This window comes from Cricetulus griseus (assembly GCF_003668045.3).
Source record: "Cricetulus griseus strain 17A/GY chromosome 1 unlocalized genomic scaffold, alternate assembly CriGri-PICRH-1.0 chr1_1, whole genome shotgun sequence".
Classification (NCBI taxonomy): domain Eukaryota; kingdom Metazoa; phylum Chordata; class Mammalia; order Rodentia; family Cricetidae; genus Cricetulus; species Cricetulus griseus.
The window spans coordinates 131,956,173-132,077,150 of NW_023276807.1; the positions used below are offsets into that span (position 1 = coordinate 131,956,173).

The window sequence follows — 120,978 nt, forward strand, 5'->3', positions numbered from 1 at the left end:
GCATCTTTAATTAATTAATTTGCTCTTTTGAGACAAGTCTCCCCACTGGCCTGGAACTCACCTGGGCAAGCCTGGCTGACCAGCAAGCTTCACAAATGTACCCATCTTTGCCTCCCTAGCACTGGGATTACAAATGCATGTCACCATGCCTGGGCTTTGATGAAACTTGATCCCTGTGTTTGTAAGGCAAGCACGTCACTAACAGAGTTATCCCCCTAACCCCCAGACCAGTGAATTTTTAAAAACCTGGCATTAACCCTAGAGAATCTCACAGTAGAGCAGAACATCCTGCCTCCCTTCCATTTGAAGAGCCCCACTTTGTATAGAGAGCATGACAATGTGTCTCTTTAAAACACTCCCCAGAACCTGCTAAGGGTGATCCTGACATTCCACTTTGAACAATTAAAAGATTCATCTGAAAGCCTCGGTAATAAAGCTGCTGGGTTTTGATGTAAAGGGACAGGCTTGCCCTTAGCTCTTCATCCTTCTTGGAGTGACAATGAAATGAAACCAAGACCATATTAAGACAGGATGAGGTCTATTTGCTTTTGGCATTAACGTGGAAAGACTGAAGAGGCTTGGATGGTGAGAGTACGGTACTCACCTGTAAAATCAATGCATGAGAAGAATAACTCCCTGCTCACTTCAGCAGATCCCTGTGGATGTGGGTTTTTTCTTTAGGGGTCCTATTTACCCCCGAAGAGGAGAGGTGTGCATCTCATCCCTCCATACTAGGTAAGAGAACAGAGCCACATGGAAAGCTTGCTCTATGAACGCTGCATTTTGGGGAGCACTTTTGAGCACTTTTAAATTCGTGTATGGAAATCTAGAGGCATTGGCTAGCCCCCTTAAGCACACTTTAAAAAAAAAACCCTATAATGTAAATAATGAAATTAGCTTAGAAAGTTTAAGTAGTTTGTTTACGATCATCACAAATGAATTTAGAAGCTAAAATTAAAACCCAAACTGGCTTAGAGATTGCATTTGAATTCTATATTTCCTTTCTTTTCTTTCTTTCTTCTTTCCTTCCTTTATTTCTTTTCTGTTTGTTTGTTTGACACAGAGTTTCTGTAGCCCTGGCTGTCCTAGAACTTGCTCTGTAGACCAGGGTGTTCTCGAACTCAGGCCTGTCTCTACCTCTCAAGTGCTAGGATTAAAGGCATGCCCCACCACCGCTTGGCAGAATTTTATATTTCTTCTCATTTATCCATTTCTTTCTTCTATTGCTTCATTTTTATCTATGCTTTGACCCAAATTCTTCATCTCACAGCTTGGAATTCTTTGAAAGGAGATGCCAAAAGCGTAACCACAGCCTCTTTGCATAAAGCTGCTCATGAGTTCATCTGTCTACATATAGGACTGGATCTAATGTCTCAAAATCCTGATTTTACTGGGTAAACTCTCGCAGAGTCTTTGTGCCTCCCTCAGAACTGCCTTTTAGACTTATGAGGTGCTGGGAGATGAATTTATCTTCCAAATTTATAGGTTGCATTCCTGAACCTTACTACTTCAGAATGAGGCCTTTCTTGGAAATGGGAGTGTTGCAGTCCTATTTAAGATAGAAACATTAGTATTGGACCGAAGCCAATAGATGTCTGTATGAAAATGGGAAATTAGCCCACAGAAACAGACATGCAAACAGGAAGACAAAGTGAAGAAACATAGGGAGAAAACTGCCAAATGCAAATCAAGAAGAGGCAGGGAGCAGGCCCTTCCCTCCCTGATCTCAGAAGCAGTCAACCTCATCCTCACCATGACATCCAGCCCTAGGACCCTGAGGCAAGAAACTTGAACTGTTCAGTCTGTGCAAACATGGTCTCTGCACAAAAGTCCCTAAAGCTACTATAAAACCACTTGTTAAGGAGTGGAAATGGGATTGTGAAATCTAGAAGTGTAATTTGGGAAGTGTAGCGGCCCAAAGGAAATGGAAGAATCCAGTTAGAACGAATATTGCAACACCATTACAGAATAACAGGTTAGTGGTTGATGTTTACTTCCCATTGTGCTTTCATAGACGTTAAGCTGTGTTTCACAGATCCCAAGGTCTGACTCAGGAGTCTAATTAGGACCATTGACAATATGTTCTTCCTTTTCTTTCTCCTCCTCTTCCTCCTGGAGATAGGAACTAACTATGTAGCCCAGGCTGGCCTAAAATTAGGAACCTCCTACCTCAGCTTGGAGTTGCTGGGATTTCAGGCATGCACCAGCATGGCTGACTGCAATATGGTTTTATTTAATTGCCAATGACTTGTATTAGTCTCATTTGTCAAAAACCTCACTCAAAAATCCAACCACACTGGGACACCAGCCCCAGAGTAAATGTGGGTCTCCCAACCTTTGCTCTTTATTATAATGGCCTTTTTTTATTCTTCACTATTACATATAGATAATTCCTTCAAGACCCAATGGAAAGCCTAACCTACCATTTTTGGTTTTCTTGTTTTTGTTTGTCTGCTTTGAAACAGGCTCTCTCTACAGAGCCCTGGCTGTCCTGAAAGTTGTGTAAACTAGGGTGGTCTTGAGCTCACGGAGATCCTTCTACCTCTGTCACCTAGGTGCTGAGATTAACTACCTATTATTTCTAAGATGGCCACGTTAAATAATCTCTGAACTTCACTGTATGTTCTTGCCTCGTTACTCTTTCTGTGTCTGGAGACATGCAGGCTTCCCGGATTCACTGTGAGTTCCTTAGACCAAGGATTCATCAGTACAAGCAGTCTGTGCCATCCTCTGTCCTTCAACCCCTCCAGTAAGTGGAAACAGAGATGAGAGCTTTATGTGCAGGCAATTTATGTGGGAAAGTACTATCAGTGCCTAAGAGTGCAGGGACTCCGAGGGCAGGCAGACCGAGAAAGAATGATGTGGAAGTCAGCCTGAAGTGGCCCGAGTTGAAGCTTTTCTACTGTTGACCCAGCGCACAGAAATACACGCATCTGCAGAAGGAAGGGCATTTGCCAATTCTATGGAATATTCAATGAATATGGTTATAGCAAAGAAACAAATGAATCCCTTAAGTGTTTGAAATTAATGGTCTTGGGGTTGGAGGGATGGCTCAGCAGTTAAGAGCACTGGCTGCTCTTTCGGAGGACCCAGGTTCAATTTCCATCAACCACATGGCAGCTCACAACTGTCTGTAACTCCAGTTCCAGGGACTCTTGTGCCCTCAGCCAGTCTCTGAGGGCACCAGGCATGCATATGGTATACAGAAATACATGCAGGCAAGATACCTCTATCTACAAAACAACATTTAAAAAAAAAAGAAGTGAACGAGTTCAACAAAAAATTACAGGTCTCACTGATTTTTATTATCACATGCTAGTGGTAAACTGGGCCTTAAAAGCAAAAATTCCTTCATCATGATGTCAAAATCATTTTTAGGTTCATGTTAATGCCAATGGCACCATTATCAGAACTGCCCAAAGCAGCAAATCTGATGAGGTGACTATTCTTATCCCTGTAAGTGACATGTGGTTTCTGCCTGGTTCCCTAACTTGACCTTAATGGTTGCTCTTAGGTTGGCCCAAAAAAGCCCATGCTTGCTTTTCTCCACAGGCCATTCCAAATAAGTCCTCCGTGCCATGAGAGTTTTAAGCTTGTGGTAGTTGCTAGGAATGGAATATTGTGGAATGGGTTCCAGCAAGATCAGGATTAAGTTATCGGATCCTTTGTGGAAGAGATTGTGGTGGGCAAAGTAGAGTTCATAATGGCACCACTCACTCTGGATGAAGTGGGGAGACAACACAAAGATGGATTTGTAGCTCTTCTCGATGAAATGTATGATATTCTCCACGATGCTCTTGCCAGGGATAAAATGCCTCTCGTGGAGGCAAACCCGTATGTCATCTTTCTCTAGGTTTGGTAGTAATTCATTCTTCACCCAGCTGGAATCATGACCACTGTATGAGACAAAAGCATGGAACTGGAGATTCCTCTGGAGTTCTTCTATGGGGATTTTCCTGGCCCTGTGCCGGGTCTGTGTCCACTGACACATCATCCTTAGATACCAGGGTAGATCAAAGCAGTAGTAGAGGAAAGCCACAATGGCAGCCAGCACCAGCAAAGTGACCCCGATGGTGACAATCAGCAGGACAGTATCACAGGACAATGGAGACATATGGAAGTCCTGCAGTGGGGTCCCCTTAACACTTTCTGGGGAGTCACATGTGTAAGAATCTGGCCAGCCCTCTACCACTTCTCCTGATACTTGGCCTAAGTTTTTGACAAATTCTCTCAGCTCACATGTACATTGGAATGGGTTGTTCCCCGCAGTTATGGACCTGATCTTCTGACAGCTCTGGAAGAAATCTGCTGAGGGATGGGAAACTGAATTATGCTCGATGACCAACACAGAAAGGCTGCTGAAGGCCCCACATCCAGGAAGGTCCATTAAAGAATTGGATGCAACATTGAGTTCCTGTAGAGCTTCTAGTTTAGTGACTTTTTGAGGAATGCTTTTTATTCTGTTGTTGTGAAGGTCAAGAACCTTGACCTTGGGAGGCAAGCATCTGAAGACAGAGCCAGTAAGCATATTTGAAGACAAATTTAAAACTAGCAAACTCTCAGTCCAGGAGCAAACATTTTCCTCGTCACTGTACCTTATAGAATTCTGGCTAATGTCTAGTTTTTGTAACGATGTCATCTCAGCAGACATAAAAATAATATTCTCAAGTTTTTTTAACTGGTTCTTTTGTAAACTGAGTGTTTTCAAATTGATTAAGTTTCTGCAATCTTCAAAAACCATGTCTGTTAAGAGGTTATCTGTGAAGTCCAAATACAGAAATGGGCTAGCTTGGGATGGGCAAGTCATGTGTAACATGTGTGTTCCAGACAATGTGAAACTTTGGATGTTCATATTGGAAAAGATACCATATATGTAATGCTGTGGGAAATTGAACACATTGCTGACCACTTGATATATTGACAAAGCTTTCAGGGAAGTGCCAGAATAATTGAAACTTCTTTGGTCAACTTGATCTTGTAGTTTCATGTTTGAAATTGAGAAATACTTTACAGGTGTATGCCAAACCAACTGGAGGACTTTAATGAAGGAATTCCATGTTGTTTCAACATTGTTTAAGGTAAGATTTGATAGCCTCAGATTCTTTCTAAGCTTGAACAAAGCACTTGAAAAATATGAGCACTCCTTGTCTTCAAATCCACACTTGATGTTAGATAGTTCCAAACTAATTGCCATGGTCACTGACACATCCAGAATGAAACGAAATTCTCTTTTCTCAGGGAAAACAATGTGAAGACTCCCAGTGCTAATGTGCTGAAGACTCTCAGGGTCTTCTACTTCCCCATAAGTATCTCCTAAAACCAGCAAAACCTTACTGATATTCAAATGAGCAATTGGCTGCACACTGGAACTTTGTACCTTGCTACCACTCAGTCCCAGAAATTTTAATTGGGACATGTTGCCAAACTCTTTGCAAATGGGCAGGGCATCAAATGCATTGAAGGAGAGATCTAAGTGTTTGAAGTTGACTGTTGGGTAGCAAGAAATCACCCTTAACTCATTGTGGGACAAATCCAAATATTCCAGTTCCATGTTGAATTTGAAAACACCAATATCAAGATACTGAAGTCTGTTATAGGACATCATCAAGACCCTCAGCTTGGACAACAAGAGGACATCAGAAGTCTGAAGCTCAGATATATTATTTTGTGATAGATCTAAAGTAGTTGTTGTCAAGGGTAGGTCCTTGGGCACATGGGTGAGATTTGCTCTTGGTATCTTAACGGTAAGTTCACTTCCACCAGACAACTGGATTTTGATAGATATCAGTCCTAAGACAATGATAAAATAGAAGCTGATGGAATTTATTTTAGTCATTGTATGGCAACAGACATTCCTGAAGCAGCTGCTGTTCTTTAGAGCATCTCAACATGGGTACAGATCCTAGGAAAAATTCACATTAAATGGTTATATTAAATTAGGCACTAAACAGTTTTTGTTATTAGAGATTCATGAAATGAAGGCTACATTCTTTAGAGTTAGGCAACCCCAAATCAGGAAGATTGGTTAATTCAGTAGCTGGTGGATAGATAGACAATAGGTACTGTGAACTTTAATCAACAAACTGTGTGTGTGTGTGTGTGTGTGTGTGTGTGTGTGTGTGTGTGTGTGTGTGTGTGCCACAGTGCATATGTGGACAACAACTTGTGGGAGTCAGTTTTCTCCAGAGACCGAACTCAGTTTGTCATGTTTGGCAGCAAGTGCCGTTACCCACTCAGCCACCTTGCTAGCCCCAAACAACTTTATATATGACAGAAGCTAGAGAAGGCTCCAGAAAGAACACAACCCTCCCGATGTCTGTACTTACAACCTCCAAAATAAACTGCTGTTGTTTTAAGCCACCAAATTCATGATTATTTATTGCAGGGGCTGTAGTATTATAACACAGATGGTCCATGGAATCTTATGCTGTGTAGTTTAATGCTAACTTGACACAAGCTAGAGTCATCTTAAAGGAGGAAAAATCTAAATTGAGGAAATGCTTTCATAAAGTCCAGCTGTAAGGCATTTTCTTAACTAGTGATTGATGGGGGAGGACCCAGATCACTCAAAATCTTGTTGGTCATGGCAAGGAAGCAGAGTTAGACCCCATATTAGTCACTTGTGTTGCTGTGATAAAACATCCCAACAAAGCAACTTAAGGAAGAATGGGTTTATTTTAGTTTGTGGTTGCAGGGGGATGGAGTAATTATGATGGAGAAGGCATAGCTGCAGGAGCAGGAAAGTCGGCTGATCACATTTTCATCCATACACAGGAGGCAGAGCAAGAGGAAGGAAGTGAGGCCAGGTTATAAAACTTCAAAACCCACCCCCAGTGACAGGCATACTTCCTCCTCAAGGCTCCATCACCTTCCCAAAAGGCACCAACTGAAGACCAAGAGTTCAAATACACAAGCCTATGGGGGACTTATTGCATTCAAACTACAACAGGTCATAAGAGTCACAAGGATATTGAGTCATAAGAGTAATTCATTCAACCCACAGAGACAGCTCACCTGAGCTTATGGGAGCTCACAGACTCTGGACCGTCAGCTAGGAAGTGGACATGGGACTGACTTAGGCCCTCTGCATCTGGATGACAGTTGTGTAGCTTGGTCTTTTATGAGGCCCCTAACAGTGGGACTAGGGCTGTCCCTGATGCATGAGCTGGTTCTTTGGAACCTACTCCCTATGGTGGGATGCCTTGCCCAGCCTTGATGCATGGGGGAAAGAGCTTGGTCCTGCCTCAGCTTGAAGTGCCATGCTTTGTTGACTCCCATGGGAAACCTTACCACTTCTGAATGGGGATGGAAGAGGAGTGGCAGGGGGGAGAGAAGGGGAGAAGAGGAGGGAGGAGAAACTGTAGATGGTATGTAAAAAGACTAATTCACTCATTCTTTCATTCATTTATTTATCCAGAAAATATTGGAGGGATTCAAGGATGAAAAGCTTCTTTTTCATTCATTCATCAGATGAATATTTCCCTCTCTGAAGTGCCAGACGTTGTCTGGTGTTGTGTCCATTGGTCTAGCTATCAGCCCATACTACCCCGGATACTGTCCTATTGTCACTATTCCAGTGGCCTATGAAAACAGAGGGGTTGTGTTGACATCAGTGGCACATGAGAACACAGAGAGTTGTATTGACATGGACACTAGATGCTCTTGAAGTAAAGGCTGCACAGCTCTGCAGTTGTCTGAGTGGATTGATTTAAAGCTCCATAAAACAGCATTAGAAAAACAAGGCAGCAGTATACCAACACAGAGCCAGATCCCTGCCCACATGTGCCTCACTGTATATCAATTAACTGTGGAGCCCTTTCATTTCAAGTCATTAATTGGAGATATTCAGTTTATGAAACCACTTTTTGTTTGCATAATTAAGACATTAAAATACTAGAGATGGTGAGAAAGCTTGGCAGGTAAAGGCACTTTATGCCAGCCCTGACAACTTAAGTTCGATCCCTGGGACCCATGAGAAAAGAATGATCTCCCACAAACTGCTTCAACTTCCACAGGAGCACATGCAAACACACCCACCCACCCCCACACACACACACTCAAAATAAAGAAATACATGATTTTTTAAAAAAAGAAATCAAAGTATTATATACATAAAGAAATAAATGTTAGATACATGCAGTTATTTTTAGGTATTTAGATAATTTTAGATATTTGGAGCTATAAATTGTAGATAATAAACTCTCTAAAGTCACTGAAAATCGATATCTAAACTTCTTGTCCAACAAAAACCAAATTCTTGTTGTTACTGTTTTTGTTTTTGAGATACCTCTCAATATGTAACCCTGGATACCTTAGAATTCACTTTGTAGCTATGTAGACCATAGGGTGGCCTCAAATTTGTAGTGACCCTCCTGCCTCAGCCTCCAGAACGCAGGGATGTCTCGCCATGCCCTGCCAAAACGTTGCTGAGCCAAGTCTTAACAATAGTCACTGACCCCATCTATTTTAGAACCTCAAAACCACTTTACCATTAACTAAAGGGATGATTCATTAACTGAACAGCAAGTGGAGCCTTTTAAAACAAAAGAAACGTCTTCAGATACATGTGTGTCCATCTTTATGGTCCACGACAAGCTTAGCTGCGTCAAACGACACAAGGAAGTAACATGATTGAGTTACCTCTGTCCAGAAACCCTGGGGACATTAAATCAGGGTTTGGCTGGTCTTAAATGGGACAACACCCACACTGTGAACCTAGTTCATTAAGTTCAGTTCTGCCAACACGTGTGAAAGAGTTTTCTGTGGTCTGGAATAACTATTAACCACCGCCGGAAAGTCCAGGCAGTAGGCAAGAACCTTTCTGCTTGGCTTCCTATGTGACTTTGCAAACTTCTGTCTTGATCAACTTGAGTGTGGCTTGGAGAGCATTTCCAAAGGCTACAATTCCACCTTGACTTCTAGCTCCCCAGAACAGTCTCAATAGTCTGAGAAAACATGAAGAATACTCAGTAAAAATAACCCAGAATAAAAAACAAACATAACCCTCTCCCTTACAAAGGAGATGTTTATCTCATGAAGCACTGAATTCTACTTACTGGACAGTCTGCTTTCATTGGTATGATGAAATACCCGAGACAGACTACTTGACAAAGAAACAAAGTTAATGTTACTTACTGTTTTGAGCCACAATCAAGGGGCCACATCTAGCAATGACCTTGATAGCAGAATCCCAGCACAGCAGAATCCCATAAGAAGAGATGGGATGTATGGATGTATGTTGGTCACTCCCCCTGCTTTTATTAAGCCATCAGTATTCAATCATGAACCTTATGATTTGATCAAATCCAATCCTAGTTTCATCCCAAAGGACCACCTCTAAATGCCATCATCAGACTGAGCTTCTGCACTCTTTGTGACTGGCAGAGGGTAGTAAGTTCCATCACATGGACTCTTGGTAGACACACTCAAATGTATGCAGGTCACAGCTTGTTCATTTTCCTGGACATTTCATTGAAAGGAATACAGATGGGAAGGAGGGGGGGAAGGAGGGGAGGGCAGAGGAGGGAGGGGAGTCTAGGAGAGGGTGAGGAGAAGAGATCACTTAAAATAAAAAATAGCTGTGTCAAAAACAAAACCCACCTAAACCACCTATGACCAAATACTCATCTACACACACACACACACACACACACACACACACACACACACACACACACACACACAAGCTCTTGGAAACAAATCACACCAGATAACGTTTTTCTCTGATTTAGGTTGGACAAACACTAGTTTCAAACCTCATAGTCACAGTAATTGTCAGAAGCAAGCCTACTTAGAAAAACTTACACGACTTGATCATAGAGACATTTTCTATTTCCTCATGGCAACTAGCACTGTCCTTATTTCTAAAAAATAGTAATTTGTTTTACTTACCAAGGCAACCTGCCTCACCGGCATAGCAGTAAGAAATTCAAGCACTTCCTCAAGCATTTTTTTAAAACTCCTTTCAGCATTGCAAGAAAGGGCTCTTTACTGCCACCTACTGTTAATTACTGGAACTACACAACATAGAAAGTTTATGCCTGCCTTCTGTTCCTAAGTAGAATGGCCTATGAAACGAATTTGTAGTCTTGCAGTCATATAGAATAACCCCTTTATGGTTCTATCTTTATCCTTCACTTCAGTAGGCTCATTGTCTCCACTGGTGGAGTGAAGCAGTGATGTTAATAATTTGTAGACTGTTATTGGCCAAATTCAGCCTGCTTACCATGGTGGTTCTGACAATGCTGTTATGTTTCTGGCACATCTCATCTGCTTCGCTTTTCCTCTGAACTTTCTGTTTGTTTTTAGAGACAGGATTTCTTTGTGTAGCCCTGGCTGTCCTGGAACTCACTCTGTAGACCAGGCTGGCCTGGAAGACGGAGATGGGCCTGCCTCTGCTGGGATTAAAGGTGTGTACCACCGCTGCCTGGCTTCCTCTGGCCTTTTGATGAGCAGTGACTGAGCAATAGAAGTCAGGAGGCAAGATCAAAGTTTTGCAAAAGATAGTTTTGTTTTTGTTTCTCATAAAAAGGAAAGGTAATTCGTGAGAAGCTTGTAGGGAAAATGCTAGTCTTTTGGGTCACTAGTTTTCAGACACAATTTGGTGTTAAGATTTTTCCATTAATATTTTCTTCAAGATGTCAGCTTTTAAAGTTCTATGTTAAAAAAAAACAAAAAACAAACAAACAAAAACCTGCCACCAAGGCTCTGTTTCCTCAAATAAGACCCAAGATACTACCTCTGACTTGATTTTTGTCAGCAAACTCAAGGACTCTATTCTTATAAAACAACCACAACAAATAGGCAATCAAATCTAAAGAAGGACAGCCACCTCCACACTTGTCTGGTCACTGTGCATGTGGAGACAACAAAACTCCTTCTTTCTGCCCCTCCACACACATCTACTGTAGTCAGTTTTTCTGCTGTACACAGAATGGTTCCCTAAATGAAGAACTTGGGGATTTCTTTTTGACCTCTCTGTTCCCCATCTCAAAATTTGTTTAATGGAAAGTGTTTAATTCCAGTAGACAAGTTGACAGCCAAGCACAGCTGCCACAGTCCCCAAATGATCTATCTCTGTTCCCATCTCAGAATTTGTTTAATCAGGAAAATGTGTGGTTAAATAGGTTTCTGAAACTGAAAAAAAAAAAAAAATGAAGCACCTACTCACCCCACCACTTCTCCCTTTAAACTCATAACTGGAGACAGGGATGTCTTTGAGAGTTCAGCTCTGGGCTTCTGTATTAGTCAGGGTTCTCTAGAGGAACAGATCCTACGGAATGAACCTGTATTTATATACAGAAGAGTTATTGGAGTGGATTACAGACTGTGGTCCAGCTAGCTCAACAATGGCTGTCTACAACAGAAAGTCCAAGTACCCAGTAGTTGCTCAGTCTATGAGGCTGGATGTCTCAGCTGGTCTTCAGGAGACATCAGGATCTTCAAGAAGTAGGCTCTAATACCAGTGAAGGAATGAAATTGCCTGTAGTCAGACTTTTCCTGTCCCATTTTATTATCTATAAAAGCTTGACTGATAGCTTAGGTTTGTATCTAACTAGTTCATATGACTTCAATCAACTCATATAATTTTTTTAAGTTTCATTGCCAATATTTTTTAATTGCATTTTACATTACAACCATAGTTCTCCCTCCCACCCCTCCTCCCACCCGCCTTGCCTCCAACCTAGCCCACCCCCAGCCTACTCCTCCTCATGGGTTAGGGCTCCCATGAGGAGTCAACACAGTCTGGCACAATAGGTTAGTGTAAAAACGATAAGTCTTTCCTCCAGGCCACCCAAGCCCTGCTGCCACATGGGCGCTTTCCGCCAGGTCGCCCAAGGTCCACCCACCGCCAAGTAACACACAGAGATTTATATTAGTTACCAATGCTGCTTGGCCAAAGACTAGGATTTCTCATCTGCTTGCTCAGTCTTAATTATCACAAATCTATATATTTTATAAGACTTATCAGATGCCAGCAGAAGTCCTGTCTTCCCCGGCTCACATGGTGACTCTGTGCTTTCTCCTACCTTTCCCAGAATCCTCCTTGACTCCTAGTCCCACCTATCTTGTTTTCCTATTGGCCAACAGTACTTTATTTATCATCCAATAAGACAAACACATACACAGAAGGACTTCCCCCGTCATCTCCTCTTTTCTGTCTAAATAAAAAGAAGGGCAACTTATCTTTTATAATAACTGAAGAAAACTATAACCATAACTATCTGTCTTCAACTCCATCAAAGACCCCAGGAGGATAATATATAAACTCTAGAACTGACAGAGATATCTCGTTGCCTGGACATTCACCCTAAGTTCCTCTGTGACGTTGGTGCATTCATCTTCGGCCTATAGGCTACAGTGTGTCTGGCACACTTCTCCATTTCAGCAGGAACCCTTTAGTACTGTCTTGTTTTGTAAATTTAGCAGTCTCTTTCTTGTGGGTCCTGTATGTCCAGTTCACATAGCAACAAACAGTCCAGTCAAGAGCAGTTTCTTGACCAAATGGCTAATCTTGCCATGTTGAAAGCAAACTCCATAATGAGTTTTTTCAATGCCCATCCTCTTTTCTGACATAATTGGTGTGCCAGAGGCAGTTGTGTCTCACTGTCAAGAAAAACCCTAAACCATTTAAATGCCATATATTCTGTTGGTCTTTGAAAGGTTTGAAGAATACCTATCGATCTCAAATACATCTTTGTATATCTAGAAAACCTAACTAACCTAATTATAATTTTGACTATTATAGGTGACTATATAATCTGCATTTAATTATGCATATCATTTTAAAAGATATGTATAAACACAATACCTAAACAAGAGGAGACATATACATATCACAAAATTGACCTTAAAGTTGTATCAATAAATGAAAATCCATACCAATGCAAAGTATTCATTCCTATATCCTATTCCCTTTTTTTTTTCTTTTAAAAAGAGATTGACTTGATCATTACCATTTATAACCAACCCCATCTAAATGAAAGCAAACATTTATAAACAATATTTGGGAATTGGGCATCTTTCATTCCAAACTGCTTCCTGCTAGTTGGGGATGATGTCCATACCATGGGGATCATGATAAAACACAGAAATCTGGCTGTAGTCGTCTATGCCTGAATCATCTCAGCTGTTTTGGATGTAGGATCAGTTGGGCCACTGCTTCAGGGGGTCTTGGTTGATCAAACCATATTAATCTGGAAGAAATCCACAGCTTTCCATTTTCTGTAGAGACACAAGCAAAAGCCCTTTTCCCAAGTATCCTGTCATTAGACTTACATTTTGAAGTCAAAGCATTTTTAAAATGTATAATTTGGGTTAATTTAGCAGCACTTATAATCAAATGTATTTTAGCAGCTGTAACTCTTTCCTTGGCAATCAATTTAAAGACAACAATATAGCAAATAGTATCCAGACTCTTTGAGTATTTTCCATCTTTACATGGCTTTTTTATTATTCTATTTCTTTTACTTCCTTTTATTTCATTTCTCTTGAAACAGGGTTTCTCTGTGGAAATCTGCTTCTGGAATGCTGGGATTAAAGGCGTGTGCCACCACACCCAGCTACTCTATTTCCTTCTTTCTTTTAAACACACAGTAAACCTTTAGAAGTTTTTCTTCATCTGACTCTGTCTTTATTGTAAATCTTTACCTTTTTCCTTTTTTTGGCCACACAGTCTTTTAACTGTTAAACAACAATGCCAAAATAAAGTGTCAGTTTACTTAGCCCGCTCTTTCCAAGGAGCATGCTGCAGGCTTGGAGATGTGGTCACTGCCACTGACAGCTGTGGGGCATGAACCCATGACCCTGAGATTAAGAGTCTCATGCTGTACCGACTGAGCTAGCCGAGTCTTTTAAAAAAAGAAGCCCTGCAGTTTTTTCTGCTTAGGCTTAGTCAGAAAACCTCTCTTAAAAGAACCACTGGAGTCTCTCTTGTCTCTAGCAAAACAGAGCCCAACCGAGAAAATGCTGCTAAGAAGAAGTCATGCTTGTCTCTGTTCTTCTGCTGCTAAAAATCCCTTTTAAGCTTTTGTGAAGTTTACATGGAAGTTCGTAACACTACCGCCATCTGCCCGGGTTCTGCCACCACTTGACTAGTCATGGGAAGGCGCTCGTGGATCCTGGTGGCTGTAGGCGGCAGGTTCCCCTCTTCCTCTGGGAACCTCGGAGCCTGGGGTGATCCCACTCACCATTCTGTAACAATAAGTCTTTCTGCCAAGCCGCCCAAGCCTGGCTGCCACGTGGGTGCTTTCCACCAGGCTGCCCTAGGGTTTTTCTTGACAGTGAGACACAACTGCCTCTGGCACACCAATTATGTCAGAAAAGAGGATGGGCATTGAAAAAACTTGTTATGGAGTTTGCTTTCAACATGGCAAGATTAGCCATTTGGTCAAGGAACTGCTCTTGCCTGGACTGTTTGTTGCTATATGAACTGGACATACAGGACCCACAAGAAAGAGACTGCTAAATTTACAAAACAAGACAGTACTAAAGGGTTCCTACTGAAATGAAGAAGTGTGCCAGACACACTGTAGCCTATAGGCCGAAGATGGATGCCCTAACATTACAGAGGATCTTTGGGTGACTGTCCAGGCAACGAGATATCTCTGTCAGTTCTAGAGTTTATATATTATCCTTCTGGGGTCTTTGATGGAGTTGAAGACAGATAGTTATGGTTATAGTTTTCTTCAGTTATTATAAAAGATAAGTTGCCCTTCTTTTTATTTAGACAGAAAAGAGGAGGTGAAGGGGAAGTGCTTCTGTGTATGTGTTTTTCTTATTGGTTGATAATAAAGTACTGTTGGCCAATAGGAAAACAAGATAGGTGAGGCTAAGAGTCAAGGAGGATTCTGGGAAATGTAGTACAGATCCAGGCAGGAAGTGACATAGCAGGCAGACTCATATATAAGCAAGGACAAGAAGGAAGTCATTCTCTCTCTCTCTCTCTCTCTCTCTCTCTCTCTCTCTCTCTCCTCTCCCCTCCCTCCTCTCCCTCCTCTCCCTCCCTCTCTCCTCTCTCCTCTCTCCTCTCTCCTCTCTCTCCCCTCTCCCTCTCTCCCTCTCCCTCTCCCTCTTTCCCTCTCTCCGTCTCTCCGTCTCTCCCTCTCTCCCTCTCTCCCTCTCTCCCTCTCTCCCTCCTGCTCTTTGCTCTGGAGTTGCCATGTGAGCCCCAGAAGACAGGACATCTTCTGCCAGCATCCTCCTTAAGATAAGTCTTGTGATTATGGTTGATAATTAAGACTGAGCTAGCAGATAAGAAATCCTAGTCTTTGGCCAAGCAGCATTTGTACCTAATATAAGTCTCTGTGTGTTACCTGGAACCTTAATGTGGCAGCAGGCAGAACTCGGGTGGCCTGGTAAAAGCGCCCACGTGGCAACAGGGCTTGGGTGGCTTTGGCAGAAAGACTTATCATTACAGGTTGGGGGCAGGGCCAGACCCCTCTCCCATGCATTAAGACTGAGCTTGGCATCCCACCATAGGAAATGGGCTCCAACAAGCTAGCTCGTGTACCAAGTTTGTATTGTGGTCCTACTACCAGAGGTCCCTCTGATAGTCCAAGTATCACAACTGTTTCCCACATATGGAGGGCCTAGTTCAGTCCCCTGGAGTCTCCACAGTTGTAGCTCTAGAGAGCTCATGAGTTTCATGAACTTGGTTCATCTGTCTCTGTAGATTTTTCCATCATGATCTTGACCTCCCTTGCTCATGTATTCCCTCCACCTTCTCTTCGACTAGATTCCTGGAGCTCGGCCTGGTTCTTGGTTGTGGATCTCTGCATCTGGTTCCATCGATTGCTGGATGATGGATCTATGATGATAGTTGGGGTATTCATCAATCTGATTACAGGGGTAGGCCAGCTCAGGCATCCTCTCTATTATTGCTAGGAGTCTTAGCTGGAGTTCTCCTTCTGAATTCTTAGGAGTTACCCTAGTATGAGGTTTTTTCCTAAGCCCATAGTGGCTCTCTCTATTAAGATATCTCTTTCATTGCTCTTCCACTGCCTAGGCCATCTCCATCCCTCCTGTTCTCATTTCCCCTCCCATCCCCCTTACCACCACCACCACCACCACCACCCGTTTGCCCCATAGATATCATCTGATTTCCCTTCCCAGGTGATCTATGTGTTCCTCTTAGGGTCCTCCTTGTTACCTAGCTTCTCTGGAGCTGTGGATTTTAATCTGGTTATCCTTTGCTTTACATCTAATATTCACTTATAAGTGAATACATACTGTGTCTTTCTGAGTCTGGGTTACCTCACTCATGATGGTTTTTTTTTTTTTTTAATTCTATCCATTTGCCTGCAAATTTCATGAGGTCATCATTTTTCACCACTGAGTAGTAAGTACTCCATGGTATAAATGTACCACATTTTCCTTATCCATTCTTTGGTTGAGGGGCATCTAGGTTGTTTCCAGGTTCTGCCTATTATGAATAATGCTACTATGAACATTGTTGAGCAAATGTCCTTGTGGTATGATTGAGCATCTGTTGCATAAATGCCCAAGAGTGATATCTCTGGGTCTTGAGGTAGATTGATTCCCAATTTTCTTAGACACTGCTATACTGATTTCCAAAGTGGCTGTACAAGTTTGCATTCCCACTAGCAGTGGAGAAGTGTTCCCCTGACTGCACATCCTCTCCAACCTAAACTGTCTTCAGTATTTTTGATCTTAGCCATTTTATCAGGTGTAAGATGGTATCTCAGAGTAGTTTTGGTTTGCATTTCCCTGGTTATTAAGGATGTTGAGCACTTCCTTACATGTCTTTTGGCCATTTGATAGTCTGTTGAGAATTCTCTGTTCAACTCTGTACCCCATTTTTCAATTGTATTTTGATGTCTAGTTTTTTGAGTTCTTTATAAATTTTGGAGATCAGCCCTCTGTCTGATGTGGGATTGGTGAAGATCTTTTCCCATTCTGTAGGCTGCCATTTTGTCTTATTGACAGAGTCCTTTGCCTTACAGAAGCTTTTCAGTTTCAAGAGGTTCCATTTATTGATTGTTGCTTTCAATGTCTATGCTACTGGTATTATATTTAGGAAGTGCTCTCCTGTGCCCTTACATTGCAAGCTACTTCCCACTTTCTCTTCTATCAGGTTCAATGTAGCTGGATTTATGTTGAGGTCCTCAATTCACTTAAATTTGTGTTTTGTGCCAGGCAATAGATATGGATCTATTTGCAGTCTTCTGCATGTTAACATCTAGTTATGCCAACACCATTTGTTAAAGAGGTTTTCCTTTCTCCATTGTACCATTTTGGCTTCTTTGTCAAAAGTCAGGTGTTCATAGGTTGATATCAGGGTCTTCAAATCTATTCCATTGATACACCAGTCTGTTTTTATGTCAATACCAAAGTGTTTTTATTACTATAATTCTATACTAGTAACTCATAACTTTTAATCTATATTCTTTTACATCATTTGGTTACCTTTACTTTGTAAAGCCCATGCTGCTTGCTTGATTGCTCTGTATCTCTGGTGTCTCCTTGCAACTACACCCTTTTCTTCCCAGCATTCTCTTTGCCCCAGAAATCCTGCCTAGCTATTGGCCATTTAACTTTTTATTAAACCAATCCAAGTGACATTTCTTCACAGTGTACAAAAAGATTATTTCACAACACTTGCCAGTGAGAGCAAGGGCAAACAGGCAAAGAGCAAAATTTTCCTTCTTCCTTGTCCTTTAAATAGACTGCCATGAGAATGTGTGGCTCAGATTTAGGGTGGGTCTTCTGACCTCAGATGGTGGATTTAAGATGTGTCTTCCTACCTCAAAAGATCCAATTAACTAAAAAACCCTCGCAGCAACTTGAGTTTTTAGTTAATTTCAGATGCAGTCAATTTAACAACCAAAAATAGTTATCTTGGCTCCCAAAGTCATTGGCCTTATGATCCAAGATCTAAAGAAATACCTAAGGATGTGCCCACTGGTGCAATAGTGGCACAAAGGTCATGAGGCAATCAACCACTCTTGAGTCAGATCTAATCAAGAGGAAGAAAGTCCTTCCTGGCACCTGGTACTATAAACCTGGTCAAATGATCATGAATCAGGAGGTTATAAGCCCTTAGAGTAGAACTTACCAGTGTTGTCTTGAACATGTTGTCAAACTGCCTTCTAAATATTAAAGTTTGTAAACATAGATTAGCGCTGCCTTTGACCTTAGCCAGAGGAGCCTCTCTCTGCAGTGGTCAGCACTGAGTGAAGAGACTTCTAAGTTGTCAAAGTGCTGAGAATAAGTGGCTATTGAGTGCTCAGACCAAAAAGGGGCTTCTATATCAACCTTCACCCGAGGCTCAGGGGACATCAAGGAAGACAAAGCATAAAGCATATGAGCACTGGAGGATGGGGAGAGTCCTGTGGAGTGCTGGCTTCCGGACATCACTTGACCAGTACACTTACGAACTCAGCACTGCTGTGTTTGCTCTCACAAGATCACAAAACCAAGCCAACATCAGTCAACATTCCAGGCAGTGCTAAATTATAATTAGAGAGGAGGGAGGGGGAGGGGGAGGGGGAAAGGAGGAGGGAGGGAGAGAGGGAGGGAGGGAGGCAGGCAGGGAGGGAGGGAGGGAGGCAGGGAGAGAGAGAGAGAGAGAGAGAGAGAGAGAGAGAGAGAGAGAGAGAGAGAGAGAGAGAGAGAGAGAGAGAGAGAGAGAGAGACACGGCCTGAAAGGATGTGTTGGGAGTGGGGAGTTGGAGTCTAGATGATCAACATACACTGAACACATACACAAAATTGCCAAAGTATAAAAGATACTCTGTTTAAAAAGAAGACAACCCAAGAAAGGAAATTAAGTGGAATGCCAGGCAAAGCACGCTATCATCCTACTATCCCACTTCCCTCCAAGCTCACACCCCCTCCCTCTCTGAGCCACTTACTCACCTCTTTTCTTTCTGCCTCCCCTATTATCCAATGGATAACCCATGTATCAATATATCCATCCCTCCCAGAAAATCTTTAATTCTCAGAATTATGGTGTTTTAAACTTATAAAAGTACTTACAGTACTATAATTTTAAAGTGTATTCAAAATATTATTTCACCACTCAGTCAACACCAAACCAAACATTATTAATTAGTGTGTGTGTGTGTGTGTGTGTGTGTGTGTGTGTGTGTTTTAATTCCAAGTCTTCAGTCTGGTGTGTGTTTAGTCATCTCATTGGATCACCCACATTTGAGGAGCTCAATGATCATATGTGGCTAAAGGCTATCATATTGGATAGCACCAGACTAGTTGACACACTGTCACAGCCATGACAACACATGTCAGCCTAAGTCCACTCCTGTACTTCAGGCATCCCCCGGCTTTTCACCACAGTGACTTCTCTGTCCCACATCCAAGTGTGTGTTTTGGGGTTCAGGGCACTGTACATCAACTGTCAAGTAGGTTTGATCTGTGATTAGTTTTTCACTAAGCCTTATTGAATTATAAATGCTGTAAAATTAAAAACATAAAAAGCAAACAAAAATATAATTCACACACCACAAATCTTTTCAGTAACACAAATACGGTTGATGTATTTAGAATTGTGTAATCATTGCCACAATCAATTTACAAGATTCTCATCATCTTAGAATCAACCACTGCATCTCTTGCCCATCATCCTCTCCACAGCAGCCCAATTTACTCTACAGAAGAAACTAATTTCTGTGGATTTGCCTCTTCCAACTACTTCAGATAGAGTGTTTACACACTCCAGGCTCCTTTTTGACTGGCTTCTTCCCTAGCATCATGTTTTCATGATTCATCCATGCTTTCACACATAGTAATATCTCATTTTCTTCTTGCTCAACTTCTTTTTAATTAATTAAAAAGTCTCCAAAGTCAGCAAAGCACCAGGGACAGGTCCTGATCCCACAGCTTGGAGCCCCACAAACAGACCAAGCCACACAACTGTCACACACATGCACAAAGGCTCCCTGGCTATTGGTTCAGAGACTGTGAGCGAGGTCAGGACATCTGTATCTGTGGGTTCCCCTGTCATGACCTTGAACCCCCTAACTGACACAATCTTTCATCTCTTTCTTCAACAAGGCTCCCAGAGTTCGGCCCAGTGCTTGGCTATGGATCTCTGCATCTGCTTCTGTCAGTTACTGGATGAGTGCTTTCAGGCACACTCTCCACTATCATCACTGCATGTTTTTGACAACTTTGTTAAATATTAGGTGTCTGAGCCAGGCATGGTAGAGCACTATATTACACTTAATAATTTGTGTTTGTTGAGCCATGAATCAAAACCAACTTGGTCATAATGTATGATCTTCTTAAAGTGTTCTTGAATTTATAAATCAGAAACTAAAAGACAATAAGATAACCATACCAGAATTACTGAAAAAGGTGGTCCTTTGAAAATTAATGACATAGACAAAATGCTAGCCAAACTAATCACAAATAAGAGAAAACCTAAATTAATAAAATCAGCGAAGAAACAGGGAAATCCAGAAAATTATTAATAAATATGTATTGTCTTGGCCTGTGTGTTGTGTGTGTGTGTGTATGGGCATGCGTTTGTATGTTTGTGTGTATTTATGTATGTGCATGTTTGTGTGCATACCAGAAGCTGATGCTGTACGTCTTGTGTAATTACTCTTCACCTTTTATTTTGAGGCAAGGCCTCTCACTTGCACCTGGAGCTTTTGGAGTCATCTAGTCTAACTGGGTCTGCTTGCCCCAGGGATCTGCTGTCTCTGCCTCCGTAGCACTGGTATTACAGAGTGGCCACCACGCTTGTCTGGTATTGATGTGGGCAATGCAGATCCATATTCAATCCCTCACACTTGCACAGCAAATACTTTGCCCGTTGCGCAATCTCTCAGTTTCCCCATCCCCATCAAGGAAAACTATAAAAACTCATATTTAAAAAGCAAACTGAAATCTAGGGAGAGACCCTGACCTTTGAACATGGTCACAGGTACGTAGCAGGGAGTATAAGACCGAGGGAGGCCAGCTCGTGGTCTCTCTCTAGACTGAGCCGACACTGGGAAGCATTTTCTGGGTCCGACCTGCTCAGGGTGCCTACCTGGTCACTGGTTCCCTTGTGTGAGTATTTCCCCTAATAAATTACCAATTATTAACCTCTCTCTGACTCCACTTGTATTCCAAGATACTGAAAATTCTCCCAAACTTTTCAGGAAGACCCAGTACCGGTGCTCCTTAAACTGCTCCATAAAAGAGAAATATGAAGACTATTTCTTCCTCCTCTGTGTATACATATCTTCTACAGTACCAGACTAGTATTGTGAACTGTCTTAGTTTATGCTTGTCTTGAAGTGCCCTTTTTCTATCCACCAAGTTTAAAAGATAGTTTAATTGGGTATAGCAAACTTGCATGGCCATTATTTACTTTCAGAGTCTGAAATATAACATCCTACATTATCCTGGATTTTAGGGTTGCTGATAAGAAGTTTGACGTTATTCTGATGTTTGCCTTTATGAGTTTCCCATTGCAGCTTTTAGTATGACTCCTTTGCTTTGTATTGTTGACATTTTGACTATAATACATCCTGGGAAAGGGCTTTTCTGGTCATGTCTACTGGAGTTCTAAATGCTTCTTGTGTTTGAATGCCCAAATGTTGAGAAATTTTGCTATAACTTCATTGATTAGATTCTGTGTGCTTTGGTGTCTACCTAAGCCTTTTTTTCTAGCCCACAGTTTTCTAGGTTCAGTCTCTTAGCCATATCTCAGCATTCTCAGACGTTGTGGGCATGCTCATTGTTATTTCTTCATATTGATATTTCAGTGCAGTGTTTTGTCAGCCAAATCCTCCATTCTTGATATTCTCTCTTCTGTTTGTTTTAAGTTGATTAGGACACCTTCCACTGTGTTTCCATTTGATGTATTGAATTTTTCATTCCCAGATTTTTTTATTAGTTCAAATTAGGAACAAGCTTGCTTCACATGTCAGTCCCTTCTCCCTCCTTCCTCCCCCTCCACCCTATTCCCAGATTTTTTAAAGTCTTAATTTCTTTGCTGATTTTTTTCTTCCACATTGCTAGATTTTTCATTCATATTGCTATTTTTCTCATCCATATGGCTGACTTTTTCTTCTATGTTACTTACTGACTTTCCTCTCCAGGCTCTAGGTGGCATTCTTTTGCTTATTTGCATTCTCTTTTGGGTCATTGATCATTTTAAGTGAACGCTTGAGTCTTTATATGGTATTTTACTTTCTTCAGTAACTTTAAAATTTTTATTAGTTCATTGAAAGGTTTGTATAATGTGTTTTGGTCAGATTCATCCCCTGATTCTTCCCAGATCCACTTCCTTTCCCTAAACACCCAATTTTGGGTCCTTAAAAAAAGATTCTTCAAGACCAATTTGTGCTGCTCAAATACTCTTGGATGTGTGGTATTTCATTGGAACATGATCAGTTCACCAGGGGCTATACTATTTCAGTATCTTTGTATTTCATAATAGATCTTTTGTTTCCTGATCTTTGGAGGGTTGTGTTGCTTGGCTTTTCCATCCTACTTGTGTCCCTGTGTTGTAGTTTTTGTATCTGCTTGTTTGGATAATTCCTGGTTTCATCTGAGCATCTTCTAATTAAGTAGCTCATGCATGGAGGCATGATCTCCAGTACCACTTCAAAAGGGGGAAAAAAAAAAACACCACCCTGCTATAACAGCAATGGCATCAGGCATACAAGACCTGGAAACACACCTAAAAGCAGTTATAACCCATTAACACATCAGCACCTGTGATCACAAAACTGAAAATGGCATACCCGGGGCCTCTGCTGTCCACTCTTAAATATGTTTGTAAGTATGGACAGATTCTATCACCTTCGGTGATGTAGAACAATATTTCCTAATTGTTTCTTTTTCACTTTATTATAACATTGAGATTTTTCATGTTTAGTGGCAATTTGTACCTCTTTAGTGAGTTATTTGATCATGGAATATTACTGTTTCCATATTGGGATCACAGTTTAACACCTTAATGTACATTCTCTTTTATGTTACTGACATTGGTCCTTCCAACTCTGTGCAGACATTTCACTCCCTGCTCATCTTTCAACTTCATGATGTTTTTGAAACAGTGAATCTGTATATTTTATGTCAATATATTTCCTTGGTTATTGCTGCCATCCACCTGGGTGCTGATGAACTTAAGAGTCTTGTTTGTAGCATTTGTTGATACTTGGGATGCCAGTGTTCCCTCCACAGCTAATTTCTGGCTACCAGCTGATCTGGCTGCAGAATTGATGGATATTTAGCAGTTGGCTATTATTAGTCTAAACAAGCTGGCATGGTGGTTTGAATGAAAATGGACCCTATAGGCCCATATGGATTGGCACTATTAGGAGGTGTGGCCTTGTTGGAGTAAGTGTGGTTTTTGGTAGAGGAAGTGTGTCATTGGAGGCAGTCTTTGAAGTTTCAGATGCCCAAGCTAGACCCAATGTCACTCTCTCTTCCTGCTGCCTGCTGATCCAGATGTAGAACTCTTGACTACTTCCCCAGCACTGTGTCTGCCTGTGTGCATCCATGCTTCCTGCCATGAAGACAATGGACTAAGCCTTTGAAACTGTAATCCAACCCTAATTAAATGTTTTTATGTATAAAGAGTTGCTGTGGTCCTAGCTTCAGTGTGCCATTGGAATTTTATTTATTTGTCTTTGAGACAGGGTCTTACTGTGTAGACCAGGTTGGTTGATCTGTCTTCTACTTTCCAAGGACAGGATTAAAGGCATATGCCCTACTACTTTGATATTTCAAAAGTTCTTTCTTACAACAAAATCAAATATTTATAACTATGTTTTTCTCAAAAGTCCTTAATAATTTCAATCTTTTATTATCCAAATAAAACATTTACTAAGAAAAATCAGAACATAAAAAGAAGTGAAAAGAAAAAAAATCAAGTCAACAATAACCCCACCACAATTTTGTAGCATCAGTGGAGATGTTCCCCCCCCCTCTAAACCTGTGAACATGCGTCAGGTCTTTATGCCTACTGACAAACTGTTGTTAATAAACTTTTACCAATCTACCTATACACACACACACACACACACACACACACACACACAGGAAGGTAAAGCTCAGCTGAAGGCCAGCAAAGAGCTATAGGACTCTTTGAGGACTGACTATACTATTGCCCTCTTTCTTGTGTGTGTTCTCATACTGAATCCATCTGGGAAAGGAGGAGGAAGAGGGACCTCTCTATGAATGATGGAGTATTTACTTAAAAAGGACAGTGTCAACATGAGAGCAGATAGCTAAGCCAGATGAGACTGAGCTGCCTCTGTCTAACAGAATGTGTGCCACACCCATCCCTCAACCTCATCCCAAAGCTCAGTGGCATCAAGACCTTCACCAACTCTTCTGTCAAAGACATGAAAGAGATAGAAGCTGTGTCTATCAGCTTTGTGCCACTGTGACTGAAGACCTCATGTAAACAAAGGAGAAAGTGCTCATGGCTTCAGTCCAGGTTCATCTGAGCCTCTGGCTTTGGGACCTGAGGCCATGCAGAGTATCATGGCAGTGGGGGCATGTGATGAGGGGTTGTTCACATATGGTGATGAGGAAACAGAGAGTAGGGAGTTGGGGAGACAGAGAGAGCACACTCCTAAGCTTGTGGTAGTTCATCCTATAATGCCAGAGCTTGGGAGGCTGAGGCACAAGGGTCACACTGAACTCAAGGACTATCTGAACTACATAAGGTGAGACGCTGACTTAAGAACAATAAGAAAAACAAGTCATGAAGAAAATATAGCCTTTAAAGCCATGTCCCTAATGACCTACTTCCTACAGTTAGGGCCCCATCCTAATTGTCCAATCAGCAGTGAACTCAGAATTGATTAAGCCCATTGATGTAGTTAGTACCTTCATAAACTACCTAGAAATAGCACCATCAGATTTTTCCTCAAGGCCTTCAAGCACAAACCTTTGGGGATATTTTATCTCCAACACATATGTGTTAGTTTTTTGTTTTGTTTTGTCACTTGACACAAGCTAAGGGTCACATTGGGGAAGAAAGAACTTCAACTGAGAAAATGTCTCAATCAGACTGCAGGCAAGCTTATGGGGCATTTTCCTAATTCATATTGGTGTGGGAGGGTCCAGAGCATTGTGGGCAGTGTCACCCCTGGGTAGGTGGTCCTCAGTGCTACAAGAAAGCACACTGAACAAGATGCAGAGAGCAAGGCTGAAAGCAGCACTCTTCCACGGCCTCTGCTTCAATTCCTGCCTCTAGACTCCCACTTTGAGTTCCTTCCCTGACTTCCCTTCATGATATACTGCAACCATAAGCCAAAAGAAACCCTTTCTCTCACACAAGATGCTTTTGGTCATGTTGCTTATCACAGTCACAGAACCCAAACTAGGACACCATAGCAGAAGTACCTCCAGATAGGTACCTAAAACCACAATGCTCATCAGAGTTCAAGTTGACAGCTTACTAAGTTGGAAATGCAAGCTTCAAGTTTTCACATCCTCCTCATCGACTAATGCTAACTTTGTAATAAAAGAAGCTCTAAGGTTGGCCCAAAAGAGTCCATGTTTGCTCTTCTCTGTAGGCCATTCCAAATAAGTCCTCCGTGCCATGAGAGCCCGAAGCTTGTGGTACCTACTGGGAATGTTGTTCTGCGGAATGGGTTCCAGCAAGATCAGGATTAAGTTATCGGATCCTTTGTGGAAGAGATTGTGGTGGGCAAAGTAGAGTTCATAATGGCACCACTCACTCTGGATGAAGTGGGGAGACAACACAAAGATGGATTTGTAGCTCTTCTCGATGAAATGTATGATATTCTCCACGATGCTCTTGCCAGGGATAAAATGCCTCTCGTGGAGGCAAACCCGTATGTCATCTTTCTCTAGGTTTGGTAGTAATTCATTCTTCACCCAGGCAGAATCATGCTCACTGTATGAGACAAAAGCATGGAACTGGAGATTCCTCTGGAGTTCTTTTATGGGGATTTTCCTGGCCCTGTGCCGGGTCTGTGTCCACTGACACATCATCCTTAGATACCAGGGCAGATCAAAGCAGCAGCAGAGGAAAGCCACAATGACAGCCAGCACCAGCAAAGTGGCCCCGATGGTGACAATCAGCAGGACAGTATCACAGGACAATGGAGACATATGGAAGTCCTGCAGTGGGGTCCCCTTAACACTTTCTGGGGAGTCACATGTGTAAGAATCTGGCCAGCCCTCTACCACTTCTCCTGATACTTGGCCTAAGTTTTTGACAAATTCTCTCAGCTCACATGTACATTGGAATGGGTTGTTCCCCGCAGTTATGGACCTGATCTTCTGACAGCTCTGGAAGAAACCTGCTGAGGGATGGGAAACTGAATTATGCTCGATGACCAGCACAGAAAGGCTGCTGAAGGCCCCACATCCAGGAAGGTCCATTAAAGAATTGGATGCAACATTGAGTTTCTGTAGAGCTTCTAGTTTAGTGACTTTTTGAGGAATGCTTTTTATTCTGTTGTTGTGAAGGTCAAGAACCTTGACCTTGGGAGGCAAGCATCTGAAGACAGAGCCAGTAAGTACATTTGAAGACAAATTTAATACCAATATACTCTCAGACCAAGAGCATATTCCCTCATATGCATGAGAGACCAAGGAATTCAAACTAACATCCAAAGTTTCCAGAGAGGTCATATTTTTAGTCATGAGAGCTACCTTGAAAAGGTTCTTCAAGCCATTTTTTTGTAAGATAAGTGTCTGCAGTCCCTTTAAGGTGGAGCAGCCTTGGAAAACACTGTCCGTGAAAACATTCTGGGTAAAGTTCAGAAACACAAACGTGCTTGGGTCTGGAGGGCAGAGCATATGGATAAAAGGTGTGTCTGCGATGGTCAGCATCCTAATGTTCATCTTCACAAACACAGAGTACAATGCCTCCTTTGAAAAGATAAAAACCTGGTTTGTAATGTGCTCTATTGTCAATGCCTTCAGTGCTGTCTTGGAGTAATTAAAATTTTCATACTGGATGCTTTCAGTTATCGTTAAGTTGTAAATGTTGAGGTACTCTACCGGCCTCAGCCAAAGGAATTGGAAAAGTTCAACCAAGCACTTCCAGGTTGTTTCCACATGGTAGAGAGTCAAATTTAATAAGGTTGGACCTCTGGTGAGTTCTAATAAAAATGTAATTAACGTTTGACAGCTTTCATTATTCAATTTAATATTACTCAGTTGTAAACATCCCAAAGCATTCACAGATATGTTCACTTGCACAGAGAACAAGCTATTTGGATGAAAGACCAAATGGAGAGCCTTGGTATTCAGAACCTGAAGACTTTCTGTCTCGTTGTCTTTTACATGATAACCCACTAATCCCAGAAGAATGTAGCTTAGGTGCAAGTGAGCGATTGGGAGCAGATCCAGATGTCTGAACTTTGTAGCGCTTAACCCCAAGAAACTCAGCTTCGTCAAGTTGCCAAACTCCTTGTATACAGGCAACACATCAAAGTCATTGAATGAGAGGTCTAAATGCTTCAAGCTCACCACAGGACAGCAAGAGATGTTTTGCAAGTGATTGTGGGAGACATCCAGGTATTCTAACTCATGGTTGAACTTGAAGACACCGAAATCAAGTCTTTGGATACTGTTATGGGAGAGCCTCAGGGCCCTCAACTCTGGCAGGATGCTGACATCAGACATCTGAAGCTCTTGGATAGAGTTTTGAGACAGATTTAAGGCTTTTGTTCTTGGTGGCAGATCTTTGGGGACATGAGTAAGGTTCCTGTTTGAATAGTCTACTGCAGACTCGAGTTCATCGGAGAACTGGACCAGGCTTCCAACTATCAAGGCCAGGATGCAAAGAACATGAAAACTTCCCACAATGGGTTCTCTGTCTCGGATCATGTTGCAACAGGTATACCAAGGGGTCAGTACCATTTTCACAGCATTTTTACTTGAGTTCAAGCTCTAGAAATAAGGTAAATAAAGATTAGGTAATGGCTTTTAAGCTTCCATTTCCCAGGATTTTAAGTGCTTTTTTCATCCACTCTAGCACTTATCACTATCCCATGGGTTTATCTGTTATTTTCTCAGTCTACAGTTACAGAAGACTATATGAACTTTTAATCAAAGTACCGTGGTTATGTGTTTTGACTAGTCTGGGGGCTTCCAAAAGGATTTTGTTTCACACGCAGAACTTTCTCAGGGCTGGAGCAACCTCCTGGGTGGTGTTTGTCAAAAAAACAAAATTTGAAGACAAATATGCAGCCCCCTGAGCCAGAGGTAACAGAGCATATACAAACCAAAAGGCCAGAGAAGTAAGAGAAAGGAAGAAGGGATATATATATATATATATATATATATATATATATATATATATATAATTTATTAAAGCTTTCCTGATAATTCAGAAAAGCAAAGTCAGCATCAAGCTTATAGAAATCAGACAGTGGTAACACACACCTTAATTCCAGCAGCCAGATGATGGGGAAGTCCTTCTGTATATATGTTTGTTTTATTGGTTGATAAATAAAGCACTGTTGGCCAACAGGGAAGTAAGATCGGTGAGGCTAGGAGTCGAGGAGGATTCTGGGAAATGTAATAAAGAGGAGAATCATCGCCATATGATCCCAGGAAGAGAGGATTCCTGCTGCAGGTGTCCTGGATAAGATAAGTCTTTATAAAATATATAGATTAGTAGTTATGGTTGATAATTAAGACAGAGTTAGCAAATAAGAAATCCTAGTCATTGGCCAAAAGCATTGTACCTAATATAAGTCTCTATCTGTTATTTGGGGGCCCTGAAGCAGTGGCAGAACTCAGGCAGCTGTTGGTAAGAGTTATCATTACAGGCAAAAGCAGGAGGTGGTAGTACACACCTTTAATCCTAGGACTCTAGATTAAGAGATAGATGGATCTCTGTGAGTGAGTCGAAGGCCACCCAGATCAACACAAGAGTGAATCAGTGTAAAAGAGAATTATAGCTCACACCTTTAATCCCAGCATTAGGAAAGTATATAAGACTGAAGCATGGTCTCAGTAGGAAGCATTCATTTCCCAGCCACAATGAGGAGAGGCAGCAGGATCAGCCCTTTCAGCCTGAGGTAGTGGTAAGAGCTAGTGACCTGCTACTTTGCTTTTCTGTTCTTCAGCTTGAAGTTTGAACCCCAATATCAGTTTCTGGGTCATATATATATATATATATATATATATATATATATATATATATATGTGTGTGTGTGTGTGTGTGTGTGTGTGTGTGTGTGTGTAATGTGTGAAATGTGTGTGTGTATATATATATATATATATATATATATATATATAATATATATGGATAGATAGATAGATAGACATCAAGAAGAGATAGGAAGAGGGGATGAGGCAGGAAAAGGCACAAAGGCATCAACACAGATACACACTCAAGAGCCCATACCATTCAGGCTCTGAATTGCACAGAAAAATGTCTGAGTCACAGAGGGGACAGAAGCCAGCAAGAGACTGTGTACTAACCTTTGGAGTTAAAGAAGTCTCCACAAACAACATAATTCTCACAGCTGCCCCCTGACCTACCCATTGTGATACTATCATGTTGACAATCTGGTGGCAGCACACATCTCAGGGAAACAGAAAAACTCGGATCCTAGCAGAGGTTCATTTCACTTGTTCCTTTAATGCCAGAGATTTATTTTTAGTCTCTGTATCTGATCTTTTGACCATGCTTCATGAGAAGGAGTATGTATTTCTCCAACAACTATTAGCCTAGAAGCTACAAACTGAAGGAAATGAGATTCAGCACATGACAATCAGAAACTTTGAAGTTCCTACATCTAACACAAAATGGGAGAAAAAAGCAAACTATGTCAAAACACGGGAGAAGCCAGCCACCATTAGGTAGGGTAATATTTGCCCTTGAGAAGCCCAGTCAAGGGGGTTGAGGGTTTTAGGCCAGCCTTGGCTATGTAGGGATAGCATGTTTCAGGAAGAAAAGAAAAAGCACATGGAAGAATCTAGAAGGTGTGTGAGGCTAAAGTATGTCAGCAATAACTATTTTTTTCGGAACCTAGAAGGCCTCATATGCATCATGTTAGATCACAGACATCGATGTACATATCAGTGATAATGAGTAATGTGGAAAAGATTACCCAAGTTAGATACGGAAGCAGGTACACAAGATGGGGGGGGGGGCTCTGTCGCAAAGCCGCTCCCTTTACATCTCACTAATGTATTAATCCACAAATAGGTTGATGGATTCCTTCAGCATTCATAAGGGCTCTGCTGAAGACCCTGCCTCTACATGTTATTCACATATGACTTTGGTGATTTCTAGTATGTGAAATCTCTAGATCAATATTTAAACCATAGGGAAGGCCATGAATACAGGCAGCTTCTAGAAACTGGAAGTGACAAATGAATTGTTTGCTCCTCAACGGTCTACAGGAAGAATTCAGCCTCACTGATGCCTTGATTGTAGACCTACCAGACTTGCCTCAGACTCCTTCATGGATCTGGAGAAACATAAATGTTCCTTGTTGTGAGGCACTGAGTTGGCAATGATTTATCACAGCAGCAACAGAACAGACTAGGTTGACCCATCATCTCCATCAAAACAGAGTAGTAAGCACTGTCACTGGGATCCCTAAACACACTTGGAATGTGCAATAAGACTCGTGAAACTGCGGAGGACAAGCTCCAGGGTAGCAAGGAGTCAAACTCAAGCCCCAAGAGAAGCCAACACCCTGAAAACAGAAGAAAAAAACAGGAATGATATTCATATTATATGCCCTCAGAAAGAGGGGAGAGTCTAAAACAGTTGCTGGGGGATGGAGAGTCAGTTTTCTTCCAGGGTGGAGCCCTCAGTAGGTCTGACACATCCAGTAGCAGAAAGTCACATACCTAAGAGTGTATGGATAGCACAAATCGTACTTGATAGGTTTAGGGAAAAAAGAGGACTCTAAAGTGGGTGGGTTGGGATGAAGCGTGGAGCAGGAAGGAGCTGGGGGTGAATACAATCAAATCACATTGTCTGAAATTCCCAAGGAACTAATAAATTAGAAACATTTAAAATCCACTTGAAATATACCCCAAATAAAATTAATATGTAAACAAGTGTGCTTGTATTATTTATAGAATTAATGCACCAGAAAGAGGGCCAGCCTCTTCAAAAGGATAGTAGAGAACTGATATTCATGGATGAGGTTCCATCCTACAAATTCCTCTGACAGCTCATGTGTCTTATTCAGTGGACTGTCATTCAGCTGCCTTGTGGCCACAAGGATACATATGAGTCCTGGGGGGATGCTCGAAACCTCTTAGGGTATCCATTCTGAGAAGCAGCGCCAAACTTCCCTGTACACCTAGTTGAGGAGGTGGGGCAAAAGGAAGATGTCCCTGGAAAATTCAAGAGTCTGTGTTTCTTTAAAGGAAGTATAAGAGAACAAGAGTAAAAGTTTAACACATCAAACAAAAAGTGAAGAAAAAACGAACAGTCAACACAATTCCTATTTCAAAACCAAAAAAAGGTGGGCGGGTAGAGGGAGTCTGTGAAAGTTAAAGCTACGAAAAGGGGAAGGGCGGCTAATAACTGCAAGCAAGGGCGAGCTAGAGTTTTGTCATGAAGCTAACACAAACGCAAGAGAAACCTGGCTTTGTCACACTTTGGGTGGAGGAAGAGTACAGAGTTTGGAAATCGGATCTCAGTCACTTCCACCACTTCAATATTTGCTCAGAGTCCTCTATGGACAACGGGCACAGTAGAAACTAGTGCTGGGCGTATGAAATCACATAGGAGTGACTGACTTAGTCTTTCCTCCAAAATGCTCACAAATTAGTGAGAGTACAGACCAATTAAAGACTATAGTACCACGTGACTGGGAAACGAAGCACTGTTTCCATACATCCAGCATAGTGTGCCACCACCACAAATGACTACAAACTTCGTGAGAGAAGAAAACAGCCCAAACCAGGAGGAAAAAAATTACAGAGTCACACGAGTCTGCTCGCTTCCTTGGCTACTGCTGAAAGGCTAGCTGTTTCCTGTCTATTAAGTCACACTATTTATCTTAGGTAGTTCAAAGGACAGCCACACTTTAAAACACCAACCACAGAGAATTGTTTTGCAAAAATTTCTAAGACAGATTACCTATTCCCTATACTGCCGTTACCATTTTCTTTCTCGTTTGAAACGTCAGCACAACAATTTGAAAAGTTCAGAAAAGCCTTCTTACTTACCAAGACTTTCTTCTCCGAAGAGAAAGTAACCTCTAAAGTGCTCTGAAAAAAATAAGTGCTTGACCAAGCCCAGTCTTAGCCCCGGGGACAGCGAGCAGTACGTGAGTGGTTTGGCGCCATCTCTTGGACCTCGGTGGAATTACCCCACGAATAAAATCATTCCAAAGCAGAGCTGCCATCTAAATCAACGTGTAACTAACTCCTGAGATTCATATAAGCAAGCAGATTATGAACATTTGGGAATTACTAGAAATATTTATTTGCGGTAAGTTTTGCCTCTTTTTGCGTTTTCAGATGAATTTTTAATCGCTACAGGACAGAAAGTTATGAGACTAGGTTCTCTGCTACAACAATTCTTCACACACACACACACACACACACACACACACACACACACACACAAATCACCAGGGTCATTCAAGCATGGTTTAAGAGTCTTGGGACTGATGGAGATCCTTTAAAAATAAAATAAGCTTAAGTTCATGGTTTGCTTTTTGGAAAGTCAATTTTTTTTGTGGTTGATACACATTTAGCCCGACTTCACAGTCTGACAAACATTTGATACTATTGGTATTCTAATTTTTAATCCTGGAAGAGCAAGCAATCCTGGGATCCTTCTAGACCAGCTTAGAAATTAGTTTTCTAAAGACCATTTAGAATTTGGGAATACTTCCAACAAGGCTGAAAGGCAAAGAGAATGAAGGGCTAGCCAGCCCCTTTCAAGCAGGTGTCCCTGTACTGAGCCTTCTCACTTGTTTAGCTTTTGCAAAGAACTGAATAAGTGGACTAAATGACATCCTCTAATTGATCTCACTGGCTGCCATTCTCTCATCATTACAAAACAGGTTAAGACTACATTGGCCAGTGTTGAGCATGAGTAGAAATTAATTCTACTTTCAGGAGGAAGGGAAGAGCAACCTCTTACTGTTCATCCTTCCTCACCAAACATAAGAGGAAGTCTTCTCAGAACTGGAAGGCTCAGTAGGGAGTGAGGGGGGCAAGGCTGGTGGCCAATGAGCAGCAGGTATTAGGGAGATACAGAGAGAGGGGACATAGGCAGAGGGGAGAGAAGCCAGTGAGACAGGGAGGCATTGCAGCAACACTGGGCCGACTTCTTAAGAAAACACACGATACAGATGTACACACACAAACTTGTGTGCACGCATGCACACACACACACACACACACACACACACACACATCTACGCAGGCACACATGCACACACCACTGAAGATTGGTCACATGACCCATGTCTCAACTGTATCGCATAATAATGTTGATATTTGGGAAAGTAGGCACTTTTCTTACTGAGGCTGTCACAATTCTAAGAAATGCCTTTAATGGGGAAGGTAAAACCAGTCAAGTTCATGTAACATGGAAGAAACCACATGACCATGAAACGAGCAAGACGAGAACACATCGGGCTGAGTTCCTCCTTGGCTACTTGCGAACTGTGAGGCTTTGGACAAGTTGTGTAACCTCGCTGAGATTGTTTTTTATCTACAGAATGGTCAGAATTGTGGTTTTCAGGGATGATAATGAATACCAAGTGGCTGGAATGGTGACCGACACAAAACAGAAGCCAGGAGAGTAAGGGGATTTGAGTCCGTGAAAGCCACATTTTAAAATGGGGAAGTAGAAAGATCATAGGACGTTGTGACCAAATGAGGCAAAGCAAGCTACAGAACCATGGCCTGGCCCACATGACAGGGTTTGTCTTCCCGCCAGCTTTACTCTGAGCACTTTCCAAGTGCCCGCTAAATCTCATTAAGGTGTTGGGAGAGAAATACTTTCATCACCCCTACCTACCACTGGCTCAGGAGCAGCTAGGAAATGGATGGTCAGGGGTAGGCATCCCCAAGACTGTGTGCTCAGCATCACAGTGAGCCACGTTCCACGTCACAGAAGGAGGCATGGACAGACAACCATCTGCCTCAGAGAGCGATGTTCAGAGCCGATGAATGCCAGAGGCTGGAGGGAGAAACACTCTGCCTTCATTTCCAACTTTCCAACTTCTGGGACTTTAAGAAGAACAAATTGCTGTTGTATTAAGCCACATGCCTGAGGGTAATTTATTATGTCGGCCACGGGAGATTAATACCAGGATTGCATACATATTCTGAAACACATATAATGCTTTTCTCAGAATTCTTGTCTTCCAGCAGAACTAAGATTTCCACTGACCTTCTTATGTCCCCTTTTCCTTAAAAAATACCATATACATATGTCATATTTTTGAGATAGCATCTCACAGGTGGGCTTCAAATTTGCAGTCCTCCTGTCTCAGCTCCCCAGTGTTGACACTGTAAGCATGTGCCACCCTATCCAATTTTATGTGTTGTGTTATTTTTATTTTTTAAAATGCCACACTGGGATAAATAAGGTAACATGGCCCAAGGCCAGCTAATATCCTGTCCCAGTTCAGACAGGAGAAAAAACATTATTAAGTATTGACATTAAAGCTAATTTGCTATTGAATTCCTGGGGGAGACAAGCCATGGCTATATAAAAAATGTATTTGTAGTACATACAACCATATAATAGCATCCAAAATATAAAAGGTTTTCAACAACAAATCATTATAAATGTGACTGAGAAACCCAAAGGGGAGGACAAAGTAAGCCAAGGACATAAACAAATGGATAGCGGAGGAAGTAGAAACAGGTCTAATATGGGGACGTACACAGCCAAGCATCCTAACTACCCTCAGGAAAATACAGACACGACTCCTTGTCTATCACTACCCACTACTGAGACAGACACAGATCCAGACACTTGGTGATACCAAGCCTGAGTGAGAATGATAGGAAACAGGAGCTAGCCAACATGTTCAGGGGCACTGGCTTTATAAATGGTCTGAGGAGTAGTCACTGATACCATTTTTGAAACTCTTTCTGTGACTATGCTGGTGCTGTAAGAGAATCTAGGAGCTGAGACCTCACACTTAGACAGGTGTCTGGTTTCCTAACTGAACTCTCACAGGGGCCTGGAACTGTCTGTCCTTGACTTTCTTCCTAATATCCCCATCTCTGTCTTTCCCTCCCACATTTGAAACCAGTTCTTGAAATCAGTCTGTCTGATGTTTCAGATTTAGTGTTTTGTTCACCAAGTTGAGCACCGGCCCTTCGCTTAATTCTAGGGTTTTCAGTGGCTACACAGTAAACCCCTGATTATATCCCAGGTGCTTTTAATATCAGTGGCTGCACTCCAGCCATGATCTGATTTGTCAGCATCCGATTTCCATTTCCACCTCAAGTCTTTCCCTCTGATGCCAACAATTCCCCGGCCCCACTGGACTGATGGGAAACATCATGACCCATCCCTTCACTGTTCCTTATTCATCTCTCCTCAATGCAAGTTAAGCTGCTCTCTACACTGGACCATGGAGCCCAAGGTGCTTAATGGAGTTGGAGTAAATACCTGTACTACCCAGGACTGGTTATCATGTGAAATGCATACTGTGTCCTAACCTCAAGGGGGTGCAATCCTACCAACCTTCTCACCGTCCTTCCCTGGTCCAACACTCTCCTACCCTTCCTCACCCCTCCACCCTTGTCTTCCTTTACTTGTCTGACATTACCCACCCCCCTTCTTCATTGTCCGCTGATGATACTTCATATCACACAAAGAAAACCGACCTCTCCAGAAGTGCTCTGCCCTGTGCAAAGCTCTGCCGGTCCACCTGAACTGCATGTCTCCTCAGTAAGTCAGTCTTGCAATTTTCCTCTCTGCTTAAAAGGCAACATTATTCTGCACACGAAGTTGTGGCTTCTTCACCGATGGAAAGCAAATCCCTTACTTTAAAGGCACAGCCTCCTCATCCTTGTTCCTCCTCATATCAGAACACGGCTGATATTTTCAGTCACTGTCATGCAAGTCAGGTTTCCTTCCCCGCTGCTCAAGAGAGATAACTCTTTTCAAGGTCATAGACGGACTATCATAATGCCAAACACAGTGGTCGAGTTTCATTTTCATCTCATTTGAATTATCAAGCAGAATTTTAACATGGCCAGGACATCTAGAAAGGTTTTCTTTCTGGGTGCTCTGGACACCCATCTTCCCTCCCCTTTCCTTGAATTAATTCCCTGTGAAGTCGCTGGCATCACTTCCCACTCCTTTTGGTTCTTTCTGTCTCCTGGCATCAATGCCTATTACTCCCGGTAACCATCTCCAATCCAGATTTCCCTGATCCTCAGACTCTTCCATCCAGTGGCCTGCCAAACACTTGTCAGGCCAATCTTGTCAAGAACCAAACCCTTGATCCGCACTACCTTGATCTCCCAAACTGCCCTTTTCATCCTTTCTCATCTGTCTTTGATCTTTCTAGTCTTCCAGAATCTTAGTCCAAGGTCCTGGGAGTAACTGGTAATTCCTTTCTCTGGTTGAAGCTATCTAAATTTATATCCAATCCAAGCACAATTTTTATTTCTTCAAAATAGATTCATATACAAAGCCCTTCTCATGCTCTGAGTCTCACATTCTCATAATGATAAGATTGCTAAGGTCAAGGCTATCATCACCATCATTGGCTCCCAGGGATAAGTGAAGTAGTTCTTTAGTAGCCTCTGCATTTACCTCTACCCATTCAGCCCCATCCACTCCAACCCAGCTGGACGCAGACCCTATAATCATAGCATCCTTCTATTAAAAACGGCAGGGCTTCCCTTTTACTCAAAAGTCTAGATGGATCCCAATCCTTCTCACCCACCATACTCTAGGCCTTATAGGTTCTACAAAACCTTTAATCCTCCTGGTATGGTATGAAGTTAGGGCCTTCAAAGTAGAACCAGCTCTACTTGCTATGTAATACATACTTTTGAAAAGTTGTGTTGAAAGGCCAGGGGATGACTCAGTGGTTAAAGTGCTTGTCTCAGAAGTGTGAGGCCTGGAGTTCAGATGCCCAGAATCCCAATAAACACTGGGTGGGCTAGGCAGCCCAGTGTAATTCTAGCCTTGACAGGCAGATCTGGGATCCTCAGAACAAGCTGACTGTTGAGACTAGCCGTTATCAGTGAGCTCCGGGTTTGAATAATAGGTCCTGCTTCCTTGAATATTTTGGAAGATTAATTGAGGATGATTCTCAACATCAACCTTGAACTTTCATATGCCTGTGCCCCCACACATGTGCCCACATACACAAAGACATGCACACACATGCATGCACATGCACACACACTACATATACACATGAAAAGAGAAAAAGAAAGAAAAACGTTGAATACATTGTTCAACCATTGGTGAATCACAATGGATGGCTACTGGGACACGTTCGGCAAAGGCAGCCTGACTCTTCTATTTCTAACCTCTTGGAAGAGAATATATACAAAGATTGCAGCATTCTCTTTAAATGAGTCACACTAAATGAAACACACTAAATATCCACTAACTAGGAAAGTGATGCATTGTGACACAGAATGGATGTCTAAAAGACATCAAAATGAGTGTTCTAGAGCTACTTGTATGAACATGATAATTCTCAGACAAAACTTGATGTTAGAACTGGGACTGTAGCTAAGCTGGTAGAGTAATTGCCTAGCATGCAGGATGCCCTGGCTGTGATCTCCAGTGCCACATAAATTGGTTGTAATGGAGAATTCCTGTAATCCAACACTGGGGAGCTGGGGAGGGAGGGTCCAGAGAATCAGGAGTTTCTTTTTCTTTTTCTTTCTTCCTTCCTTCCTTCTCTTTCTTTCTTGTTGGTTTTTCAAGACAGAGTTTCTATGTGGAACAGCCCTGGGCATCCCAGAACTCAATTTGTAGACCAGGCTGGCCTTGAATTGATAGAGATCCGCCTGCTTCTGCCTCCTGAGTGCTAGGATTAAAGGTGTGTGCCACTATGTCTGGCTAAGAAGCAGGAGTTTAAGGACATCTTTGTCTATATAGCAAGTTTGAGGCTAGGCAGGAGTACTTGAGACCCTACCTCAAATAAACACATAATTTGATGTTAAATTATAAGTATCTATAGCTATTTGTAAAATTCAAACTAATTTGTATATAATTTAAGTAACACATAGCATTTAAATAATTTTTATATATTTATAGGTAAGGATATTTGGCAGCAAACACTCAAAAATATGAGTAAAGGGATTCACAGCTACCTGGGGCAATGGAGACCTTCAAAGAAAGTGGAGAAAGGAAGGAAACAGATCCTTAACACTTTTTCCTTTGAAACAAAATTTCTAAAATAAATACATCACAAAACTTAAGACTTGATACATCTGAGCCTCATTGTGGCATTTTCTCCCCCTTTTCCCCCCCACAGATAACTATTTGTCCTGTTATAGACTTCTCTGTGTTTCAAACAGCCCAAGAATCAATTTTTAAAAATTAAGTTTTGAAAATGTGAAACATCTGGAAGAGACCTGGCTGGATTGGAAGCAGCTGCCTTTGAATACAGGACATAATTTACAGTGTAGCAGGGGTGAGGAACCACCTCATTGCTAGGATAGTTGGGTTGATAATTCATTGCTGCATAGGTGTGGCATTTGGAATAAAGGAGGAAAAAGAGGCCCTCCCTGTCTGACTGGGCTGCCACTCTCAGCTGAGTGGCAGGTGCAACAGAGAAAATGGCAGTCCCTAGGAAGGCACAGAAGTCACAGAACGAATGCTAACATCAGTGGTTCATTGAAACATACCTGGGAACACAATTTAGTAAGGGTCACAGTTTCAGAACTGGAAGAAATGGGGGTGAGAAATACTCTGTGCTCTATTTTTGAAGTGAAAAGTGGGGTACAGGGGCCAAGCACTAGATTGGGTATTAAGTTCTGACTTAATTCACAAAGACCAATCTCAATTTAACGAGGTTTCTACCCTTCCTCACATCCATGTAACTTTCCAGTTTTTCTGTGAATATAAAAATAAAAAGCACCCATTAGCTTCAATTTCTTTATTCCATAGGGAAAACATAAGGAACCGGAATGACCTGACTGTACAGTAATCCGATACATTGTTATACAAACAAAATATAATGTTGACCTTCCAACTCTTTGATTGATACATGTTGACCAAGAAAAATGGTTGTCTGTAAGAGGAAAAAATATGTCATAATCTTGCCTTAATTTTTTTTTTCCTTTTGAAACAGAGTATCCCTATGAAGCTCATACTGGGCTCAAGTTTGCTTGGTGGTCCTGGCTGATCTCAAACTTTCAGTTCTTCTGCCTTGATCATAGACATGCCCATCATCCCACTTTCAGCATCTTGCCATTTTTATTTAAAAAACAGTCTATGTAAATATGTGTTTATATAATGGAGAAAAACTACAGTAGAACCCACAGACTCAAAAATGATATTGAAGTCAGGGTACAGAGCAAGTGCCAGGACAGCCAGGACTATTACATCAAGAAACCCAGTCTCCAAACAAACAAACAAAAAAAGATAGTGAGCTGCACATGATGGTACATCCCTGCAATCCCAGTGACCATTAGGCTGAAGCAGGAGGATCACAAGTTCAAGGGCTGCCTGGGCTGCATAGCAAGGCTCTGCCTCACAAATGAAAAAATTAAAAAGGATTAGGAACATAGCCTCTGTTTAGCATTTATTATCAAGCTTTGTGTTTAATTCCTAGTACTGCCAAAAAGATAATGATAAGGAAGAAGATGGTGATGATGATGATAAAAGTGACGTTAAAGGAACTAGAATGAGGTTGTTGCCACTTTCTTTAATTTTGGATTTATAACTTATTTAATTTTTAGGTAAAGGTATTTGTCTTTATTCAGATAAGACTGAATATATAATATTAATGTATACAAATTCACTGATGAGTGTAAAAGATCAGGAAAAAATTGAAGGCTATATTATATCATGCATTATTTAAATGTTATAGAATTCAAATGAATAACATATTCTCATCAGAAGTTGGCATACTTTTGTGAAAATCAAACAAGAAAATTAATAGACAATTAATGACTTTTTTAGTAGACAAAGATTAGAAAACTGGCTCAAATGATTAAAGCTAAAATAAAACTTTCTCTTCCACGCAAAGATGCATTTCAGATGGTTTATAAGAGACATACAAAAGTAAGCAACTAATATAGGCTGGCAACAACCAGTGACAACCAGGGTTTGAGAGCTCAGAACAGACAACACCAACACTATGGAGAACCCAGGAAGACTTTTAGCCCCATTTAGTAATCTCAATATTAGAGGAAAACAAACAAAGAAAACAAGACAAAGTTGACAGAAGCAAATAAAAATACCTTAACTAGCTTAGAAATCCAAAAGCATCAGTCTTGAATGCCTCCACTTAGAACCCTTCCCACTCTGAAAGTTCTTTCTCATTTTTTCTTAATACAGAAAAAAAGCAACAAACTTTCTAGCAAAAGTCTATACTAAACTGTCTATACTAAAATTAAGAATGCCTGGTTGTTGAGAAATCTTCCTAAATACACAAAGTCCTGTTCTAAGGTTTTTTGTGTTTTTTTTTTCAATTGCCCAGAAATGAACAAGCAATTCCTCAGAGAGAAGAAACACACAGAAAGGAAACATCTCAAGAAAGTGAGAGCAAAAGAGAGAAAAAACAAAAAAACCCAGAAAGGTAGACATATATAAGAAATGTCAATCAGGTAGTGGTGCATGCCTTTAATCCCAGCACTCCGGAGGCAGAGGTAGGTGTAACTCTGAGTTCAGGGTCAGCCTGGTCTACAGACTGAGTCCCAGGACAGCCAGGACTACACAGTGAACCCGTCTCCAATACCACCCCTTCCAAAATGGTGACCAGATACAGAAATGTTAAGACATGTGGCACTTTATACATAATGGACTGGCAAGTCAGAAGGTTCAGCAACACCAAATGCTGGTGAGGGTACAGCAGGAGAAGCCCCCAAGAAGGAGGCCAGTCCCCATTCAGAAGAAAAACCTAGAAAACCAGAAAAATGAACCTCTATAATCCACAGTACCATCCTGGACAATTATGTCAGAAAACTATTCCAGAAAGGGGCACAGCAAGGGATATTTGCTATGGCCTGAAATATGATTCCAAGGAGCTGGAGGCTCAGACATCCTCTACTTAAGGCAGTGTGTGAGTAAAATTCATCTCATGCTATTATGGGGCACCCCATGGCAGATCAGAGCAACAAAAGATCTAGTAGGCACCCACAGGCTAGATAATCACTCATACTGACTGAAGACAGAATGTCTATTGCATAACGTCATCTAGGTACAGTAGAAAGCATACACACTCAGAAACGTATCTTATAACAACACTCATACTCAAAGTTATAAACAGATGCTAACAGGAGAGAGGGAATGAAGGAGAGAGAGCCACAAAACTAGAGAAGACCCAAGTGCAAGTATCTGTGTGTTCTTGGGTGTGGCTTGAATGTAGACGCCAGGAGGTGTGTACCAATTATTGGTCGGCATCCTAGAAGAATGGATGTGCAGGGCTGCAGACACAACTACCATTATCCATATAATATTACCCCACTTGAATACCAGGTACTCCGCTTTGGTATATGTACTCACTTGTTTATTTTCCTGTAACTGAGGCTCCCCACCAGGGAATGTACCTCAAGCAAACTGTGTTCCCAAGCCCCACGTGAGAATTAAAGTAACCGTTGGCCCCAGTGTGGCACCTAAATACAACTTTCATTTAGTTCAACTCACTCAATGTGTGCCAAGTTTCATAGGACAGGTATTTGATGAAGCAAAGGCCAACAGCGAAGGGGAAATGGTAGAGAGCTGGTATCTTCTCTGTCCCGAGGGCTACCACACACTGGCAAGCAAGCGCACACAGTCGCAGGCTGTCTAGGGCAGCCATAGCCATGCAACTACAAGTCTTCAATTGTTTGAGCCTGGTGTCATCAACAAGAGACAGATTAAAGGTCACACCTTGGTTTTACCTCTACTTCATAAATTCTTCATAAATAAAAAGAAGATGTAACCAGTGAAGGGAATAGGAGAAAATTAGCCTTAAACACATCAGTAGAAAGATCCACTGTTTCTGAATTGTTTTCACTAATTTTTATATGACTCATGTACACATACATATTTACAAAAGTAGTCCCTACTAATGCATACATTTGGTTAGCTTCCCTCACCCCTAACTAATCATTTAGACCAATAGAAGGTCTTACTATATGACCTTCATCGAAATAAATCCTGTTTTTGATACAGCTGATCTGATTGTTTGGAATTACTAGTATAGTTCATGTGACTAACCCCTGATTGTGAGGTATCCAGAGTGCATTTGGCTATCCACAGCATAAGTATTGCTCAGGACAAATACATTTTTCTATGCCAAACGCAGATGTGCCACGCTAAAGAGAATGAACTTGATCCATATTTCCAAGTTGGCCTTCTTTTTATATTCTGTTTGATTCCTTTTGTTATTGTTTTTAATAACATCCCACTCCCACCAAGGACGTGGTCAGAGAATTCCACTTAACTTAGAATCTGGGGAACCCACAGTGTAGCCCAGGGAACCCTTTCCTTAGGACTGTGTAGGGCTTTCCCGGCGTTTGTAAAGGAAGGCATGGGACCGGGCGCTCTGCGCGACAGCTGAGTTCGTGGCAGGTCAGGTTGCAGTTGGGCCGGGCCGGGTGTAGGCGGGCGGCCCGGGGCGGGGCAGCTCGGCCAGTCCCACCCCTGCAGCCGCGTCCCCGCCGGTCCTGCCGACGTGGCGGGGCGGGACCCGGGGCTCCCGCGCGCACTCGGCGGCCAAGCGGTAAGAGCCCGGGGCGCCTTCTCCCCATCCCCTTCCCGGGCGGGCGGGGACCCGAGCGCCGCGATCCCTGTCTTCTGTGGGTCGTGAGAAGCCTGCGGCGGAGACGTGGTCCCGAGAAACCAGCTTGCTTGGCGACGAAGGTCGGGGGAGGCGCGGGCGGCGTGGCCGAGGGCCCTGCGTGGGTGCGGGCGTGTGAGTGTGTGTGTGTGAGTGTGTGTCGCTCCGTGTCCACGCTCATGCACACACCCACACGCCCGCACGCCGGGTCTGCACCCTCGACCCGCCTGGAGCTCTGCGGAGCCGGCTGCCAGAGTCTTGGCACAGCCAGTTTGAAAAGTTTCCCTAAGCGTCCCAAGTCAGATCCTCCCAGGGCGAAGCACTGAGGGATTCAGTCCCTGCCAGGCAAAGGCCTCCATCCCTAGAGTGTGCCTGCCCTAGCCCTCGGGAAAACTGAGCTCAGGCCTTGATCATCCTGGTCCATCACCCCTCCCCGACGTGCAACCCCCCCTCCCCCGCTCCCGCTAGCACCGCCTGGATTCCCTTCTTGGTTCACTCTTTACCACCCACCCCAAACGCAGACCCTCTACCCAGCCCGCTTGTCTTCGTCAAGGAATCTGGTGAGTATTTCTTAGCCATCAGTCAGTGCCCAGATTTCACCAGCTTTTCTTTCTGCAGACTATGGGAGTACTATCTGGGCCATACCAACAGTTTCCACCCTAAACCTCTTGATTGAAGCAGATGGCTTTTAAAATCAGCACCCCTTGAACTCCTCCCTGGGACACCACATCCTGAGGCCTCCCAATGCCCTCCAGGCTTCCTAAAGGCCCCTTTCTCCCTATCCTACATCCTTAGGCTCTCCCCTGCATCTCTTCTATTAATTCTGAGATGTTCTGATTAACTTCTTACCTTGAAAGCTGTCAGTGAAGGAGTGAAACTCTAGGGGTGGAATCTAGAGTTTCTACAAGTGAACCAGTGTAGAAGGAATTCAAAGCAGGGAGGCGGACCTTACTGAATCTTGGGGATTCAGACGTGTTAGTAGCTATTTCTTTCATCAGACCAGGTGTATGAGAAACACCGTTTCTTTCAAATCAGTATCAGACGCGGTTTATTTTAGTTCAGTAAATATTCGTGGGCCAGAATGAAGCAAGGTCCTGTGGGTCACAGGCCTGAAGGATGACATAGAAGAGACCTCTAAAGGCGATAGAGAAGTCTGAGGAAGTCTCAAAAGAACAGACACGGGAACAGTTCATTGTTAGGAGGGTGTGGAGTAACAAAGTGCAATTGCAAAGTTAAGGGTGACACTAGATGTTGGGTAGCTAAGGGACTGAGAATTAGCCTGACTGGAAGACATGACATCAGTGGAGGGAGCCAGCCTGGAAGTTTAGGAACTGTGTGAGAGTAGCGAGGACCAGTGTGAGGAGGCAAAAGTGTAAGAAGTGTTGAGTTGCAAGAGACAGGTGGCCTTGGATCATGAAGGGCCACAGAATGCCCCTAGTATTTATTTGTTTGATTATTTATGTATTATGTATGTATGTGTGTATGGGTGTTTTTCTTGCATATGTATCTATGAGCCATGTACATGCAGCACCCATGGAGGCCAGAAGAGGGCGTTGGATCCCCTGAGGCCTGAGTTACAGAGGCTTGTAAGCTGCCATGTGCTGGGAATCCAACCTTCCTGGATCCTCTGGAAGAGCAGCCAGTCAGCACTCTTAACCACTGAGCCATCTCTTCAGCCCTGCTTAGTTTTTAAGCAAAGCAAATATAGGTCTTTCCTGTGCTTCAGAAAATGCCTGTCAAGTGTAGAGTCAGGCCTGGGACCCGAGTGTGTGTACTGTGAAAACTGGACAGGTCTGAGAACCTTTCTGGGGTTCACCCTGTCCTTCTCTGAGCCACTCTTGTAAAGTAAGGGAGGCAATCTGGGACAGAGCATGGAACCGCATTTGCATCTCACCAAGTGAGGCCATAAAAAAAAAAAAAAAAGAGCCACCTAACTGCCATCACATTCTCATGACATTCTAATACCAAGAAAAGCATGGACACTAAATGGCGAGATGAAGGAAGAGCTTTACTTTGAACACATTTAGAGGTATGAAAACTTTGAAACCCTGTCCTGATTTTTCTCTGCAGTCAGGACTTGGGTACAAAGTTTCCAGATCATGTTATCCACTCCAGCTTCATGGAAGCCGGTGAGAGTGATCCAGACCCAGAGGCCACTGCTTAGCCCTTTCTGATTCAGAATCCACCTCACTCTTCTGCTGTGTAGCCGTACATGGGTAGTCTCAGCCACACAGATGTGCATCCTGACTGTCTAGAGCTCATTTGTGATCCTAGGTATTTGCACATACTCCTACTGGCCTGATAGTTATGCCAAAGCCATGATCAGGATTCTCCCACGAGGTAGTCCAGGGGTATTGTTTATTTTTTATGTTATTTTGCATAGTTCTCTTTCCATGTTTCCTTCTTTCCTCTTAAGTGTGTGTGTGTGTGTGTGTGTGTGTGTGTGTGTGTGTGTGTGTGTGTGCTAGGATCAAACCCAGTGCCTTGTGCATATTGGGCAAGCACTCTCCCACTGAGCCACCCTGCATCCCTGGGTTTTGTTTTAGCCCCCTCACACATTTCTCATTCCCCATGCCTCCTGCACTTACTTAGGGTGCTGTGATGTAGCTGCTCCGATGGGTCTAGGAGCATTTTAGGTGACTAATGAATTGGCTCATGAAAAACTAACTTATTTCTACCCTACAAAGGCTTCATTATGCCTCCCCCTTCCTCTCCTTGGAGCTTCCTGAAGCACCCTCCTTGTTTCTGTGGGTCAAAGCCACGGACATGGCTGCAGAGATCAGCTTACCAAACCAAAATCAGAAGAGACTTCCAACTGTGCAGATAGGAAGTGACGCACCTATCCCCAGACAGGGCGCATTCGCTGCAGCTGAGTCCTGTGTGCTTCACAAGTCCCTGCTCAGAAATAGCTGTCCATTTAGAGCACAGTTTCTGGTGGTGACAGACAAAGGGGCACAGTCTTAAAAATGATGACCTATTCCACATCCCAATATCATCCAGAGCCAGTGATGGTCAGAACAAACAGACAGGGGGTTTGGGATGTAGCTCAGCTGGTAGAATGCTTGCCTAGTGTGCGTGATGCCCTGCGTTACATCCACTGTAAAAACAAATGTGTTGGTGAACGCCTGAAATCTTGTACTCTAGAGGTGACAGCTGGAGAATCAAAGATTCAGGGCTATCCTTGGCTACATAGCAAGACCAGCCTAGGCTAGATGAGAAAAAAAAAAGTAAAACAAAAAGAAAAGGCAAAAAAGATTGTTTTGGTAAATAATACAGAAAAAATCAGACCTATCACAGAATAAATAAATACGTAAATAAATAAATGCTGATTAGGCGTATAATTAGATGTTAAGATAGGGCTCATCCTTATAACCATTTTGGCCTTTCTGGGGAGTAGGCGTTCTGTAATTCATTTTAACAACCCTGCACTGAATGCCTTGTGGATTATCCTTTGCCTATTTCCAAAAGGTTGGTTTTGTTGGTTGAATACAGCACAGATGCCAGGAGACCTTTAATTGTAGCAGGTTTTTTTTTTTTTTTGTACTTGAGGTGAACTAACCAGAGTCAATTTGGCCATCAGAGGTAGCTGAGGCCTGAGGGTCCTGTCCTCTGCTGCTTCCCTATAAGAGCAGTACTCCCATGAAGTCCTCCTGGGCTTCAACTGTATAGTTACATGTATGGTAGCAAGCAGGCTTGGTTACACCACCTGTTCCTGTAAGCCTGTGGTCCTTGCTTGTCATCCTTTTAGGTCTATATTCTAGAGACAAGGCTGGGGCAGTGCTCAGCTAGCTTCAGGCTTCGGAGTTCTGCAGTCAGCTAGAAGCTCTAGAAAAACCCGATCCCAAAGAACCTTGGGCTGCTGGCTTGACATAATCTTAGACCCTGGCCATGGAAGGACAGGGGACACCAGTGCATCATTTCTGCCAGGAGCACATGTCTTGAACTTGCTGTGTCACGTAGAAATGCATTTCTACCTTTATGCAGTTTGGCATGCCCTAAAACATACATCTAATTGGATGGTAGCTGAGACCTCTCAAAGGATAGACACCCAGTGATAAACTTTGAATGTTTACTAAAGACCTCTGGATATTTCATCCCTGATAGAGCAATATAGGTCATCTTAGGATATAAATTAAAATTCATTGGCATTCGTGTAGGTCATATGGTATATGTCACAGTATATTAGAATACCTGTGAGTGTTATAATAACATAATTAATACAAATCATAAAGTGTCCATTGTGGTTTTCATTTAGTGTTTGTCATGGCCACATTTGTTCTCATATTCCTGCTTGCAGAAAAGTTGAAATTGCTGCACATGGCCATACACACCTTTAATCCTAGCACTCAGGAGGTAGAAGCAAGCAGATCTTTGTGAGCCTGATGCCAGCCTTGTCTACATAGCAAGTTCTAGGCCAGTCTACATAGTAAGACCCTGTCTCGAACAAAAAAGCTAAAGAAAAATAAAGTTCATTGGTGCTTCTTAATGATCCAGACTAATAATAAGGGTGTTCAAATTAGTATACAAAGAAATAAAAGCATCAGACAAGGTCTGTGATGGGCTATAGTTAAAAAAATAAAACAAACAAGCAAAAAACAAGAGATTAAAATGCTGTTGATGTGTGGACCTGCTGTTTCTTCTTGAAAAATTTTCTCTGGAAGATGGGACAAGAAGACAAGAGTAAGAGAGGAGTCTTTAGGCCCCCAGGCATGGGGCTATAGAGTGTGCTAGGCTCAAAAGCTAGTGTTTCCATCTCAGTTGACTTTATAGCACATGGTTTGTGTTGCATCTGCAGTGATTTGCCACCATAGAGAAGCCAAACTGCATGTGAACAGAAAGGTTCATCTGTGTTCAATAAAAGTTTATTTACTCAAGCAGGGCAGGGCGAAGGGCAAGGTCTCAGCAGCAAGTTGCACTTTGTCAGCCTCTTACCCTAGGCCAGGCCCAGCTCACAAAGTTTTCATTATGGGCTCCTAAATGACAATAGCTTTTCAAGCGCCCCCTGCTAGCCAGTCCATTCTATTCTGCTCCTGTGGCCTTGAGCCATCATTACTGCTCCAACAAGGTTTTGGACAGATTCCTTGACTGCCCCCAGCCAACCCTGCCTTAGACTTCACACATCAGCTAGAGCAAAGAGAATAACCTTTGCCTTTCCCATCTGTAGACTTGCTTACAGGAATGTTGAAGTACCAGTTACATACATTAAAAGAGATACTCTGATTTAATTTTAGAGTTTATATTTAAAGTTAAATTTTCTTCCAAGGCTCATGTGCTCACAGCTTAGCCCCTAAGTTGGCACTAAAGAGAGGTGTGACTTTGATCAGAAGTTATGGGCTAACCAGGCATTGACCAAACCCTCCCAAGATGTGAGTCAAAAATAACCCCTTCATCTTCATAGATTGATTATCTCAGGAATTTGTTATGGTGACAGAACACATCTGAGATGTGAAGATATAGAGTCATTTGGAACCACCTGCCAGAAGAGCACAGGCATTCTCTACACAATCTTAAGTGTTGAGTATATTTCTTGAGCTTCCTAATATATGCAGAACACATATGTAAAATAAAAAAAATCAAGATCCTTGTCTTCATTGAACAATGCCTCAAGTAACTAATCAGATAATTCTAATTGCCCAAGAAGAGGTAGAAGCAAAGCAATACCTCTGGGAATTCAGAAGAAACATTAAATCTAGCTGGGAGACACAAAGAATGAAGGATGTGATGGTTTTACCTGGTCCTTAAATATATAAGCAAAGCAATCCGTTGGCCCAATTCTGAGATATTAAACACTTAACAGACTTCTTATCTGATCGATCAGCAATTACCAAAGCCCACAGAGCCATGCGTGTCATCATAGACATTGCTTTGCCTGTGCTGCCCATTACTATGTACAGCTCACCTGCCCTTTGCTGCCCTGGCAGCCAGGCTACTTGACCCAATTAAACCCATTACATTTAATTCATCCAATTGAGCAGCAATGTCTTCAACCCTGGTAAAGGTTGGTCTGGTAAAAGGAGAAGAGCAATGCCAAAGCCCTTGGAATGTGCTGGTACCCTCTCACTATTTTGTGTCCTACAGCATTAGTGAAGGCCATGTCTTCCAGACCCTCCCATTGTGGAGGATTACATTTTAATAGCCAGCTGCAGTCTGTTGTGAATGTGTCTGCAGACAGTAGTGTCTCATTTCGTGTTTGGAAAGGAACAGTGGGAGCCAATCCTAATGGGATCAGAGCTCCAGTCTCAGATGGCAGTAGGTGTGTGTGGCTGCAATAAGGGGTGTGGGGCTATAGATGGGGAGCCATAGACAGTAAAGCCATATAACTAGACCCAGGAGGCAAAGATGCATTTGGGGAATAGCTGAAGGGAAGAAGGAAAACCCAAAGGTTCATACGCAGGTCCACAATGAGGGCCTGGCAGTGAAAAGAAGTAGGAAAGTGGGCGTGGCTTCTGAACACCAAAAGCTCTGAAGGGTTCAATCTCAAGGTCAGACATTTCTCAAACTCTGCCATTTACTGAAAGTGTGCCCTCTAAGCCTCGGTTTTCTGATCTGGAAAATGGAACTCAGTGTATCTAACTAAAAAAAAAAAATGCATTTGCATAGCCTGGTCACTGCAAGCACTCAGTAAATCATAGTTCTGCAGGTTTTTTATTCTCTTTTTAATTTAAAATTTTAATTTGAGAATTTTATGCAGAGTACTTTATTTACGTAGTTTCCATGCCGTCTCCCCCTCCAACTCCTCCATTCCCTCTAAATTCATGACCTCTTTATTAATGAATACTACATATGTGTACATATATGTGTGTAAATATGCACACACATGTGTTTATATAAATACAACTGCTGAGTCCATTTAGTGCTACTCATATGTGTATTTGACTATGGCTGACTGCTTGGGCTTAGGGAACCTATGGGGTCCATCCCTGAACACCAAGTCTCCTCTCAGCAGCCTCTAATTGTCTGTAGCCCTTCATTTAGAGGCAGAGCCTTGTGACATTTATCCCATCCACTTCAGCTTGTCAGCTGGTTGTTGTCGTTATGCAGATCTTGACTGGATGACTATATTGTTAAGATTTCATGGGTACAGCTTCCCTGGCATATATAGAAGACGCCATCTCAAAGTAGTCGTCCTGGTCATCTGGATCTTAAGATCTTTCTTTCCTCTCTTCCACAGTGTCCCCTGAGCCTTAGGTGTAAGAGTTGTGTTGTAAATGTATTGACTGGTGTTGAGCACCCCACAGGCCAGTTTTGGCTTTCTGAAATAATCTTCATCTCAGCTTCTTTGATGAAGGGCAAGAAGTACTTGTCTCTGGACACAAGGATAAGGGTTTAGAATGTAGCTAGAAATTGTACTGGTTTAGGAAAATGGCAGTTAGTTGTGGTTCTCTTTAGAGTCCATGACTTCAATATACTATGTATTCTTAAGAGGGTGAAGGTTTCCTGAACAACAGCACTGAGATTTTAAGCCTGTTATTGGCAGAAATGTAGGATTTGTTGTGAGAAACACACAAGACAAAGAGACCAGCCTTTAAGAATAAGATATGGAGAGATGTCCATTTGACCACTAGAATTACTGGGCATAGACCTTTCTTTATGTCAGCATATTAAGCTATAATTCACAAATGATAAAATCCACGTTTTGTAGGGTTTCCTATTTTTAGGCATTCTGGTCAGTGGTTTTTGGTGTATTAGCACACCTATACAGCCACTGCCACCACTCAACTTTAGAACATTTTTGTCACCTCCAAGAGAAGCCTCATCTTCATTAGCTGTCACTTCTCATTCCCCTTTCCTTGAGCCCCTAAAACCATCAGTCATCTATTCCATGTCTGTGGAACAGAGGCAGGAGTTTGAGAGCCACAATGAGCTCTTATCTGTTACAAAGGACTGTGGTCACCAGGAGCCATGTGTGTGCTTAAGTCCTTCTTAAGAAGGAGCCATGTGTGTGTTTGATGAGAGTGCAAAACTAACATATGCACGTTTAGAGGTCAGAAGTCAGACATGAATTTTCCCTGAACTTATATCAGATGTTGGCAAGGCTGGTTCCTCCTAGTCTCTGGAAGGGAAGGATGGGTTCCTTGACTTCTTCAGTCTCTGGTAGCTGCCTCTGTCCTTGGCATGTTGCCCCTTGCTTTATTTTCAAAGTGCATTACTTCAGTCTCTGCTCCTGTCATCATGTCACCTTCTCCATGTCACTCTGCTTCTCCATCATGTCCAACCTTCTTGTGTTCACTCTGGCAAGGGCACTTGTGACTACAAGGAACTTGTGACAACACTTAGGGCCACTCAGAGAAATGAAGACAGCCTTCCCATGCCAAGATCCTCAGTAGCTACCAGCGTTTCTATTGCCATGTAAGACAACACTCAACAAGGACCAGGGCTAATATATATATATATATATATATATATATATATATATATATGCCATTACTCTGGCTGCACAAGGTCACATAGAAGAATTATTTCTTGGTAAAAGAAAGCTTACCCCCACTTGGCATAATTGAATTGAATTAAGGTTGCCAACACAAGTGTTTGTGATCCCCTTGGCAGATATTAAAATGTCTGATGATGCCAGTGACATCATAGCCAATAAAGTCAAAGAAGATGCTGCTGAGATGCCCCATAGTGACTCCCCAGCTGAAGATGCAGAAGTGCAATGTGGTCCAGCTATGACTTCAAATGAGCCAGTGCCAGCTGACCACACAGGAGAGCAGCATGAGACCACAGCTGCATGTGCAGAGACTGCCCCTACAGGGCTTCTAGAGCAGTCCAAGGCCGGTGCTACTGAGGAGGATTCCCTCAATGGAGAAGTGACTGAGGACACGCTGGCCGAGTGCATTGATTCTGTCAGCCTGGAGGGAGATACCGGATCTGAAGTACCTCTGAAAGAACAGAATGACGTGGTAAGAGTGCCATATTTTAAACTAACCCCCCCCCTGACACCCAGTCTCCAATGGCTAGTTGTTGCTAAAAACAACACAGATTGTCACAGATTGGATAAATTATCGATAATAGAGCCTTATTCTGATTCATAGCTCTACACCAGGGTTTAGGGGTTTTATAAGATGATGGCCTTCTGGATGGCAGTGTCCCAAAGCAAATCAAGGCATCACTTGATAAGAGATCATACATGAAACACCTCGATGACTGGCTGTTAGAGCTGTCCCATTTCCAGGCTAACCCACTGATGGACTGAGCCCATGAATGCATTCATCCATTTATGATGAAAGAGCCCTGGTCACCTGTGTTCAGTTGGTTGTTTTGAGTGCTGGGACTCAAAAGCCTGGTCTCTCCAATTCTAGGCAAGTTCTCTCCCACCAAGCTACATCCTTAGTCTTCTAGCTAGTCCTTAAAGGTCCCAATTCTTATTATCTCATGGAAATTCAGTTCCAGAATAAGTTTCAAAGGGATATTCAAAACCACATTCTGAAATGATACCATATTTAACTCACCTAGTTTATGCCAAATTCTGCCGCTGGGACTTGAGAGTTCAAGATGTGCTGTGACACCACATGCATCCTTAAAGCATGTTGTGTGGTGGGAAGGAAGACATTCAAAGAGGAATGTCTGGGTCTGATATTTGTATTTTTATCATTGTGTTAAGAATCACGATAGCCATCAGTCATTGGACATGGCCTGTACGCCAGGAGCTCTGCTGGCCACCTGATGTGCTGTATGGTTCACTCCTTGTAATAGTTCAAAGCTAGGTAGGTGAGGCACCTAAGCTGGAAGATGGCAAGTGGCTTGTCCTGGACTGCTCAGTGGGTAACAAAAGATATTATGGTGTTAGTCTTAATAATTCCAGATGACAAGGACCGGGGGTCTCTGGATAACCTTTGGAGTTCTGCGCATAGCTAAGAGTCTACCATGGAGAACTTCAGCATTTAGATCAGTTTATTATCACTTGTCACCTTGCTGGGGACCAGAGACAGAGCTCACTTGGTGCCCATCTCCTCAGCACCTGCACCTCTCCCTCTGCAGGATAAACTAGGCCAGTGTCTCCCTGTGGATACCCTTTTTTGGAAGGAGATGGAGTTTTGAGACAAGGTTTTGCCATATTCCCGAGGCTAACTTCTAATTCAACCTCCCATCTAAAGCCTACCGAGTGCTGCGATTATAGAGGTGATTAATTTTGTGCCTAATCTTCAAATACTGGTCATTTATCATATTTGCCTCTTGTTGGGTATTTACAGGCAATCTTCTTGCAGTGAAGAAAATAACTATCAAGCCAGATAATAATAAACTCTTTAGAAAAAATAGAGGCAGGCAGGAAGGAAGGAAGCCCTTGAAACAGAAGTTCATTTCTAAATTGGTTACTTGGCTACTGAACACAGGTTCCTTAGTAATGAAAGATTGTATTGGAAAATAGTCAAGTTCAAAAGCCTGCTTGATCCTAAAGTATCTAATCCTGATAAAGTCTCGTCAATCCTTTAAAGACATTTCTGTAGGAAAAATGTCTTCTAAAACACGTTAGATTTTGTCACACTGCTTAAGTATCTGTCTTTTAAGAGATCTGTGTCTGCAGAGTTGCTTTGAATTTGGGTACTACCATTATGTTCACTTTTACCGTACTGAGTGGAGACTCTACCATGATAGACAGGGCCAGAGAACAGCATGTGGCCAGTAGTCTACCAAGTGGCTACTGTATCAGTTGTTTTTTGTTGCCATTTGCAAACACCCAGCACAAACAACCTAAGGAGGGGGAATATTAACTCTGAGTCAGAGTTCCAGGGGGCTCCGGCCATAATGACTTTGTCTGAACATCACAGTGGCAAGAGCATATCACAGAGGACGTGTTTCACCTTGTGGTAGACAGGAAGCAGGGAGAAGGAAGCTACCAGAAGAGGCTAGGACCAATCTACGGCCCCAGGATACTGCCCCCTGTGGCGTCCTACCTCATATGACTACTGTCTTCTAATAACGCCGTAATGTTATGAAACCACCAAGGGATTATTACACTCCCAAAGTTGGCGGCCTCGTATGTGATTGTCTCTGAAAACTCCATCAGACACATTCATAGACATGCTTTAGGCACTCCTAGGTTATCTTTATCCAATCATGTTGTCGGTCGAGACTTTCCATCACACTGCTCTGAAGGATCACACCATTATGCTCTCAAGGTAAGTATCTGATTGCCGGGTGGTGGTGGTGCACGCCTTTAATCCCAGTGCTTGGAAGGCATAGGCAAGCGGATCTCTGTGAGTTTGAAGCCAGCCTGGTCTACAGAGCGAGTTCCAGGTTAGGCTTCAAAGCTATACAGAGAAACCCTGTCTTGAAAAAACAACAAACAAACAAACAAACAAACAACAACAACAACCAAAAAAAAAAAAACAAAAAACAAAAAACAGGCTGGAGAGATGACTCATTGGTTAAGAGCAGTGTTGTTCTTCCTGAGATCTTGAGTTCAAATCCCAGCAACCACTTGGTGGCTCACAACCATCTATAATGAGCTCTGGTGCCCTCTTCTGGCCTGGAGGCAGAGCATTGTGTGTGTGTGTGCGTGTGTGTGTGTGTGTGTGTGTGTGTGTGTGTGTGTGTGTGTATGTATGTATGTAAGTATGTGTGTATAATAAATCTTTTTTTAAAAAAAAAAAAGGAAATTATCTGTCTTCAGGATGCCTTCTGTAACTTTGGAAGCCAGGGAGCTAAGCCTTTCTGCACAATTTACTCAAAACATCTGGGGGAGAAAGTCCCGATCCTTACTTGAACATTGGATGTTAGGATTCCTCATTTGACAACTCTACCACTTGAATGTCACCAGCAAGCTGAGAAATGTGGTATCTACAGGATTTCTGCAGCCTCGCTAGGGCAGGCAGCCATATAGAAGTGGTTATAGCTGCAGCATGAGGGAAGCCTTCAATGGAACATTTATTTAAACCAGTCTTGAGGATCAAGTAAATCTTCCTCCTCAGTTCAGAAAGGTTAAACTTGGTTGAGAATGATACAAGATCTTACGGATCTTGCAAGATTTGGTAATGTACCAGCCTAGCAACCCTTAAAAGACACAGCTCAGTTCAAGTTTCTTTAGATTCTGGTGTGTGTGTGTGTGTGTGTGTGTGTGTGTGTGTGTGTGTGTGTGTGTGTATGTGTTGTATATATGGGTGCACATGTACAATACAGTGTTTGCACATGTGTGCACACATATGTGGAGGCTAGAGGTCCTACGTCTTTGTATTCCACCTTACTTTTTGAGACAATTTCTTTCACTGAAGCCAGGGCTCACTGATTAGCTAGACCAGCTGGCCCAAAAGCCTTTCCTATGCCTGAACATGTAAAGGTGAGAAGACCCGCATATATATTTAAACTATCTACAAATCTTGAATACCTTTCTTTTCAGATATTCAGGGTGTTGGTAAAAAGTGTGCTGTGTTCACCAATTAAAATCCATTTCTGCAATTCAGAATGCTAATTAGCAGAGCATCAGGTGTTAATAGAGGTAGAGATAATAGAATTGCTTATTATGGCTGCCTCTGGAGCATGGCTTACCTAATGAGGATGCCTTGCTGACCTGGACTATACATATTTTATTGGAATTAACTTAATTGTAACTCAATCTAACAAGCATAAATAATATCATACTATGTATGTAAGAGTGGTCTCAAAATAACTGAAATCATAATACTAAATGCTGAAAATAAATGGGTAATGATGAAAAGATAGGGCAGAGGCAGTATTGTTGGATATAGTTTGACTTGGATTTCTGTGGTGGTTTGAATGTAATTGGCCCCCTTAATCTCATAGGGAGTGGCACTGTTAGGAGGTATGGCTTTCTTGGAGTGGGTATGGTCTTGTTGGAGGAAGTGTGTCACTGTGGGGTTTTGGTCCATTTTCCCCCAAGTTGAATACATTCAAATGTTTTAAATAAGAAAAATATGATACATTCTATTTCCTTTTTAAGTACCTCATTTATCTATAGATTACAAAACCTTGCTGAGTACTTTGTAATTGCTATAAAGCTATTAAATTTATACAGTAGGCTTAAAGACCTAAATTTTAATATAGTATTCCTAAATGTGGAACAATTTTAGCATAAGTCTCTACTGTGGTAATTCAGCTATTCATTGTAAATTGGTTTTCAAACCTTGTCATTCTGTTAAGTTCTATAAATATTAGTAGTACAGAAAAGGTGAAATGTGCACAAAAACCATTAATAGCATGGCTTTGGTGCTTTATCCTTTCTGTGTTTAATTTTTAAGTCTTCCCAGAGTTGAATTATGTGTACTCATCAGGGAAGAAAATTACTTGGAAATAACAGAGATATTGTGAGCCAGACCTTCTGACAGAGCTGTAGGTCCCCAGGACAGCTTGCAACCTCCCTGCCATATTGAGGCTCCTTTTAGAGTATCTGTGCCGTGAGTTGCAGAACTTAAGGAAGGCTTGGTCTCCTGGGTCCAATGGCCAACATCCCTGGTACAAGATATACACAGTACCCGATTCTTCATCTGTCTTGGGGAATGGGACATCCAGGTTGGTCTTTTATCCTTACTATTGGAATATATATTCTCCATCTAAATGTGGGTGCTCTTTGTATTTGATGGATTTCTCTTAGATTTTTAAAAACGATTTATTTATTTATTTATTTATTTATTTTATGTATATGAGTGCTTTATCTACATATATGCCTTTATGCCAGGAGATGTTTTAAATGTCCTTGATAAATCCAAGCCTGATTTGTTCCTACTATATAAGGTCATTCTTCTGAATCTGTAAGAAGAAGAAGACAGTGTAGAGAGTTCCCATGGGATGATTTCTGCTCTTTGAGTTAGGCCGTGATGGTCTCTGTTAAAGGAGGTGGGAGGTACATGGGTAAAGGATGAGAAAAAACAGCTTTACGGCAATATTTAACAATGTGAGATGCGAATTGACCCACTCTGCTTATTTTATTTTTATACATGCCGTAGAATACATGTAAAGGTGGAAGAACTTTGTGGAGAAGGTTCCTTCCTTCTGCCCTTACTAGGGCTTGAACTCAGGCCATCAGCCTGCCTGGCAAGTGCCTTTACTCACTGAGCCATCTCATTGGTCCTATGCTGCAATTTTATAGGCATAATAACCAGTTAGTGGTGACAACATTCATGATGAGATATATAATTCATGGTTAATCTTTAGTTTATATTTTTGTAAAATGTGCACATCTAGCCACTTGATTTTTCTATTAATCATAAATATTCCTTATAACTAGCCAAGATATCTTAGCTCTATGTCAAGGACTTTAATCAAGCAGTTGAAGTGTTGCTTATTACATGGCAAAAAGTTCTAGAGTCATTTGACATTTCTTTTTCCATTTGCTAGCCAATTACCAGCTGCCAGGCATATTAAATATTGTGAATTTGAGTCAGAGGTTGTCACACCTATGTGCACTGTTCTTCCTAATCATGGCCAGTGATTGGCCATATGAAAGAATGATATAGTCATCGGCTTACATCTGTCTTCCCGAAGGCACAAAATTGCCACTGGATTCCATTGCCAAATGAGGCAATCAATGTAGACACCACCAAGGTCATGAGTAATGGGTGTTGCACTCATGTAACCTCTCTCTGTTTCCAGACAGACTAACAGCCATCTTACAAAGCTCTACTTCATAGTCTTAAGGCTGGTGTTTCATGTTGTTACTTCCTAGCCTCTACAGGGTGTTTATATGGCTGGGATTTCACTCACAACTTTATATGAAATAATTCTCTTAAAATTCACAAATCCTGTGGGGGTAATTGGTTCTGATATACATATATCCATATCCATATATATATATATATATATATATATATTATATATATATTTGAGTATACTCCATGTACAATTTCATAAAAGTCTATGATAGCATTGAGTATACCCCACCCTTCTGAGAGCTCTCCTCTGCCATGTCTTGCATTTTATAATGAATGAATGAGTGCTTAGACGAGCTTTAGTAACTCATTGCCCGGAATGGCAGAACCACAACTCAAATCCAAGCAATTCAATTCTATGACCTTTCCTATTGCTCACATCTTTCTGCTGAATGGATGATGTTTGGTATTTACTTGGTAAATCAGTTAAGAATGCATTGAGAAACAAATAACTAAAGTCTAACACAGTGGTTTATGGAAGAGTGATGGATTTTTCTCCCATAATACAAAACATGGAGATAAGCAGCTCCTGGCCGTTGGTTTAGTGCTCCACAGCATCAGGACCAAGGATGATGCTTCCTTGACCTTTTCTGAAGCAACAGAAAGGACTGCTACTGTCAAACATCATGTCTACATTCAGGGCAGGAGAAGGAGAAAGAGCTGGCAAAGGCCATAACTGAAAATTTATCACAAAAGCCAAAGCTTCTCCCTTTATAGACGTCTTTGTGAAAAACTGGTCATGATACCACCATTGGCTGCAAGAGTGAGAGGCAGCAAGGAAAGGGATTTGGGGATGACTGACAGCCAGCCTGGGAGCTACAGAGTCTACGGATTATATAAGCCTCCTTCTCCCTTCCCTCCCTCCATCCCTTCCTTTCCATAAAAATGCTCTGGTATGTTGCATGGTTGACTCCTGATGTATTTATTCTTCCTTTGCTTTCTATGGTCTGTTTGTGAACAGTAAGAGAAAGCTGTGCTTCCACTAACTGCATCCAGACTTGCTTAATGTGATCAGCAGAATCTGTTGCAGATCTGAGCTTGATAATGGGTGAATATCAGTCATTTAGCCAACAAATACCATTAAGCACTCCTCTTGACCCAAGGGATAGATTAGTGACCAGAACAAGAAAGAAAGGGAGAGAGACAAGAAAGAGAGATCAAGAGGCAGGGAGGGAAACAAAACTGAGGGAATCTTCTAGAACATAAAGCAGCCAGTCCCAAGACTAGAGGCCACAGGCCTGAGATATTAATATTTGCTTGGCAAATAGAATAGGGTGGGCCCACATTGCTTGAATTTTCACATTCTGTTGCTCACACAAAACCACAGTCTCCAGTCTATAGTTCAGAATCCAGGGAGACAGAATTTGACTGCATAGGCCAGGAACAGTTTTACCCCTGCAGGTGAGGGCTGGAGTGACAGGGATCATTTGAGTGGAGCCAAAAAGCTTGAATTCGAATATGCCATAAAAGTTTCTGTTGTCTGCACCCGTCTCCAGGCTAATTGACACCCTTATTGAACAATTAGTCAATGTTGGACACCACCATCCACCAACCACACTACCATTTCCATCCCCACTCCACAAGTCTGGAAATTAAACGTCTTGAAAAGCACATTTATTTAACCCTGTAAGAATGGACTAAATCAGGGTCATTTTTAATGTTTTTGCATCACTTTTGTGTTCTAATGTGCTACATTTCCCTGGCCCCTCCACTCCCCTAACCCCACCTTAACCCTGCCAGTCCTTGTCCCTGTCTTTCATGGAATGGGAGGAGGAGTACAACTCCCTTCTCACATTGGGCCAAGTCCACAGGAGCCAACAACTCCATTACTCAGTTTGGTTACAAAGTACATACTGCAGTGTGGGTCAAGATACTCTTTTATGGCCCATATAAACTATAAGTCCGAGAGATATGGTTAATTTGGTGGGTTTTTTTGTTCCGGAATCTTCTCTGCCTCTCTGAATGAATGTTTTTCCATTCAGGGGCAAAGTGAATATCTGACCTGCTGCTAATTTGTTCTCCTGCAGGCTGTGGACTCCCCACCACGGGCAGGAGGATGGGCAGGCTGGGGATCCTGGGGAAAATCTCTGCTCTCATCTGCATCAGCCACAGTAGGTAAGTGTTGGGTGTTGCACCAGAACAGAGTTCAGAAGCTTGACGGGACAAGAGATGGTGATATAGCTCATATTGATGGAGTCTAACATTTGCCCATGGGAAGTCTGTTTTCAGGGTTCAAGTCAGTATTGTTTGGGGTAGTTTTAAGCCACTATCTTTTATTATCCCTTAAAGTATGGATTTAAAATGTAGATATCTGCATAGGCACACACATATTTATGCATATATATAAATACGGATATACACATAGATTTTTATTTTTAAGATTGAGTCTTACTATGTAGTCTAGGCTGTCCTTGAACTTGTGATTCTCCTGCCTCAGCCTCCTGAGTGCTGGGATAACATGTGTGCACCACCACACCCAGTGTGCTGTATTCATGTTGATTGATTGGTGCATGTTGAACCATCCTAAAATCCATAATACTTCAAACATAGATAAAATTTTTTGTACCTAACACAAGAACTAAAAACAACCAGCATGAGGGGAGATGGTGCTAGGGGTCCCAAGGCTGAAAGTGGTGGTCAGGAGTTGGATTCTCAAAAGATATTGGAAAATCACGGTCAGAAGTGGAGGTTGGAATGGGACCATCTGTGAACAGGGATTCTGTAAAGTTATGGGTTCCAATGCTGCTGAGCCCATCAGGCTCCAAAAGATGACTAAGCCATGGTCACACAGGCAGCCCTGGTTAATGTCAGTGAGATACACACACACACACACACACACACACACACAAAATGGGTGAGAGATTTGTGGGGAAGGTGGCGGGTGGATGGTAGGACATAGGAGGTGAGGTTAGTCAGTAAGTATGAAAAGTGTACATATGTAAAATTGTAAAAAAAATTTTAAAGATTAAGAAATAGAAAAACACATTTGTTTCAAGTTATGGGTTCCTGCCTGAGCTGCTAAATTGGTGTTGAGGGGTAACTTCCATGACATTCAGAAACAATGTCAATCCCAGGGCTTTGTAGCATTAACAGTTTATCATCGTGGGGCAAAGAAACTTATTAGAAAACAGGACACTCACAGCCACAGAGACACTCTTGAAGCTTTTTAAATGGCCTGCAGAAAGTAAAGGAAGAAAATAACCGCCTTCAACTGCGATTGATTTCCACTCAAAGCTTCATGTTACCCCTAGGGTGATTCAGTTGCAGATAGGCAGCAAAACATAGTCCTTCACATAGGGCTGCCAACAGCACTGGAAACACAAGCAAAGCTCACAGAGGCAGAAACACAACAGTACAACCCTTGTAAGTATTGAGAGTTGGCAGGAAAGCAAACAGAGAATAGGAACATTTGGAAGGTGGTGCTTTCTTGGAATGCACACTGATCCAGGGGTGCTAGGATGTGAGACCCAGTCTTGGGTACTTTTAACCTGCTGAGACACAGTAAGACACTGTGGCTCAGTTGCTACACTTTGTAGGTGCTCATTGAGACACAGGGGTTCTCTATTTGAAAAAGAGTGGTCCGGGGAACTTGAGAAAGCCTAAGGTCCCTTCCCACTTTCTACCTCATAGCCACCTATAGAAGGAATTACAAATGAGTAGCCATTGTGCTGGATGGAAACAGCCTACTGATGGGTGTTTGTCTCCTCTACATTGTTCTATCTTGTCTTGTGGCTTATTACTTTGACTCTAAGGTAAAAGGAAATGAAAAGAAGTGACTGTCCTAATGTATATGTGAAATCAAACATTTCTCAGCCAACAGTTCTTTTCAGGGGACCCTCCCTCTTAAAAGTTATCTGCATCACAGACAAAATGTGTCACAGTCTAAGAAGACTTAATCATCTGCCATTCATGCCTGTGGGAAAATTCATAAAATGCAATAAAAATCTTTGTCATTCCATACAGAAACCAAAGGGAGGAAATGTCAAAAACACAGAAAAATGACAAAAAATGATAATATTGATAACTTCAAGGCAATATTATGAAAATCAGCTATGACTTCCCACAAGCACATAATAGACATGGCTTCCCTTTAGAATGTATTGCTAAGAGTAAAGTAATGGTCCAGTCATGAAAATGAGAGCTGACAGTGCTAAGACATAAAGATTTCAGAGTCAAACCCCTACAGAATGGAGTAATGTATTACTCCATCCTCTGAAGGCCTAAATGTTTATTTGAAAAGTGGGTTGTGACAGTTTTAGGACTCTAAATACCTAACACAAGAATATCTATCTGGTTGGGTGATAGAATACATCTGATCATATTAAGGTTTTTTCCTTTCTCAAAATCACTGTTCTTCTCTTTCGAATCCTTGCCTAAGTTTCAGTTTTTCACATTCTGATGACACTTTCTATCAGACCTATCCAGATAGCATCAGTGTTTATTACAAAGAATGGCAAACTCATCAAAATTGCGCTCCTATGAAAACTCCCCTCTGTACAAATTGCCATTGACTGCAAGGGAATCTTTATCTATCTATCTATCTATCTATCTATCTATCTATCTATCTATCTATCTCAAAGTGATGCTGATGATGTAAAAATTCCTAAGTGTTAGGAATTTTAGAGACCCTTATATCAGCCAGGGTTCTCTAGAGGAACAGAACTTTTAGAATGGATGTGAATATATATGGAAATTTATTAGAATGGCTGACAGACTGTGATCCTGCTAGTCCAACAATGGCTGTCTACCAATGGGAGGCCTAAGAATCTAGTAGTTGTTTAGTCCTCAAGGCTGGTTGTCTTAACTGGTCTTCTGAATCCCAAAGAAGTAGGCTCTAATGCCGGTGAAGAGATGAACTAGCTTCCCTCTTCCATGTCCTTTATGTAGGCTGCTGGCAGAAGCTGTGGCCCAGATATAAGGTGGATCTTCCCACCTCAAAAGATCTGGATTAGAAGTGAGCCTTCCAATGTCAAAGGATTTAATTAAGAAAAAAAAATCCTTTGAAGATATGCTCAACCATTTGAGTTTTAGTTAATTCCAGATGTAGTCAAGTTGACAACCAAGACTAGCCATCACCAGGTCATCATGAAAAGGGTGATGGGAGTAATGCTACTGTTTCCCAAAGTGCTTTGTAATCTCTGTATTAGGGACAAGATTTGTGGGTTTCTGGTGGACTTTGATGAGAACATTGTCAGCTTAGTAGCACTTACTCTTAACCCTGACCTAGGGTAGGGGTATATGTGAGCATTTGACTACAGAGAACTTTGGCCATCATTTGGGAGAGGGAAGAGTTTTCCAGAAGGAAAATTGATGGGCATCTTTTTTAAATTGCATTTAGTTTGTTTTAGTTGAGGATGACAGCCTCAATTGTATGTTTTTCTAGCAACAACAACAAAACTACATTCTGCTATTATAACAAGAAGAGGACTTAAGAAGGAAATGAAACTGGTGTATGGTATCATCCCAAATCTCACAGCCACAAGCCAACTGCAACCCCACATCTTACAGCACAGGGGTGATTCCAGACTACAAGCCCTCGCCCTACAAAGCATGGCTGGGACAATGTAGCTAGAGTGGGATTACAATGTGAAGGTGAACTTTACCTTGCTCTGTGGTCACGGTGAGGCAAGCCAAATTCAAATCAAAATGTTTTAGAGGAGAAAGTTCTTGAGCAAGGATCTGACTTCCGAGGAGTTAGAAAATCAAGGTTAGAATGGCACTCCACAATGACTCACACACAAAACTTCCTTAGTATGAAGTAATGAGTACACAGATTGGTTCTGGTGTCAGACAGACTGGGTTTGAATCTACCTCCCACCTACCAACTCGGGGACCTTTGGCAGGTGATGTCATCTTGACGGGTCTCAGTTTTCTCAGTTATGGGAGGGTTGTAACACCACCTCTTAACACACCACTGTTAAGAAAAGTAGATAATTTACTATTCTAAACTTTGTAGCACAGTGTCTAGAATATCCTACAGGATCAAGTAATGCCCACAGTGGAGAGATTTAGCACATCACTAGAAAGTACATATTGTAATTCTGGCAGAGAAAGCACAGCAGCAGAAACACGAGAGATGAATTACTTAACATCACACAACCGAGAAAGGGTGTAACCGAAGTTCCTGGCTTGACTTCGGTGTAGACTGCTTTTCTTTAGAGCGTAAGTGTAGGTGGCTAAAATACCAGCTGACCATTGAATGTTAATAAATGATGCTGTCCTGTGACAGTCTTATTTTGATTTGGGTTTATTGTTTTTCTGGTTTTGCTTTAGTTGTTTGTTTTGCTTTCCAGCATTCACTTTCTACTGCAGTATGAAAACCAGCTCCAGCCCCAGCCTCAGAAGTTAATCCACAAACTACACTAAATCGTGTCACGAGAGTTGGTTGTCTTTCTCTTGCTGATAGAATACATCCACTGTCTCTGGAAACAGAGTCATCAAAGTGCTGGTGGCTCTGTTATGATTTCCTTACTCTGGGCACTAGATGTCACACTAAGTCAAGCTTTAGAAGTTACTTGACTACATAGGGTGTGGCAATATCTACTTTACCTATAAAAAAATTTACAGCTTTTTGGTAAATGTAAGCTTAACTTTTAATTTCTAGTAGAATCCAGAAATATTTTTTTTTACTCACACAAAAAATTAGAACTGTTAATCAGAAAACAGCAGTTTCCTGGCTTCCTGTTCCATTAAATATAAATATATCTTACTTACATGCACCTTAAAAACTGTTTCATTCCATAATAAAAAAGGATTTTTCTACAGACAGTTTATGTACACTTCTATGTTGTCATTTGTAAGGCTTCCCCCTTGTCTTTTTGTGTTGTTTGAGACAATGTCTCATGGAGCCCAGGCATGCTTTGAACTTGTTAGATAGCTGAGGCTGGTCTTGAACTCCTGATCCTCCTACCTCTGCCTTCCAAGTTCTGGGACTACAAACTGATAGTCCTTTGTGTTCTGAGATGGTGAGAAGCTGTTCTTCCAAACAAAGAAACAGACAAGAAGCTGGGCGTTGGTGGTGCACGCCTTTAATCCCATGAGGCAGAGGCAGGCGGATCTCTGTGAGTTCGAGGCCAGCCTGGTCTCCAGAGCGAATGCCAGGATAGGCTCCAAAGCTACACAGAGAAACCCAGTCTCGGAAAACCAAAAAAAAAAAAAAAAAAAAAAAAAAAAAAAAGAAACAGACAAAAGTCTAACCTGCCAAGAATGGAGAGGGTCAAAGGGATAATGATGAATGTAAGGCTAACTGAACTCAGAGCAGGCTGTGCTCCCAGCCTCTGAAGCTCACTTGCTCTGATTTTGGCTCTCAGAAATCTATAGCTGTGAATCATGGGTGGAGATTTTCCTTTTGGAAAATTCGTAGGTTTTTGTTTCGTTTAAAAAAGAAAACAACAACCTGAAGTCAATGACTTAAATGCTGAAATTTCAGTGAAATTCTATTGAAATGTTTGGAATTCATTGGAGGCTAGAAAGAATTAATTCAAGCCAGATTGAAAGCTTATAATTAAGTCTTAGGCTTAACAGTTTGTGTTTTTTTTTTTTTTAAGTAACTCAGTAATGAGTTTGAGCTGTGTTTAATTATCTGCATGAGTGTAGGCCCATATTTCTATTGTAATTAAAGTTGTAAATCATGTTTCCTAGGCTTTCAGCATTTGTAGGTAATATATGATGACAAATAATTTTCATTGAAACGGACCAGTGAATATCATTGCCTTGTGTTGAGGCTGCTTTGATAAATCAGGTTATAATTGTTAAAATAACATTTTGTTTGTATGATGCGTTTGTATGTGGGTGTGCATATGTGAGTGTGTGCAGAGGCCAGAATTAGCCTCAGATACCACTCCTCAGGATGCTGTCCACATTGCCTTTTGGGACAGCTTGACTCACATGGCCTGAAATTTACTGATTCAATTAGAATGTCTGGACATCAGGCCCCAGGGATCCACCTGTCTCTCCCTCCCTAGTTCTGGGACTACAGCTCATGCCACACACACACACACACACACACATCCCACCCCAGATTTTTACTTGGGTTGTAGGCATTGACATCAGGTTCAAAATACATTCTTTGTATTCATCTGTTTCTTCCTCTAACTCTGGAGATGGATAAACAGTCATTTGAACAGTGCTTTGTAATTTTGACTGGTTCTGTTTAGCTCTGACTTGGCACTTTGCCCCTAGGTGTTATGATTATCACTGCCTTATGTTTGAACAACCCAAGGTCTCTGAAGATTTCCTTCCTTTCTTCTTGCATATCAAAGCAGGGGGCAGGCACCCAGATGGAGATAGCACAGGCTGTTTTTCCTTCTCCAATACCTATGAGGACCCCAGTGAGCTACCCATGTTTTGATTGCTTCATCCTGTCTGGAAATACAGAAAGGCTATAACCCATCTTAGTGGAGGATGTCCCACTGTCTTTGAATGAAATGGAGACAAGACTTTTTTCTATCGAGTCACTGATTTTTGCTCAGTGCTCTATACTCACTCATCAAGAACTTACTGAATCATAACTGTGCCAGTGTCTTGGAAATAAAGGACAGTCCCTTCTTGGAAACACAGGTGTTTCCTGTCCAGTGGAGTAAAACCAGTGACCTTCAGTCTGGTTTGGACTGTTACTGCTTCCTGATTTTTCCCACTGAGTGACATTTTAGATTTAGAGTCCAGGTTAGCCCAAGACTTTTCATGGTGCACTTTTAAGGAAATGCAGTGATTGTGTGTTTGTTTTGAGTTTTGAGGCTTTATTTATTTTGTTTGTTTTGTTTTGAGACAGGATCTTGCTAAGTTGCTCACACTGGCCTATCATGCTATGTAGACCAGGCTAGCCTCAAACTTGCACCCTCCTGCTTCAGACTCCTGAGTGTTGGGATCACAGACATGTGCCGCCACCATGTCTAGGTTCATACACAGAAATGTATTGAAGCTCATCTGACTTCAATTCAGCCAGTGTTAACTGAGTACCTGCAATGTGCTAGGACTTCAAAAAATAAGCAAACAACAACAAAAACAAATGACATATCAGCCATATCACACTTAAAAAAGCATGAGGAAGATAAGACAGCCATGTCATTCAAAGATGCTGGCTTGAGTTTAGAATCTCAGTGTGCAAACAGCCAGTGTGAAAGGCAGAGGGTCTGGAAACATAGGAAGGAAACTGAGTCACAAAAGGAAGGTGGCTTCTTTCAGGTCACTCAGCCTTGACCAAGTTGAGTTCATCTTTGGGCCCTACCCTAGGGGATGTAAATGCCCTGCTGTTGAGCATTTTGTTTTATTCAGGGTGGACGCCCACAAGGCCATGTTTTGTGTGATCAGCCCAGGGGTTACAGATTGTGTGGGCTTATAATGTATCTGTTAACTATATATTTATTTACCTACAGGTCATGGGTTAACTGCAGTCAAGGAAAAGGCCGGGGCAACCCTGCGAATCCACAGTGTCAATTCTGGATCTCCTGAAGGGGTACCAACTGATGCCGAAAATGGATTTTCTGAAAGTGAGTGGCATGTTCACCTCGTGTTCAGTTTTATTACACTATGTGCACAATTACACGGTGGGAAAGAGCCCACATTCAGATCAGCAAACCACATTCTAACAGGGGTGTTCTCTCTTACCATGACAGATGTGACTCCAGATCAGGACCCTGCCGGGGGCCCCCACACTTCTCCTCCGCCAGGGGCGGCAGGGTCGAGGGGCATGCTGTCAGCCCTCACCAACGTGGTTCAAAACACGGTGAGTCCCTAGCTGCTTCATGTTTCCCCTGGTGGCTCACTTCTTTTGATCTCTCCATCTCGTGACCCAGATACATCAGAGAAAAGGCAGCCTTGCTCATAACTTTGGATTACGGTTTGTTATGCTTTTTGCTACAGAGTAGGTGTGACCTTGGTTCTGAAATAATAAGGGCAAGATGAAATGTGGCTTGTGTTTAATAGAAAAGCATGGTTTAGAAGGGACATTATTTTTTTTTTTTCAATCTGATTTAACAGTGTCCTTTTCAGCCGCTGCAAGGACAACCTCTGGGTGGGGGAGGAACTCAGAGCCAGGACAGCTCTTCTTCCTGGATCCTATCTCAATGTTCTTAAAAATATGAAACTGTCTACAAACAAAGTATGTCACTGACAAGAGGAATAGTCCAGAGACCTACCCTGCCATATGGCTGCAATGCCTTCTGTGCCCTTCCTTGCAGAGCCCTAAATGTATCCCTGCAAGTCCTACCCTTCCTTTTTATTCATTTTCATTTATGTTAAGTGGATTGTTTTAAAGACAGATGCATAACCATCTCACTCAAAGGAAGCTTGTTATCCTATTGACAACAAAACAGTGATGAGTGTTAAAAGGAAACGGAGGTACCCCAAGTGAGATGAGGGAGCTAGCTGGTCCTCAGAGCCAAGAAGAAAAGATTCAGTCTACTCTCTAGAACAAACTAACTAGATTTTCTCGAAATATGGCTCATGTCCCTTTTTAGTCATTTAATCAGTTGTGATTTTGAAGAGAGACAATTGTCCTCACTGTGTAACAGGAACCTCACCAGACTCTGGCCAGATTTTCCATATTAAGTCAATTCAACAATGGAGTGCAGTGCACCATGGGAGAGAAGGGATTGTAGATGAACAGGGTAAGTGATCTGACCCATACATTGGGGTGAAAGTATGGCAGGAATAAAGAAAATGACTGTCCTGTACTTGCTCCTTGAAGGCCCCTAGACTGGGCAGGAAGAAGAGGCATACCAAGATGTTTTAGTAGTCACACAGCAAAGCAGTTCAAAGGCACCCATGGGAGTGGAGGAAGCTCACTCAGTAACTCTGGAGTAAAAAATGAATTCATAGCTTGTCACCTCCCTTTTTTTAATTAAAAATTTTTGCATTATTGTGTGTGCATATGATGGGGGAGGGGCACCTTACCATGGTGCTCATATGAACATGAGAGGACAACTCTGTGGAGTCAGTTCTCTCCTTCCTCTTTATGTGGGTTCCGGGGATGGAACTCAGGTCATCAGGTTCATGCAGTAATTGCCTGTTTCCATGGAACTATCTTGCCAGCCCTGAGCAATCCACTCCTGAAAGCACCATCCACATCCCCAGCTCCCTTTCTGTGTTCTGAACCTGCTTGGCTTCCTTCCCACAGTCCCACCCCATCTGCAGGCTTGCCCTTGTCCAACAGTGAACAGATACTTCCTGTTCTCACTTTATTCTCTATGGAAGTGGCAGGATATTGGGGACCTGTAAATTGAAGTTTGCAAAAGTATAGCTGCTGAGAATCCCATCATCCTTTGTATGCTTTGCTTTTATCATTGCTGGGACAATAACACAGGGAAATAACTCAGGGAAGAAGGTTTGTTTTGCTCATGGTTTGAGAGGCTTTAAGCCATGGTTGTTTGGCTTCGTGTGCTTGAATGTCATGGTGGTGGGATTACGTAAGCAGGGGGCTCTTTGCCTCTGGCAGCCCGGGTGCAGAGAAAGAGGAGGGACTGAGAACCAGATATAAAATTTAAGGTACACGCCCCAGTGGCCCACGTCCTCCAACTGGCCTCCACCTCCTTAAGTTTCTAGAACTTCCTAAAATAACACTAGTAGCTGAGGAACACTTTATATTGAAGCCATAGAATCCTTCAAAGTGTCTGCTTTTACAAGTCTGTTCCGTAGCATGAGTATTGATTTGGTGCCAGATTTGAAAACAAATTCCAAATGCCGAAAGTGGAAATGTCTGATAAAGTATATCCATTCAGCAAGGCTGAAAACTGCCATTTAAGTAATTATGAAGATTGAAAACACATAGAGATGACATTTTCATGTAAGGTGAGAAAAAATACAGTTGTTTGCAGATTGTAGTTAGAGTTGTATTGTTGGGATTCTGTCTAGGGTCTTCAAAGCAAGGCAGGTCTGTTCATTTGAGCAGTGTGCATGGGTCTCTGTTGTTTCAATTTCCGTTAAAAGGAAAACAATGGCTGGCAAAGGGATTTTTCCTGATTGATACCTGGCTAATAGAATAGTTTCTACAGCTAGAAGTACATGGAGAGCAAGCTGTCTTACTTCATTAATGTACTAATTATATTTGGTGTTCTTCAGTTTCTGAAAGTACGAAAGAGCCATCTGAAACAGCCTGAGGGTCTGCTGCTTCAGGGCCCTGCATTAAAAATCATCTAAATAAGCCTGAGTATTTGACATTTTAATAACCCACCCCAAATAATTCTGTTACTTATGCTAAAATTCTTTCAAACGAACATGGCAATTGGGTCATCCATTAATTTTATGTCTTAGATTCATATCTCTTGATATGCTCAGAGCCACTGACATGAATCCCGAATGTGCATCATTTTTAATAACACCTCATGTCCTACAAATTATACAATGTACAGTTTTTCAAGAAAAAGCAAACAGGATTTAAATAGATGATCAATGTCATGGTGTGAAAAACTTGTGGCTTTCTATTGATTTTAATATTTGAAGAGAGTGCCGGGTACATGGGAACTGCGGGCCAGTGCAAAACAGCAGGCTGTAGAAAAATCTAATTGCATGTGTTTTTCTCATTTGCAGGGCAAAAGTGTCTTAAGCGGAGGTCTGGATGCTCTGGAATTCATTGGAAAGAAAACCATGAATGTCCTCGCAGAAAGTGACCCAGGGTTTAAGCGGACAAAGACACTGATGGAGAGAACCGTTTCCTTGTCCCAGGTTGGACTAGAATCCTTCATTGATTTTTCTCCTTTCAGCCAATAAAGTCAAAGCAAGTGGCACAAAAAGTAGGAAGAAAGCTAACTTTCTGACACGGTCCACTGAAAATCTCGTGGGAGGCAAGCACTGTTAATGGTCCCTTATGCACGCTGTTGGTTATCTTACAGACATAGTGATAAATAAGCATTTGGGTATAAGAATATGCATGCATTTGGGTATAAGAATATGTACACACACACTCCAGGCAAACAGCACCATATTGATCACACTTTCATACATTACTCATTTAGTAATCTGTTGAAGATTTTTCCATGTATGCCCCTTTCAGTACCTCAGTTCTGTCGCTTATCATCTATACAACATTGTGGGTTTACTTTCCATCTCTGTGCCTCAGCTTATCCCCTGGATAAGCTGGAATGAGGTGACAGCAATACCTCCTGATAACTTCGCTCTGATGATTACATGAGCTAGAACAGAACCTGATAAAGACATGTATGTGTACATACATATATAACTTTTATGCTAGGTAAAAGGATGATGCTCTTTTATTCTAGGTAAAATGATGGAGAGAAAGACTGAGTCTAAAAACTGGAAAATTCTAGCTACTTTTGTTGTAAAATGAAGAGGGGACCTGAGTTAATTTCCCAAACTACCATAATTTTTGTGACACATTCATGATTTTGTCACAGCTGCATGCTAGCCACACTTAGAAGGCTACACTGCACATGGAAATGTGTTACCCAGCACCCACAAGGACCAGCAAGAATGCTACATGTTGAAAGAATGAACCATGATGAGAGTTGTCAAAGATGAGAGCAGAGTGGTGATGGCTGCAGATGTTGGCATGTCATGGGGGGAGGCACTTGCAGGGCTGTCGATGAGCTGGGGAAACTGCTGCAGCATTTGGAGGGATGATGGGAACTGACCTGGGTTTTGAAGGGGTCACCGTGGTTACCATGGTGAAAAGAGAGTGTGTGGAAGGGGGAGTAGGCCAGAGAAGCCATTTGGCACGTGGATCAGTCTTGTTCCTCACAAAAGTAGATCATGAACTTCTAAAGCCTGGGAGGATGGACGATCAGAGCAGGTTCATGTCAGAATCCAGTGAAAGAGGATCAAAGGGGGGACCGGGTGGCAGTGTGCCAGATTGCCATACTTACTGCCTAAGGAGCTTGGCGAGGGTCGTGGGGAGTCCTCTGGGTGATGTTAGCTGATGCCAGAAGGATGACCCCCCTCCCAATGCCCTGAGGTCAGGGTGACATCTGAGTTTTATTACAAGTGTTAAACCTTCCCAGTGATGGTTTCATTGGGTTATTTTTGAAAATGTTAAAAGTCAGAGCCTTACTAATTTAGTCTTCAAGATAGACAGGAGAGAGAATTTCTTCCATAGCCTGATGGGATCTTGGCAAACAACCTCAAGAACCCAAAAGGAAAATATGGTTGCCTCTTTTATTGGCACATAATAAACACCAGCCTCTATTCTTGGATGTTCTTCCCCCTGTGACCTTGTGGCATTGGCCCGTGTATTTATGGGGCTCTCTGCAGATATTAAAGGACTCCATAAACTTAATGTCCTTGTAAACTTAATGAGATATCAAATAAAAGAGGCCTAGCATCAAAGTAAGCAAGTGCAGAATGTTGTTAATAATGGGTAGGCTCATGTCCATTCTGTCGTCTTTGTATTTAAACAACAAAATAGCTGGAGGAGCTTGAGAAGGGGGGCGTGTTTCTCTTTCTTCATATATACAAGGCCCGGGTTCCATCCCTAGTGCTGCAAATATAGGTGAAAGAAGGGGGGATGAAGGGAGAGGAGAAGAAAGAAGAAAAGAGAAGGGAGGAAGGAAAGACAGAGGTTATTAATGTGAACAGAAACCCAGCCCAAGCATCTACAAGTCAATTTTAGTCAGTGTCCTCTGATGAATGCATCATGAATTTACATTTATTAACTCTTTTCACTGAAGATGTCTCATGGAAAACTTTAAGAATGTAACAGAGGAAATCAAACCCACTTCTTTCTGTTTTGAAATCTGCCTGGATGCAGAATTCTCAATAAGGTCACAAAGAATTGGCCTTTCCTAGTGTCAGGTCCATAAGACAAATCACTAACTGTGGTGTCTATTAGCATATCAAAGTGCATGCTGGCCTCCAGGCTCACACAGTACCTATGGCTCCTGTCAGCTCTTCTCACCCTCCCACCCCACCCCTTACGCTAAACTTCTGCAGCCTGTGGGCTCCCCTTCCTCCAGCTTCTCATTCCCATAACCCTGCCATTTCTACCATGCTCTCTGTGCTTCCTCGCTCTTGGTCTCCTCTCCCTCTTGGTTCTCTCTTAGCTCTTGGCTCTTGGTCCTCTCTCCTCTTTGCTCTCTCTCTCTCTTCCCTTCCTCTCTTGCTCTCCTCTCTTGGCTGGGTTCAGTCTACTAGCCAAGTTTAGTCTACCACTCGTCTCCCTGCTCTGGACTCTTCCACATGCCCCTGGCTGTTCTCTCTCTCTCTCTCTCTCTCTCTCTCTCTCTCTCTCTCTCTCTCTCTCATATCTACAATAAAAACCTCTTCAGCCATCCCTTGGAGCAGTCATGTCCTCATTTGATACATCCAGTGCATTGAAGACTGTGAGTCTGGAAAATCTAGACGCTTTAGAAAAGAATGAACCGTATGTGGGAAAGACTTCAGTGGGCAGCAGAGGAAGCCTTTGTGTGTTTCCTTTCACTCTTATGCCTAGGCACAGATGCCTTGATGCTTGGCTCAGCCAAGCAAATGAAACAGAATATGTAAACATTAATAAACAGCATCAATCTAGTATCTATTTTATATTCCTCTAAAATGTGTTTTTAAATGAAATATAATTACATCGTTCTTCCCCTTCCTTTTCCTCCCTCGAACCCTTCCCCCTTGCTCTCTGTCAAATTCATGGCCTCTATTTCCTTAACTTGTGTGTGTGTGTGTGTGTGTGTGTGTGTGTGTGTGTGTGTGTGTGTGCGCGTGTATTTTCTTAATACTGTAACATATATATGTGTGTATATACATATATGTATATATACAACTTCTAAATATATAAACAACCTGCTTAGTCTATAAAGTTGCATGTATGCATATATTTTCAGGTTGACCATTTGGTACTGGGTAACTAATTTGGGGGCTCTTCCCTGGGGAAGACTATTTCTCCCATTCTCAGCCTTCCTTAGTTACCTATAGTTTTTTGAGGACCCATGAGTGTTGTCGTCCCCACCCCCATCTCCCCCACCCCCACACTCCCCACCACATTTCACATTAGCATGCCTATTGTTGTTAACAGCCTTTGTTCCAGTCTTGTTTAGGCAGCCATGGTCATTAGACTTCACGGGGACCTGGAAAACTCCACCCTGGGGACTAGTTTTTATGGTATCAGAAGGCACCATGAAAGCTTCCAAGGAACAAGAGCAACTCATAGTCCTGACCAAGCTATGATGCCTATGAACTAAAACAATGATCTGCATGGGGAAGGGTGTAATAGTGGCACATATATCTAGGCAGTAACCAACAGCTTTCTAATTGGACCTAATGGCCTCTCAACACGAGGGAAATTAAACCTAGTACTGGAAACCAACCCGACCACCCAGAGCTAGTGAGGTCAGGGAGGAGAACCTACTGCCACCTATTTACAAAGAATTTTGAGAAATTCCAAGCAACAAAGGTGATTTTTTTTTCAGATAATGTCTGTCTTCCTAATCAGCTCTGTATCTTGCACAGGAAGGCAACATGGAAAGATCTGTCTAGTACATGAACATTGTGTCTCTGCAGATGTTGAGAGAGGCCAAGGAGAAGGAGAAGCAGAGGTTGGCACAGCAGCTCACAGTGGAGAGGACTGCACACTATGGGATGCTTTTTGATGAATATCAAGGTTTGTCACACCTGGAAGCCCTGGAAATTCTGTCCAATGAGAGTGAGAGCAAGGTACATTCACATGGGTCATTTGAATGGCATTGTTTGGTGGTATTATGTTTCCTTAGAATGGAAAAAACAACCATGAAGAGGCACAAAAATGAGTTTTCTCACCCCGAAACCTATGCTAAGGTCTCCCATGCTGTACAGCTTGATGTTGTCTCTAACTACTTACAGTTTCCTCTCTGCCCTATGCTGACCTGTTACTCCACCCAGTCTAGAAGACTGAGAATATCAAAAGCCCTCACTAACCCTCCTCATGGCAGAAAAGGCTGCTCTGGTGTTTGCCTGCCAGGCCCTTTCCCTCCCTTTGACAATCTCACTCCCAGATCTGAGATCCCTCACTAGCCGGTGCCTTTATTCAACCCAGTGAAGACGAATGGCTTGTGTTTCTGCTAACTGTGGGCATTCGGTGTACATTGTTTTATGGGTTACAGTGTCACTTATTTGGCTACCTTTATCAGACTATCTGGGCCATAAAAGGCAAAACTGTCCTTCTGAGAACTATTTGAAAATGCTCTCATTTAGAAACCTAGATCACCAAACAGATGGCCCTATATGTTCACACTACCCCACTCGACCCCAGGAAGACAAAAACAATTTGCTATGAATTAGAGGCAAGGCTAGGCTACATGAGCCTCTGTCTCAGAGAAGAAGCCAACAGGCAAAGGCACATGCTGCTAAGCCTGACTACCTGAGTTCAATCTCCAAGACTCACAAGGTGGAAAAGGAACTGATTCATGCCTGCAAGTTTTTCTCTGACCTCAGTGTGCACACGCAAATTAGGATTTTTTTAAAAAAAATTAAACTATTAAAAAAAAAACAAAAAACGAGCAAGCAAGCAAAACATTGTTAAAGGAAAATTAAAAAAAACAAAAAGACAAAAATCATGACTCTCATACTGATAGAAAATAAGCACCCAATAAAGATCTAATTTAGTTCATAATTAAATGAGGAAAACAGGCAGGTGTTATCACCAGCTATAAAGAAAACCAGAGAAAAAATGTTGAATCATAGTTGCTAATAGACACAAGCTTGCCATCCAGTGGGACTGACTGTTCTCCACCTACAAAATCTGTCTAAAATTGTCTGTGTGTCTGCAGAGAAATGGCTTTGCATTGCCATCATCCATTGACAATTTGCACAGTTGTAAAATTGCCCCCCTACATTCAGAATCTCATAATCCGGTAAAAAATGCAATTTCCCACCAAAGCACAAAAGTCTCCCCATGACAGCTGAGTCTGGAATCAGCCTTTATGTGATTATACATCAAAATGAGGCTGTGGGATTTTGGACCTCTCTTACTGCAATCTGCTTGAAATGACAGTGATGATAAAAGCCGCTTCGTAGGATTTCTAAAGGGACTCAGTGAGATAACCCATGAAAGGGCTTGTAGCAGCATGCCTGGTACAAACAAGGTTCTCAGGAAATGCTAGCTGCTGTTTTGTGAATTCACATGCATAAGTAAACATAATGTTGACAGCATTGTATTTTATATGATCCATGTGTGTAAACGGTTGATGATATTGTGTATTTTATATGTACCCTTATGCTGTAAATATGTGTTGTTATTATTATTATTTACAGTATTACAGGGAGAGTCTGGCTCCTACCCTGATAATATAGAGAGGTTGCATTCTGGTATGTTCCATCACAGACCTAAGCTGCAAAACAGCCCTTAGTACAATCCCCCTGCCTCAGCCTCTCAAGTGCTGAGATTACAGATGTGAACTACATAAGATCTCATCCATGATGAGTTGGCCCTGTTATATTTGAAGTTTATAGCAAGACAGCACAGCAGGGTGGAGCAACACCACTCACTCAGAGCCCAGGGAGCAAGAGAGGAAGAGGCCAAGGCCAAGGTCTCACAACCCCATCCAATGACAGTTCTCCAGTAGCCTAACACCTCTCCCTACCCCCAACTCCCAAAGGCTTAACTACCTTCCAGTAGCTCCAAGCTAGGAAGCAAGGCTTTAACACAGAGGCCTTTGGGGAACATCTTAGAGGGGTCTGTAGCTTCTTTTTGCACATTCTTTCCACAAGCTTTGTTTCTATCCCCAGCCTGGAGATTTCTGTGACATTCAGAGAGGAACTTTTTACAAAGTTCTGCTTGGTGCTGTCATAAGCAGTCCTACACACCTGTGTGAAAACCAGCAGAAGTCATTTTTTCATTCCTGTGACAGTCCAAAGTGGGGTACCTGGTCAGCGGGCAGCTTCCTGTACTCAGGGATTAAAGTACACAGGCCCCCAACAAGAATGCATGTGGAAGCCCTTATGGGGGTCTTCAGGCACAGCTAATGGCATACAGTGGCTACCATTGAGATGTATTTGTAGCATGGTGACTGGGGGTAATGGAAATGCACATATTTCAAAACTGTTGAAAGCATAAACTTGAAACATTCTCACCCCAAAAATGGTGTGAGGCAATGTGTTCATAGATGTGTTCCCTGGCATGATACACTCATCCCCTAGTGTGCACACATGTCAGGTCACCACATTGTGCCCCATAGATACAAGTATGGGCCTGGTGGCATGGGCCTGAATCCCAGCTATTGAGGAGGCTGAAATAGAATGATTTCAAGTTCAATGCTTGTCTGGGCTACAGAGTGAGTTAAAGGACCGCCTTGAGGCGACTCTGCCTCAGATTAAAAAGTGAATGAAAAGAATTTAAAAAATGACTGAGGATAAAGTTCAGGGTTAGATCACACAGAAGGCCCTGGGTTCAGTCCCCAGCACCTAAAATAAATTATTTAAATTCAATTTCAACTTAAAAATAAGGGCTAGTATGATGACACATTGGGTGAAGGCACTTGCCACCAAAACTGATGACTTGAGTCTGATCCCTGGAACCCACATGGCAGAGGGAGAAAAATCTCTGCACTCAACACACACACACACACACACACACACACACACACACACCCCAAACGTGGAAAATAAAGTGAATAAGAAAAGGGCTTCAGGCCTTTGCAGTTGGGAGGGGGTGGGTAAGGTGTTTACCTAGTATATATGGGGTCCTGAGTTCAAGTCTCAACAACTTCAGAAACAGACAATAGAAAAAACTCATAGGATGACTTGCTAAATTTAACTCTCAATAAATACATCCTATGAAATATTCCAGACACACTTAACACTAAGAAAATACTCATTGTGTGTCTGAAACACAAATTTAACTAAGTTGCCTCTATTTGCATGGCAACCTTACATGTGCCAATCCTTAAAAGTTAAAAATCTTCTAAACAAACGGTTAAAGAAATCAGTCTTGTCTTTCTCCCTTGACAAACTTTCATCCTGGTCTGGAAGGCTGAGTTCCCCCTTGGAATTCTCAGTCTCCCTGAATTTCCATTCCATCCTCCAGTCTGCCCCTTCAGTCTCCAGCTGTCTTTTACCTCAAACTGCTGTGCATGGGTAATCGAGACTCTGATTCGGTTGTTCCAGCTCCACCCATACCCTCTCCCCTTGCAAGCAACCACCTCTAGTCATCCCCTGGGTTCACACTGGCCTCAGTTGAGCTTGGGAAAGAGGCCCACCCAGTAACCTGGAGAGAGCCCTAGAAGGGGAAACATCCCACGTGTCCTGTGGACCCCTGTGTCTAGGTCTAAAAGGATGTCACGTCCTCATCCTCTGATGCCTTTGGGTCTTCTGAGTCCCATCAACCCGAAAAAGAAGAGAGGACGTTCCCATTTGAAAGCTGGGGACAAGAACGGATGCTCATTATATCCACTGTTACTTCCCTGGCTGAGATTGAGGCACCACAGGAGAAAAGAAAGGAAGACTTGGTGCTAGAGAGATGGCTCAGTGGTTAAAAGTGCCTGCTACACAATCATGAGGACTGGAGTTCAGACCCAGTCACCCACAAAAAAAACATAACTATTCATGCACACATCGTGCCGTGCACACCCACACCACGCCATCACCGTGCACACACACAATAATAAATAGGGTCAGATTGGTTCTAAGACAGACCTGGCAGTGCAGCAATTCATGATGAATGAGAAAAACCAATCATTTGTTTTCATTACACTCAGTTGTTTCGGTTTGTTTTTTTTTTTTCCTTTTCATGGAAAATGGGTATAAGACACCATGTGTACCCTCATGTGTACCCAAACAATACTCCACCTAGTGCCAAGCAGTCAACCAGCATTCCTCTGGTGTTGAAGAACGCATGAGTGCTTATTATTTATTCCTGAATCCGACTACTATTCAGTGCACATCACAGTGGCAGAATGGAGTAACTCAGAGGGAGAAACAGGAGCATGCGAGTAAAATGAAGGCTCTCAGAAGGCCAAGGCCAGAAGGACTGGCCCAGAGCCATAGAGCAGGGGGCATTTACTGCTACCTGCCAAACTGCGTGGCTAATGGGTTCTGTGTTGATTTCCTGCCAAGCTTCCTCCCAGAGCCTTGGACAGGTGCACAGCACCCATTGAGCGTAAACACTTGGGAAAATGGAGTCTGTCAGCCTGGATGCCCTGGCTGACTCTCAGCCTGATGTGTTGATCTACTACCATGTGAACATGGAAACCTATCCCAGGGAGGACTGAGCTCCTCCGCTGGTGCTCCCTTCCAGAGCAAGAATCTGGCTTGCAAAATGTAAAAGCAAAAACTTACAGCTCTACAGTCACACCTCGTTTTTAAATATGATATTCCATGCCCTGTGACCAATTTGTAAATTCAAATTAGTCTTCAGAGGATGGTTGGCCATCTGTACTTGTTTTGAAGTGTACACAGAGGGTACTGTGGAAAGAGACTCTGAAGGTGAGCAGGGGCGATGTCAGTCCAAGCAGAGCCTTCTCTGCCAAGCTCTCCCTGCACATTTCCTTTCCTTCCCCCAAGGGCAGAGTGACAGTTCCCTCTGTGACCCTGCTGTGCCCTTCCCCCACACCCCTTATGGCTGATACTGGTTGACTTGGGCTTCCTGCCTCTGCGCAGTTTTAGAAACCTTCCTAACACTGAGACCGTTTAATATAGCTCCTCATGTTGTGGTGACCCCCCAACCATAAAATTATTTCACCGCTGCCTCCTAACGGTAATTCTGCGCTGGGTTACGAATTGTAATGTAAATATCTGATATTCAGGATATCTGATATGCAACCCACCAGTTGAGAAACTACTCTAGACACTTAGCTCTCAGAAAAGGAAAATGTATCTTGGGCATTTTTGTAAACTCAATGTAAGTCATGTCTCGTAAGTATATATTCGTATGTGTGTGTGTTCAATATTTCATTTATTGAGCCTCACAGTGTTTTAAGTCAGTTCTTTGCTTTAATGATCAAAGTGACCTTATGAGGTAGATATAAATGGTCCCCATTTCATAGATAAAGCCAAGGCATAGGAATATAAATTACACAAGGTCAAGAATTAGTGGATTGAGCTGTGTGGAGGCCAAAGTGTGCTTTAACTAAACACCATGATAAATGGTTCCCACCACCACTGACCTGTGCCATTTGCTTCATATTTGTTCTTTACTAAACAAAGGATGATAAGAAAGTGTGGGTACTGTTTTAGGAATAAGATAATTAGTCCCGTGTGGTGACTCTTACCTGTAACAGTAATTAAGAAGATAAGGCAAAAGGAGCTTGAGTTCAAGACCAGCCTGGACCCTAAAAATCAGCTCAAGGCCAGTCTGAACTATGTATTGAGATGTAACAGGAGTGGCAATAACAAAAGAATGAGGAGACTGAGGTCCTGGGAGCCAGTGCTGTGAGTGGGTGTAGAGCCAACCCTCTCTTTACCTCCCATAGCACTGCTCACTCACTTAGGTCTTGGGAAAACTGGAGGCAGGCAGGTGGATCTCTGTGAGTTCGAGGCCAGCCTGATCCATGCTTATGAGAAGAAATGATGACCATTAAGCTGACCTATTTTTTTTTTTTCTTTTTCAGGTTCAGTCATTTTTAGCATCGCTGGATGGAGAAAAGCTAGAACTCTTGAAAAATGACCTAATTTCTATCAAAGACATCTTTGTAGCCAAAGAATCCGAAAGTGAAGCAAGTCCAGAAGAACAAGGTAAAGAGAAATAAACAGCAAGATAAACTGGTGGCATGAGCCTTGTTAGGAATAAAGAATAATGGGCTGGGGCCGAGAGTGGCAGGTCCCCATTGCTGCGCTGGGACGGGCGGGGCCGGAGATGGACAGTGGTGGATGGGGAAACAGACCTGTAGATGTGACTCATATTGAAACTTTTATTGAGGGGGAGGTAAGAAAATAAAGTAAAGAGACACAGAGACAGGGCAGAAGAGAAGGGAGAGGTGGTGAGACAGGAAGTCCTGTCTGCCCTTCAGAGGAACAGCGGGAAAGAGAACGGAAGTGGGTGTGTTAGACCCCCGAAAACTCAAGTATCCGGGGTCCCAGGACACGTTCTCGGTCACCCCAATCACCAGGCTGATTCGAGAGCTTGCTGCAAACTGCACGAGGCTTTATTGTAATTTAACGAGCTAACCCTATGTTAGCTCAGGTCTTTCACCCACCCGCCATGGTGGATGGCTAGAAAAGACGGCTACTAGGGTCTCCCAAGAGATCTTATAGGACAGCGTAAGGGGAGTGTCTAGGGGTACGCACAGACTCAGGATTGGTGTGCCTCCAGGCTTGGAGGGCTTGCCCTGTGTTGATTGGTCAACTGGTTGTTATGGCCCATAGGCCCTCCCAGGGTGGTTGCTATGCTTTCTACGTCCTTGCTGTGTACTTGCTGTGCACACCCAGGGTCGAAAAGCATAGTGCCACCAGCTAACTTCTGATTGGTTCCTTGTCACGAGGCAGGCATCTGACTTTCTAGTGTCTAGGACAAGGTCATAGAAGCACATGTTCGGCCATTATGGCTGCCAAAAGGGAAGCTGGTCCCTTCAGGTGGAGCCTTTCTTTTTTATATATAATTACTTTTTTATTAATTTATTTTTTACATTCCAATCCTGAGCCTTTCTTTTAAAGAGTAGGGGTACATACACCTGCCATGAGCAGGTGGGTGAGAGGCAGAGCGAGGTTTGCCTGGATTACAGTAAGCCTTAGGACATAGCTGCTGAGCAATAGCCCATAGACCAGGGTGGGATTTACTTAATTTAGGTGCCTTCTTGGCTGCCCCGTGGAACTGTTGTGGGTACCTGGGCTGGCCACGGTGACGTATAGCCCTCTCTTTGCTGAGCAGGCACCCCATCCTTCTTCTGGTGTCTGGCATAATTCCTGGCACATCACCAACACAAAACAAATGCAAAAAGTCAAATGAATAGAGCAGAGTCCATTGGGCCTAAATGACTACAATGTGTGTTATACCTTCCAGTTCTGTGTGTGGATGTTGTTTGGTGTGTTTGATGACCGTGGTGCATAGGTCTTGCAATAGACTTCTGTGCATAACTTCATTATTCCCTTTAATGTGTAGGAATTGTATAATTGCATGTGTCCCACACGCCATCCAAACAGTACAGTTCTTGGTGTGGGAGGCAGGTAGCCTAGCAGCACAGCACATGCTTAGCCATATGAGACCCAAGTTCAGTTCCCAGCACCACACAAGTACAGTTCTGACCATGGCCATGCCATTTTCTCCAAGTGCCCCAGGATGAGGTATCTCCATTTGAAGATCACAGAGTGAGTGAGGTATATACATCTCAACAGCCTTCCCCCTTGTCTTAGTTACTTTTCTGTTGCTGTGAAGAGACACATGACTGAGGCAATTTATAAAAGAAGGCATTAAATTACAGTTGCAGAGGGGGCAGGCTAGCAAGAGCTTTTGAAATCTCGAAGCCACCTCCCAGTGGCACACGTCCTCCAACCCTTAGGGCACACCTCCTAATCCTTCCCAAAGAGTCTACCCACTGGAGATAGCACTCAAGTACATGAGCCTATGTGGCCATTCTCATTCAATCCACCACACCCCTCAAAAGTGACCTGAACCCAGAGGAGTCCAGAGCCTATTTAAGAGAAACAAGTCTTCTTTTAAGAAGGGAAAACATATTCTCAACTTTGGCCATGCTCAGTGACCACACTGGTCATCCACATGGGAGTGGAATAGAGTCAAGTACTTATTATGTGCCATCTTCCTACAGATGGCAATCACAGGCACCACACCACAGGTGCTTCCTGGAGTTTGTACCAATGGGCAGAGCAACTGTAGACACAGGGTAGCTGCTTCTAGGACCAGTAGAAAAGCCCACTGGAAACCTTTTCAGTAATTTCTCGATCAAGTTACGTGGCCCTGCTGAAAGGAGTTATCAGTGCTTCATATCCCAGGAGCTGTTGTAAGGCTCAGATTAAATACTATACATAAAAACATACATTATGGGGCTTGCAGATTTAGCTGAGTATTAGAGCACTTGCCTAGCAAGTGCAAGGCTCTGGGTTCAGTCCTCAGCTTCAGTAAATGCACACACACACACACACACACACACACACACACACATACACACACACACACACAGAGAGAGAGAGAGAGAGAGAGAGAGAGAGAGAGAGAGAGAGAGAGAGAGAGAGATCTTGGCATACAGACTGCTGGAATCTGTTAGCTGGTATTATTATTATTATTTAGTGTGTCAACACAGTACCAGGGAGGTTGGAAAGTCAGAGTGAGCTGCAGCTTTTATTTATTATTGCACCTGCCGTTCCCCCCACGAGCAGTGATAATAAGCATTCACACTGTCACCATCAAGTCACAGAAACGTTTTGTTCCCAGGTGCATTATCTACCTTTAATCAAAGCTCAGCCACAGGGCCCAATGTGCTTGAGCCTTCAGGCTCAGGAAAAATTATTCTGTGCATTCACAAACTTGTTTAATCACTGTTTCCCCCTTAACCTCACATCCTGACCTTCTGTGCCTTCACCTTAATGAGATTCATGCTCGTTGCATCGCAATAAAAGAAAAAACCAATTATAGTGAAGTATAAAAGGGGCCAATGTCAAAGAGGCAACTGGGAATAATCTTTCTGAGCATTGGCATGTTCCTACAGAAGTCACCAAAGATGGCAACCTTGTCATTTTTCTAGTGAAGAAACTAAAATACTAGCTGTCAGAGGAGATGCAACTCACTTTGGGGACCCAAGATAAACCATTAGATGCCCCTTTCCAGCACTAACTATCATCCCAGTCAGGCTGTTCTTCAAGCTGCTGTGTGTGTCACTCAGAAAGGATTTAAAAAAATAAATCAGCCCTAGGGCTGGGGAGAGGGCTCGGCCAATAAATGTAAGGACCTGCATTTGAATTCCCATATAACAAGCAAAAGCCAGAATCTGTGAAAGACTCCTGTACTCTCAGCTATGGAGAGGTGGGAGGCAGAGGCAAGCTTGTAGACCAGTAGTCTGGCCTCTGCCTCTCTGGTGAAGTCGCTGGCCGATGAGAGACCTTGTTTCAATGTTTGAGAGACCCCCGACGACTGAACCAATGTTGTTCCCTGGCCTCCCCACACATGCTATGCATGCACATTCCCACACCAAGATGCATCCACACTCACATGGAGTGAGACACATAAACACACACACACACACACACACACACACACACACACACACACACGGAACTCCATATTTTCATCATCAGAGACATTGTCGCTAATGCAAAGTGAAATAGTATTACATTGCTTGTTAGTGACGCTCCTTGGAGAGGAAACTTGGTTCTGTACTGCTAAAAGAAAGTGTTGCTACAGGCAATGTGATATGTTCTCATTTAAATATAGAGCTTATTCAGTAAATTGAGGTTTTTGGATTTCACACACAGACACACACATGCATATGCACACATGGCTCACACACACTGAAGTGCTGAATATCATATTTTAAGAAAATTGGGGGCTGGGAGGGAGAAAAAATGGTAAATTTGTCTCTCTTTTCATAAAAAAGTCTATTATCTCTTGTAATAGATCCATTTTCCCCAAAGGGCATCTCCAGATGATCAAAACACTATTAATTTTCATTAACTTAATTTAATAAATAAATGCCATTCAGACACTTAATGAGGCACTGGGAGAGAAGAACAGAGGTGGTGTTGTAGAATCGAGTGTGACAGCTCCTGGAAGATGGAGGGGTTACCCAAAAAAATGACAGAAAGGAATCTTATAAGTGGAATGTGAAGAAAAAAATCTAAGACCAAAATTGTGGCAGAAATCTAAGCATTTTCACTGAGTTGTTGTTGTTTTAATAAATGTACTTATATTCCTAAAATCCTCTGACAACTAAATAATTTATTTGGTAGTCTCAGAAAGTATAATAATAAACTGTTATCTTCAAGATAAATTTAATATTGACTCCTGTGCACTGACTAACACTGGCTCATGGTTTGCACATTTGTCTTTCTGGCACAATGTAGTCTCATCACATGGCCATGACTCTCTAATTTGCTTTACTGTGACTGTGGGAGATTTTAAAACTCCATTTTCTGTTTTTATTGCTTTGAGGAAGTTCTCTTGGCCATGTATGCAGAATGCGAATAGCAGTAATAGTCTTTGTTGAAACATTTATTTTCATCTGCTTTTATCAATTTCTAGGGATTTTTTCCCACTGAAATACATGCTAAAAACTACTGATATCTGTTTAGTAGAACTGATGCACATTTAAAAGCTGGAACCTCCTGAAGTACGTGTGTTCTCATGTACTGTCAATTCCCACCAAATATATTTGATCCTGCATGTCCATGTCAGTGTGGTGCATGACAATTCATTTACATAGTTTTGCATTCTTACAAAACAACCCAGCATTGTTGTATTTGGTTCTGGTGCATGACAATTCATTTACATAGTTTTGCATTCTTACAAAACAACCCAGCATTGTTGTATTTGGTTCTTACAGCAACTAAAAAGGGAAGGATGGAATTGAGGCTATACCTCAGTGCTAGAATGATTGCTTAGTGTAAGTCCCTGGATTTGATCCCTAGCAACCCTCCCAAAGTACAAAGTAAGATTTTACAAAAGGACAAAGGGTGAGTTTTATTATCCCCAGCTGACAAGGTGTTAGGTATGTGGGGAGAGGCAGGGGGTGGTAAGCTGAAGAAGTCTGGCAACTGGTTTCAGGGCCCAAAGGCTAAGGAATGGACTGGGGTGGAACCCATCTGCAGGCCTCAGCCAAGGGTCCTTCTCCACAGCACAGCCTCACATACGGGGAGACCAGGCAGTTCCCCATGAGGCCTTAATGGAGTCCCTTTTCCTCACTCTCTCTCCCTCTTCCTCCTCACCCTTCCTTCCAACCTCCCCTTAATTGGCTAATGGAGTCTCATTCTCATATTACAGCTGCACTCACCTTCCTGGTTAAAATGTTTTTCCCCTCATCGCTTTGTCATGAGCTAAGGCAGGAAGTTGTCTCTGTCTATCCCCACTACACATACACCTCACTCACTGGCCTCCTTACTGTCCCCTGAACTTGACAGGCACATTCCCTGCTAGACATTACTGCCACTGCCAGGCTGCTAGGACATGCCTCCCCTGACCTCTCAGGCCGTCCTCAGGTGGTGGCTACATCCCCAACTTCATCTTTCCCTTTTTAATTACTATAGGGACCAAATACAACAATGGCGAATTGTTTGCAAAAATGGAAAATTTGCATAAATGAATTATTATGTACCATACTGACACAAACACACAATGATTAAATGTATTTGGCAGGAATCAACATTAAATGAGAACACAAATGCTTCAGGAGGATCCAGCTTTTAAATGTGCATCAATTCTTCATCGCTTCCCTCCCATCCTGATCCTCCTCTGCTGTTCAGGCTTCCATAGCAAGCACCACAGTACACCGTACAAACAACAGGAATTTTTTTCTCACAGTTTAGAAGGAATTCTAAGATCCAAGTGCTGGCAGATCTTGTGTCTAGTGAGGGCCCATCTCTGGGACACAGGCAGCATCCTCTAGCTGTGTCCTCCAATGGGCATAGAGGCCAGCCAGCTCTCTGGGGACTCTTTAAAAGGACACTAATCTATTCATGAGAATGCCATGATCATGACCTAAAGCCCCAGCTGCTAATGCTGTCACACCTGGCGATTAGTGTCCACATGAGTTTAGGGAGACACAGCATTCACTATAATTCTTGCAGAGGACCTGGGTTCAGTTCCCAGCACCAACTGGGTTCACAGCTATCCATCCATCCGTCCAACACCTTCTTGTTGCCTCCACTGACCTCGGCGGCCACCAGGCATGCACATGGTACACATGCATACATGCAAGCAAGCACTCATACACATAAAAATAAAATAAATAAATATTTTAAAAGTTTGTAATAAAATTCCTACGTTCTACCTACCCCTTTCCTTCTCCCATAGTTTATACTTCTCCATAAAACTCACCACTTGACATAGATGTTTTAATTATCCATTGTTGATTGGCCTGCCTCCCTTGTGATAATATAGATCATAATAAACAGATCAAAGATAAACATTTTGAACAGACCCACAGGCCACCCCAGCCATCTTTGTGACCTGCCCATTAACCATTTTTCTATAAAACTGAAACTAACATATCCAGGCAAGTGTTATGTACAATATTTTCCCCATGGCTTAGCCTTCCCCCAAAGCATGCCTGGGCTCTGGCATAGTCAAGGTTCCTTCTCTACTGAGGGCTCTGCTCACATGCAAGCAGGCCAGATTACTGATGCTTTTCTTCTCCCTGCAAGGGAGCTAATAAACCCATTATTGTCTGGAAGCTGCAAATGAGAGAAGGGAGACTGCAGCTTTGAAAGATCTCTGTTGCCTACCAGGAATATCCATTTTCATTTTATGATATATAATTATACTATATAACAGATATTATATGATTATTATATTATAGATCATATGATGCAATAATAGATTATCAAGTCAGATAATGTTTTCTTTAGCACCTACTATATTCCAGACATTGTGTTGGAATGAGTGAAACTCTTCTTTGTCCTTAGATAGCTCAGTCTGAGAAAATAGACCACTAAAAAGTACTATAGTGCCACACAAGTGGGAAATTTCTCCAGAGAGATGGTGTTACGTCAGAGTACACACCACACTGAGATTTCTACTCACTCAGCCCTGCAGCCCTTCCTCAGCAAGGCACCCTAACAACACTCTGAGTACAGGCATCAGAGGCCTGACACAGGTCATGCATCTGTCTACTCATTCTTTCAGCAAATAGCTATGGGCCACCAGAGCTGTGGTCCCAAGACACGTAAGGTCTCTCCCTGCCCTCTGTGGTCTCTGAACCAGCCCAGAGGTGCCTTGGTGCTAGAGGCCTTCAGCTAGGCCTTGGCAGCCCTCTCCAGGCAGTCTGCTGCTCCCCTACTGTGCTCACCAATGGAAGACATGACATCCATCTTCCCAGGCAGCCCCAGGGCACACTGCCACAGCCTCTCCTTAGTCTACCCCGCGCGTGCAGGCTGCAAAGCCAGAAGAGCTGCCACCTTCTGAAGGATGAAAAATAAATAAATCACGCTTCTTACTTCTGTCGTGTTCTATTTCTAGGCCTGCAAGAAAAGGGCGAAGAATTTGCTAGCATGCTTACCGAACTCCTGTTTGAATTACACGTCGCCGCCACACCTGACAAACTCAATAAGGTCAGAACCAACCCATTCTGTGTCTTTGGTTTTAAAAAGGGGTTGGGGATGGGGAGATAGGGTCTCTGTTGTAAGATACCACAGATCCACAGGAAATGGAAGAACACGGAACCCCTATGGCATGTGGGGGAAGGGGAGTCTGAGGTCGATAATTAGTATCTGAGGAGCAACAAGATGTATGCAGGGCTTCTGAGACCTGCCTTCTGTAATTTTACTAGTAATTATCTTGTGACCTTGAAAAAGTCAGTTACCCTCTCCTGGTGAGATAGAATTTTCTGTCAGAGGACAGTTTTCTTCAAAGTGAGGTGAAGGGGAATCACCAGGGGACTTTTCCAGACTTTGCTCCTGGCCTTGCCTCTTAAAGAGACATGCCAGTTTTAGAGAGATGAGATTCATATCTCTCCTCCCACTGGGACTGCTGCTGCTGTTCGAACAGATCTTAGGCATTCCAGCTTCCTCTAACAGCAGAGTGCTTTTTGCAAGTTAGTACAGGGTCTTACTGTGGGATTTCTTAAGAAGACACTAACCATTAATTATTCAAGGCTATGTAATTTTTTTTGTCTCTCCTTTTCTCTTTTTATCTAGCTTATCTAGCAGAGGTTTGCATAGGTGCTCACCTATTATAATAGCAGAGGTTTGCACAGGTGCTCACCTATTATAATTCGTGAAGAAAGGGCAGAATGGGATATAGAGGTGGTGAAATGAGTAATTTCTTTCTCTCTGTTAGGGGTCATTGATCTGGCAGGTCGGGGACTTGAACACGGGAAAATTGCTTCATTTATCTCCTTGCAGCACCTGCCACTGCTTGGAGGGGAGTGTGGGGACTTATCAGTTGCATGGGTCTGCCTTTGTCCCTAAAAGGGGACTTTTAAGGGTGTCTCTCCCCTATCCTGCTAGCTCTTAAATTACTACCACTCCCCCCACCATTCTGACAGAACTGGCCATGAAACATGAAGAATACACTGTAGATTTTACAGCACGTCTTTCATTTTTACTCTCATCTGAATATCATTTTTAAATGCTCTTTTTAGGGGCTGAGAGATAGCTCAGAGATTAAGAGCACTGACTGTTCTTCCAAAGTATCTGGGTTCAACTCCCAGCATTACTCACAACTGTCTGTAACTCCAAGATCTGACACCCTCACACAGACACACATGCAAGCAAGACATCAATGCACATAAAATAAAAATAAATTATTTTTAAGTGATCTTTTTAAAGTTCTCGGACCCTTTGATGTGTTCTATATACTTCCATTCCACCCTCTTTTCCTAGATTATAGTTTCTACAGGCCAACTTGCCGTCTAAGGAGGGTCTGGGTTGAAATGACTTGGTTTTCACACCCCCGTGGTAAACTTACTGTTTGGTGGGCACCATTGCAGGCCATGAAGAAAGCTCATGACTGGGTGGAAGAGGATCAAAGCCTGGTATCAATAGATGTGGCAAAAAGTTCAGAGGAGGAAGAGAAAAAGGAAGAAAAGGAAGAGCAAGCTGAAGAGCCTGAAGAAGACAAAGTAGGGGAGAAAGGAACTAAGACTGTAGAGGTAAATCCACTCTGCATCATCCATAGTTGTCTACGATAATTTTATTAGCAGCCACAACTCAAGTGAGGATAGCCACCTTCCATTTACACCGTGCCCTACATTCTAGAAAGTGAGAGGGAAATAGACGTTCCAGTTTCCCTGTTCTAAGACAGTGTGTGGCTTAGCTTCCTGTGCATTTTGTAGCTTTTCTCGTAACTTTATAATTTAAAAGCAGAAAGATCTTCCGGAGCATAATTGATTTGTCTTTACAGTAAATCTCCGTCTTCTATGCAAATTTGTTACTATAAATTGTCTTTATGTTCCCTCACTAATGAGGTAACTGAATCTCTTTTTTTGCTAAAAACTCTCATTGCTGTGGCTTCTTTCCCGCAGTTTAATACATTTATATGTGTATACTTTATGCCCTGCCTATGCTCCAAAAGTCATCTGCAATGATTGCTCATTATGCTGGCTTCTAATTTTAAAGTGACTCAGGTAGATCATTCCAAATAATCACACTCACTGAAGTACTTCCATTTGTCTTTCCTTCCACACTCCTTACTCACCACCCGCTTATTGTGTGCCCAGTGTCATTCTGACTATTGAGGACACAAGTGTGACTAGGTTTGTCTTATCTCTGGGGACCTGGCAGCACACACACTCACATGCACACACACATACACACACACACACACTCTCTCTCTGTCTCTCTCATACACACACACACACTCACATACTCTGTCTCTGTCTCTCTAATAACACATACTCACATACTCTCACACACACTCACATACACTCTCTCTCTCTCTCTCTCTCTCTCTCTCTCTCTCTCTCTCTTCACACACACACACACACACACACACACATACACACTGTATACATGGTTTGTCTCTGTACAGAGGGTAGAGGCTGACTTTTCATATCCTTTCCAGTTACTCTCCTCCTTATTTCTTTTTGAGTCAAGGTCTCACACTGAACCTGGAGCTTCCCCAATTGCCTATGGCCAATGAGCCCCAGGGACCAGCCTGTCTCCATCCTTCAGTCCTGGGGTTAAAGCTGTGCAGCATTTATGTGGGTGCTGAGAATCCAAACCAGGATTCAAGCTCATGCAGAACTACTTTACAGACCAAACCATCACCCCTGTCCTTTGAGTTATATATGGATACAGGATTACATCATCTAGGGGCCAGGGTGTAGCTCAGTAGTACAGTATCTGTGTAGCACTGTGTCCTTTTTGTTCATGTGGCAGGGATTTTTGAAAAGAGGCTGATTAGTGAGTTACCCTCTTGGGTGCATTCATTTCAGGAAGTGTACATGTTATCCATCGAGAGTCTGGCTGAAGTAACTGCGCGCTGTATCGAGCAACTTCATAAAGTTGCAGAGTTAATTCTTCATGGACAAGAAGAGGAGAAACCAGCTCAGGACCAAGCAAAAGTTCTGATAAAGTAACCGGCACTTTTAATTCTTACTTTTTAAATTGTGTGTGTGTGTGTGTGTGTGTGTGTGTGTGTGTGTGTGTGTGTGTGTGTGTATGTGTGTGGTTCAAATGCAACTGAAGAGTTAGATTTTCATATCAACTGTTCCGTTACTCTATGGTCATTTTAAAAAATAAGGACTCCCTTAGGAAATATATTATACAGCAATAAATAACAATAATAATAACAATAAATAACAACATAACATAGGAGTTATGAGATTTAAGAGGAGACACACTAAGCTGGGCAGTGGTGGCACAAGCCTTTCATCCCATCACTTGGGAGGCAGAGGCAGGTAGATCTCTGTGAGTTTGAGGCCAGCCTGGTCTACAAAGTGAGTTCCAGGAGAGCCAGGGCTACGTGGGGAAACCCTGTTTTGAAAAAAAAAAAAAAAAGAAAAGGAGATATGCCAAATCATTCAGCATAGAGCACTGAGGCTAATTCTACTTTTATGCCACACATACACAGACAGGATACTTTAATGTAACTTCTCAGTTACCTGCACAAAAGTAGGCAGACTCACACCACCCTTTTCAGAGACTTTACCTGCCCTGTGTATTCTATTTTTTGGGTGTGATAGTCAGTAATGCAAGCCAGTTCTCTACAGGCTGCATTCTTGCATCATACATTGTAGTTTATGTTCTTCAATAAGCAGTTGTTGTTGTTATTAGTTTATCTAGTGTTATGCCAACACAAATATACATATATATGCACACATGAAAATAGTTGGTGTGGAATCCTGAAAATAGAAAAACAGAGCTAAAATTAAGTCATTAACTTTTATGTGTATATATCACAACATGGAATTTTAGCTGACGTCCAAATACCATTCTATTATTATTGAAACAAAGGAGCCAAGTAGCTGCCAAGGAAATACATTGGGACACACACTATCCACATTCACTTTGTAAGCTCACTAATCTTATTACATCTGACAAAGCAAATTATGTATTTAGAAAGAAATTATATATTATGCAATAATTCTAGAGAGATTGTGCACCTTTTAGCATATGGAAGGAAAAGAGAAGGACAAGAAGGACTTTGAAGCTGAGAGGCCAACCTGGTCTACAAAGCTACACAGAGAAACCCTGTCTAGAAAAATAAATAAATAAGTAAATAACAGAAAGACTTTGAAATGCTGGGGACAGCATCTAGGGACTGCTTTGTCTCTTTGCCATATGGATTGGAAGGAGGAGGGCTGAGTCTCAGAAGTTCCAGGGCATGAATCCTGGGACTTTGCTGTAAGCCCCTTCCTGACTCCCTGCCCTGTTTGTCCCAACTTTCTCAAGCTGCATCAACCCCCAGCGGGTCAGTTCAGTGAGTGCCCTTCCACCATCTGCTCAAGAACATACAGCATGGGTCTCTGCTGTCTCCTGGCCTTGCTCATGATGCTTCCTACAAACTATATGGATGCCTACATGTAGTTCATCAAACCTAATACTTAGGCCTAGGGGTGTAGTTCAGTGGCAAGGCTGGACTAACACATAGGAGGTCCTGGGTCTATTCCACAGCAAATACAGAAGGAGTGGGGGGCTGGGAAGACAGCAGATTCAGTAAAGTACTTGCTGTGTTCCTCCAAGGAGCCCACTTCAATCCCCAAAACCCTTACAAAAAGCCAGATGAGGCTGCAGACACCAGCAATCTTGGAGTTGAAGAGGTGGAGAGAGAGGGTCCCTGAGGTTTAAGCTGAACTTGTGAGTTTTCAAGTCCAATGAGAGATCTTGTCTCAGAAAACAAAGTCGGACCCAGCTGGATGTAGTGGTGCACACCTTTAGTTCTAGCACTCGGGAGGCAGAGGCAGGCAGATCTCGAGTTTGAGGCCAGCCTGGTCTTCAGAGTGAGTTCTCGGACAGCCAGAGCTACACAGAGAAACCCTGTCTTGAAAATCCAATAAATAAAAAATAAATAAATAAGGTTAGAAAGATTAAGGAATGCTCAGATGTTGACCTCGGGCCTCCACACAGGTGTAAACACATACCTCCTGTCCCTAACATGTGGCGTATGCACATATAAGCACCTATATACACACAAAGAAAACTCAGAATGTATTGGTTAGATAGAGTCCTTATCTATCAAAACAGGGGGAGGAAAAAAGTCTTTTCACTGACTTTAGTGGATCTTCCAGTATGTAAGATTTTTAATCTGGAGCATTTTAATCTAATAGCATTTTAATCACCAATACATCATGAGCTCTAATTTGTTAGGACAAAATCAACCAGAACAGGCGTTATTTGGCAATTGTATTGATTTTAGTTTTTGTCATCTATGGTGTTAAGATAAACAAACTTACTGATACTGTCTTTCTTGCTTTATTTTCTTGGAGTAAAGACTGAGAAGGAGAATGGCCAAAGTAAAGTTTGAATTTTGAGATGTCCTAAAGACATTTTCTAGGGGTTCTTGAAGAATAAAGTAAAAAAAACGTAATCAGGATACAGAGAGAAACTGGATATGATGGAGCATGCCCAAAACCCAGCTCTCTGTAGGCTGAGGCAGAAGACCTCCTGTAATTTGAGGCAGGTCATTCTGGGCTACATAATGACACACTGCTGAAAGGGGAAGGAAGGGGTAGAGCGCTTGCTCAGCACATCTAAGATCCTGGGTTGTTCCCTAGCACCAAAACTCTGTGTGTGTGTGTGTGTGTGTGTGTGTGTGTGTGTGTGTGTGTGTAATGCCTGACTTTTAATCCCCTTTCTGCAATTACCACTGTATGTCCCGTGCAGGTTACTTGGCAGGTTGAGTTTAGTCATTAGATAACATGTGATTAAGTGCCTCGGTGAACATCCGTTATTTTAAAATGACCCAGATACTGGAGGAAAGCCACCTGGCCTGAATTTCCAGTCTTATGAAAACGATGCTCATGCCTGATATTTCCCTGCACATGGCTTTGATTCTAAAAGGAGGGCAAATTAATTAGATGGTTATTCCTTAATTAAGCTGGAAAGAAAACTGTGACTTGTGGAAGACTGTTGAGGAAAACTGCTCATTTCTGTAGAGTGACTTCAAACTTACACGCTGTCCTTTTGATGTCATACTGCATTCATGTCATTAATTGTCTCGAGGGGTAAGTTCCTTTACTTATGAAAAACTCCCAAACCTCTTTTTTTCCTATTTCAGATTGACCACAGCAATGTGCAATGAAGTAACCTCCTTATCAACAAAGTTTACAAATTCTTTAACCACTGTTGGGGTAAGAGTACAATTTGTAGCATTTTCTTACATTTTTTAGGGAAGAAGTCACAGAATATGACACCTTTGGAGATAATTCTGTAAGTGGAGCTGTGTCATGCTGTTTGTTAAAATCAGGCTGAGGTTGCCTCTCTCACCTCTCTAAATATCATCAGTCTAGGGCTCTCCTCTGTCTGTGGACTTCAGTCTACTGTCTGTCTGGACTGTAGACTCCAGTCTTCCATCTGTCTGGGCTGTGGACTCCAGTCTACTGTCTGTTTGGACTGTAGACTCCAGTCTTCCGTCTGTCTGGGCTGTGGACTCTAGTCTGCTGTCTGTCTGGGCTGTAGACTCCAGTCTTCTGTCTGTCTGGGCTGTAGACTCCAGGTTTCTGTCTGTCTGGGCTGTGGACTCCAGTCTGCTGTCTGTCTGGGCTGTGGTCTACAGTCTGCTGTTTCAGACATCTGAGCTGTGGAATGAGTGATCAGGTATCTGTGAGCCTCGTCTTATTCATATATCAAATGAAAGGGTATCAAATGGAGGTTCCTTTCCATTGCTTATTATCTATGATTTCACTATTCAAGAATCTCTTATTAATATAATTAACTTTAAATATTATCACTCACTATTGCTCTCTTATTAGTCACGTATGATAAAAGTTTCAAAAGAAAAACAAAATGGCAACTAACATCTGAGTGTTTCTGTTCTCAAGATAATATCTTTCAAAAACTGCATTTATTTCCATGTGTGGCTTCTGATTACATATCCAGGTTGTCCTTTTCTACCCCTTTTCTGTCCCAGGTAGTCTGAGTGGGCTGGGAAAATGGCTTCATAGATAAAGAATTTGAAGTGCAAGGACGGGAATCTGAGTTCAGATCCCCAGAGCCTTCCTGTAATGTCACTACTCTGGGGGAAGACTAGGGGCTCCCCCAGGTCAAGATGGCTGGCTAGAGTAGTCAAATTGGCTAGCTCCAGGTTCAGCAAGAAACCCTGTCTCAGGAAGTAGAGTATGATTGAGAAAGACCCAACATCTGGCCTCCAAACATATATGCACACACATGCACCCACACCCTAACACTCATGCAAACATGTATGACTCTCCCTCCATGCTACACAATACACATGGGGGGGGTCGATCTTATTATAAAGCCCCACCCTAGTAGGGCAGGAGGAGGCAACTGGGAACCATTCTTCTTTAACCTTCCTACTCTCCTTTAGATGCAAGATCTGATCCTTCCCAGAGACACAAGAGCCAGGTGCTAGTTAGGGTTTCTAGGATTGCAACGTACAATTCTCTGGGGATGACTGGAAGTCTGAAACCAGGATTATGCTCTCTCCTAGGCCTCTAGGAGTGGGTTATAAATTGCTCAGATAAACAGGGGCTTTATGGAAGTCAGTACAAGACTGTGAATAGCTCTTGGGACCCAGTGGTAGACCTCATCCACACTGAAACATCCCTGAAATGTTTCTCCTTTCACATTCCTTATTCCTGGGTGAGAAGTTCCAGAAAGACCATTGGCCTGGGTCAAATGGTCGAATGTTCACCTTGGTGTCACTCAGCAGTGGCTGGGGACAAGATTGTGTCACACAGACTCCCTAGCTGCTTTGGGGTAACTGCACTTTAGGTCAAGAGCAGTTCTCAAAAGAAACGGAATATCTGCCCCCATACTCCTGTAAGTGACTCTATGAATGAAAGGTGAGCTACAGGCCACCAATCCATTCTGCTGTTAGGAGTCTGATTTGCTTGGCATATCTTGGACTTACCTAATTTTAGGGTTTCAGCAATGGCATGCCATTGTCTATAAGCAGAGTGACGGGGAGATGGAAGCCATTGGTATGACAGGCTGGATGAAGCACACTCCTATACTCCAAGTTACTTGATAACAGGCTTTGGTGGGAATGGTATGTTTACACTGGAGTACAGGGCTGGCCTCATCAATTTAGGTCCCCAACCTCCTCTGTTCCATCTCCTCACTTTCTGCAGTTCACTAACCAAGGAACCCAAGTCCAGAGAGGTGACCATATTCACCAGGGCCTCTTCATTGATCTCTCGGCTCCCACAGCAGCCTAACAGGCATCAAATAGATAACCAACTGTTTAGTGTCCCCGGGCTGTCTGTGGGTTTTATACAATTTGTGTTAAACAGGCTTTTCTCCTGGGGTGGGTCATGTTTGTGACAGTGTTTTCCTCTCCTTGTACCATGTCATACTCTAGCATAGTGCTTCCCAAACCTTACCATGCACATCAACCACCCGGAGACCTCATCCAAATGCAGAGTCTTAGTCAGTCAGTCTGTGTGAACTGAGGACAGAGATTCTGCATTGTTAATAAGCCCTCGGGCGACCAAGCCAGGGTCTGTTCCTGAGCCAGGATCTCCACTGGCTGAGCCAAGTTTCCAGCAGGTGGGTATGTGCTTGGACTTATAACTGTATACAGATACAAACGCATGTACAAACATTTTCAGGTGCAAAAATCAACAAATGTGTTGTCCATTTGGAGACAGTGAAAGTGACATCTTAAAATGGAGCTTGCAGGCATGCCACCATGCCACCACAAAGCCCCGTCTGCAGCTATGATGAATCATTTGCATCTGTCATTGTTTCTGTCCTCCAAAACAGCCATTATTCATAACTTGAAGCTAATGAGTGTGTATTGCTCTCCAGACTCCGTTTAAATTGCTCACACATCTCATTGATTCCGAAAACCACTGTCATTTTACTGCCCTCATTTTGATTATATCTTAGAGGTTTATTGATAATCACATAAACATGAAAGCATATCTCTATAATGGATTTTCTGGTTACTTACTAAAATGACTGCATTTTTAAAGAGGTTCTCCCCCACCTCCATTGTGGTTTCCTCAGCAAGGTATTACCCTCTGTAGAGTAACGCCAATGAAGGGCGGCTTCTCTGGAAGACATATTTAATTCATAGGCTTTTGTTTGCCATGGAGCCTCCCAGGTACAGTAGGGGAGGGCAGCCCACTAAGAATTCCCCATTAATGATTCATTGCTGTAGGAGTTGGCTGAGCAATTTAGATAGAGAAGACTGCTGATTGACAGCCCAATAATATAAATAAGGATAATGATCACCTCTGCCTTTTGGAGCAGCTGAAATAGGGTTTGTTCTCCATGCTGTACACACCCTTGTGCTTTTCAAACCTGATTCTGAAAACCTATTTGAAAGTTGTATTTAAGACTGTTTTCACCTTGTTGATCTTCTTGTAGATAACCCAGAACCAAGACTCATTTGCAGCTTAGGTGGGGGGAGAAGAAAAGAGGGAACAAAGAGAACAAAGAAAGAACAGACAGACTGTATTACCAGGATAAATAAGTGAAGGACTTAACCTATCTGGAGATCTTAAGAAAGCCAAAATGTGAAACGAAAATTGTTTTTTCTTTTGAAATTCTCTTTCATAAGAAATATATTTTTTAAATTCTTTAATTACTACTCATATTTATATATCCATCCCCCTCATTCCCTTGCCCTCCCATCCTCCCATGTTCCCCACCAGCCCCTCCCAACCCATCCCCAAACTCCTCCCCAGGGATAGTGAGACCCTCCACCAGGGACCTTCAAAGTCCATCATATCATTTGGGGGAGGGCCTAAAAAATGTGAAACTAAAATTTTTTAAATAAAAAAAAAAGAAAGTCCAGAGCCTGGAGAAATGACTCCTCAATAATTAATAGCATGTACTACTTTTGCAGAAGACCCAAATTCAGTTCTCACACCCACATAGAACAGATCATAACTGCCTGTAATTACAGCTCCAGGGAATCTGATGCCCTCTTCTGGCCCCTGAAGACACCTGCACTTATATGCACATACCCCACTCCAACATAAATACACATAATTAAAACAGGTAGAACAGAATTGTTAAAGATAAACATCTCAATAGGCTACATAGTTATCTTAATTAAAATGTGCAGTGAGACATGATGCTTGTCTGTAATCCCAGTCCCTAGAATCCTGAGGCAGGAGGATCATGAGTTTGAGGGCAATCTGGGCTACATAAAGATCCAAAAGAATTTCAAACACAGTAATCAAAATCATGACGAATTCACTCTCAACACTGTAAGTGTAGCAGATCTAGATGTAGGATGGTGTTAGGCAGATAGTGCAAGTAGAAGACAGGATCCAATCAGCTACAAACTTCTAACAGTTAAGAAGATCTGAGTTTACATTTCTAGCAACGTGAACTTACACAAATCGCCCAGTCTTCGGCTATTTCTTCATCTAGTGCCTAGGTATACAACAACATCAACCCCCTCCTTGGATTGCTGGTAGAATTAGAGGTCACATGAGGGAGGTGCAGACGTGAAGGCTGGTCTACAGCAAGCACGCACCTTTCTCCTTTCTCTCTCTAAGACATCCCTCTACAAAGCAGTGTCTCACAGTTGATGTGTTAAGCCTTACAGTATGAGCCCCTAATCTGTCAATTTCGTACTTTCAATTTCACAGAGCAACAAGAAGGCTGAAGTCCTTAACCCCATGATCAATAGTGTGCTTTTAGAGGTAAGTAGCCCCCAGAGAGAAAAGTACTCCGAACCAAAGCAAACATTACAGCTATGTTCTTCTTCCCCCTAGTCAGCAAATGTTATCAAAATTCTAAATCTTATCACCAACAGTCTCTCTCTGTGTGTGTGTGTGTGTGTGTGTGTGTGTGTGTGTGTGTGTGTGCGTGCATGTGTGTACATTCTTGTAGCCCAGCCAGCTGTAAAGCCTCTGGTGGAGCAGCAATGCCTAATTTTCAAGAATTCCTGATTACAAAAGGAAATGCTAAGCTTGCAGGTTATTTCCTGCTACTGTCTCCCCAACAGAGGCAGATTTCTGCTGCCAAGTTTGACTCTGTGATTATCGGCTGTAATGAAGGATTATTGCCCACTGATGATTTTCATAAAAAACGGGCATTTCTCTTCGTTCATGACAACCTTTGGTGTAGCTGAGTCTAAGCTCCAGGTTAGCAAAAATGATGCAGAATGCCTGCCAATTCAACAATAAGGGTAGAGTCCCCAATGAGTGCTCACTGCCTGACCTGCCTGCTCACTAGGACTTCCTAGCACCAGCCTAAACAGATGGGAGGCCACTACAGCACTGCTGTGACCCCACTGATGGAAGAGAGAAGCAGCCCAAGATGCCTTCTTACTCTTAGAGCATGGGCACCATGTTCTGCATATACTCAGTGGAGGAGGATCTTCCATTAGAGACCAGACTGTAAACCATTTGCAGTTGATAGCCACAGATGCAGAACACAGGCAATGCACATACCATCGTCTTCACATTTAGATGCCAGTGGAAAGCTTTGGTGATGACAAAGCATCAGAAATGCTACCTAAGAATTGATGGCAATATTGCGGGGAAGTGTGCCCCATTGTTAAACAAAACTGTCAATGGACAAAAACTAACAAAGTGGTGGCAGCGAATGCCATTGCTTAGGACACAGCCATACAATAGGGTGGAACCAACCAGAAGAGGCAGGAACTACAGGGACAAATACAGTGGAACAGACACAGCTAATAAAAACTCTGGAAGTCAAAGACAGAATATAGTACAAGAAAATCTACCTCTGGAAAGCCAGGCGTGTTGTATACTTGTAATCCTAGCACTTAGAGGTCTGAGGCAAGAGAATGGTGAATTCAAAGCCAACACAAGCTGTGTAGTGAGACTGTCTCGGTTCTCAGTCTCCTATCCAAACCTCTGTCCTGACTTCCAGATTAAATGTGCACATTAGTACATTAATTTACCATATTTATGCACCATAAATATGAGACCCAATATTTACTCACTGGCCCAGAAGAAATGTTCATGTTCTAGATAGCCTAACACCATTTTTACAAAAATCTCTCCAGTGCACTCTGTGCAGAGCTTTCTGTAAACCATTTGTGGTTTAGACTCTCATCTTTGTCCTGTGATTTCAGGGCCAGAGGATCGACCTGAGAAAGGGGTGGATAAGACTGGCCATACGGGGCCATGTATCTATACACACTCACATCCGTTAAAAGCCCATGGAAATGCTTTATCTCATTCTGAATGATGCCCCTTTGTTAATTTGCATAATTCAAGCCTAGACATACTCCATCAAAAGCATGTGTTTACGTTTGCTACTTGCACAAACATTGTAAGAATTTCATGATGTTGTAGTTTGAAGGTGTTCCCTCTCCTCAGATGAAAAAGAATGTTGTCAAATGGTGACAGCCATCGAAACTGAGCTATGAAAATATCGCTCAGCTCCATCTTTCCTTCTTGCAGGGCTGCAATAGCACCACGTACATCCAGGACGCCCTCCAGCTACTGCTCCCGGTGTTACAGGTCTCTCACATCCACACCAGCTGTTTGAAGGCTGAGACCCAGCTAGACTCCAGCTAGTTCAGTGGCTGGCCAAGTCTGTTCACTACACACCATTTACAGGGGACAGTCTTCAACATCACAGGCGGGACCACCCATCCAAGGACACTACAAGCAGTTTTGCACAGTTTTGCAAATACAGAGAGTTAACATTTCTCTTAATGTATATTGTTGTTTTATCAATAATTGTATTTTCATTATATTAACTTAAACTTATACTTGTTATATTGACATTTTCCTTTAATTTGCAGTTCATTCACAAATACGTGTTTCCCTGGTCAAATATGCTATATCTAGAAATCCATAGGGAGATCCTACATTTTTGTGCATCTTTGAAATGTTTATCTTTAAGTGCCCTATTTTTCTAAAACATGGATTTAAGTCAGTTCTTACACTGAACTTCATTTTGTTGTATAAATATCACAAGCAAAAATAACACTACTTATTTGGTTTTTAAAAGGGACATAAATATATTTTTATAGTCATTCATTTTGTGACAAGATTTATTGAGCACCTACTATGTGTACCATAAAGGAATATGACCTCACTCCAATAGAGACATGTTCTGAAAGATGACTTATAATAACTTTTGATATATTTTAAGATATGAAAACATTTTCTAAACTTTAAAACACTTGAAGAACCAAGTAAATTGGTGGTTACTTAAAATGTGCTATCCTTCAATTTATTACAATTTTCATTCTTTGAACTTTTTTAATACCAAAATTACCTCTAGGGTAAAAATATGTATGAAAAGGGGTGTGAAAAATATTTATTTTTGAGACAGGATCTCACTATGTAGTCCTGGCTAACCAGGAACTCACTATATAGACCAGGCTGGCCTCAAACTCACAAACTGCCTGCCTCTGATTCCCAAGTTCTGGGATTAAAGGTGTGCACAACCATGCCTGCTTGGCCTGAAGAAGTAGGATTTTAATTTAGGATATATGATGGCAAAATTGGAAAACTTGGATGTTTTTCAATAGAAAATTAAAGGGGTTTTAGCATGTAGAAGCCCAGACCTGCCTTCCAAAAATACCTACTAAACCAATCACACACACACACTGTGGTGCAAGGGTAAAAAATACTGGTGTGTGTTGGCCAAGTGGTATATTGATTCAGGGAGACGCCTCGAAGACCTTGCAGCTAGCAGTGGCAATGACATTGGGCTCTTTCTGAGCCGCACCTGCTCTTGGCAGGTTGGGGTCTGTGGCATGCTTCTGTTCCAGAGCCTCACTGACAACCATACCAGCAGTTCCAAAATAGTCATGCCCAGTGGCTATATCCTAGAGCAATTGATGTGTGTAGTCTTCAAAGGGAGAAAGTCACTATGCCTTTCTTTATTTCTGTGATAGAATCAACTGTCTCTGTTCCCTACAGGCTAAGTAGATATTTGAATATTTTCAGCAGCATTTTTTTGTGTGTCTGTGTTTTGTTTCTCAGCTGTATGTCTCCTGAAACAACCAAATAAAAAGCATAAGGCCAATTTATTTGCAACTCAGAAAAATAAAATTCTCTCATAAACCATCTGGAATGTTTCTGACATCTGGGATGTTTCTGATATTAAGCATGGTGGTGATGAACTGATAACAATGTCACATTTGCCTTTATGACTTCTATAATTCTTATGTACAAAGCAGAAGAAAAATCTAGATTTGTAATTTTTTCACAACAGGTGGGTTTTACATTAACTAGAAATATAAAAGAAAAACGAATGCCTCAAAGGAATTCTGCTCCCAGACATAGTCTCTCAGCCATCAGTGCTGAGTGCTGAGAAAACAAAAGGGCATGGGTTTGGGTCCCCAGCACCCATATAAAACCTGGGTGTACTCCCAGCCCAGGTATTGGAGACAGAAGACCCCTGAGGCTCACTGGCCAGCCATAATAGGTGAGCTCCAGGTTCAGTGAGAGACCAGGTCTCAAAAGAAAATAGCATGAAGGAACAGTAGAGGAAAATGGCCAAGGTGGACCTGTGGTCTCCTCAGACATGCACACAGGCACAAGGGCCTGCACAAATATGTGTGCACACCACGCATATACCTGATAGAGAAGTTCAAAATGCATGGTGGTGTATGCCTAGCACTCAAGAGACAAGGCAGGAAGATCAAAAGTTCAAGATCATCCTCGGTTACATAGCAAGTTCAAGGCCTGCCTGGGCTACACAAGACCCCATTTTTAAAATACTGCCTAAACATCTATTCAGTATACAGCAAAAGCTTTGATTATGCAACTAAGTTTTTTAAAAGCTCTTTAAAATAATATATACTATTTTTTAAGTAAGCAACATTATTGACATTTCATTTATTTACCTTTTCGTGAAAAAAAAAATGTCCAAGTTGCCAAGTGGAGACACGAACTGGACGTATTCCCTGATCCATGGTCTGTGAATTAAACTATTTAAGAGAGGTAATCATTGACTGCAGACCCATTGTCTAGGATTGCTTGCTCTCATTACTTGTTTCCACCATCACTTTGAAATAATTGCAGTTTTGCTTTGCTTTAAAAGCTGTCAAAACACATGATCAAGACCTGGGGGAAATGTAAGTCTATTGCTGAATGAATGATTTAGCAGGCTTACCGTGGAAGTTCAGTATTCCTTCAATAATACTTCACATAAATTGGGTTCATTGTACTGTACACAATTACCCTGAACAAGCAAAGTCAGATTTTGCATCAAGTACAAAATAAATTCTGATCAAAATATTGAATATAGCCTGTGTTTGTGCCTTATTAAATAAAACGTGCCAAAACATGTTTCAAATTCAAAGCAAAAAACATTCAAGAAAAATTGCTTTAGGGCATTGATACATATCGATCTAAAGGACAGAGTCCCCACTCTTAAAGGACAGGCCTAAGTTAGTCTTCTCTCCCACTGAGAACAGGAGTATGTGCTATTTCTGGGTCTCACACAAACTCAGAGTTAAAGAAGCAGCATAACTCGCTGAAACTACGACAGAAGAAAGCCCTGCACACCAACAAAGAATCGTCAAACCCCAAAAAACATAGCGAGAGGGACCAGGAGTGTATTCACATTTTTAATCCCTGCAAAGGAATGGCATACCAGGATGCAGAGCACGGGAGACCAGAACTATGTTCACACTTACACATCCCTATAAAGGAATAGCACACACCAGACGCAGATCAAGAGGGACCAGGAGCGTGTTCACATTTAACGCATCCCTGTAAAGGAACAGCACACCCCAGATGCAGAGCAAGAGGGACCAGGAGTGTGTTCACATGTTTTAATCCCTGTAAAGGAACAGCACACCCCAAATGCAGAGCACAGGAGACCAGAAATATGTTCACACTTACACATGCCTATAAAGGAATAGCACACACCAGACGCAGATCAAGAGAGACCAGGAGTGTGTTTACATTTTTGTGAAACCTGTGGCCATAATACCCAGGAGAAACAACTTAAGGAAAGAACAATTTCCTTTGGGTGCAGTTTCAAGGGATTTAAGCCCATCCTAATGGAGAAAATACAGGAAACTGGGCAGTGTGCGGCTGTGGGAGTATGTGGAGGAGACTGTTCACATCATTGCAAATCAAGGGCGTTGAGAATCCAGCAGGAGCTAAATGAAGTCTTCAAAGGCCCCTTATGGCATGCTTTCACCAGCTAGCTCTCCACCTCCACACACCACTCCCAAACTTTCCAGGGCCTCCCTCACAAAACAACAAACAAACAAACATGCCACCAACTGGGGAATAGCCTTCAAAACATGTGCCTGAGGTTGGGGGGGCAGGGAGGGGGGAGGGGGACGACGCATTTCAGATTCAACCTATAAGGAGGCATTAACAATGTGCTGGCTGAAGGAAAGTACAAATTACCAGATAGAGCTCCAATGCAGGAAGCAAACATGTTCCTGTGCTGGGTAGAAATCACCTGCCCCAAGGTGTTTATGATTCCAGAGAGGCACCTTCTGCACAGGCTGGCCAGCCATGCCTGTTTAAGGAACAAAATCAGAGTCCACTCAAATTTACAAATTTTGAAATTATCACTGCATTTCTCTTTGTCCTAAAATGAAAAGTGCTGTGTGTGTGCTCACATGTACAACACATGAATGCACGAGCACACATGCACACACGTGCTCACAGGCATGCATGAGCACACAGGCTGAACAGATGAGACTCGTCATGCTACACTACTTCAAATGGTGCTTAATTTTATAAAAGTAATTACTCCACAGGGCCAAGCTGAGGTTTTGTTTTGTTTTGCTTTTTGATAATGTAAGAATTTGCTCTTTGATCCTTGTCTTAAATATGCCCTACATTCTAACTTTCAGATCTGGGCTTCAACTTGGCTCCTTCAATTACCATGCTTGTAAAGGCACTTCAGAAAAGATCACACTGGAAATACATCTTAGAATAGCAATTGGGTTCCGGTTTGTAGTTGATTAGAATTCATAATGCCACGGGAGTGGCTTCAGACCAGTCATTTTTCATAGGAAAGAAAATAAATGAGGTGCTTAACCATGTGCTTTACTTTCTGAGCTATCTCATCCCATAGGCAGGTTTGTATTTATTTTCTATATGTTCACCCATACTAAATGATCTTCAGGAATATATGCCACTAAACAGGTCTGAAGAAAAACATCATTTTCTTCTCTTTTTTTCTTTATTTTCCATCCTAAAAATAAGGAGTTATTGCACACTTTGAATGTTCAGCTTTTATGGTCAAATTATGACAACCCAAACAGTAAGAATGTATTGATGTTATTTCTACTATTTCTAGTGTCTGGGGTCATCACAGATTGGGAATAGAAAGACTGACTGCAGAGGGCTAGATTTGGGCTTGAGATCTGAATTAAATTTACCTTTGTCTGGATCATAGAGGGTTTTTCTCTGCATGAGCTGTTAGACGAAAAGCAATAGGATTATGTCTGCCTGTAGTGACTACAGCGCACCTGACTGGCCTGCCTCTTGCATTAGTCTCAAAGGAAGTTTAACCTGAAAAGAATAATGCATGGATGTCTTCAATGCCTTCACGGAGTGCAGAAATTTGGAGTGATTTTGAGCTGATCTATCTTCCTGCCCTTCATGTTCCACAGGCAGGCTTCTCAGATGTTATTTGGAAGGAAAAGCCAGTATAGACGCCAAGGCCAGATGGGTGAAACCTTGGCAGAAAGCAAAGCCAAGCTCTGCCTTTGAGTCCTTGCCATCTTTATCCTGTTTCTCTAGCAGGATTTTTTTTTTTTTACAGCCATTAAATACACAGCTCCTAAGACCAGTTTTTTTTTCAATCTGCCCATTTTTCCTTCTCTTGGCATTCCCCTTGCCCCACTTTCCAGAAAACCATCCACTCAGAACTTCAACCATGATCATTAGTGTGTACATACTGTGTGCTCAGTGCTTAATGCATGGCTCCATTAAATAATCACAGTCACCTAACTGGGCAGTATGGATTATAATCTCCACCACAAGAACAAAAACACTGAGACCCAGACAAGTTATGTAACTGGCCCAGAGTTACATGAGTAACAATAGAGCTGGGATTCAAACCCAGATCAGTCTGAGCTCACTAGCTAGCATTTTGAACTACTGTATGGAACCATCCAATGAAAAGGGAAGGTCTTAGGGAGATCTAAATGCTCAGGTTTGCAGGCTTAACTCTCTGAAGCCCTGGGGTAGGTATACAAACAAAGCTTTATTGGTTGTAGGCTTTGCTTGTTTTCATGCAGCTGAGAATAAACAGAGACTAAAAGACCAGATTGGAGAATGTGTGGTTATTTGGTCCCTGGGTGGCTCTTGCCACAGGCTTTTTATCCTTTCACAGACATTTAAACCAAGCAGCTTAGCTGTCCTGTCTCCCAGGTACCTTTTACAACACAAAAACCTCTCCATTTCCTCTTCTCCCGCTGCTGCCTCTTCTCCGGTGCCAGGGAAGCCAGTCTGTAATCATTCCTGGACACTGAACATCTAATGGTTTCCTGGGCCATGGCAGTTTTTAATGCTCTCCCTGCCTTTAAGATCACAGCCTTGTCTAGACAATACTGAGTTCCATAAGGTTCTGAGAATTACTCTAAAAAAAATGCTGGCTGATGCCTCCTGCCTTCTGAACTTGGTACTGCTGCCAAGACACAATGGTGGTGGTGTTGATAGGGGTGGTGATGGTAAATATCGATGAGATGGCAGCAGCAAACATTACTTCTGGTGTTGCAGACACCTGATATAAGCACTCTGCCTCGAATCTCATCTGTTCCTCAACACTAATCACGTAAGGTAGCTACTGTTACTATCATTCCCGTTTACAGATGAAAAGCTCCAGTCAGAGAGATAAAATAAGCTTTCCACAATTATCCAACTAGCAACTATAAGAGCAAGGATTTCTAACCCCAGCTGTGTACAAAAAGCTAGACAGAGCCCAAGGATAAGCCAAGATTTGACAATAAAATAGAATATTTGTTCTTTTGCTTTCCCATTGGCTGAGCTCTTTGAGTCTAATAACCCCTGAATGCCCCTCTCTATATCCATAGCCTCAAGCAGAGCAATTGCTCCACAGTGTCTCTGCCATTAACCTAGAGCCCAGGAGATGGCAAGTGGCCTGAATGTCCTATTCTCCTTCATTGTCCTCTGCTGTGGAATAATCCTCTTGTACACTGTAAAGATTTGTCACTCAAATTAGTTTAATAAGATGCTGATTGGCCCGTAGCCAGAAAGGAAGTATAGTCAGAGTGACCAAACTAAGGAAGATGGGAAGGAAAAGGGCAGAGTCAGTAGTCAACAGCCAGATGCAGATGAAGCAAGATGGGTATATTGTACTGAGAAAAGGTACTTCACCATGAGGCAGAGTATAGATAAGGAATATGGGTTAATTTAAAATGCAAGAGCTAGTTAATAATAAGCCTGAGTCAAGCATTTGTAAGCAATATTAAGCCTCTGAATGATCTTTTGGAAGCAGCAGCAGGACTGAGCAGGACAGAGAGAAGCCCCCATTTCCAGTCTTCATGTTGTGACCCTCATATGTTGAATGACCCATTGTTCACAGCAAACTCAAATTGTCTTTTGTTGACAGGGAAGCTGCTACATGAAAGTCTGCCATCTTTGGAGAAAGTGAGGGTTTGGGGAAGCAGTTCACTTTTGGGAACTGATACCAGACAAGAAAGTAAATGATGAGCTGCAAGTCAGACTCTGGCCATTTATCTGTCTGTAAAAAGGAATTTGATACTAGGGAGCATCTTAGGGATGTTTTTATATTGCATTGCCTCATGCTTCCTCTATCATTTTTTCAGGTCTCCAAAAGCCTCCTGTGGACATACACGAGTAATCCCAGCAATCAGGAGGTGGAGGCGGGAGGATCAGGGCTTAAGATCATCCTTGGCTACAGAGAGAGTTCAAGGCCAGCCTGAGCTACATGAGACCCTGTTTCAAAACAATAACAACAAAGTCTATTAAATGAAGCACCCTCTCTGCTTGCTCTTTTTCCCTTTAGGTCATATCCATGTAACATCCTTTATGTTATACTGCGTGCATGCGTGCGTGTGTGTGTGTGTGTGTGTGTGTGTGTGTGTGTGTGTGTGTGTGTGTGTGTCTACTCTCTTACACTGGTTTGTGATTTCCACTTCTCATTGCTTTGTTCTCTGTCATATTCCCATAACCTTCTTAGCACTTAATTGGGCTTCAGTAATTTTTGCTTTGAAGAATTCACTCTTTGAGGCACCGGTTAAGACTTCAAAGTAGGATTAACTGTAGTGAAAATTAGGTTAACTGTGGAATATGAAACTATTTTTAAAAAATAAAAGAATGAACTGACTCTCGGTACTGTTGAGTTGCTGGGTGGAGAAGAAGCTCTAGGTTATTTATGTAAAATGACATGTATGTGTGTTCAAAACATGTCACACATAAACACACAAAACTATAGACAAAAATCCACAAACAGTGCTAGAACCATAGGTACAAGGGAACCATAGGACAAGTGAGCAAGAATGCCAGAATTTTACACAGTTATCCAAGAGTATTCCAGCCCAGTGCGTACATTACATTAAAATGTTTTAAATTTAAAATTTCTAATGTATATGAGTGTTTTACCTGACATATGTCTGTGCATCACATGCATGCCTGGTGACAGAGGAAGTCAGAGAGGAATCAGAAACCTTAGGAGTGGAGTTACAGACTGCTGTGAACTACTATATAGCTGCTGGGATTGAACCTGGGTCCTCCGGAAAAGCAGACAATGCTATTAGCCACTGAGCCATCTCTCCAGCCCCAAGTAATTAAAACATTCTAAAAAAAAAAATGTATTAATGGGTGAATTATATAAGTACATTTAAAATCAAAACCAGAGTCTAAATAAATTATTTCTCGTAGGGAGATGAAATGATAGACTCTTGCCAGGTAAGAGAAACAAGAAACACACAGATTAATTCTCATGAGAAAAGACAAAAGTATCTGGGGGTGTCTACGACTTGAGCTTCTTACGTTTTCAGGGCCAGCGTTGATGACTATGCACATCTCCCCTTGACTTTTTTCAGGACAGCGTAAACCCAGTGTTCTAAATGCCTCACTTCTAAAGATAGCGAGGATTTGAAAAGAAAAACACGGCGTTTCTATCTCACTAGAAAAAGATTACAACTGCTTTTGGCAGATCCTTTCTCCAATGGTCCCTGTCAACCTGAATGGCTCTGGGACCCATCATGACTACAGAAACTTCTGGAGAGAAATGCCAGGCACATGAATTGAGTCTGTGGTTTGGAGTTACTAGCCTGATACCCAGATGCAGATCATATTTGCAAGAGACAGTTTACAATCTGCTCATCTCCACAAATGTAGCACGAGGGCATTTAAATCCCCACGTCTGCAACTTCAGTCTCTCCCTCTCCAAATTGATGAGAAAGCTGCAGACACAATGTGTTGGGGTTGAATGAATCCCAGTCTCTGTTCTGCTCCACGGCTCATTTCACTCAAAGGAAAGCAATAAATAGAAAGCACACAATGAACTAGAGTCCTAATGACCTCCCAGAACTGGAACATGGGTTTGTAAGTTCCTTGGCAGGGTCCAACCATTTGGTGAGTACAGGGAGGTATGGAATCATTTTGGCCATTGTGTGTCTTTTAAAGTAACTGTTGAAGGCTTGGAAGTACTTTCCCACTTTACTGTTAAAGTAAAATCACCCATCACTACAATGGAAGGCATATTCCCAGGCTACCTTGTTCCCTGGCTCAATGGTGCTCAGACTGGTTACCAAGGAGTCTTGGTCTAGAGGTCATAGCAAGGTCAGACAGATAGGTAGAGTTGTTACAATACAATTCCTAAGTATCAGGCAGACTTTCATTGCTATCAGCAAAAACAAAAACAACTTAAATAGGAAGGACTTATTTGGGCTTGCTGTTTTAGAGGATCCTGCCCATGGTTGGCCCTCCACACTGGGGCAGAACATCATGGCTGCAGGACAGTGTGATTTTATGGCTGCCAGGAAGTTGAGGGAGGGAGAATGCAATGTTCAGCTGGCCTTCTCCGTCTTCTCCTTTTATTCAGTCTGAGCCAGTACTCCACAGCATTGTGCAGCTCACATTCAGATGAGTCTTTTACCTTTCAGTTAGTTCCCCAGAAACACCAGCACAGACACATCCGAAGGTGTGGCTCACTGATTTTAGGATGGATCCCCATGAAGTGGACAGTTGTAACCATCACAGCAGGCGTCCCTGCACATGCCTTTTAAAACCACATGGTCTCTGGCAGAGAATCTAGAGCAAAGACTCAGCGCGTCCCCCAAGAGAAGTCATGCACAAAATAACCCATTTGCTTGCTGAAGAGCACCCAGTCTGCCACTCTGGCTGGTCATTTCCACCTGAATCTGCCTCAGAGGCAGCAGCTGGTCCAGCCACTGCCAGTGCATCCGTACCAAGTGGGAGTATGCATCAAGCAGTCTGAAACTGGCAAACTTAAGGAATGAAAGGCTCATTGGTTTTTAAGAGCAGGAGTAAAGCCCTCCACATATCGCATCCAAATGTCTCTTTTGCTTCTTTGAAGTCGACCTGTTTTAAAGGTGAAACTGAAACAAATTGCAAGATAAAGTTCAGGAGAATATCTATTGATTTTTATGAAGCTGTGCTTGTCATTTATTTAATTACAGATCTATCCAGTCGGCCCCCAGACCTGGTTTGAAAATATTTTTATGGGACTGCAGAAAGTGGGTCAGAGCTCACAACTGTTCTTACAGAGGAGTTCAGCTGCCCAAGCTGGGCAGTTCACAACCTCCTGTAAAGCCAGGTCCCAGGGATGCAACCCCCTCTACAGGCACCTGCAGTCATGTGCACATACAGACACAGATACACATAATTAAAAATGAAAATAAACTTCTAAAGATATTTGACTTATTCTTTGAAATGTCATACATGTATATAATGTATGTTAATCACATTCACCCCCATTGTTTGCATTCTCATTATCTCCCTCCAAATTCCTTCCTTTTACTAACAAGTTCCTATACTACTTCCATGTCTTTTTATTATTTTTTAATTACTGTGTTTAATTCAGGCTGTTAGCATGAGCCTGGGCATAGGGTTATTTACTGGACCACAGGACCCTACTAGTGACTACACCACTGGGGAAAATGTCTCCCTCCTGTAGCAGCCATCAACTGTGAGTAGCTCCTCAGTTAGAGGCTGAGCCACATAATCTCCCCGACCCCCAACCCGTGATGGAACGTTACAGGCTCCATCTTGTGCAAGTCTTGAGTCTACAAACATTTGTTGCAAGTGTTGTGCATTTCCCCAAGTAAAGTGGGGTTTCATTTAAAATTTCTTTCATATTTCTCTCATTATTTCTCTTATCCAAAATTAAGTTATTAGTTGGAGCAGAGTAATCTGCTGGACAATGCATGGCCTCTGCAGCCACCACCACCAATGCTCTGATGACACCTGAATTCCTACCTGAGGCCCAGATGTCACTCTTGGCTTCTAGTCTTTATGGCAGCTTCCTAGCAGACATCAGTATTTGGGTCACCCACGGGGCTTAATCCAAAGATGGCAAAGTCCAGCTCATCATCGATTCGGTTTCATATTTGGTCTTAGTTGGATGCATAGCGTTCCATTTTCCAGACCCCTTGCCACTAGATTGCTTCATTTTCTCACTCTCAGCACCGAGTCGAGCTCCAAGTGCTGTCACTTACTTCATTTTTCATTTTACCTTCCACTCTATTGCTTCAAGCTTGCTTCACTTTTTCTTCACCCCTTCCCCCACCCCCTGTGAACCAAGATAACAGACACCTGCTGGTCTCCCCACAAACGGGGCTCAGACCCTTCCTAATCCATCTGGAACAGCAGCAGCAGCACAGACTAAGGGTAGGAATCTGATTTTCTCTGGTTAAAGTCTTCACGAACTCGTGCCAGGATTTGGGAGCATTCCCATACACACTGAAATTGGCAGCCTGGACCCTGCCAACCTAACAAGCCTCCCACAAGACTCAAGTGAGAGAAAACCTGCAGAAATCCTCACCAGTTACCCATTGAACCATGCTGCCTCTACCTTCTCCAAAGTACATTGGAAGCCACGCAGTTGCTGCCATGCCATACCTGGACCCAGCAGTATTTATGTCACTGACCAATGCACTCCCCAAATCAAGACAGCCTCTTCAGCATGAATGGAATTGTGTTTATATGGCTGTATTTTTCTCCATCTGGCTACAGTATGACCCCAGTAGGATAGATGGAATCCCCCAAGCCTTCCAAGACTTTCTGACTCGTATGTCATTGATATAAACTGGTATTTAGGGACAACTGGGAAAAAAGGGATACATAACTTCTCTAGGATATATGTTTACGTCACCAGTAACTACAGAGCCTTCCCATACACTTCAGACTATCATTGTGCCCTGGAGGTCTCTGAGAGGTGGGTTTAAGGAACATCTTTTCTCTGGGTTGAATGGGAACACCTTGTTCAGGTACTTCAACTAACAGCAGCAGAATGTTTTCTCTCAGTGTAATCTGGCTTCTCTCTAGTCCAGTAATCTTTGATGTAATAGATCATTCTTCCAGCTGTGCAGTAGCATTTCAAGCCTGCCTGAATTAATCTTTAATTGGTTAAGCAGTTACAAGCTCAGATTATACCGTGTAAAAAATATTGTAATAGATCACAATGTTGTCAGTTTTCCTCCAAAGAACTCTGACATTCTCAAGCATGACAAAAGACCACATCTCTCCTGTCCATTAATTACTACAGTGTCCTTGGAACAGGGAATAGCATAGTGATCATTTACAGAGAGAACACACTTCCGTCTTTTGAATGTAAGATGCCCACATATTTGTTAATGGTGTGTGTGTGTGTGTGTGTGTGTGTGTGTGTGTGTGTTGGGGGACACCTAGACCTTGCTGAAAGATCCCATTTGTTTTTTGTTTTGTTTTTGTTTTTTGTACACCACATGATTTTTTTTCTTAATTACTGTTTTTAATGCATTGGTATATGTGATGCCCATGTGTGTACATGTTTGCATGTGTGAGGAGCACATATGAAGAGTCTTTCTCGAAATCAGGAATCTTTCTAGATAATTCTCTACCTTAGTCGGGGTCTTTCAATTAAATCCAGAACCCACCATTTCAGGTAGTCCCACTAGCCAGCTTGCTTTGGGGTTCTCCTGTCTCTGCCCTCTAAGCTCTGAAATCACAGATGGGCTGACACCTGCGAGAACACACACACACACGCACACGCACACGCACACGCACACGCACACGCACACACACACACCCCTGGGTATTTCCCTTCCTTCTGGAGATCTGAACCCTGATCCTCAAGCTTATTCTGTGTCTCTCCAGCTAAGCTGTTCTTGAAGTTCCCTTCTCACCCTGCTCCCTCCCCACAATCCCCCACATCCCCCCAGGTCTCTGTTCTGCAGGCCTATGTTTCTTTCACCTTGACCCCACTTGACTAGCCATCCCTCTTCAAACAACATTTAGTAAGTAGCCTGAGTTATTTATCTCTTATTAGACTTCCTACATAAGACAGTTCTCACATTAACAGGTGGGTGGGTAAATAAAAGACCTCCTCTTCAGCAATATACTAACAATCAAAAGAAATCCCACCTAACATTTTAGTATGTAATAAATTTTTCCCTAGAAAGAAAAAACACCCAGCCTGGAGAGATGCATCAGCAGTAAGAGAACCAGCTGCTCCTGCAGAGGCCCCAGGGTTAGGTTCCCAAAACTCACAGAGTGACTCACAACCACCCCTAACTCCACCTCCAGGGAGCTGACTCTCTTGGACACCAGGCATGTAGTGCACATACAGGCAAATATCCACACACATAAAACAAAATAAATAGACATAAAATAAGATCTATGAAGTGGCCAGATCTGAATGCTTGGGTGAGAAAAGAAGCTCCGTGATGCTCAGCTATGGCGGTGGCAGTGAGCAAACAGTGGGGAAGATGGAACATCACATTGGCTTTACCACGTAAAGCAGTTTGGATGGCTACACAACCATGGCTCATGCAGCTGGCTCCACAGGGTGTCTTCCCTGCTCCTCTTCCTGCTATCCTCCACCCTCCCATGCTGTCCCAACCTGCATTGTCTCCAGAAAGCAGTCCTGGGAGTGTTGTCTCCAATACAGTTTGTGGCCCAAACTGGGGAAACAGCTCAGTTACTGAAGGGCTTTCCCCAAAAGCATGAGAACCTGGGTTCCATGCCCAAAACCACAGAAAAATGCCAGGTATGATGGCCTGGGATGTGTGTAATCCCAGTGCTGAGGAGGTGAACTTCAGTGCCCAGCACAGTGTAGGACTCCAGTTCCTGGGATCTAATGTGCCCCCTTCCAGCTTCCGTGAGCCGCATACACACACACACACACACACACACACACACACACACACACACACACACCTGTGCACGTAACACCTGCACCAACAAATACAAGCACCCACATGGACACACACACATAAATTTCTAGCGCAAACACACAGCAATGAAAGAGGTTGTCTTTGCCTGCTTTGGTTTAATTATTGTGTTAAAAGGCACCAATTACTGAAGCCTAGAAAGACTTCCTTCTAATCTTAGTCTCTTATAGCTGAAGTAAACAACTGAAGTTTTCACTCTGAATAAAAATAAAACGGGGGGGGGGGAGTCACACTCTCTATCAGTTAGCATAGTGGCTGTTTTGTTTTGTTTGACCATGGTGGAATACTGTACTAATAAACTGCTTAAAGAGGAAGTCTAAAGATGGGGGTGGAGCTCAGCGCAGAGCTTGGTCCAGCAGGCAAGCCTCTGGTTCAACACCCCCCACCACCACCACCACCAAAAGACAGAAAGGAGCCTACACTGTCTGTTGGCCCAAAAATATGAGTAGAGATATTTCCTGTCTCTTCAGCAAATTTCAAGTAGAAAATTGTGTTTTAAACTCTTTAAGAAGGAAGGGGCCTTTTCAAAGGCTCCAGGTCCTTTTCTTGGCATTACTTATTTTACATTGTGATTAATATTTTTCATCTCCGAGAACCTTGAGATGAGTTAAAAGGATTTCTTTGAAAAAGTCAATTAACACATTACTGATTCTTACTAATCTTATTTTATGAAGATCTAATCCACCCTCAAAAACCCCAAGAACCCCAAGAACGGGAACACAGAAACTCTTAGAAAGGAAAGAATTTAACTGGGGCTGGCTTACAGTTTCAGAGGTTTAGTCCACTATCCTCATGGCAGGGAGCATAGTGGTTGGAGTAGTTGAGAGTTCTACATCTGAATCCACAGGAAGCTGGAAGCAGGATGAAAAAAAGAATCTGGGTTTGGCTAGAGCATTTGAAATGTCAAAGCCCACCAACCACCTCCATCTCACCCCCAACCCCATGCATATACTTCAATAAGGCCACACCTCCAAATCCCTGTCAGGTAGTATGTAACTCGAGGTTTCTCTACTACAGGTTCTTGGGGTTTTTGAGGGTGGATTAGATCTTCATAAAATAAGATCAGTTCCCGAATAATCACTCTGAGGCTTAACTCGGGCTTATTATTAACTGGCTCTTACAACTTAAATAAACCCATTTCTATCATTCTGTTTTACCACGAGACCTGTGGCTTGTTACCTCACATCTTGCTTCTCCCTGACTCAGCCTTCTTTCTCCCTCTCTCTCTGCTTGGATTTCCCACCTAGCTAAATTCTGCCCTGCCATAGGCCAAAGCAGCTTCTTTATTAACCAATGGCAATAAAACATAATATACAGAGGGGTAACCCACATTAGAAGTGCTGTTCCCTAATGACCAAGCATTCCAGTACATGAGTCAGTGGGTGCCATTCCTATTCACAACACCATAGGAAGGGATGACAGAGAGAGTCCCCTCAGAGCCCTGTAGGGAGAAATGGATTAATTCAAACATATCTAGTGTTTCACATCCTTCCTGGCATGTCTGTAGTCCTGTAGGTATGACTCCCTTCTTAAATCTCACTCCAACCCAGGGCAGCAACAGCAGTGCTCACCTGAGCTGTGACTAGCCTAGCACCCCTGAAAACACTGAGTAGCAATGGACTTTGTATTTCAGGACTGAAGAAGTTCCTCCCCAGGCACACAGCTGGAAGAGTCTTTCTGGAAGTTGTAAACAGTCAGTTTGGAAAGCCTCAGCCCACATGCTTCCCTGGAGCAAACCACTTCCTTTCCAAATTCAAACAATGAACATTTGCAAGGAGCCAGAGCGAAGCTCCATATAAGGACAGGCTAGGACATCAGCTTGGTCAGATGCCAAATCTCTGAAATCTAGTCCTACCTAGAAATCAGTCTTAAACTACTCCAAGCAAATGAATGATCAGTTGTGGGGGACATCAGAACTTTTAAGTCATTATTATCTGTTAAATATTGCAGTTTCAAAGACAAAGGGATAAAGAAAGAAGCAATGCTTTATATTTAAAAGGGCTTTAAAATAAAATCAATCCTACACCAGGCCCGAGGAAAGGAGACCATGTCTTTTCCTTCAGTTCTGTTCCTGCTTGGGGACTTCAACTTCTTGTACTGGGAAAAGAGGGTGTTGAACTTGCATTACTGGAGTCTCTCAAAGCTCCAACAGCCTGTGGCTTTGTAAAGCAATATAGCACTTGCATGTATATGACAGGCATCAGAAAGCAATTCTAGAAGCAGAAACAGGAAAAGGCCTCTAAGTAAGAATATGACCAATGTATAAATTGACAACCTGACCTCTCCATAGTGTGGGAAGGTTTTATTATAGATATGAGAGAGAGAACAGACAGAGGTATCTGGAGGAGTCCAGAGCAGAGAGAGAAGAAATAGACTGAACACAGCTGACAGACTGATCATGGACATGGCCAGCAGACTGGACATGGACAGGACAATCTGTGAGAGAGGAGAATAGCAAGGGATAGAGGATAGAGAAAACAAAATGAGAATAGCTAGGCTGTAAGAAGAGGAGTCGCTGGGGGGAAGGAAGGGCCAGGAGACCAGTGTGGAGGCTCTGAGATATGTCACAAGTACCTGTGAGTAGGAACTAAGAGAGCCTGGAGGCTAGGTGGACCTTAATATTCTGAAAAGTGCTACAGGCGTGTGTGTGTGTGTGTGTGTGTGTGTGTGTGTGTGTGTTTTCACATATGTATGAGCAAACATGTGTGCATGCATGTGGGAGTGTAGAAGCCAGGAGTTGATGCTGATGTCTTCATCAATTCATCTCTCCCTTAGACACTGAAGCACAGTTTCACTTGAACCCAGAGCTTACTGATTTGATAGACTCACTAACTAGCTTGCTCTAGGGCTCCTGTCTCTGCCTTTGGAGGGCAAAGGTTATAGGCAGGCTGCCATGTCTGCCCAAATGTACATGGGTATCAGCAATATAAACTCCAGGCCCCTACTGCATGGCAGTCTCTTTACCCACTGAACCATCTCTCCAGCCCTGATTTTTGAAGTATTATTTTCTTGCCTGTCTGATCATCATGCTACATCTTTTCTTTCATTTCACAGGAACGTCCAGACCAACCATTCTACCTTCACTAATGTGCATAATTCTCAGGGACTAAGTATATAATCCACCGGGGAATTTTTTTTTAAAGATTTATTTAATATGTATACAGTGTTCTGCCTGCATGTGTCCCTGCACGCCAGAGAGGGCACCAGATCTCATTACAGATGGTTGTGAGCCACCAAGTGGGTGCTAGGAATTGAACTCAGGACCTCTGGAAGAGGAGCAGTCAGTGCTCTTAACCTCTGAGCCATTTCTTCAGCCCCCTACAGAGGAATTTTTAAAAGCATCACTTAGATACTTTTAAATCATTTAGACCTCTAAGTTTATCTGATAACATGTCATATTTTGATGTTTTTATTTTCCATGTGTGACTTTATTAGATGGTTACTAAGTTAAAATAAATAAGCAAAGCCACAGTCTTGGCAGGCAGACTGGAGCTGGGACCTGGAAGTATTTTTCCTTGTTTCCAGATTATAGCCAGATAGGTAAAATACAAGCATGCCTTTCACATCACCTGCCCCAAGCTTGCCACCTGTCCCCGTAATTTTCTGTCAACTTCAGACAAGCTAGAGTTATCTGAGAAGAGGGCGCTCAATTAAGGAAATGCCTCCATCTAGTTGGCCTATAGACATGTCTGTGGAATGTTGTCTTAAGTAATGATTGATGTGGGAGGGCCCAGCTCACTGAGGGCAGCACCACCACTGGGCTGCCAGTCTTGTCTTGACAGTGAACTTGTAGTAGTGGCCACACACTTCTGGCATGGTTTCAGGTGTGTACGTGATCCCTTTAAGGTAGAGGAGCTGTGGGTGTGCTCTCTCTTGGGTCGTGGAGAGCATCAGAAGGGCAGAGATAGCATCTTCTGGAGCAGGAAGGCTGCAGAGGTTATTTACTATTATCTGTGTAAGTTGCTCCCCAATAAAACACCTATTTATCTTTTATCTTGGGTCTGGTGAACTCATTTAAACCCCGCCTTCACAGGTGGTCCTGAGTTGTATAAGAAAACAGGGTGAGCAAGCCAGTAGGTAGCATTCCTCCATGGCCTCTACTTCAGTTCCTGCCTCAAGCCCCTGCCCCCCTTTCCCTTCATGATGGACAGCAACTGTGAGCAGAGCTGACTGGTTTTGTTATAGTGTTTTCAAGCAGATCCTCTCTCTGCCTTCCATTCTTCCCTATCTCCTTGTGTCCCTCCACCTCAGGAGCATTTTTTTTTTTTATTCTTTCATGCCACATGTACTCTACTACCTTACCCCTTTCTTCAACATCTCTTTTTTTCTAATTTTGTGGTCCCCTATCCAGTCTCATGCCATGCCCCCAATACATACATACAATCATTAACAGCTAGGATCCATATGAGAAAAAAACATATATTTGTCTTCCTAGACCTGGGTTACTTCAGTTAATACAATGTTTTCCAGATCTGTCAATTTTCCTGAAGTTTTCGTTTTTCTTTATGACTGCATATAATTCCATATGATGAATTCTTATATAGTACTCATTACCATGTTTATCAAAGGGCATCATCATCATGTTAGAAGACCCTGGTATATAAACCTGCAATCCTATCCCCTTATAAGTATCCAATTAATGAACTTGCAACTCCTTTATCATCAGCCAGGATGAGGACTGCAAGTGAGGAACAGAGCTGGAAGAAGCAAGTCCCTGTCCCCTCCCCCCCCCCCCCCCGCTCCTCGCCCCCACTCCTTACTCATAGTCTAGAGAAGAATTCTAGGTCATAGATAACCAAGGTTCATTGAAGATCTAAGCTATAAGCAAAGTCCATGGAGTGAGCCTGGTCAAGTTTGGACCAGTTAAAACTCACATCACACTAAAGGCCAGGGTCGGTGTTATCTACAGGAAGCCATGACTTATGGAAGGCATTAAGGACCCTGGGTTTATTTTAACTAGCATTAGTTGAGTAGAGGTGGAAGCAGAACCATCAGGCTCAGGGAGATGTCCAGGGCCAGTGGCCAGGCAGCAAGCACAATCTAAAGTGTCCTGCAAGATACACTCTACCCAGTTCCTTGTGTTGTGGGATTTCAACCCGTTTAGCCAATGACTTTTGGGACAGCAAGCGCTAAGGCATGGTCTCATCTGCTATATGACAACTGATAAGCGGAGGGGGAAGGGTCTCTTGCTCTTTTGCTCGTGTGCTGTCTTGGGAACGGAGCAGATGGCTTGCTCTTCACTCCTGGACAGAACAACTTGACCCTGGAACAATGGCAGCGTCTAACCAGTTCTGTATCAGTGAGTGATTACCACTATTTTATACCTAAATAAATTCTTGAGAACCTTTCCCAGATTTTCGTGAATTCACACCACACCCTTGCTCTCCGTGGTGTGGAGAGGAACTCCGTGGTGGTCTTGGCTATAGCCTCCTCTCTCGGGCAGTCCTCCATCTCCCTTGCTCCTTCAGCTACCTATGCCTGAAGTGAAGGAGAAACACAAGTAGGCCAACCTGAGGAGGAAGGCAACGAGTGAGCTTCTTTTGTCCGAGCTTCCTGAGGAAAACAGCACCTGTCTCCATATGCCCTTGTGAAAAAGACAAGAAACTGACAACACATGGCTCATGTCAGTGTTTGGTGAAAGCTCCATACATGGCTCTTCATCTAGATGAAATTCATCAAGACCCTACTGTGAACTAAACACTATACCAGCTGGCCCACATGCTCCAGTGTGCAGAATCGGGTATGTCCCTTATCCTCACTCAGCATCGGGTCTAAAGAGAAAGCCAGATATGAATAACTACAAAAATAATTGTAAATAATAGCCATGAGAAGGAGGGTATGGAGGAATATGAATATATATATATATATATATATATATATATATATATATATATATGAGGGTTGATGATTCTGAGACTCCAGAGGAACCCACCTTCCTGAGAAGCGATTCCCCACAACTGAAAGCAATTTTGTCAGCTCAAACCCTTGCAGGACACTGGCACAATCTTTGGTGTCTAGCAGTGTGCCCACTGGACAGAGTGGCAGCTCTCTATGCCTTTGCACCATGTTCACTATTTATTAGAGTAATAGTGAATTGAAGTTAGTGAAATAGTTCTCTGAAAGCTGCCACAGTCCAACAGAACCAGAAACTTAATGTATGCCTGTTGTAAGCCAAGCTCCCGTCGATTCCCATGTTGTTTGTCAGAGTATAATAGGGAATGTGAAGAGAAACAGTAATTTGACTCTTCGGAAATTGTAGAATATCCATACTTCATCATGTGGGAAGCCTAAACCCCTGCAGAAAAATCTGACACCCAAGCTGACTCATCTATTAATTAAGGATACCCAAACAGAGTAAGACAGAGTAAAATGGGCTGAGTTCCATTTGCCAAATCTCCAGCCCTTAAATTTTAAAATTAACATTTTAGTTTGTGACCTAGAAATGAAGAATAACACATTCTTATACAAACTTTCCTCTTAGTTGTGTGGGGGGGGTGCCAATGAGACAGTTCCTACTGCTACCAACCAAGCCTAATGACCAGAGCTGTTCTCTCTCTCTCTCTCTCTCTCTCTCTCTCTCTCTCTCTCTCTCTCTCTCTGCCCCCTCCATCCCTCCCTCTCCTTTCTACCATGCTAAGTCCATGTCTGAGATCTATCCAACAAAAATTAACAAGAAAAATATACTAACTTATTTAAATAAATCTTAGCTGGCCCAACAGTCTTTATATGAAAATGACAACCCAAAGAATGAGTGTGTGTGTGTGTGTGTGTGTGTGTGTGTGTGTGTGTGTGTGTGTGAGCATGCACACATGTGCTCACATGTGTGTAGGAACACAAGCTCATGCATGTACACACAGAGATCAGAGGTCAACTGCAGGTGTTGTCCTTTGTTATATTCACCTTGTCATCATCATCACTAATAATATTTATTTTGTATATGTATCTGTGTACACTTTGCACATTTGGAGGTCAGAGGGCAACTTGAGGAAGTAGGTTTTCTCCTGCCACTTTGTGGGTCCCAGGAATCAAACTCAGGGCTTCAGGCTTGAAAGAAAGCAACCTGCCTGCTGAGCCATCGCACCAGCCCTCCACCACATTTTATGAGACAGTGTCTCTCACTGAGTCTGGAGCTGGGCATTTTGGTTAG

General features: G+C 42.5%; 3 protein-coding genes across 6 annotated transcripts; 1 reads left to right on the top strand and 2 right to left on the bottom strand.

Annotated features, from left to right (window-relative positions):
- Positions 1-3,283: 3,283 nt before the first annotated feature.
- Positions 3,284-9,966, bottom strand: Tlr1 (toll like receptor 1). Of its 2 annotated transcripts, XM_027390730.2 has the most exons (3): positions 9,892-9,966; positions 9,136-9,534; positions 3,284-5,902 (listed from the first exon to the last, which is right to left on the bottom strand). In XM_027390730.2, the coding sequence occupies exon 3, from the start codon at positions 5,834-5,836 to the stop codon at positions 3,449-3,451; it is 2,388 nt and encodes a 795-aa protein (XP_027246531.1). In that variant the 5' UTR covers positions 5,837-5,902; positions 9,136-9,534; positions 9,892-9,966; the 3' UTR covers positions 3,284-3,448. The 2 variants fall into 2 exon arrangements, with proteins under 2 accessions (XP_027246531.1, XP_027246532.1); XM_027390731.2 differs by lacking the exon at positions 9,136-9,534 and having other exon boundaries at positions 9,892-9,962.
- Positions 9,967-23,619: 13,653 nt separating this feature from the next.
- On the bottom strand, positions 23,620-32,208 carry Tlr6 (toll like receptor 6). 2 transcript variants are annotated; one of them, XM_027390732.2, is made up of 4 exons: positions 32,125-32,203; positions 30,374-30,632; positions 28,360-28,485; positions 23,620-27,864 (listed from the first exon to the last, which is right to left on the bottom strand). In XM_027390732.2, the coding sequence occupies exons 2-4, from the start codon at positions 30,395-30,397 to the stop codon at positions 25,414-25,416; spliced, it is 2,601 nt and encodes an 866-aa protein (XP_027246533.1). In that variant the 5' UTR covers positions 30,398-30,632; positions 32,125-32,203; the 3' UTR covers positions 23,620-25,413. The 2 variants fall into 2 exon arrangements, with proteins under 2 accessions (XP_027246533.1, XP_027246534.1); XM_027390733.2 differs by lacking the exons at positions 28,360-28,485; positions 30,374-30,632 and having other exon boundaries at positions 32,125-32,208.
- Positions 32,209-42,678: 10,470 nt separating this feature from the next.
- Positions 42,679-101,534, top strand: Fam114a1 (family with sequence similarity 114 member A1). Of its 2 annotated transcripts, none has more exons than XM_027390734.2 (14): positions 42,679-42,785; positions 51,390-51,742; positions 59,470-59,557; positions 66,817-66,930; positions 67,057-67,166; positions 69,968-70,102; positions 73,880-74,032; positions 79,900-80,023; positions 87,408-87,499; positions 88,879-89,040; positions 90,325-90,464; positions 93,609-93,681; positions 98,122-98,175; positions 99,910-101,534. In XM_027390734.2, exons 2-14 carry the CDS (start codon positions 51,398-51,400, stop codon positions 100,024-100,026), a joined length of 1,707 nt encoding a protein of 568 aa, XP_027246535.1. In that variant the 5' UTR covers positions 42,679-42,785; positions 51,390-51,397; the 3' UTR covers positions 100,027-101,534. The 2 variants fall into 2 exon arrangements, with proteins under 2 accessions (XP_027246535.1, XP_027246536.1); XM_027390735.2 differs by lacking the exon at positions 42,679-42,785 and adding an exon at positions 43,382-43,402.
- Positions 101,535-120,978: the final 19,444 nt, after the last annotated feature.

Excerpts from the sequence above, each read along its gene's own strand:
- Tlr1 (XM_027390730.2), bottom strand. The coding sequence starts at position 5,836 with ATGACTAAAATAAATTCCATCAGCTTCTATTTTATCATTGTCTTAGGA.
- Tlr6 (XM_027390732.2), bottom strand. The coding sequence starts at position 30,397 with ATGAAGGAGTCTGAGGCAAGTCTG. Across the intron at positions 28,486-30,373 it reads AGGAGTCTGAGGCAAGTCTG|AATCCTCCTCGACTCCTAGC; the intron begins GTAGGTCTACAA and ends TACATTTCCCAG. Across the intron at positions 27,865-28,359 it reads ATCTGGCTGCTGGAATTAAG|AGCTTGAACTCAAGTAAAAA; the intron begins GTGTGTGTTACC and ends CCTTATTTCTAG.
- Fam114a1 (XM_027390734.2), top strand. The coding sequence starts at position 51,398 with ATGTCTGATGATGCCAGTGACATCATAGCCAATAAAGTCAAAGAAGAT. Across the intron at positions 74,033-79,899 it reads CCAATGAGAGTGAGAGCAAG|GTTCAGTCATTTTTAGCATC; the intron begins GTACATTCACAT and ends TTTCTTTTTCAG. Across the intron at positions 93,682-98,121 it reads ATTCTTTAACCACTGTTGGG|AGCAACAAGAAGGCTGAAGT; the intron begins GTAAGAGTACAA and ends TCAATTTCACAG.